The sequence below is a fragment of the Vidua chalybeata genome, chromosome Z (genome assembly GCF_026979565.1).
Source record: "Vidua chalybeata isolate OUT-0048 chromosome Z, bVidCha1 merged haplotype, whole genome shotgun sequence".
NCBI lineage: Eukaryota > Metazoa > Chordata > Aves > Passeriformes > Viduidae > Vidua > Vidua chalybeata.
The window spans coordinates 1,924,198-2,067,718 of NC_071570.1; the positions used below are offsets into that span (position 1 = coordinate 1,924,198).

The 143,521-nt window shown below is 44.1% G+C and overlaps 2 protein-coding genes across 8 annotated transcripts in view; both read left to right on the forward strand.

Moving 5' to 3' along the window:
• Nucleotides 1-10,824, forward strand: part of ZBTB7C (zinc finger and BTB domain containing 7C) — a 149,109-nt gene extending 138,285 nt beyond the window's left edge. For all 4 annotated transcript variants that reach the window (XM_053931647.1, XM_053931649.1, XM_053931650.1 and 1 more), the window contains 2 exons: nucleotides 2,808-4,001; nucleotides 9,503-10,824. In XM_053931647.1, coding sequence (XP_053787622.1) covers nucleotides 2,808-4,001; nucleotides 9,503-10,139 — 1,831 coding nt within the window. In that variant the 3' untranslated portion in view covers nucleotides 10,140-10,824. The remainder of the gene's footprint in view (nucleotides 1-2,807; nucleotides 4,002-9,502) is intronic.
• Nucleotides 10,825-41,423: 30,599 nt separating this feature from the next.
• On the forward strand, nucleotides 41,424-90,965 carry SMAD2 (SMAD family member 2). Of its 4 annotated transcripts, XM_053931969.1 has the most exons (12): nucleotides 41,424-41,551; nucleotides 41,887-41,997; nucleotides 51,807-52,096; nucleotides 74,267-74,356; nucleotides 75,491-75,684; nucleotides 76,153-76,287; nucleotides 79,381-79,455; nucleotides 81,033-81,086; nucleotides 82,136-82,348; nucleotides 84,089-84,226; nucleotides 84,383-84,527; nucleotides 88,977-90,965. In XM_053931969.1, the coding sequence occupies exons 3-12, from the start codon at nucleotides 51,864-51,866 to the stop codon at nucleotides 89,098-89,100; spliced, it is 1,401 nt and encodes a 466-aa protein (XP_053787944.1). In that variant the 5' UTR covers nucleotides 41,424-41,551; nucleotides 41,887-41,997; nucleotides 51,807-51,863; the 3' UTR covers nucleotides 89,101-90,965. The 4 variants fall into 4 exon arrangements, with proteins under 4 accessions (XP_053787944.1, XP_053787942.1, XP_053787946.1 ...); XM_053931967.1 differs by lacking the exon at nucleotides 41,887-41,997; XM_053931971.1 differs by lacking the exons at nucleotides 41,887-41,997; nucleotides 82,136-82,348.
• Nucleotides 90,966-143,521: the final 52,556 nt, after the last annotated feature.

A 143,521-nucleotide genomic window follows, 5' to 3' on the forward strand; every position in this document is an offset into this window, starting at 1 on the left:
TCAAACCACCCTGAGAGTTTAAAAAATGCAAATGCATGCAAATGAATGGGCTGTTTCTCTCCCTCTCCCCCCTCACCCCCGGTTTAAATGACATGAATCACCTTCAATTTTGCCAGCATCCTGTAAAGTTATCGGCTGGCCTAAATGCTGCAGTTAACAGAACCACATCTCAGGAGGACCAGGGAGGGATAAGAAAGGAAAAATAGCTAATTTCCACTAAAACCCCGTAATTTTAAAAATATATTCTATGCATATAAATTATATGTAACTACGTATATAATCACACCCCAATCTCCCAATTCTAATTTTTCTTGCTGTTGAGTAAATTATCCACTAATTAGGGAGAATAAAGCTTAGTGTCCAGAAAAAAACCTCTATAAAAACATTTCTCAGGGTAGTCTAATATTCTGCTGTTCTGATTTTTGCCACTTAGGGTGATCTGGCAGTGAAAGATGAAAATGGGAAGACACGTTCCTTCATGCAAGAAGCTCCTTTAACACTCAGGCTCCTTCCAAACAAAAATAAACGAGTAGATGATAAAAACAGCAATAGAAATTTAATTGCTCACGCTTATTATTCGAGATACAAAGCCCTAGAAAGGAAGCTGTCTTTTCTTCCCTGGCTCAGGGGTTATTTATTATCTTACACTCCACTTGGAGAAGGTATTAGATTTACTGTCATTTATCGGTGATTTTCAAGGAGGATTTGATACAGAGCTGGTCGGGATCGCAGAGGAGCGTTGCTGGTTAACATGGTTAAGCACAGCACACTGTAATGAATCAATTTGTTTCAGACAACAGACGTAATTAGCGTGGAGGTAATGGGCACACCATGGGATGCAGGGCTGGAGCATCCTCCCTCCACTGAAAACGTCGGTGGCCGGAGCTGGGTGTAATTCCTGCCCAGCTCTGGGCTAGGGGAGCTGGCTGGAGAGGGCTTCCCGTGGCTGGGGCTGCCCTCCAGCCCCTGTGAGGCTTCACTGAGCATGGACAGCTGTCCCCCATCCCTGTGCTCCCCACAGGCCTGTGGCCCATCACCTCCCTCTAGGCTGCGCCATCCCCCGAGACCTTCACTCTCTGGCTCCCACACACCCGTTTTTTGGCAGTGCTGGTTATGTGTGGGGGAGATACCTGCAAGGTCTCCCTGTGGAGGGAGGAAAAGGGAGACAGCGTTCCTTTTCCCACGGGAACGTTTCCTGCAGAGTCTGATCCCCTCTACAGCCCCCCCCCCCAGGCTTCCCCAAGGGTTGCTGGCCGAGGTGAAGTACAGGTTTTCATGGACAGCCTCCATCAGACCATGCTCTTTCCATCCCCGAGGCAGCTGAGGGAGGGTGGGAGCCAGCTGAAGTAAACCAGGTCACCCGCTGGTGGTTTTGAAGGAGGTTTGGAATCAGCAGAGCCAGAAACTGAGCAGGGAAGGATAGCCAGGACATGGCAGTGGATCCCAGGAGAGCTGCAGAGGTGGCATGGTGTGGAATTGGGGAACCTGCCTGGTGGTGTCAGCCTTGCAGAAGGGATGGAGTGGGGCTGCAGTTTTGCTTTCACGTGCCCTGAGTTCTCTGGGAGATTAACTGCTCTGTCCCTTGGCTGTGAACCAAGTGTCTACCTGCAGCAGGGCCGGGGCTGGTGGAGGTGACACTGCATGAACACATGCTCTGTGTCCTGGGGGTTTCCAAGGGTTAGTGTATTCAAAGTTATTCTGTCTGTTTGATGTATTCTGTCTGTAAGGGGATTAATGTATTCGTCACCTGCTGGAGGAAATAGCTTTCCTTTCCTGGGATTTCTCATGTGGAAGGGCTGCTGGAGCCATGTGAAAGAGGAAACATCTTACAGATTAAAAAATGGCCCCAAAAAAAAAAAAAAAAAATCAGGTTTTCCTCTTGGGTGTGGGTTTTTTGCTTCCGAGTTTTCCTTTGAAGCTAAAGCTGCTCTAGCAGGGTAAGATGTCTGCCAGATGCACAGGGCATTTTTGATACCGTGCTGACAAGTCCAAGCAGGATTGGGAATGGAGAGAGCTCAGCTCATGGGAAGAGATAGCAGACTACAATCTGTGTCATGAAGGTGGGTCAGGTCCTTGCTACCTGGTGGTCTTCCTCTGAGTGTTTAGGCATACACCGTGACACGAATCCTTGCTTTCCTCCCCATTCCCAGATCCCTCAGGGAGACATTCCTACGTGGCTTATCCCCATGTGAGGTGATATGTCATAGCTTCCAGGCATGGAGTAGAACTGAAGATCCGTAAGGATCGCTCTCCTGCTGCAGCAGGAAGGCGTGACCCTCCCAGGTGTACCAGCCCCAAAACCAATCACGTGGATGAGATGGGCACTCCCTGGCTCATCTCGTTCAAGCAGTGTAGGTGTTGGCTCTTGGCAGTGTGAAGCAATACAGCATCACACTTTCCCCACGTAGCTCCTGGCAGGGCAAATCCAACATGTGCCTGGAACAGTGCTGGCTCCAGGAGGATGTAGAAGAAATGTGATGGGGAGGGAGTCATTGCACAAGTTTCCTGGGGGAGAGGTGTGAAAGAGAAGAGGGAGCTTGTGGTGATTGTGAAAAGGTGAACAGGGTGGGAATTGAGAAGGATGAGGACAAAGAAGGAGATGAGAAGGTGGGGAGAGAAGCAGAGGTTCAATCACAGAGGATCTGGAAGGAGCTGAAGATGGCCTAGAGACGCACTGAGACAGTGCAGGCAGGAGGTGATGGCAGGTGAGGTAGAGGAGGGAAGGACCCCGGGAGAAGGCGGCATCGTTTTGGCATTATCAGTTGGGAATCCCCTGCTAACGCTGTGCTGTTGGTGCTTTGTCCTAGGGCACTAAATGAGAATATGGCCAATGGCATTGAAGATCTTATCGGGATCCCATTCCCGAACCACAGCAGCGAGGTCCTGTGTGGTTTAAACGAGCAGCGGCACGACGGGCTCCTCTGCGATGTCATCCTCATCGTCCAGGACCAGGAGTACCGCACCCACCGCTCCGTCCTGGCTGCCTGCAGCAAGTACTTCAAAAAACTCTTCACTACCGGCACTTTAACAGACCAGCCCTATGTTTACGAGATTGACTTTGTCAAGCCTGAAGCACTTTCTGCCATCCTCGAGTTCGCCTACACCTCAACCCTCACCATCACCACCTCAAACGTCAAGCACATCCTCAGCGCCGCCAAGATGCTGGAGATCCAGAGCATCATCAATGTATGCCTTGAAATTATGGAGCCCGACAGAGAGGCCGAGGAGGAGGATGACAAAGAGGACGACGATGACGATGAAGACGAAGATGAAGATGAGGAGGAAGAGGAGGAGGAGGAAGTGGAAGATTTTGTCAATCAGGAGAACCTAGGTGACGTACAAGAAGTAAGCTGCCACCAAAGCCCTTCTGAGTCCGATCTTACTGAAGAAGCTTATACAGAAGCACCTAAAGATTTTCCAAATCACTTCCCAGCCAGTAACTCCTCTGGACACTTGGGCATGATACGAGACTTCTCCATAGAGTCCTTGCTGAGTGAAAACTTGTACCCTAAGGCAAACATCCCAGAACGGAGGCCAGCTCTGTCTCCTTTCACCCCCAGCTTCTTCCCCCACCTGTGGAATGGCGACTTTAACTCCTTCTCCCAGCTTGAGGAGTCACAAGTAGACAACGGCCCCTTGGATCTGGTGATCAAAAAGAGGAAGATCAAGGAAGAGGAGGAGAAGGAAGACCTGCCTCCACCTCCTTTCCCTAATGACTTCTTCAAGGACATGTTTGCCAACGCCCCAGCAGCTCCCTTAGGGCATATTAAGGCAGAGACTGACTATAGCGCTTATCTCAATTTCCTAAGTGCTACCCAGTTTGGAGGAGTTTTTCCCCCGTGGCCCCTGGAGGAAGAGAGGAAAATAAAGCCCAAGGCATCCCAGCAGTGTCCCATCTGTAACAAAGTCATCATGGGAGCTGGCAAGCTGCCCAGGCACATGAGGACCCACACGGGGGAGAAGCCTTATATGTGCAATATCTGTGAAGTTCGCTTTACCAGGTGTGTGCTGGTCACCTCTGCCGTGTGTGGGGAGTGGGGTGGCGGCTGGAGGGGCCACATCATAACCCATGACTGATTTCTCAGCTGCTCATCAGAGAAAACTCACCAGAGTTTTTGTCCCAAAATAAAAGTAGGGAAGAAAGCAGGGCATGATCTCTGTCCCTTTGGAAAAAAAAAAAAAAAAAAAAAAAAAAAAAAAGGGAGGAAGGGAGGGTGGAGGAAGAAAAAGAAACTACTGATTTTTGTGGGTTGTGGATGACATCCACAGCTCACTGGATCCGTCCCCTCGCTGGACAAAATCTTAAATAAGTAACAGGATATTTTCAACCCCACCATAGTTCACCACAGTGGGACCAGAGTGAGCTGGAAAACAGATGGTCAAACAGCCAAGGACGCTTCATCTCTAATGTGCTGAGAGATGCACAGAGTTGGGAGGGCCATTTAGCCACAGGATGTAATTAGTTTGGGTTTGCACATTTTGGCGTCAGTGTAGACCATAACCAAGTTGCACACGTTTGGACTTGACAATATCTGGGCTTTCTGGGCTTTCTGGGGCTGGAGCGGCCCTAATTATTGTGTCTTAGTAGTGCAGTTGGGGTCTCAGTCTCTTCCCCAAAGTAAAAAATGACAGGATAAGGGGAAACATCCTCAAGATTGGATATTAGGAGCAATTTCTTCATGCAAAAGCACTGTAGCAGTCTGTCCAGGGCAGTGGAGATGTCCCCATCCCTGAAGGGATTTAAAAGATGTGTAGATGTGACACCTGGTTCATGATTTGGTGGACTGAGGGAGCAGTTGGACTCACAGAATCATGGAATGGTTTTGGTTGGAAATGACTTTAGAGTTCATCCAGTTCCACCCCCTGCCGTGAGCAGGGACACTATCCACTATCCCAGGTTGCTCCCATCACTGTCCAGCCTAGCCTGGGACACTTCCAGAGATGGGGCAGCTGTAACTTCTCTTGCCAAGTTGTATTTAGCTGTGCAAATCTAATGTTCCAGCCTGAAACCATGCTCTGCAAAGCTGGGCAAATTTAATCGGTGAGTGGAGACAAATAGATTCCTGGACCTGCTCTTGCTGAGTATAATTAATATCTAATGAGAACAATCTTTACCATAATAATAAAGCTTTCTGACAAGAGCATGGAATTTCAGCTCCTGGCTGCATGTGAGAGAGAGAGAGCCCTATTAAGCTGGGGTGAGAAAACCAGAGGAAAATAATCTGCACAGTAGGCAGAGGCGAGCTCCTGACAATGGCCAGACACCTGGGGTGCTCCTGCATTCAGCCTGTCTTTTCTTCTCCTGTCCCTATGATAATATTCGAATGGAAGATATGCAGATGATGAGAGTTTGACCTGAAAATAAATTTCCATGCTCCCCTCCATTAACACAGCAGACACCATATTATAATGCGGGGAGCATCGTGCCTCGGGCGGGCATGTGCAGCGTGTGCCAGCTCAGCCCAGTATTTGCAGGGGAAAGGCGACTGCATGGTGATAATTCCTGCCTGCAGGAATTTGGATCTGGCTCCTGCTGGTGCTGCATCCCCAGGTTAGCACTGGGCTGTTGTCTCTGTGGGGTGGGTTCAGCCCCGTGGGTGTGGTGGCCTCTCGGACTGGAGGGACGGCCTGGCCAGCCCCATCCTGTGGTCCCTGTCGCTCTCTTGCGTGTGCTGCTGCGGGTGCTAATTTTTGATGAGGAAATAGCCTGGCTAGATCCATCACTGACATCTTCCCTGGAACAGGAATAACAGAGCTGAGCCCTCCCAGAGGGCTCCCGAAGTCCTTTACAGGCAAGGGCAGCATTGTTCACTTAGTTCAGGGAAACTGAGGCACAACGCCTAATCCAGACAGGTTGTATCAGCGTGGTAGAGGTTAAAAACTCCACAACAGAGCTGGTCTAGCATGACCCATTACTAATACAGGGACTAAACCTGATAGTTTTGACATCCCCCATGTGCTCAGCAGCTTCTAAATACAGGGCACAGGGGTAGGGAGACTTCATTCAAGGGGGAAAATAAAAATTAAAAAAATGGGACTCACCCAATAGTGCAGTCCCCCAACACCACTGTTGAAAACTGGTCTTGTGGGCCACCCCATGCAGAGCTGGGTGCTGGAGGGTCTTTTCCTTCTTTAACACCCTGAGCAAAGCAGATACATTAAAATATTGATTTGTTTTTAAATGTGTTTGGAAAGATTTTGAATAGCATGCAGTTAATTGGTTTTGTTGGGGGTGGGGCTTTCTTAGCCGTTTCCATCATTACTGTGGTGTAAGAGCTCTCTTTTAGGAAAAAGTATAGTTTTAAGCAAAAAAAGTTGGAGTTTTTTTTTGCTTAAAATGTGGAGTGATTGAGATGTAGAAGGACATTTCTACTGGGATTTCCTGAGTGCTGCCACTTACTTGCATTATGTGTTTTGGTCTCAGAGGGGAGGAATCCCATGCTTTCTGAAAGCATTGGGCTTGCACCCACAGTGCCTTCACTGGGGAGATGCAGGCTCAGATGGTCCCTTTTGGCGTCCCCTGGGAGTGAGGGTGCAGGGAAGCAGAGGTTCCCAAATGGAATTTCAGTATGAGTCAGTCCTTTGTGTTATTTCTGCATTTAAGGCACTGTGGAGGTGAAAATCTGCTGGGGAAATGGAGAAGATATATTTCCCTGGGTAAGGAGTGCCCCAACCTCCCCAGAAGATCCCTCCCCCACATCAGTGGGATCTCACATCCCCCAGCAAGGACCCTACATGCACCTGGACCTGCCACTCCTGCTGCCCACGGACATCTGATGGCAGGAAGCAGGACTTCATTTAATGGCTCATTAATTATTTTTTCCTTAAACAAAGGCCTCTCAGCTTCTAGTCTGCTGTTCCACCCTGCTAGAACGCCGGAGAAAGCTGCAAATATTTCAGCTTTTCCACCAAGACAACCCCAGAGTGCTCAAGGAGATACTGTTCCAGCTGGAAAGGTTAACATTATTTGTTCCTATTATTTGTGTTGTGACAGCTCGCAGAGCCCTAATCGCTCTCCTAATGCAATTGCATTAAGGTTATTCACACACACAGAGTGTGGATCTCCGTCGGAGCGAGCCTCCAGCACAGCTCCCAGCTCGCAAACCCCGTGTTCCCCGTGCCACATCCCCTCCGGGGTGCTTCACCACAGAGCACCTCACCCCCCCCCCCCAGCCTCTGAGCAGCTCCAGGTGGAGCCACAAACCTCCCTTGCATTCCCCGGAGATGCTGCCGGGGCGGGGAGGATTGGGTTTCCCCCCCGTCTGCTGCCGGAGGTGGGTAATAGCCTGAAAAGAGCTTTGCCCGTGTTTACATTATACAGTCCCGGCACGCAGCGTGTTTATTAGGAAAAGCGATCCTGCTAGGTTAAACATTACCTACAGAGGTTTAAATTAAATTATAGGTGGGCTCGGCAGCTCTGCTTTTTATTAACATTTCCCCCAGCTTTGCAGTACGAGCCCCCGCGCTCATCCGCGCGCGACTTCGCCGTTCGGGGTGAAATTCTCCCCGCTGCTGCTTTGTCTGCTGCTGAGCACTGATTCCAGCCCTTCCAGAGAAAATGCGCCCTTGTGAAAACCTTGGGGTAGCACCAGCTTTAAAAATGCCACAGTGGGAAGTTGCCCTGAGCTTGGCACAGAGACTGAGAGATGACTTTTTTCATGTGTCCCTAAAAAAAAAATCTGTCGGTGCAGGACCAGTCTCCCAAGAGCAATAAAGCATCATCTGGTGAAGAAGTCACTCTCCTGCTAGGGATACTCCTGTGCATCCTTGAACCTGAGGGACTGGTGGGCAGGGATGCCCAGCCCAGAGCTGCACTCCTCGTGGTGTGGCCGACACCTCTGTCCTGCTGGGCATGTCACCAAAAACTGTTTAACTATGCACACGTGGGGTGGGTGGCAAAAACTAGTTCAGAGGCAGCACCTTGCAAGTTTTGAGGGCTTGACCTGCCCGAAGAAACAGATTTTTTGTGTGGTTTTTATGTTATATAAATTAAATCATCGTCATATATACCTACATTATGTAATTTATAATAGAATTCTATTTTAAAACAATAATAAATTGTATATTCTTTACTGTTTATATTAAAATATGCCATATAGTTTTATATGGCATTCCTCTAATGTATAATAGATATTTTGTATCTAATAGTGACATGATTCCACATGTTCTACATATTTTTGGTTTCAATACCAGCATGTTGGAGGGTTCATACTGAAATAATTCTGGAAAACAATATGAATTTTCCCTCTTTGCTCTTTACTTGAACTCCACTAGTGCAACCTAGGAAGCAGTGTTCAGCTCAGTTGAGCCATCATCAGCTTCACTTTTTTTAGCTGTGATTTTGTTTTTTTCCAGTTTTTGGCTGCAGAAGGAAACATTTATTTTTTGGGGAAGAAAGTCGTGATTGGATTGCCCATATGGGAAAATATTCTTGCTTTCAGATGTTCCCCTTAAAAAAAGCCTATATAAATATTTGTAAATAAGTGCCTTTGGGATGGATATTACGCTATTCCATGGCTGGACTTAAGAAACTTCTCCAGACTGCGTGGGTTGTTGGATGTGTGCTGGCCTTGGAGACCCTGGCAGGGAAGGACAGAGTGCCTGGGTGCTGCACCTCTGGCAGCATCACCCTCTGTGATGCTCCTGCTCCAAAAGAAAGCTCCTGAGACACCATGTGGTCAGTGCAAGAATAAAAGGAGAGGAAAGTCGGCTCCAAGAGGGACTGAATTTAAGCAGTACTGTCCTGCATTGCCAGGCTCTCAAACCCCAACTGATTTCCTTATTTATGGGTCGGAATAGGGCTGTATTTATTTAATAATCTCAGATTTAGTTATATATAGATATATTCCCATATTTAGAATCTTGCTTCTTACAAGTACGTGGAAGGAGGATGTAGCCTAGTGGGGGTCAGGCTCTTCTCCCAGGGAACAAGGGACAGAACAAGAGGGAACAGCCTCAAGTTGTGCCGAAGAAGGTTCAGCTTGGAAAATCAGGAAAAATATCTTCCCTGAAAGGGCTGTCCAGCCCTGGCACAGCTGCCCAAGGCAGTAGTGAAATCTCCATCCCTGGAGGGATTTAAAAGCCATCTGGAAGTGGCACTTGGGGACATGGGTTAGTGGTGACCTTGACTGGCAGTTATGGTTGGACTTGATGATCTTAGGTCTTCTTCAGCATTAATGATTCTGGGTTTTTTTGGGCTTATTACAGGGACTTTTTTTTTTTTTCCCTCCAATTTAAGTTTCGAACTGTCTAGGATGGGTTGCAAATTCCTGACATGAAGGGCTCTTCTGTGTATGATGTTTTAGTGCCCAGGAAGGAGGAGGCGGATGCAAACATCAGCCTGCAAGACCATCCATACATTGGGAGAGGCCCCATGATGAGCTCCCCACCTTCCCATCAGCTCCTCCCCTGATCCCAACCAGGGAGCCAACCCCAAAAAGAGCAATCCCAACCACACCCCTTCCGGCCCGCACCGCCTGACCAAGCGCCTTTTCTTTTGCAGGCAGGACAAGCTCAAAATCCACATGCGGAAGCACACGGGGGAGCGGCCGTACCTCTGCATCCACTGCAACGCCAAGTTCGTGCACAACTACGACCTGAAGAACCACATGCGCATCCACACGGGCATCCGGCCCTACCAGTGTGAGTTCTGCTACAAGAGCTTCACCCGCTCCGACCACCTGCACCGCCACATCAAGCGCCAGAGCTGCCGCATCGCGCGGCCCCGGCGCGGCCGCAAGCCGGCGGCGTGGCGGGCGGCCGGCCTGCTCTTCGCCCCCGGGGCCCCGCCCGTGGAGAACAGCTTCGTGATGCCGCCCACGCTGGAGGAGATGAGCAGCCACCTCAGCAGCACGGCCATGTGCCTTCCCGGCCCCAGCCCCAAACACTTCCTGAGCGGGGCCAAGACCCCCTTCAGCCTGCAGGAGCTGGAGAGCCAAATCGAAGAAACCCAGATGAAGCTCTTCAGGCGGGCCCAGATGGACATGGAGAGGAACGCGGGCATCTTCGCCTTCGCCCTGGGCCACAATGAAAACCTCGCTGCCCAACCCTTCTTCCCTCTCCCTGACCCTTGGAGCACAGGCTTCAGTGGCTTGGCGGGGCTTGGCCACGTGGCTCCCATCTCAGAGGCCAGCAACTAAACCCGCGCCCGGTCCCACCATGCGTCTGCTCCCATCCCAACAAGGCAGCCCGCTCCCCTGGGCTCCCACCTGCCCTTCTGCATCATCAGGTTGCTGGGAAGCTCTTTGTCCTCTCACTGCCATGGCCTGCCATGGGGCTTGGGGCACGGGGCCATCCCTGGGGCGAGCAGGGCATGGGCAGGTGCTGTGCCCCGTGGCCACCGGCACTTTAGACTCTGCACTTGGCTTTGGGGCCGTCAGGCACTCACTGTCCCATCCCTCCACTCACAGCTCCATCTGGAAAGGCCAGGCCAGGACTGCTGCTCTCTTCAACAGTCCCGAAAATGTCACTTGCCTTAGTCCAGGGCTCAGCCATCACCATGAGATGGCTTTTCTGTGGGAAATGTTCCCCATTTTCCCACACACGGAGCTCACTGGACACTGACAAGCCGTCCAGACTTGGGTTTGTTATGTTGCATTCCTTAGCCCTTTTGGTCAAAAGGACTTTTCTGTTTTCTTTCTGTTCTTGTTTTCTTTTCTTCTTAATTAATTCCCATGTCTGGCAACAATATTTATTCTACAAGGGATAAAGGGGAGGTCTAGCAGCCTTGCTGGGAGAGGGAGAGAGGGAAAATACTTGCCACTGCCTTTCTCAGCAGTGTATCAGATTTACAGGGCTGGTAAAAGCCCAGATCTGCAGCATGAGTTGGGACTTTAAAAATATTAAAAAAAAAAAAAAAAAAAAAAAAAAAAAAAAAAAAAACCACGGAGATCGAACACCTAGCGCAAAGCTGGGTGGAAAAGGGGGATTTTGCTTATTTTGGTTCTTTAGCTATTTCAAAGTTTCAAAAGGAGAACCAAAGCCTATTTTGAGTATTTTAACTTCAGTTGCTTGAAAAGGTGAAGGAAAAGTTTTGGAAGAATCAGTAATGTTTCAATACTGAGCTTTTACTAAACCCTTGCTTTAAAAAAATGAACCAGTGGGAATTTTGAAATGAAAAAGTCGTTTCAAACCAAAGAGTCAGAATTCGCTGCCGCTGACCATTCTGAAATGTCTGGGGTTCTGTCCTTAATTCCCTCTAATTCTTATGTGATAGTGATGAGAAAAATTTACAAAACACTCATGTGTCCCCAAATCTGCAGTGTTGGTGGGAAAAAAACATCGGGTGTGAAAATATCCCTGCTGCTTGTCTGGAGGGATCTTTGTGGAAAAGGAGTTCACTACCGGTGTCTTGATGGTGATATCTTCTACTTGGCAGCAAGTAGAAGTGCTGTAGCAGGTTCAAAAGAGAAGGTGGTGACATATGACAGGGTACTCCTAGCTGAAGGTCACCCATGGTGGCCAGCGGGTTTGGGGTGACTCCCCAGCATCCCTGCAGACCCCATCTTGGCCACCCCATCTGGTGATTCTTTCGGGGCACAAAAAGTGGCCGATTGGCTGGAATCACCCTGTCCACCTCCTTCAGCCCCAAATCCATGAGCTGCTGTGAAGGACAAAGGCTTTTGGTGGCCATCTGCCTCTGATGGCTCCTCCTGGATGAGCCGTGGGAGGCAGACATGGTGGGATCTCCCAGTTCCACCACTGGCTGAGGTGGGTTGCAGTGGTGGTTTTACACGAAACCAACAGCTGGAAATGTAAATGTTACAAACTGGGGCTTTTTGTTTCTCTTTTTACTATGACCTTTCAACGTCAGCAAAATCGAAGGGAATGCGAGGACCGCGGGTTCGTGAGGTTTTTGGTTTTTCCATCAGTGACGCGGTGGCTGGGTGAGAATCGGCCCACCAGAGGCAAGGAAGGGGACACAGGGAGGTCAAGGGTTCCACAGCCCTCAGGAGGGTTGAGGGGCTTCTGCTCTGAGACCACCCGTAGCAGAATGCTCCCAAGGAACTGCCCAACACTTGGCTTCCTCCTCCCAAAAGAAATCCATAAAGACTCCACGTGCAACAAAAGTCAATGGAGAGAAAAAAAAAAGAAAGTAAGAAGAAAAAGAAATCTTCTTAAAACTGCATCAAACTTTTTCTTTTTAATCCTCATCAACTTCTTAAACAAGCGACATTTTGCAGATGATTGGTTCCTTCAGGTGTTTTTTTGTCTACGATTTGGAGTCGTTGTAAAATATCCAAAGATGCTGAGTACTGTATGATCTGCAAGGACTTGAAGCAAGGTGTTTTTTCTGTCTCGGTTTGTTTGTTAGGTTGGTTGGGTTCTATTTTTTTTTTTTTTTCCTATATGTCTAAGTGGGGATAAACCTTTGCAATTTTTCTATTTATAACTATTTTTATGTGATTGCTTTATGTACAAAACAATGGAAAAAAAATCAAAACAAAAAAGTAGAGAGGAACACACACGTACACAAACAAATTTGCCTTAGTTACTCACGGGACAATCACCCTTAACTTTGATTGATGCTAAAATGCGGATGGGAAAAAAAGAGACTAGATAATTTTATGTATTTATTAAACTGTATTAATTGATGCTTTTAAATTATTAGCAGGACTTGATTCTCTTGCCTGTGGCCATGGTGAGAAGGCAAAGCCACCACGGTTGTTGAGCTGCCAGCGCAGCCATCAGTGTGGCCTCAGCTCTGTGGATGTTTGCCTGACGCCTTTTGGAAAGCCAGAGTAATCACTTAATAATTAAAGATTGAGCTGGTATGGGCTCCAGCCCGAGGGGCTGTTGGTGTTGCGATGCTGATGACGATTATGGAGTTAAGGTTGATTTTCCCGCGTTGGCGCTGGGTTGGGTAGGGCTGGAGGGAGCTGAGTGCTGGCAGTGATCATCTTTTGGGGTGTAGAGGGATGGTTAGAGAAAACCCTGTTTCTTCCCGTTTTGGTGTTGTGTGGTGAGTCCAGGCCACAGGTATCCGCATGGGAGCCCAGCTGAGTGTGAAGGTGCCTTCCTGGGGATCCGCTCCCGTTTCCCAACCAGGACGGGTGTAATGAGCGCCAAACCTCAGCCTGGAGGGACACGGGTTCTGTCCCAGCTCACGGTGTGGTGGCTTCTGGTTCATCTCACCCTGGCTCCTACGGCCTGGTTGCAGCAGGGGCAGCAGGGCAGGGGGGATTCTGCCCCTCTGCCCCTGTGCTCAGCTGAGAGCCCACCTGCAGAGCTGCCCCAGCCCTGGCTCCAACAGCACAAGGACGTGGAGCTGCTGGAGCCAGCCCAGAGGAGGCCCCGGAGCTGCTGCCAGGGCTGGAGCCCCTCTGCTCTGGAGCCAGCCTGGCAGAGCTGGGGCTGTTCAGCTGCACAAGAGAAGGCTCCAGGGAGAGCTCAGAGCCTCTGTCAGGGCCTAAAGGCATTTTAGGAAAAAGATGGGGCAAACATATTAGCAGGGTCTATTGTGATAGAGCAAGAAGAGATGTTTTAAACTGAGAGAGGAGATTTGGTCTAGATAGAAGGAAGAACTTTTTTACAGTGAAGGTGGCAAAACACTGAAACAAGTTGCCCAAAGAGATGGTGGCTGCCCCTGGATCCCTGGGAGTGTCCAAGGCCAGACTGGACAGGGCTTGATGCAACCTGGGCTAGTGGAAGGTGTCCCTGCCCATGGCAGGGGGTGGATCTGGACAACCCTTAAAGGAGCCTTCCAGCTCAAATCTTCTGATGATTCTATGATTATATGAACACAGGTGACACAAACATGAGCCCTGTAATTCATGTAGCTGCTCAATAACTGCAGAATTCCTTTGTTGTTTTTGAATGAGGCGCAAAAGCCTGGAAGATAAGCTCCTGCTAGGAACGGTGGGACACATTCCACATTGTTCAGCCATTTGGAGGTGAAGTAAACAGGTACCCTGTGCCTATTGAGACACCTACATGTTGTCCTGCAACCTGCAACGTGGTTTTCCAGCCCGCCTCTGAAGCCATCCTGGCTCTGGTGGGAGGCAGGTTCTGATGGAGGGTGATTCACCCCACCCACGCTGGACCTCCCAGGGGTGGGATGAATCACCTTCGGGCACCTCTCTGCTACCTACCAGCGTGCTGTGCTTTCCCATAGCTCACTGAGATAAGGCCAACCACGGGGAGGGATGTTCCCACCAGCACCGCTCCCTCCTCTCCGCTCAGCTCATGGGACAGTCCCTGGAAAAACCTTTCCCAAGAGGATGGGATGCTGGTACAGCCCGGGCACCCAGGTCAGGCAGCTTGATTACTTCCCAGTCTGTTTTAACTGGGAACACTGTGGGAAATAAAGGTCCGTGTCAAGCATCCCAAGCCTGGGGACCAGGGATTCAGGCTCATGGGTCGTACACCCTGCTGCAATCCCAGTAAAAATTCCCAAGGTCATACAGCCACAGGTCATTTTCCTTCCTTTACACTTCAGAGAAGGACTCCACAGCATCAGGTGCTCAGGCAAGGGTCCAGATCTGCAGGCAGAATCCAGAAATGTGACTTGGGAACAAAGAAATACCAGTCCCCTTCCCAGGGCAGGTGGTTGATTGTTGAGCAGCTCCTCTGTGCTTGGAGCCTGCAGGACTGTGCCAGGGTCAGCCCATAAACTCTGTGTTTCTGAGCACAAAAATACCCACAAAATTAAAATTGTGTGAATTACTTTTTAGCTATTTAAATACACCTATAACTTCTTTTTTTCAGCTCCTGTGGCTTTTAACCCCATTTTATGCTCACATTCTGGTTTGCTTGTAATGCCACAGCAACAACGAGAACAACAAAAAAGATTTGTAAGGGGAGGGTGAAAAAAGAAATCTAAAAATCGCTCGGAGGAGCTGTGCATTAATCAGACACATGGGAATCACAGGAAGAAACCAGCTTCAGTAAATGCTTGTTAGCAGCAACATATGGCTACATGCTTGCTCCTGAACAGCTGCTGTTATCTGCTGGAGCACCCAGGCTGCGGAGGGGGAACGGCACTGGGGTGATGCTGCGCACGCAGCGTTTGCTTGGACCAGGTGTTGATGCCACAGGAGCATCTCCTGGCACGAGTGGCAGGGAGCTGGATGGGCAAACCCTTCCCCTGGGCTCGAAACCCTTTTGCTGAGCATTGCAAGAGCCTCTTCCTGCCGTTGTGTGGAAGGAAATTACATACAGAAAAAGGTATTTGTGTTTTAAGAGGGGAAGAAGGAGCCTGCAGTTTGGGAAGTGAGAGGCTTTTCCATTTGGCAGTCACCTGCAGGAAAAAAAAATAAAAGGGAGTAATTTCGCAAAGTACAGCCTAAAATGTTTTAGACTTGAATGTGTCAGCAGGACTCCTGGCAGCACCAGTGAGGCTGCAGATTCTGCCCAGTCTCTGCTCCACTCGTGCTCTGCCTGCAGCCACCCTGGGACCTGCTATGCCCCCCTTCCTTTTCTGGAGGGGATTAGTGCTTTATTTACAGTCTCAGTGCCCTGAAGCTGGACTATTGTGTGGTTGCAGAGGAACTTTTAAGGTAAGAGAGTACATGAAGCAAGACCCCAACCATCTCGTTTTAAGAAAATGCTGCGTTTGACAGCAGGTCACCCGTGGCTGGGTTTGTAAGATCTGCCATTGCCTTTTGGTACCTCTGACTGTGTGCACCTGTGTTTCTTTCCAAGCCAAAAACAAAAAAGGGAAGAACTGAGAAAAATGCCTTCTTGTAGAAGATACACCCTATATAGTCTGAGCCCGACCCACCTCCCAGCTCCACCTCTCCAGCAGAGGGAGAGAAAATACCTGTGGCTTGGAAATACCTTTTTTCCCCCCTGTGTTTTCCTATGTTGAACCAATGTTTCACATGACTTGCACTATTTGCTGTAGGGCAGGATACTGTTTAGGTTTCTTTGTTCCAGTCTCTTGTTCGGTTGCGACTCCTCTTGGCGGTCCTGTACACGTACCTGCTGCACATCTTACACCCCTGGAGAAAATAAACTGTTACCTGAAGCAGTGAGCCTCTCGTGTGTCCTTAGCGCTGCTCTGGGGCTGGGGAATTCGTATTTCAGCGTCAGATTCGTGGTTGGACTTGGTGATCTCGGGGGGCCTTTTCCGACATAAATGATTCCTGCCATCAAATGATGACGAGCGGGGTGATGCAGCATTTTGCGGTGGCCCTCCAAATGACCCTTCATGTGGCATCTGGGCTGTCACCACGAGGGTGCAGGGGCTGAGAAGCAGCCTCTGGTGGTGACCGAATGAAATTTTGTGCGGGGCAAATAAACACTCTATATGTATACAGGCGGTGGGGTTTTGTTTCTCCCCGTTTCGACAGCTCTGCTTGCTCAGCTCCCTGCACACTCGAACTTGGTCTGCCCTCGTGTGGTGGCCTGGAAGCAGCTCGGCCACCGGGGCGACGCCGGGGACAGCAGAGGGCTGGGACCCACACCTGGAGCTGTTTTGGGGATCCCAGCAGCACCAGGACATGCAGGACCCTCCATCACCTCCCGTCTCGCCCAGCCAGGTCTACTTGCCAGGAAGAGGAAATAAAAACCTCAGCCACATCCAGAGGGGGTTTAATGGTTGGACTTGGTGATTTTAAAGGTCTTTTCCAACCTAAATGATTCAGTGATTCTTAGGAATTTTTTTACACCTCAATTAACCACCACCAAGTAGTAAGGCCAGTGAGGCTGGGAACATGCCAGAAGTGTTGGTGGCCTCATAGGAACCCTGATTTTTTAGGGAATTATTCCTGCAGGGTAAGCCAGGACTGGACCCTCTGATGCCCAGTGTGGCCTCAGCTGATATTTCCCACTTCCCATCATGGTACCACTAACAATTTTGCTCAGTTCGGGCAAGCAGGGGTTTCAAATCTAAATATTATGCAATTACATAAAGCTCATTTCCTTAGGAACTGAGACTGAAAACCATAAAAGCAAATACCAAGGAAGCAGCCAAACAGCAGTGCTGAGCTGCACCCCCCCCCCCCCCAAAGTTTCATTTTATTTCCTTCTTTCTGCAGAGATGACACTGACTGAGATGTCACAAATCCAATCGGGCTTCCTAATAGTTCATGCAGTGCCTCGAGCCTCAGGGGTCATCTGAAATTCAGGCAGCCAATTTGCAGGCAAGAGATGCAAAGCCAGACCAGGCAGGGGCTGAGGTTTTTAAGGACAGACCCTGTCTGTCAGCTAAAACCTTCCTCTGCTCTTGGGTAACCTCTGGCAAATCCTTATAGGGATGGCTGTAAACCTGCCTGTCTCTAAGGTGTAGCTGTTAACTCAGTTTCCATAGTGAACAGGACAGGGTTGTCTCGGTGGGACCAACTTCTGCAATGTTGGCTGGAGTTTAGAATCGTTGGGGAAATACTTAAGGCTTCACCTTTGAGTTCTCAGAAATGGGGTTCTCATTTAGGCAGCTTTTGCAATATTTTTCTGGAGGTCTTGATGATATATTCATTGAAAAATCAGTTGGAAATACAAACCTTTCTGAGACATGGTCCCTGGATCTAAAGGGAAGGTGAGCAGTGATTTGCTCTGGGTGTTGCTGCGGGGGTGTGAGCCAGGCTGTGACACCCCAAAATTTAAAACACAGGAGCTGGATGAGAAAAGTGAAGAGTGAACAGAAGCTCTGTGGGAGGTGGAAGAAAATCTCCTATGGAGAGACAGTGGGGCCACACCTCCAGTGCTGGGGACAGCTCTGGGCCCCTCAGGGAGAGACACTGAGGGGCTGGAGTGTGACCAGGGCAGGGAACGGAGCTGGGAAGGGGCTGGAGCCCCAGGAGAGGCTGAGGGAGCTGGGAAGGGGCTCAGCCTGGAGAAAAGGAGGCTCAGGGGGGACCCTGTGGCTCTGCACAGCTCCTGACAGGAGGGGACAGCCAGGGCGGGGTCAGCTCCCAAGTGACAAGAGAAACAGTCTCAAATTGTGCCAAGGCAGATTTAGGTTGGATATGAGGAGAATTCCTTCGTGAAAGAGCTGTGTTGCCCTGGCACAGCTGCCCAGGGCATTGGTGGAGTCCCCATCCCTGGGATTTAAAGGAGACTTGAAAGATGTCTAGATGTGGCACCAGGGGACAGGGGTTTGGTGGACTTGGCAGTGCTGGGGGAATGGTTGGATCTGATGATCTTAGTGGCTCTTCCCACCTAAATAATTCTGCCATTCTGTGAGCTAGGGGCAATCATCACTGCTGCAGCAGCAGTCCAGATGCAGATGAGCTCCTCATGCAGCTGCCCAGTGCCCTTTATGTTCAATCAGCTCAGCCTATGACAGAGATTTGCAGCTCCAAGCACTTGGGACACTTTTTCCCTGGAGTGGAAACAGCCAAGCTGGATAATATATATACACATATACGTGTATTGTGTGTGTGTGTGTATATATATATATATATGTATATATATACTTTCAGATGGATTCAACAACCCTAATATATGTATGAACGTGCTAATATAATAATATAATATAGCCCTATATAGTCTGTGAATAACCCCTATAACCCTATAGTCTGTGGATGCATTCAAAGACTTACATACATCTAATACGCATCAGCTGTTAACCCTGACCAGATTTTATATAGAAGACAACAGAACTTCTTCTTTGGGAGGGGAAACTGAGGCATGGGGAGGCACAGAGATTTATTCACAGTGTCCTTGCAGCACGCTGTATCTGTGTGTGGGCTGCTAGATGACCCTTTACACAGGTGCAAATCATCCCTGGGGCGTGCTGGGCCTTGGCAATGGCTCTATCAGCCCGTTAAATTAAATGTTAGGAAGGAGTATTCCCAGGAAACCACCATCTCCTTGTCTCCAGCATCCCTGTCTGATTCAGCAGGCCACACTGCACAAATCACCATCCAGCTGCCGAGGATGAAATTTGGAGCAAGAGGGAAAAGGAAAGTAACCAAGAGAGGGCGTTTTTTAACCGAGAGGAGCCCATGCCAAGATGAGCTGGTTAGAGCAGCAGGGGACACGCACGGCTGCGGCTGGCTCAGGACATCTGAGATAAAGGTTTGCCTCCGAGGGTGGAGGAGTCTCTGCCAACAGCCCACCCCTGAAAAAATCCCACCACCAGAGGTAAATACTCACGTCCCTGGTGATGGTCTGAAGCAACTGTGCGACAGTGAGGGAAAAACGAAACACAAGGGTCATTCCGAATGGCAGTGAGGAAGGAAACTCCTTCCCCGGCGTCCCTAGAGGCAGCACCAGAGTAAATCCCAGCAGCGGGGAGGGGCTGCAGACACTGCCACCAACCCCACACCTCGGGCAAGGATGTCCAGAGCAGGGGATGTGGCCATGTCACACAGGTGGGTTCCTTGTTTGCAGCCCAGGCGGGCGAAATCCTCTGCCAGCTGCTGCATTAACGCCCCATATGCCCGGCCATATGCTCCATCCACGCAGGGGGGGGTGTGCTGGGTGGGCCTCCAGGGGAGGAAAAGGGACATCCCAGCACGTGGGAGCAGCTAGGGTTTAGACAGGCCCCTCGGGGACCAGAGGTGTGGGAAGGATGCCTGGCGATTGTGAGGTGGCATGGGGAGAATGTCTCTGTGCCTAGCAGCAGCACAAGGGGACAGGGGCGTGTTGAAGGGCACCAGAGACCTTTTGAAATGAGCCCCTGGCATAAATCAGCTAAAATCTGGGCAGGAGGATGCCAACAGGGTTGTAGGAGGGCACCACTGACACTTTGCAACGTGCTGCTCCAAAGCAGTTCGGCCGCAGGTTGCGCTTACAAAATTTATTATGAAGTGGATTTTCAGGACACGAACACGCTTGGAGAAACGTCACGGTGGAAATCAGAGGGTGCTGGGTGTGTTGCTGCACTTTGGGAGCATAGCCTGCCTGGCAGCAGCAGGGTGGATGGAGGAAAGGGTTTCAGCTGACCCAGCTCAGGCACTCACAGAGGTGTTCACTGGTGTTCCAGCTCCTCCTACAGTTAAGGGGAGAGCAATCCCTCTCCAGCTAAACATCTGGAATGGGTCACATAACCACACTTTTGAAATGCTGCTTGCACTCCAGTGGCAGGAGGGGAATACGTCCCTTCTCATGCCCTGTGCACTTTGCCTATCAGCCTCCCGGCCCCTTGCACCCAGCATTCAAAGCTTTCACCAATCACCACTGAAGATCCCAGCACATTTAAACAGCCAGCGTGGTACTAAAGGACACATTCTCTGTATGGAGCAGCAGGTCAGAGAGGCAGGAGGCTGTGGATGCACCCAGAGCTCTCATGTGCTGGATGAAGGGCTAATGAAGGGACACCACCAGCTGAAGATCCACAGGTTCAGCCCAAATAGCTTGGGGTTGTTTGGCTGTGCTGTTAATCCCACAGCACGGGGAGAGAGGAGGGTGGGATCTGCACCATCTTCAAGCCGTACTGTGGGGTGAATGTGCTTTTCCTGCATTCTTGGTAGCTCAGACAGCTACAGGTGAGAGAGAGACGATACCAGCATGATGCAAGAGGCTGGTGAAAATGCTTGAAAAGACACTCTTTGCTCTGAAAATTCAATTTATCTGGACAAATTAGGGTATTGGCTTCAAACAAAACTGGGGACCAAAGCCTCATTACATTTAATAAACTATCATGTGTTCTCTCCCATCAGCCTGTACCGGGCTCTCCGTGATTTACAGCCCACGGCTGTAACCTGAGCCATCTTCCTGCTTGGAGAGAAACTCATTTAATTCGAGTCCAGGTCTGAGGCTCCTTGAGGGAAGGCAGCTAATCTTTCTGCCTTAGCTCCTCTATTTGTAAAATGAAAATGGTGACTTTATCCATCTTTGTGGGCTGCGATGGGGCTTATCACTTAATCTGAGACTCTGCTGTGCCTTGATCAGGGAGCCCGGTGTGAGAGGCTGCATTAGCTGTGCTGTTTGGGATGCTGGTTCCTGTTATGGCTCCGAGAATGTGCAGGGATTTGTGAGGGGAGGAGGGGAGAGAGGCACTGGGGAGCTGATTTCAGTGTCAGGAGAGCAGGTGCGGGCTCATCCCTGGTGAAAAGTAAGGAGCTGCTTGCTCAGGAAGAGATGGGGAATATTGAGTATAAGGAGAAGTGAGTCTTGCTGTGGCCTCAAACCCATTGGGGTCAGTCCAGAGGAGGCCCCGGAGCTGCTGCCAGGGCTGGAGCCCCTCTGCTCTGGAGCCAGCCTGGCAGAGCTGGGGCTGTTCAGCTGCACAAGAGAAGGCTCCAGGGAGAGCTCAGAGCCCCTGCCAGGGCCTCAAGGGGCTCCAGGAGAGCTGCACAGGGACTGGGGACAAGGCTGCAGGGACAGCACACAGGCAATGGCTTCCACTGCCAGAGGGCAGGCACAGGTGGGAGATTGGGAACTGGGAATTGCTGGCTGGGAGGGTGGGCAGGCCCTGGCACAGGGTGCCCAGAGCAGCTGTGGCTGCCCCTGGATCCTTGACAGTGTCCAAGGCCAGGCTGGACAGGGCTTGGAGCAGCCTGGGCTAGTGGAAGGTGTCCCTGCCTGCCCATGCAAGCCTTGAGCTCAGTCAAGGCAAGAGGACAGAGCTGTTGTTGTCTCTGCTGGTGCAGGACCAAAGCCTGAGAGGATCTGGATCTGCATGTTGTCTTCCAGTGTCTTTATAATTCATGATGGTCTGTCTGAAAGAAGCTTCTGGCAATGTGTTTTTGTTACTGGTCTTAAAATAGGATGCAGAAGAAAGGTTTCTGGGACATAATTCATTTTATTGGCTCTTCTGCATCAGAATTAATTACAGCCATGTTTATTTCTCCAACAAGTAGAGATGAGTTAGATAAGGGAATTACTTTGTTTAGGACAATGAATAATTTATGTCGCAAATTCACCAGAACCTTGAAATTTGAACGTCCAGGTTTGCTTCCTTCCATGTCCAGGGAGCAAGATTGAGCCATAATCCTTGTTTGTGACAAACTTTTTATGATTTTTCCGTCATTGTAATCATGTTTTCAAACTCTTGTAACACAAAACACGGAATTTCTCTGTGTAGGGTGCCTTGGCATCCAGGTTACTTCTGTGCGTGGTGGTGAGAGGTTTGCCCAAGGAATAACCCATTCTGTCCTAGGACAAATATCTAATGCACAATAAAACACACAACTGACTGCAGAGGGAGTTTTGATAGCTTTGGTGGCTCATCAAATCCTTTGCCAAGACACGGGTTCTGTGTCAAACCCACAACTCCTAGCTGAGCTGGAGGAGAAGGTTTTAGAAAGACACCCTGAGCATCAGGGACTAAAAACCTCCCAAACTTTACTAGAAAATTGCAGTTTCTTTCCAAAAGTGACTTTTCCCCAGGCTGTGGGCTTCTGAATGAATATTTGAATCACAGAATATCCTGAGGTAGAAGGGACCCACAGGGATGATCAGGTCGAACTCTTGGAATATTATTAGTATTTGTGCCCCAGGGGGAAAAAAAAAAATCTAATTTTTCCAAAGAGGATAGAGCTGTTGGTGAGACTTATTCTGTCCCTGGGGTGGGCACAGCTGCCTGCCCACCTCCCTGAGAGCCTGCACAGCTGTGGGCTGTGCCCCGGGATGGGAGCTGGGTGAGTCTGAGAGCCTTTTCCTTGGAGGTGGATGGTGCATATCGGTTTATCAGTCTGGTCTGCCTGTGTTCTGGAGCAGAGCTGGAGGGCTCTCAGTCAAGCACACACTGGTGTCCCTTGGATGATCCCTCACTTCAGAATGAGGAGGGTAGGTAGGAGGGAGAGACAGCGAAAGTCAGAAACTGTAACTTCAAAGATAAGCTGGGATGGGAGCCCGTCAGCTTCTGAGAGGAAAAACAGGGATGGTTTTCATTAGTGAGAAGGTAAAACACATGGCTAGACAAATAGCAATGCCCTTGCATAGCTCTATTCTAGTCCAAGAAAGGACAGTTGTGGGGGACACTGGCACCCTCAGTGGAAACTGTTATGTCTTGGGAGAAGAATATATTTATTTTAACCAGTTGAGAAATAGGCTTCAGCCTTGGAGTAGCCCCCTTTTTGTGGCACCAGTGTTGCTGCTTCTGCAGAACAGAGGACTCTGATACCGAACCAAGGCTAAAAGAAGGGACTGAGAGAGGGGAGAAGGACATCTCTGAGGCCTAATCTGCCTCTGCAGGAGCTAACACTGCTCTAAAGAATGCGAGTTGAAGGCTGGGTATCCAGACCCAGTCTGAAGGGATGTCACCAGCACATCCCAGCTGCAGTAGAGTGCCCTCTGTACCACCCAACGTGGGCAGAAGTCCTTTCAGAGCACACAGAGCAGGTGAGTGGGCAATTGCAGGGAATACATGTATTTTTTCAGAGTCACTAAAAGCAGAATGCAGCAGCAGGATCATGGTGTGGAGTGAGCAGGCCACGGGACGGCAGAAGAAACCCAAGCTAGATAAAGCACAAGTGCTGAGTGTGGAGGGGGCAGTGGGGAATGATGGCACTGTGGTGACTTGGGCGGTTTGGCCAGAGGCCGACAGATGATGACAAACACCAACACTGGCTGAAAATTAATACCTGGGGCTTGGATTTTGGATGTGGATGCCTAAAATGGGATTCAGCTGCCTGATTTGGCAATGTTCTGGTAGCTCCAAGTGTGGCCTCTGTGTTTGCTGCTGTGTGATGCTTGTGCTCTGGTCAAGGCTGAGCTGTGTCCTGAAGCCCTCCAAGGTCCCTGCTTCTAACACCCATCCTCACACCAAGATACAGCTGAAGCAAAACACAAATAACAGTGGGGAAAAGGAATCTCACTGTTTTCTAATTTTTTTTTTTCTCTTCAATTGCAAGTATGCTGGTGTTGCTTTCCTTCTTTGCAGGTACAAGGAAGGAGCAAGCGTGTTGGACCAGCCCCCCCCCTCCAAGCATTTTCTCAAATTTGCAGGTCAGCATTCATCCAGCAGCTGAATTTTTGTCTCCTGCAAAGGCAGAGAGGAGGAAAAAAGGTATGATAGCAAAAAAAGCACCTGTGGATCAGTCACAAGCAGACAGAGCTGGAGACTCCATGGGGAGCACTTTTCACTGGCAGAAGAGACTGAAGTGAGCAGCTTTTTCCCTTGCTTGGTGTTGAGAGTTATCAGGCAGCTTGTGAGATGGTCTCTGTGCTGGAAATTTCCATGACAGGAGAGGTAATTTAGCAACTGCTGAAGTGTGTGGGCCCTCAGCTTCTCCTGCCCTCCTGGACGTGGCCTTAAAAGCCATCTTGTGTGTGTGGGAAGATTGGAACACTCCTGGCTCCTCCAGGAGGATACGCTGGTGTCCTGGTGAAGCAGCTTTGAGGCAAAAGTTTGGCATGTGTCAGGGCCCCAACACCAAACTTTTACCTGTGCCATCTCCCAGATCTGCCAACCTCATCCATGCTGTTTGCCTCCCCTGCCTCAGTTTTTCCTCCAGTATTTTCAATTCCCATTTACTCTAGCCTTCAAAACTTACCCCGAGGGGTCAGGTTGGAGGGCATGGGGAGAAGTGGATCATCACAGGGAAGAGAATGAGCACTTCTCTGTTTTTTTTTTTTTTTGTCTGTGCAGGCTGTGGTTTGGACAGAGGCTTCAGGCTTGGGCGAGGGTGAGTGTGCCAGCTTACTGCAGGACTAGCTTTTGGTGCAGGGGCACTTTTTACGAAAGCCATGTAGTGACAGGACAAGGGGAAATGCTTGCCAGCTGACAGAGGGTGGGGTAAGATTAGATATTAGAAAGAAATTCCTCCCTGTGAGGGTGGTGAGGGCCTGGCACAGGGTGCCCAGAGAAGCTGTGGCTGCCCCATTCCTGGAAGTGTTCAAAGCCGGTTTGGGTGGGGCTCTGAGTAACTCGGTCTGGTGGAAGGTTACCCTGCCCATGGCATAGGGTTGGAACGGGATCATCTTTAAGGTCCCTTCCAATCCAAGCCATTCCATGATTCCCCAGCAGCTGTTGGCCATAGGAGGCACCATGCCACAGGCACAGCCCTTGAGTCGCCACTCCTTGGGGTTATGGGTTTTTTTTTCTTTATTCCCTAACACTGAAATCTCTTCTGAGACGAACCACAGCATAAACCAGAATGCAGTGAGTGCACACTCAGGCTGCTGCCCTCCCTAGCAAGGCTCAGATCAGTGTTGTGATGTATTTGCAAGGGTTAGGCCACAGTGTTCACCAGCCAGCCTGCTTCCAAGTTTGTTACCAAAGCCTCAGGAATTCGTCAAAGCTATTAGAACATAAATTGTGCTAAATTAAGAAAGAAGAAGCTAAGAAACCGAATACCAACAGAATACAGAAGACTGTGAAACACCTAGTCTATAACCAGTCACAGATGCTAAGAAACGGAAGCAGAAAATGAGAGAGCAAAACAAAAGCACCAATCAAGAAGTGTATAACTAGTAATTTATATAATCTATAAAAATGTGTGTAATGTAAACAATAAACGGCTTCTACTTGATCATATTAGTCAGTTATTCAAAAGCCCTACGTTTCCCACAATAGACCAGTGTCTTTCTGATCACTCCGCCACGGGGAAGCTCCACAGATGCTTCCACTTGCCCACATCCATCCAAGGCTCTGCAAGACCCTGTAGGGGACAGCAAGAGGGCTGAGCCCATCCGTGCTGTGGGACTGCACTGAGGCAGAGGCAGAGCTGCAGCCCCTGACACCACTGGCCGACAAGGTGCCACATTGTGCTGGTGGGCTGCAGCAGCACCCCGTATGAGCCCCTCTCCACAGGATCACAGCGTGGTTTGGCTGGAAGGGACCTTGGAGATCATCTCATTCCACGCTCCTGCCATGGGCAGGGACATGTTCCACTACCCCAGGTTGCTCCAAGCCCCTGTCCTACCTAGCCTGGAGCACTTCCAGGGAAGGGGCATCTTCAGATACGCCCTGATTGCCCTTCTTCTGATGACTCCAGAACTTAGTCTGCCTTTGTGCCCAGGCATAAGCAAGCTCAGCCTTGTGCTTAGCCACTAGCAAAGCATCTTCCACTTTCACTGTCTTGTCTTGGTTCTCAGGTGGAATTTCCAAGTGCTGCCTTGTTGAAATGGCTTTAGCAGCATCTTTGGACTGTGTAAAATGAGACTTCAAGGTGTCCCTCAGAAAGGCAGCTGCTGCAGCCATGCAACCATGACAGATCTGTGTTCTTTCGAAACCCAATTCCCACCTGGAATTCCCTGAAGCAGCCGTTGGCAAATTCGCAGACAGAGGTCTAGTAAAGGAACAGCTGGGGTTACATTAGCACCAGGCTGTACAGTGCAGTTTTTTCAACACTAAAAACCAAAAACAGGGAGAAAGTTTGGTTTCAGTCAACCAGGAAAACAGATTTAAAATTCAATATTTAAAATCACTGCAATGTAAAGTAACGCTCCAATGAAAGCTCATGAAATATATTTTTTCTGAATGATATGAAGGAAAAAGGGGAGTAATTACTTAGCCAAGCTATAATTTCATTCATTATTATTAGGTGGATTTAGATTACTTGCTCACTCGAGATTAGAGATTTGAAATACATGGCTGAAATCCTCTTTCTAATCCAGAATTGCTAAATCCTTGGGTATTTCTCCACGATCATGCTTTGATTTGCATCTGTGTTGATGTTCAGGACATAATTTCAATTATCTGCCAAATATTTGTTCCTTTCTTCTCCCCTAAACACAGTCCCTGGTTTTCCTGATAACAAACACTGTAGACAAACCAACAGCACCAAGGTTCCACAAGGCTCCCAGCGTTTCAGATCTCAGCATGGTGTTATAATTATAAGCTAAAAGCAAAAGAGAACTAACTTTATTGAAACAAAAAGTGCCAGCAACGTGAAACCACTTGAAAATGTGGTTTTCTTTTTTAATTTTAGCAGATCTGTATAAGCATAGACTGGGTTGAGTTGGAAGGGACCTAAAAGATAATCTCATTCCAAATGGACAGGACAGCTCACACTATCCCAGGGTGCTCCAAGCCCTGTCCAGCCTGGCCTGGGACACTTCCAGGGATCCAGGGGCAGCCACAGCTGCTCTGGGCACCCTGTGCCAGGGCCTGCCCACCCTCCCAGCCAGCAATTCCCAGTTCCCAATATCCCACCTGTGCCTGCCCTCTGGCAGTGGAAGCCATTGCCTGTGTGCTGTCCCTGCATGCCTTGTCCCCAGTCCCTGTGCAGCTCTCCTGGAGCCCCTTGAGGCCCTGGCAGGGGCTCTGAGCTCTCCCTGGAGCCTTCTCTTGTGCAGCTGAACAGCCCCAGCTCTGCCAGGCTGGCTCCAGAGCAGAGGGGCTCCAGCCCTGGCAGCAGCTCCGGGTCCTCCTCTGGGCTGGCTCCAGCAGCTCCACGTCCTTGTGCTGTTGCAGTACACAGCAAGTACACAAACTTGACAAACCTTCTTTCTTGGACTGCAGCTACCAGAGATGAATTCTAACCCATGTCCCCAGCTGCTGGGTCCCTTTGCTCTGCCTGCCCACGAGCTGTTGCTGGGTCTGGGAATGTGTCAAAACAAGGAGACAGAGCTGGTGCTCCAAGAAAGAGGAGCTAAACCTCAGCTGGATAACTGAGGTGGCTCCCATAGTGCTAATAGGATTATGCCAACTCATCGTAGGGAAGGTTTTTTTTTGGTCCTTCATCTTTTTGGAAGGGGGTTTCTAGACCCTACTGGTTCTCACTTAGCCATTTCTCTTGGTGTTGATGAACTCCACGAGGTGCTGCCTGTCTGCCCTTGTGTTTGTTAGGGGAAGAGGTGATTATTTCTGGGTGCCTGTGTGACGTGAATCCTCGGTAAGGTGGAGTAGATTGTGATTTCAGGTTGCACAGTCAAAGGAGAAAGGAATCCTATCCTGTGACTCTGCTCACTGAAGTTTCACCCATGGAAACTTCAGCTTCAGAAAGTGTCCCACAGCAGGATGTCACTTCATGTTCACTGCCACATCCAAGCAACTGAACCTCACATCAAGAGAGGGAGCAAGGAGTGGTGCTCAGGGACCAGCTCTGAGTGTTTAGGCAGCTTCTGAATTGTGGCACTCAGCAGCCTGCTCATTAGTATGACTGGAAAAGGCATCCATGTTTTCCTATGTAAAGTAAAATAAAACCAAGAATTGAATGAGGAGCGAGAAAAAAACCAACCACATTTTGTCAAAAAGAAAAAAAAAAACAAACCAAACCAAACCAAAACCCCAACAGAATAAAAAACATCAGAAAACGAGTCTGGTGGAGATCTACCTCCAGCCCTTTTGGTTTTTCTTCAGCCTAAACAAATGCTCAGGGGGCGAGTTTGGGTGCTGCCCAGAGCTGTAACCACACCAGCTGATGTTTCAGTCACGTCTGGTTTCTAGCTGCTACCTGCTCTCACTCAACTGATTTTTAACTCGCTCGGCATTTACCGTGCATGCAAGATGTTTGATTAGATCCCTTACGTTGCGTGTGTGGAAATAAAAGGCCAGCCAGGAACAGACAACTGATTAGGCATTAGGTGAGGTATAATCCTCCCTAATCACATTTCTAAACGTGGTAGCTGGAGGTGGGATTAGAGTTATTAACATGCGGACAATAAAGCATATAATTTATTTAACAGTTACTGGCTCTTTGTGAAGGGGGATCTACATGAGATGTAACCACACACCAGCTCCTTCATCCTGTGAAGGATGGAGCTGCTGTCAGTGACAAAGCTGGCAGGTAGGGATGGCTGTCCACTGACACGAAGGGCAGCAAAATAATCAGAAATTCCTTCACAGGACCCCTACAGGAGAACATCTGTCATCTAGATATTGAACTGTACAAAAATACAAAAAGAAAAAAAAAAAAAAAGAAAACCAAAAGGTGAAAGAAATTTTACTGGAGTTTCCTAGTCTTCTCTTCCTGAACACACTGAAATGCAAATGTACAATAATCTAAAAAGCTGTTTAAAAACTTGTAGTATGAAGAGCAGGAGGCAAAGGCAACCACTGGCAAACAGTGATGTTGTGCAAGATCAGCAAGGAAGGGAATTCCAGAGCTCCCAGATCAATCCCTGTCCTGACCTTGTCATACAGCTATGATGGGCACTATGGTGTTACACCAGAGATTTACACGCCAGGTAGAAATCCTGGTAGTCAACAGATTTGTATTTTAATTCTTGAGTTTGTCATGCCTGCCTTTGGAGAACTGAGGCTTCATCTTGTGCTTGTGTTGAGGACGCTTGAGACAGCATGGTTTTTTCCTCAGTACATTAAAAAAAACCCAAACAAAACAAAAGTCCCAAACCTGACAAACAGACTAAGTTTGAAACCTTTAGAAACACCAAAACCCCCAACTCTGCACCCCAACCTACTACAGGTATAGGTATTACCCTGCTGAAGGGTAATTCCGAGTGGCTCCAAGAAGGATGTCAGGTCTGCTGTGCAGCAGGACAGGATGCCAATGCCCGAGGCATCTCAGCCTGATCCCAGCACCAAGCAGATGCAGATGAGAAAGCCCAACACACAGAGCTCTGCTGTCCATGCTCTCTGATTGCTGCACTCCTGGAAATGGCTGGACCCTGGGCCAGATGCTCTTTGCAGACAAGTTTTGGGCATGGTTTGGGATGTAGGTCAGGCCAGGGACCATTTGCAGCAACGTTTTCCACATGCCTGCCCTGTTTGGAAAGCGGAAAGTCTGGCCCTGTCTGGGTGTTGCTGGTTCCATGCCGGTTGCATCTCTGGCTGTGGTACCTACACCATGCTCTGCTGATCTGCTCACAGTGCTGCAGGAGGGGGAAAATGAGACTGCTGTGGCCAGCCTCAGACCTGGTTCCAGGTTTAGACCCTGCAGGTTTAGACCCTGCAGGTTTCATGCTCTGCTGTGTATCCGGAGCCAGGCTTGCAGACTTGAAGCAGCCTGAGGTATCTAAAAGTTAAGAGGCTACATTTATAGTCAGAGCAGAAAAATACAGGGAATTCCTATTATTACTCATCTCACCCTAAAACAATCTCTGAAACAGGCCAGATGAACTGTCCTCTAGGAACTTTAGGATGAGTAACTTAGACTTTGATGTCTAACTTCTAAAATTCGGTGAAGTGCATCCAACCATCTGTCTGCTAGGATTTGGTGTTGGAGATAGCCTCAAGGCACTCTCAAAAGCCAGCACAGGCCTAACCCGTAAATCCCACAAATGCCCTTTTTTTTTTTTGGTATATATTATACAGCAAAACTATGTTACAAATATTGTTGCATGGGAATGAGGTTGGCCCTGTTCCCCTAATCTTCCTCCTCAAGGCTTTGTTCTTTGCCACAGACAAGGGGCCGTGCAACGCAGCTCCTGGCTCGGAGCACAGAGATCTTCCACGTAAAGCATTCTGTGAGAGACCTGGCAGCCTCACCAACAGCTGAGGCTGTAGTTGGGTCATGTCACAGACTTGAGCCATATCAGATGCCAGTAAGTCTTTGTGCTCAGAAAAGGGCAAAAAGACAGGAGAGGAGAATGGCAGGATTCGTTCATGGGGACAATCCTATCTATCTGGATCTGGGATAATGGTGCTGGGATAATTCTCTCATGCTGCTCCTCACCCTTTTGCTGGGAAGCAAGCTAAGAAGAGATACTGATGTTCTGTTAAAAAAAAAAGATTTTTTTTTTCCAAGCCACTAGCCTTAATTTTTAAATGTACTCCCAGTGTAAATTATCACGGATTTTCTTCTGGCTTTATCTAGCAGCAGGAGACCACTATCTACTGACATTAGCTGTTAAATAAGTGCAAACTACCTGTAACTGCAGCATTGCGTGTGCCTGGGGAATTTGTGTAAGCCTGAACTGATGACAGGGATGGACTTTGGGAAAAAAAAAACCACCAAACCCTTAAATGTCTTAAAGAGGCAGAGTTGATTCATTGAATTGTGTCTTCATCTGAAAATGTTGTACTTGCCACTGACACAAATAACCTCTGAGATCATGACTGAAAGAGGATTCACGGGGAAAATATTCTCCCCTATCACTTTGTTACCTTTGTGCATTTGACAGCACATCAGTGTGTCTAGACAGTTCCACGAGTAGGCTGACAATCAGCTGTCTGGCACTGACACGTGGCAGGTGAGACACTGCAGGTGCTTCTCCTCCGGATCAGCTACAGGAGAAATAGCAGGAACATCAGCTGAAGGATGAGAAGATAGCATCCAGGAATGAAGGCCAAGTGTCTGGCTGTCACTTCTCTAGGCATTGTCAGGACGGGGCAGTTCTCACATGGAGCACTGTGGCTGTCAGTGCCCATCAGTGGAGTCATTAGGGCTTGTGCTGGGCACTTTCCTTGGGCAGAATGACTGCTGGACTCAAACCTGCTCCAGGCATGTCTCCATGGTGTTTCTTAAGAATGGACAGAGTTCAGACTGACATTCCCTGACTCTCTTCCTCCCCCAAGAGTGTAATCACCTGCCAAGTTTGGTGCATTGCAAAATCCACAAGGGCCTGGGTAGCCAGCCAGCCCTGAACTCCACACTGTGCTGGTTACAGCACTCACAGACCCTGAGATACTGAGCTCCATCAAGAACTTTTCAACTCTCATTAAACTATAGATGAATACTGGAAAAGCTTTCCAGATGATTCTTCTGTTTTCTTTAGCTTCTAAGGGACTTTTTTCTTGCTGGTGGGCCAGAGTTCAGCTGAGCTTCATACATGAAATTGAACAATTTCACCCAATTCAAGGTCCTCCAAAGCATTGTACTGTGATAAAATCACCCACCAGGTGCCTGGGCCAAAATTCTTAGCCTCTGCCCTGCAAACCACAAACATCTATCCCCTTTCTTATCTAAGGACAAGCCTGTGGTTACACTGAACACAATTAATATCAAAACTACACACAGAGGACAATGTGGGTCCTTGAGTCCAAAATAAAAATCTTGCTTTAACATCTTTACCTAAATCTTAAATTTAGCTTTTAAGTTTGTGAAAGACACTTGCATTCTTTCTGCAAAGAAGACATAATGTCCTTGGAACATGTCCCATATAATGTCTTAATAGTGCTTGAGGTGCAAACTGGTTTTTTTTTTTTTTTGTTTGTTTTGGTTGTTTGGTTGGATTTTTTTGCTTTAATCTTCAAGCCAGTGGATGAGAGCAAGATGCTCCTTCTTACTGTTACTGTTTTTCTTCTGTTGCTGTAGACTCCAAACTGCTGCAGATTGCTCTTTGTGCAGGCTTGGAAAGCAATATATCTTGGAATGAACACATAAAGCAGGATCATTGAATATTAGCCTCTTCCTTTGTTTCTTGCCCTTTGCAGACCACTGACTCTATTTCAGATGCTGCTCCTTTTTATTGTCCATGGTGTCATCTCCCATGTTTTTCAAGTTTTCATCTTTTGTAGCTCATTTTTGCCCTGCTCTCTGCCATGACACATATCAACAGGCTGATTAATTCTGAATCTGACTTTTGCAGCCTGTATGAGGTGATTTCCTTATCTCTGCTTTGTAAAACGGTATGATCTGTAATCTGCTTGCCTGCAGCCCTGTCAAACTTGCATGAAGCAGCTGACTCTGCCAGACTGCAGTTTCAGGTTTGGTTTGGTCACATCTACCAGAAGACATACCTCTTCATTTCCATACCACTCTAAAGCATTTAAGTTCTCATTTTTGTCTGACCTTTCCTCACCTGTAAGCGTGGAGATCTGAAAAATCAAAAGCTGTCCTTGCCTGTGGCTGGAGGCTGGTAGTCTTTTCGTACTGCCATGTTTCATAAATATTGACAAATTACTTTTACACACCAATCTGCACAGTGCAGTTAAGTGTAGTCACTCAGAACTGGTGTTTTTAAGACAGCTGTCTGAAGGAATCAGGGGTGCACATCTCAACATGAAGAGTAGGAACTGCGTTTGGGAAAGCAGTGGCTTTAAAAAGAATTTACAGGTCACTGTATCTATTCCTAGTTTTACACAGCAGCCCAGACTGGAAAGGGGGCCTTTGAATGCATACAGATGACAACTGAACAAAGGCAGAGAACTGTTGTACCACTGTAAATTAATTAAAGGACTGTTCATGGCTCCAATGGCCATACTTTAAAAAGAAAACTGAAGAGGTAAAGAGGGTTTGGGGTAAACGTGGAAGTTTGGAAATCCTCCTAGCAGGGAAAGACCAAGGAAACTTGGTTCAGAGTGTTTACTTAAGAAAAAAAAAAAACACTGAGGTGTCCCACTCCCAGTAGCCAAATACTCACATGGGATAAAGATTTGTATGTGAAGACATCACTGTGACAAAACAAAACCAACAAAAAGGTATAATGAGATTTGATGGCATGAAGATAAAAGAGAAAGGCCCCCATTTTCACCATGCCAGCCGACCAGGCAGACAAGGGATCCTTCTCAACCCAAGTTTGTCATCAGAGCCAAGCTGCCTTTCCTTCAACAGCTCACAGCTGCAAAGGTTGTGGACCCAAAAAGGGATCCTTTGGGGGAAACTATTTGGTCTTTGAAGTGAACAAAATACCATAATGGTTGTAATGATCCATCTTAGTCATAAATTTGTAGACTCTGGTAAAATGTTAATTTGTAACCTCTTGATGTCTTGCAGGCAGAACACGGCATGAGGACAATGACTGCCCACATATTGGTGAGATCTGGTCTGGTGTTGCCAGCAAGGCATTTCCTACATGTAAAACAGGGCAAAACTTACTTACAGAGTGGAGTTTGCCGTGCTGAGAGAGGACAGGTGCCCAGCACCAGCCTGATCCCAAACCGGGGGAGGACACAGCCCCCAGGCTGACTCTTACACCACCCAGCAGTGCCGGGGATAACTCCTCGTGTTCTCCCCAGCTCCTCGCAAACACAGCGGCTGTCACAGCATCGCTCCAGGGCTGTCCGGAGCAAACAGCTCCTTCTCCTGTCACCCCAGACAAGGAAGCCAGCCCCTGGTAATGCAGAATGCCAGGGATGGAGGCTCTGACGGAGCCTCCTGGGGATTACACAGAAAAACTATCAGTTGGCTGCAAGCACTGTGAGAAGGATAGACATTTTTATTTTGCGTCAGTTATTCAACATGATACATGCCAAGAGCTAAAATAAACAACATGACAGCTTCGTAGTGATAAAGTCCCACTATATTTTTAAGGCCTAATTTTTTTTATAGCAACATTTTTATTTTGTGTTATCTTCACCTGCTTAACAGTAATATATGTTTTATATCTCTAAATGAATCTAAGCAAGAAAGGATTTGTCAGGTCCTTTAAAGTCTTGCTTGATTTATTTGGTCCATCAGAATAAATCTTTTAAGATGATAACTTTTAATAAAAACTTTTAAATTGATACTGTAATAAATCACTAGTTTCTGAAAACACAATAAGAATGGCCAAAATCCCTAAATAAAGGTTTGTTAGACCAATAATGACAAAAAGAAAACTTCTACCACAAAGTGTTCTAAACACTTCTTCAACTAGTATAGACAATCTATACAGAGATCACTCCATACACTACCAATCTTGCACAGATGGCGTAGAAAACTGGGGTAAATCTCATTGAGACTAATCTATACAAACATATGCTTAATTAGCATAGTGCATCTTACACAGTGTAAAACAGAAACAGACGGTATTGCAATAACTGATCACGGCATAAATTGGTTTATTTTGATCCTTTCTACAGAGGCACAAACTATTTGTTCTTGATTATTTTGCAGATTGCGGTGTAATGAATTAATGTCAGCTTCCTGGAAAAAGTAAAAGAAAAAAGAAATGAAGATGATAAAAAAATTAATCATACCAGGTTTGCATTTATGCTGAATTTTGTTTCTATGACTGGTCCCACTGGCTTATTCCCTGCATAGATTTAAACATGTACTCAAATCCTTCCTGGACCAAGGCCTACCATTAATTCAGAAACAAAGCTATTGTCCCCCAGGCCTACTCACAAATTACACTTGTTTATTTAAGTCAATAGAGATAAACTTGTGTAAATCTCTTTGTAAACAAGGCTATTTCACTTTAATAATGGCTTATTTGGGGTTACCACAAATGTGTTTCTAATCAACTAATCCAAAATAAAGGATGTAGGCAGATGAATGGTGCAGTATTTGGAAAATAAAAAAGGACAAAGGAATAATCTGAGGAAAAACAGAAATGCTGGCAACATGAAAAGTTTCTAAGCAATAAAAAACAATTGGGGAAGGAAAAGCCAGTTTCGGTGCATGGAAGTTTCCTGTCAATTTCAGCACAAAATCAATCAAGACAATGCAGCAAAGGAATTAAAATTTTGAGTGTCTGATTCCGCCCAAGTTGTCTGTCAATTCATTATGCTTTTGGTTACTCAGGGCAATTGGGTTTAAGTGCACAAAGGCAATAGGAATTAAGGCAAGTTAAGGCAGTTAAATCATTTCCTCATCAAAATCATACCGTGTAAATTGAGAACAGATATATAGGTCTTCTCATTGTGCTATGAATGTCTCAAGGGGGATGTCACTTCTAAGGATTATGTCTAACTCCACTCAATCTGATGAAAGCACTGTACCTTATACCACAAACACCAACCAGTTTGTGCAATGATGGGTCACAAAGGCAGAACTTTGCTTTTAGCCTATTATTTTGAATAGTGATTATTTCTTAAGTCTGCTTTGCCAAGGGGATAGGAGAGACACAGCAGGCTTACATCAAGAGCTGTCAAGTTTTATTTTTTGTCAATATTTTTTTCACTGTGGAACTGATTCCCTTTTTTTTTTTTTTTTTTTTTTTGTGCTTTGTTTTGAAATCTTCCAACAGCCCAGTCTGAAGTGACAGTGATTTGTGTAATATTGGAAACATACTTCTGCATTTTGCATTTCAGAAGAGGTAGTAAACAGTTTTGTGTTTCAAGGCTTCAGAAGTTATTACTTTCATTACTGAAATGATGAATAATTTCATTATTGGAAAGATAAGAATAACAGAAATATGCAATGCCTTTTTTATGTATTTTGCTGTTATTCCCAGCCCTAGTTAGCAGCATTTTATTTTAAGTTCGAGAAGTTTTGTAAGTATTTGATTTATGCTGGTATGACTGGGTAAAGTTGCTGTTTATTTTGGAGATTTTTGTCCCTCGTGCAATGGCTTTATTTAAATTTATGATGCTAAAGCTCTTCTCTAGTCACTTTAATGCAATGCCCGTTTTGATGGTATGCCAGACATTACTTGTCTTGAAAATCAACTGACATGCTCCTCATGATGCGATGGGGAAAGCAGAGTGTGGTTTTCTCTTTAACCCTCTTTGCGCAGCCAGAAGAACTGGTACAGCGTGAAGCTGTGTGCAAGCTTGATGAGATACAAGGAAAAGGGGTTTAATCCATATTTAACCCTCAGAGGGAGACACAATCTCAGCCCTCCGGAAGCTTTTCATGCTGGTACCAACAAAAGGGATGTTTTTTGTTGTACTGTGTCCCCCACGGCAGGCAGTCCTGCAATGGTGTGGACAGGCTGTTTCCATGTTTGGCTGTGAAGTAACGCAGACCAAAAGGGGATCTGCCCCTTTCACGGCTTCCAGACTCAGCGCCATTCCCTCTTTCATAATCTTCTGCAGATTTGTGCAAGGGGAAAGTTACTTCCACGTACGTTTGGAGAGAAAATAATGTGCTTGGATGGCATTTAGAGAAAGCAGGGAAGCAGCACTGCAGCCAGTGATGCAAGAGACGAAGCACCTATTGAAGTACAGAATAGCTCTTCAACAGAATGAGCTAAGAAATCTAGGAACATTTAACAGTGGTTTTCCATGGATTTGTGGTTGTTTTTATACACAGAAGTAAACAGTATACCCTGACTTGGATGGGAACCACAAGGACCATGAGTCCAAACTCTGGCCCTGCACAGACACCCCAACAATCCCACCCTGTGCATCCCTGGCAGCGCTGTCCAAACTCTCCTGGAGCTCTGGCAGCCTCGGGGCTGTGCCCATTCCCTGGGGAGCCTGGGCAGTGCCAGCACCCTCTGGGGAAGAGCCTTTCCCTGATACCCAACCCAAACCTCCCCTGACACAGCTCCAGCCATTCCCTGGGTCCTGTCCAGGCCACAGGGAGAAAAGGTCAGCTCCCCTCATGAGGAAGCTGCAGACCATGGTGAGGATTCCCCCAGTCATACATTTTTACCTGTCTTGAACTGATCTTTTTGTATCATAACTCTGCTCAAAGCTCTTAAAATTTTTTTTCAGTTTAACACATCATTTTGACATGTTGGTAATAATGACTTCAACACAAAAACTATCTACGCTGCCTCCAAGACCTGTCTTCCTGGCACTGCACTTTGCACTTGTCTCTACCTCCACGCAGGAATATCTGCTATTGTTGGACCATTCAGAAATCCTAGATGTCTTTGAAGTTACCTGATATTGATGTTGCATTTCCTTTGGTCACAGGCTTTGGGATGTCAACGTGTATCCTCTATAGCACAGCACAGTCAGCTACTGCTTCAGGTCCTAGGTTTATTTCATACAATCACAGAACGGTTTGGGTTCAAAGGGACCTTGCAGATCATCTTGTTCCACAGGCAGGACACCTTCCACTAGACCAAGTTGCTCAGCCTCCTTTTTTTCTTTTTAGCAGACAGATGACAGACACCACTGAGCTGTTGCTGTCTCTGCACATGAAGATCCTTTGAGAGGATGTTGAACCCCTCACACACATTCAGAGAGACCTTAAGAGAGATGCTCATGCTTTTGCACTGCAGCCTCAAATCCAAATGGGACTGACAGCCTTTTGTACCTAACTGCTAATGTCCAAAATGTGCTGAGCTATGTGGTTTGAGAAACATGTGGACCTGGAGTGAATCCAGAGGAGGCCCCGGAGCTGCTGCCAGGGCTGGAGCCCCTCTGCTCTGGAGCCAGCCTGGCAGAGCTGGGGGTGCTCACCCAGAGAAGGGAAGGCTCCAGGGAGACCTCACTGAGGGCTTTCAGTACCTAAAGGGATCTTATAAAAAAGATGGAGAGCAACTTTTTACACAGCAGATAGTGAAAGGACAAGTGGAAATGGTTTTAAACTACAAAAAGGAAAGACTTAGGAAAGATTTTAGGCAGAAATCCTTGCCTTTAGGGTGAGACCCTGGCACAGGGTGCCCAGAGAAGCTGTGGCTGCCCCTGGATCCCTGGAAGTGTCCAAGGCCAGGTTGGACGGGGCTTGGAGCAATCTGGGATAGTGGAAGGTGTCCTTGCCCATGGCAGGGGGAGTGGAATGAGATGAACTTCCAGCCTTCCAGCCCAAACACTCTTGATTTCTGTGATTAATTAATAAGACATGGCAATATCCAGCTTTGGTGTGGGTGATCGAGTTTTGCAATTTGTTTTACTAAATCAAGTATTATTTCATGGAATTATAAAATAGTTTGGATTTGGATGAGACCTTTAAAGGTCATCCAGCCTAACTCCCCTGCCAAAGACAGGGATATCTTCAATGAGATCAGGTGTCTGAAAGCCCTGTCAAAGCTGACCTTGAGTGTTTCCAGGGATGCAGCATCCACCAGTTCTCTGGCCAACCTGTGCCAGTGCTTCAAAAAAAACTTCTTTCTAATACCCAATCTAAATCAATGCTCTTCCTGGAGGTGCAGGCGTGCAGCTGGGAGCTCTTTCTAGAGCACATGCACATCCTGCCTGCCTGCCTTCTCCACAGCCACCCTGCTCCTGAAGTAACTTCTGGGCTCTGGGATTTGCAGCCATGTTGCTGCCTTCTTCCATTGGCTTTCTTCCTGCTGCTGCTTGAAATTTCATTTCCTGGAGAAAGGTTTATGCAAATGTTGGTTTTGTGTGTGTGTGTGTGTGTATGTTAGAATCCCCCAGCATTAGCTGGCCAGCCTTTTGACTGATTTCAACCACACCTGAAAGAGAAGTAGAGCTTCTGGAAACACAAAGTCTGTCAAGCTTCATGGCAAACAGCGGCTGTATTAGAGAAGACACATTTTGTTAAGTGCTCTGCTGGGGAGAAAGGCAGGGAGAGCTCAGCCCTTATCAGCACTGCTTGGCTTCCTTGGCAGTAGATAAGGGGCAGGCAGCTGGCCAGCCAGAACGCACACATCCCTGAACCAGGCACAGCTTGTGCTGCCCCAGACAGAAGGCCAACACAAGTAGGTTGGGGACACAGAAGGGAGATTTGGATGTATCAGGAATCAGCCTTGGAGATAGGAGGAGAAGGAGCCATGAATCTGTGGCAGAGAAGAGGTGAAGGGAATGTCTGACGCAAATCCATATGAAAAGTGAGCTTAATTAAATTTACTCTTCATAGAAAAAAAAAAAAATCTCTCTGAATGCAGTGAAACCTTCACAAAGCAAGTGCAGTGCTGGCTGAATAGTCTGTATATGTTTCCAGGCACAACATGACTGGAACACCTTATCTTTCAAAAACACGATGGCAACCTCTCAGATGCTCTGCTTTGTCTGCAGAAGGGATCTTCTCCATTTCACTCCGCTGTTAATTTCATGACCAGCTGGAATCTCAAACGTTTGGAGCTGGCTGAAAATGCTACCAAAAAATTAAGCCACGTGTCTGCTTGAAGCTGGGAAAATCCAGGCACAGAAGAGGCAAGAGGGATATTTCTGTGAGTCCACATTCTGTAGAAGGGCTAAATATTGTGAGGTGTCTCACCTTGCTCCTGGGAATACCGGCCTTGTGGAGACAGGACCTGTGCCCAAGACACTGAATCACAACACCTACATCACTGAGGGCAGAAACCCTTTCAGTCTAGAAGATGAGCATGACTCTGGAGAGACAACTGCTACGTTAGGGACATGTGACCTCAGGTGTAAAGGACTGAAGTATCAAAAAGGCAAAAGCAAAAAAAACCAGAGTATCTCCAGCAGACTTACAGCAAATCCGGAACTGACCTTCTCACCCCAAAAAAACCCATTAAACTCCCACCTTGTGGCTTCCCACTCATAGAATCATAGAGGGGGTTGGAAGGGGGTTGGAAGTAACCTTCGAGTTCACCTAGTCCTGCCATGCGCAGGAACACCTTCCACTAGACAGGTTGCCCCAAGCCCCATCCAACCTGGCTTTGAGCACTTCCAGGGTTGGAGAATCCACGACCTCCTTGGACAACACGTCCCAGTGCCTCTCCACCCTCACAGCAAAGAATTTATTTCTAAGATCTAGCCTAAAGATCCCCTCTTTCAATTTCTACCCATTCCCAGTGACTCTGTCACTGCAGTTCCTGGCAGAGAGTCCCTCTCTGGCTTCCTGGTGGGTCCTTTGGGATACTGGAAGATGCTGTGAGGTCTCCATGCAAATGTCTCTTTCCCAAGCTGAACAGCCCCAGGGAACCTGTTGGGCATCACTGCAAGGGTCTCTGCAGACTCAACAAAGGACCATGGTTTTCACAGACAGGTCCCCAAACATGCACTGCCAGGCAACAGGCTCTGATTTCCTTATGGAGACCCTGGGCCCCTGCTGGGGCACAGGAATTTGGTTACCTTTCACCATTACCTCAGCACAAGTGGTTAAAGCTTTTCAAAGACTAAAAAAAACCCAACACATGGGGGGAACCCGCTGTGTTGGGAGTTACGGATTTAGGGTGCAGGCAGCAGAGGAAGGCTGGGCAGGCTCCGGGGCTGCCTTGTGTCCGTGTCACACCTCGGGACCGCCGCCCTGGAGCTGTTGTGCCATTGCGGGACGTGGAGCTGTGGCCAGTTCGAATCTACCCAGAACCACAAAATCGTTTAGGCTGGAGAGGCCCACCAAGACCACTGAGTCCAACTGCAACACCAGCACTGCCAAGGCCACCACTGCCCCATGTCCCCAAGTGCCACATCCACATGGCTTTGAAATCCCTCCCAGGGACGGGGACTCAGCACTGCCCCGGGCAGCTGTGCCAGGGCAACACAGCCCTTTCCATGGAGGTATTTTCCCAATATCCAGCCTCAACTTCACCTGACGCCGTTCCCTCTCCTCCTGTCCCTGTTCCCTGGAGCAGAGCCCGACCCCCCCCCGGCTGTCCCCTCCTGTCAGGAGCTGTGCAGAGCCACAAGGTCCCCCCTGAGCCTCCTTTTCTCCAGGCTGAGCCCCTTCCCAGCTCCCTCAGCCTCTTCTGGGGCTCCATTCCCTTCCCCAGCTCTGTTCCCTGCCCTGGACACGCTCCAGCCCCTCAGTGTCTCTCTCATCCTGAGGGCCCAGAGCTGCCCCCAGCACTGGAGGCGCCTCAGCAGTGCCGGCACAGGGGGGCGGTCGCTGCCCCTGTCCGTGGTGTCACACTATTGCCGCTGGAAGCCAGGTGCCACTGCCCACCCGTGCAGAGCCCGGCTGGAGCTCAGCGGCAATTCCCGCCGGGAATCGATGCACTCTTTCTCAGCTCCCACCGTGCCCGCCGCCGCGGAAGGATACGGAGCGGGGGTGCCGCAGTGCGGCTACGCTGCTGCGGCTCAGCCAAACCTCCGACGGGCCCCGATCAGCCTCCCGCGGCGGGCGCGCGCGCTGTGACTGACAGCCGAACCAACCAATGAGCGCTGCGACCTCGACCCGCCTCCCTTCGCCTCACGCCTGCTTCTTCCACTCCCCTTCCCTTGTCTTTTTTTTTTATACGCTGCGGGCATTCCATTGGCTGTTCTGACTGCCAATTAGATCTCCAGACCAATCGCAGTGCGGCTCCTTAAAGACAGGAGAACTGCGGCCAATGGGCGGCCTCCCCGCCCAGCGGCGGGGGCGGGGCGGTTTGGGGGGCGGGGCCTCAGAGGAGGTAACGCTGAGGGAAGAGGCGGCGGCCGCACAGCACTCGGGGAGACGGAGGAGGATAAGGAAGGGGAGAGGAGGAAGAAGGAGGGGAAGGAGCGGTGGCTCTCGGCGGATCCTGGTGGCTCCCGGTAGGTGCTGGTGGGTGCCGGGCCCGGGGTCCTTTCCCCATGGGCAGGGTCGCCTCGCTGGCGCTGCACGGGCCGTGAGGAACCGTCCGGGCCTGGTCCCGGCGGGGCCGGGGGCGCCTCCCTACGCCCTCGCCCTTTTTGTCGTGGTGGGACCCGGGCTAGGTTATCCCGCTCCCGCCGGCATTACCCCCGGGCTGTGGTGGGAGGGCCGCGCTGTTCCGTGTGTGTGTGTGTGTGTGGGTGAGGGGAGGGGAGGGGAGGGAGGAATAAAGAAGTTGTGGCGCTCCTTCTCTCCCCCGCTGCCTCCTTTCGTGCCCGGTGTGTTTTCCTTGCAGGGTTCCGCCGAATATCCCGAGCTGGAAGGGACCCGCGAGGATCGTCGCGTCCAGCTCTTAGCGCTGCACAGGACACCCCTGTGTGCCTCCTGGACGTGCAGGCAGGGTTAGGTGTGCGAAACTCCGTGGTGTTTTGGAGCAGAAAGTTGGGAGCGGTGTGGGGTGGAGGAGTTGTGTTTGGCGCTAGGAGTTTGTCTTTGGGATTGCGAGGCTTCACCTCACCCTTTTGTCCGATCCCCTCTCCTTGTCTGCAGAGCCGCGGGTGTAAAATACACACAGCCCACGTGAGACAGGACTTGAGAACGCTGTTTTTATTCATGCCTTTAACGCTGCAGCAAGCTGTGTGTTGTCAGAGGGCAGGGGTAGGTGGGATGCTGGGGAGAAATTCCTCCCTGAGAGGTTAGTGAGGCGCTGACACAGGAGGTTGCCCAGAGGAGCTGTGGCAGCTCCATCCCTGGGTGTTGTTTGTAAACAAACACAACCTGGTAATGTCTCATCTGTCTCGATAAGTGCTCGGAGGAAGCTGTGTCGTGATAAGGGTAAGTGGTTGGTGTTGTTGCTGCAGAGTTATGGAGTTCCTGTCTGTAGGGGGGGGTGTTTTTTGAGTTGTTTTTTTTTTTTTTTCCCATTTTGTGGAGAGTGGAGGGGAAGAGAAGTGCAATACATCGTGGTCTTTTAGTGTTCACTCTGGGGAAATAAAAGAACGGAGAAAAGCATGTGAATGAATGAAGAGCTCTTGTGATGATTTTGGAGAGCTGTTGAGCAGCTGGGATTCAGGCTGCAGGCTGGTCTTGTGTCTCCTTGGCTGTCCATCACAGTTTCTGACTGAGGAAAAAACCCAACACATGTGTTGTGCTTGTGAGTGGGATTGTGTTAGGAAAAAGTTTATTTACTGGGTTTACCAAAGTGAGCGTCTCCAAAAGCCTGTGTGTATTGTGTGTGGAGCTGGTGCTATCACAGTCCAGGGGTATAAACGGGTTAGATTCCATCGGTAGCAAGAGGTTTATAATGACAGCTTGTTAGGAGACCACAGGTAGCAGCAGGTTTGTCTTTTCTCAAGTGTTCTGTCTTAGCCTGGAGAGCTGTACTTTCAAACTGATTCATGACATTACTTCTGTGGGGCCTGGCCTCTGCAGAGAGGGACTGATTAGTGTTGCTCTGTTCTCCAGGCTGGAAAAGAAACACCCTCTGGTTGAGGTGAGAGGCTAGCAGAGCGAGGTTGCTTGTTTAGATTTTCTCATGCTTTGTCGAGGTGTTGGTGCGTGAGTGGGTTGTTTGTGTGCTCGTTCTGAGGCACAGCTTTCAAACTTCTAAGGTTTACAAGCTCTGGTGAATTCGGGGGGGATGAGAGTGTGTGAGTAAAGGAGGTGTTTGTGAAGTCCCTTTGCTTAGCACTATCATGATGAAAGATAACATTAGTTACAAGTGCCTTTAAGAAGTGGAAGGGGAGGGTCTTGTTTAAGGTGGTTTCCACTTAAAGATGAGTCTGAGCATATGTTGAACAGCATATTGGAGTGTTGAAAAGAGTAACCTCGCAGCTGATTGTTGTTCTGCAGTTGTATGGGTCAGGTACGCAGGCAGTCAACAAAAGGAGTGTGTTTGAAGAGCCAGTTTTCTTTACTGAAGAGGTTGGATATGCGTGATAGAACCTTGGAGAAGAATTCATCAGCTGTCCTGAGGTTCTGTTTGACAGTAAAATAAACAGAACAAGTGAAACAATTGAAAGAATGAGGTTAAAGAATTGGTCTCTGAACTGTTCTCTTGTTTCTTTCCACCCAGCAGCTAGATTCACCAAAATCAAATACCCTGGAATTGCACAGTGAATCTCCAAATGAAGGGTTCTCCCTGGTTCCTCCTCCATCTTCCTGTTCCACTTGATCTTTCAGAAGTCTTGAGCACCAGTTGATACAATTGAGGTTTTTTTGAGCTCAAAAAACCCTCGCTGCTACTGAGGGCAACTTTAAAAAACAAACCTTGTTTCCATCTCTCTAATCCCTTTCCCACAAAAGTACTGGGAGAACAGGCTTAGAAGTATGTTCTGGGTAACAATGAATCTGAGCTCTGCTTGAGACTGAAGCAAATTCCTAAGTTTTGTTTGTATAAAGAACAGTACGCAAAGTTTTAATTATTATAAAAAGTATTCCAGAGTTTTCAAATGTATTCCGTGCTGCCTTAATGGTTGTGCATGTAAATGCCCTGTAATTGAAAGCATCCATTTATGGGGCTGACTTGCTAAGTGAGCTGTAAATTCTGCTTTTCAGATTGGATTTAATGACTTTTATCATAAAGCCATAAACTGGTTGTGAACTGTGCCGAGAGGCAAACAATACCTAAGCTTACTTTGCCAAAATATTTGTAATTGTTGATTTGTTAAACTGAATTGCTGCAGGTCATGCGATGGGATTAGGTTTTTGTAATAGAATGGAGAGTACAGGCAGCCCTGTACTCGATACTCTCTGGGCTAGAAGAAATTGGCTACTGCAGAAAACCTTCCTAAACATTCCTCTCCACTTCCAGTAACAGAAGCTCCATTGCAAACTGTAAGCCTTCATTCCAGATGACCTTTTACTCTGATTATGTGTTTGACAGCCACAGTGTGAAGGAAGACCAAGAGGGGAGCTCCTGAGTCTCCCAGCAGTTTAGTCTGGGGCTCGAGCTTGGTTTAAAACCCTAGAGCAATAGGACATTAAGATCAGATACATAACATAATGGAACCCTGCTTATCAGGGGGGTGGAGGGCTGGGTTGTCCGAGGAACACTAGGCCTCTACTGAAAGTGAACTCGCATTAACTAATTGTTAAATGCAATTGTTTGGGCTTTAACAAACTGGAGGAGCTGCTAAGCTATAAACTGAAACAGGTACCTAGGTAACTGATAGCAGCTCTGTGAATATTCCTGTCAAATTTAGCCCAGGAGTATTTATTTTCTAAAATAATGAAGCTGACACTTGCCTGTTGCACATGGAAAATTTTAGTTAAAATTAATGAGGTGAGAAGGGCTTAAACTGCTGTGTTTTGGAGTGCTTAGTCACTGCTTTTCTGGGGCTGTTAATGTCCTTTGAGTTTTAAGAAGCACTACTCTGATGTTGTTCATAACATTAAATAAGTGGAAGAATTTTGTGGCTTTGTAGAGATAGGCGGTTTGGCCAACTACAGTTGTGATAGTTTTCCTCTTTGCAATTTTAGGAGAGTTGCTAAAATACATTGGGCCCTCCAGTAGTTTAATCAAAGGTCAATAAAATTAGCAACTCTTCCTTCTCATGTCTCCTGTTGCAGGCAATTTTAGTATGCTGTGAGTGCATGAGTTAGATGGAGTGCTAATTTTTTTAATAGCAATACACCTTTTCATTACTGCATTGGCTACAATTTCAGGTAGCCCTTAGTAATTGAAGAAAAATAGTGTTCCCTTGTCCTTTCCACTGAGTGATTTAAGCTAGAGTGTATTCTGTCTGAAATGTAAAAGACTGACTTTGATTTTTAGTTTGAAGTTCATACTGAATTCAGGTGCACACTGTGCGCTTGGTGAAATTGATAAAGAATCTTTTCCAGATTCCAGGATTAATGAAAAAAACATTGCCTTTTAAAAAATCCCAAAAATGGGACTAAAATAGGGAGGAAATGAGCTTGTAGACTTTCTCTCAAATACCACAAATTATTTTCCTCGATCTTCTTTCCTCAGGAGCTTAACTTCTGTCCTCTTTATTCCAGAAGAGCTCTCACAAATGAAATTCTTCTAAGCCAGAATACTTCTAGTAAAACCAGGAGAGATCAGGTTTCTTTATTTCACGTTTAAGATGAATAAGCAGACTGATATGAAATATGTTGCATAAGGCTTTAGAATAAATTAGCCAGAAATCACTTGATATTTTTGGTAGCACCAGTGTGTTTATAGTATGTTCCAGACACTCAGGAAAGGAAAATTTCCCTTGAAGATTTTAGTCTGCTAGCATGCTGCCCTTAAGGTTTTCTTCATCTTTTATGCTTAGTTATTGCTGGGATCATGAGCTTAATATTTAATACTTGTTCCAGAGAACCACAGTAGAATGGAATAATAGTAGACATGACTCAAACTTTGACTTTAGAAGTTGCCAACTATGACAGTGTTTGACCAACTATAGAAACATGTGTGCATCAGGGAGCAGAGATATGCTGCGGGGGCAGAGATGAAACAAATACCACCAAAGTTAGGCAATTTGTAGCTCTTCCAATCTTAATATGTTGGGAGTAACAGCACATGCTCTCTGTGTTCCAGCAATCTAAAGGAACTTTTGTACCTTTCTGGGTAACAGTGAGTTACTCCCTTGAGTATCCACAGCTGCAGTTTGAAGGCACAGTCCAGAGATGGACTTGGGATGGGAAGGGCTGAGGTGGAAGTTTGCTGCTGTGGAACACACTGCTGACTTGGTACTACTAGTTCAACTACAGCTGAGCTTGGAAAGGGCTCTTGAAAATCTCCCTACAGTTACTCACAGAGTCCCTGAATCTTGATGTGTTGTAGTGGATATTGGCAGTAGTACACAGGAAGGAAAAAAAGATCAGATTTGGGCCATGCCATTGGACCTCAGCAGAAGAGAGCAAAGGAGTCATGGTGAAGTACATCTGAGCTCCTTTTAAAAGCAAAGGTTGTGAGTACTCAGTTTTTTTGAGGAGGTTGGCTGTAAACTACAAGGGAATCACAAAAAAACCACTTCAGGTAAGAGGGCATGTTACATATTCAGCATGTAGTTAATCTGAGACCATTTTAGCAATGTGGAAACGTTTCTTGCAGCATTGGTAAAGATTGTGTTCTGTGTGCATTTGGGGGAAGAACATGTTTTATTATTTTTTTTTTTTAGTGGATGAAGAATGTGTACCAGGCAAAAATCTAGAGGAATATTTTTAGCAAGAGGCAAGCGTCAGCAGTGGCAGTGTATGCAATTATTATTCTTTAAGAGATCAAAGCTTCTTCTATTACTGTATCCATTTGAATGTAAAGGTTATAATTGATGAATAGAAATGGGATTTGCTCAAAAATGAGCTTTAACAGTGATTCTTAAACCCACTGGTGTAAACAAGGTGTTTCTGAATCCATCTGGGTGGGTACAGTTAGAACCCAATGCAGGTCTAAGGATCCTTATGTTTATTTGAGCAGAGTTCTGCAGCAGACATGTGCACCTGCCTTCTATGGCCAGTCCCTCATGAGGTGTGAATTTCTGTCTTTGTACTTTAAATTATAATGTTGGGAGCTTTAGGATAATCTGACCAAAGGGATAAGATAACCTTAAGCTGATACAATTTTTTTCTGTAGTCCTTAGGTAAGTCCTTATACTTAGTGTCTTCAAGCATTTGTATTTAATTTAATGGAAGAAGTAAAGCTTTCAGGCTTGGCCTCTGTCCAGGGGAACATCCCAAACTGTGTGAGCTGTCTTCAGATAGTTTCTTTATGATGAGAGGCTGAGAGCCCTATTATTTGAGGGAGGGACGTGATTCAAGTATACACAGCATTTTGAAGCTTGCAGACCAGGTGAATGCAAGTAGTTCTTCAGCAAAGTTTTCAGTGGTAGACCAAGAGTGACTTTCTGAAACTAGGAAGGGAATAAATTAAATTACTAAAAGTAGTTCTTTTGAAAGTGGACACTTAAATACTAGTGCAGTCTGCCACAAGAGGTTGTGAAGGCATGTTCAAAAGGTGGTTAGGTGGATTTGTGGACAGCAAGCCCATAAATTGCTTCTGATGGGAGTAAGTAGCAATGTAGCCTTTAATTTTGTAACAGTTTAAATTGCTGAAGGATTATCAGGAGAGTGGACTGCAGAATACAGCCAGGTTCACATGCTTTCCTTGAGTAGCATGTCCTTTTGCCACCTTTGGACCCATTGGAGCACTAGGCTGGATGCACCATGGCTGCATTTTCATTACAACATCTTCATTTATCCAAATTGCTCATAATTCAGCCCACTCATGCCTTCCAGTTTGCACTATCTTCTCCAGGCTTGGAGCAGAGTGGCTTTTTTTTCATAAATTAAGCTGGCTGAAATACTCTCATGTGAGTACTCATCACAATCGGCTGAAGTATTAAGCTGAATGAAGTCCTGTCCTACTTGTGTCACATTCTCTCTGCTCACCCTTTGAAAGATACAGGGTCACTACTGGAATAACTTCCTGAAATTCTTATTGATAACTCTTGGCAAATCACTGACATGGCAAAACAATAGCTAGAAGGAAGAAATTAGTTTAAGCCTCCCAGACTCGTAGTCTGCAGCTGTGATGTGTGTTGTGTTTTCATTAAATAGCTGCTAAGCTGCAAAAATCATTGTTAGAAAGGGCTCTTTAAATGTGTCTCTTGGTGTTTTGCAGTTTTTTACAGCTTATTTTCGTGGAGGTAACATGTCAGTTTGTGCTGACATCTTCTGCAGAAGCTGGATGAGCACACATCTGTAAGGCAACCGTATAAAATTAAGTATAGTGTCTGGAAATTTCTGATTAGTTAGGTCTGAACCTACAGTCATTTGGAAATGTGAAAACAGATTTTTAAAAAATTTGTTTTCCTCTGAGTATGTCAAAATAATATGAGAGTTCAAATATAGAGAAAAATTGAAATGTATGGAATTTCTAAATTCTTTCATGCTCCAAGACTTTAAGTTACTCAATGTGCATTTGAAACAGAAAGGCAAATATTTATTAAAGAAAAAACAAACCATGAGAGAATACAGAAAATTCTATTTCCTTATTAGGGGAGAGAATACTACAAAATTGAGCACCTCATCACAGGAAGTATTAAAAGCTGAAAAATTGCATAAAAACATTGAGAATGTTTGGAGGGCCTGGAAGAATAGGCTCCAAAAGAGGCTATTTCCCACCCTGGTGGTAAATGAGACCTTTCTGAAGTCTGTGTTTTATAAGGCTGACAGTCAAAGGAGTATTCTGTGGCACTGAAAGGTGTCAAATTTGAAGATAAAGACCAGAAAATATTCAGATAAGGTAAAGAATTGGTGTGTGGATCAGCAATGATAGTGGTACTTGATTGCCTACATCTGTCAGCACCGAATTTTATGTTCAGATACCATCAATTGCTGCTCTTTGAAACAAAAGGCAAAGAGGTTGTCTCCTTCAGTTCAGTTCACAAGAATTTCTTGTGTGTGCCTTGAAGCACCCAATGCTGGCCTTGTTCAAAGGCTGAAGTATTTTTATAAAGCTCCCAGTGTCTGCTGCTCCCTCCTTTAGAAACCAAGTGTGTGTCTTCAACCAGTGGAGGCCATGCAAGCCTGTCTGTTTAATCTCTGGAGCTGTGTGTACTCATTAGGGGTCTAGTATGTCTCACTGCCAGGCCCTCAAATGGTTCAGAGCATATGAGGCTTCTTAATTTGGCTTTGTCACCAGAAGAAATGATTTAAATTAAAGCACATTTCCAGCTATGCAGTCGCTGCTAGTGCTGCAGTTGAAGTCTGGGGCTAGAGTTCTCTTCCACACTCCTGTAATTTTTCTGACATCACTTGTAGTACATCAGTAACGTGTGTGAGAAGCTTTTTAGCTTGAAAGAGAACTATCTTGGCAAAAACCCAAGAAAACTGATGGGTTTTTACTCTTACCTAGCTAAATTTTTGTGGAAGAGCATTAGCACTGGTGCCGAGGTGATGGTGCCACAGGAAGGAAAGGAAGGAGAACTGGGCTTCCTGTGGCAAGAAGCTGCTGTGTTGGCTTGACTCTTTATGATACTGTACCTTGAGTGTCTGAGTCAGTGTTTCATTAAAATATATTGTCTATTCAGTTTTATTTTTCTTGTTTGCTGTAGCCACGACTCCAATGCAATTCTCAGCAAAACCTGCAGTTGGAATTATAGGGGACAATTCAGCAATAATTTAATGTTGCTGGAAGAAGGAAATTTCTTTATAGCCTTGTGTGAAAATGAATGTTTTATCTTTTTACCAGGGCCTCTACAGACAAAAAATGTGCAACAGTTTAAAACTTAGAGAGGGTTGACCTGGATTGGGTATAAGGAAGAAATTCTTTCCTCTGAAGGCGGTTAGGTCCTGGCACAGGTTGCCCAGAGAAATTGTGGCTGCCCCATCCCTGAAAGTGTTGCAGGCCAGGTTGGATGGAGCTCTGAGCAGCCTGGGATAGTGGAAGGTGTCCCTGGCCATGGCAGAAGGTGCAACAAGACGATTTTTAACAGTCCCTTCCCAAACCGCTCAGTGATTCTGTGATTTAGGATGGAGTATTTTCAATGGCTTGCATAAAATTATCAGTGTTGATCTTCCTGTTAATTAGAACCTCCTTGACCCCAGAAAACTGCATTGCTTCAGTCATATTTTTGGGTGCTCTGAGAAGCTGGTTTATGGAGGTGTAATTTATTTGAAACTGAAATGTCATGCCTACTGAATGTACTGTTTTGTGCAAGTTCCAAGTTATGACTTAAATTACCTGTAGAATATAATCTAGTATTTGTTGACTTGGCCCTCACTGAAACTGCAGAAATGTGGCAAGGCATAAATTAGAATGAATGCTGTAGCCTGAAGTACCTTGGATCATGCTGTTGTGCAGGTGGGAGACTTCGGTAAGACGAAGTTGGTATATTTTGGATAGATGTGAGGAGTGTGCCTGTACAGGTTGGAGAGGCACGTAAGCTGCCTTCAAAGCTCCAATAAAGTAGCCTGAAGGTAGTGTTAACTTTTAGCTAAAACAAGGTATTTTCAGCTGACTGAACTAACTTACACGGCTTGGGAATATGGGAACTTTCTGGAGTTCAAATACCCATTTGTTGCCTGGAAATAGGATCATTTTTTACTTGAAAGCTATGCTTCCATCCATAGGACCATTAATGTCCTTGAGAAATTTCTAACAGCTGTCTGCCTGTTGATTTCAGGTATTTTATTTTAATGCCTCAAACCAGCCTAATGGAAGCTGCAAAAGCAAGATGCTTTTTTTCTAAGTGGCTATCATTTCTCTCTTAAATGATTTGAAGTGCGTATTGCAGTGAATGCTAAACATAGCTCCAGTTACAGCATCCCTTTTAATATTTCATTTTATATTAATATCCTGATCAGGTAGTTATACTGAATGAAAGGCTTTTAAAAATGAAAACAGACAATTCTACTACCCTGATGCCTGCAAACTAAGAGTTTAACTGTTCCTTTAGTGAATTTTGAAAGACTTGATTTTAGGGGCTGCCATTTTAGAGGATTTATTATCTGTAGGCCATTGAATTTTAGAGGGGAATAGGGTTATTACTAGACTTGGTGAAAATTTGAAATTGGTGTCCCCCCAGGGAAAAAAAATAGGTAGTTATCTAAAACATGACAAAATGAGAAAAGGTTTGTGAAATGGCTGGCTGTTGGAAGGTTTCTATCAAGCCATAATGACTAAATCACCTTCCAAACACAATTTCACCTGATAAATTAATTTGGAGACGGGCAGAACATGCATATATGTGTATGCAGTTTGTCCATCAATGTGAAAAATATTAATAAATTACTTAAACCAGCTAGCCTAGGTACAAAGTTAGACTCAAGTTACCTTCTGTATTTGCTGAAGTTTGCTTCAGTCAGGAAAGACTTGAGAAAAATTTGATTTTCTGTTCCAATAGTAATCTTGGTCTGTGATAGCTGTTTAAGAGTCTATAGCAGACCTGATCTTTATTGATGAAGTACATAACTGTGATAAAGACTACTTCTGAGCTATTTAACTGTTCGGGGTTTTTTTTTTGTTTTTGTTTTTGGTTTTTTTTTTTTGTTTTTTTTTTTTTTTTTTTTTTGGTTTTTTTTTTGTTTTGTTTCTTTTTTGGTTTTTTTTTTTTTTGTTTGTTTGTTTGTTTTTTTTGTTTGTTTGTTTTTTTTTGATGCAGTGTCCTGTGGCATTTGGCAGTGAAAGGTCCTAAGGCAGACAGGTATTTGTTTCATGTGAAACCTCAGTGCTAATGTGTCTCTTGTTTTGGTTTGTGTCTTTAGGGATCAGACGGGAATCTCCAATTCATTGCTTGCTGAGTGTCTTGTCTGGTGAAAGTCATGTCCATATTGCCATTCACTCCACCGGTTGTGAAGAGACTTCTGGGGTGGAAAAAATCCGCTGGTGGCACTGCAGGGGCTGGTGGTGGTGAGCAGAATGGTCAGGAGGAGAAGTGGTGTGAGAAAGCAGTGAAAAGCTTGGTCAAGAAGCTAAAGAAAACAGGACAGCTGGATGAGCTTGAGAAGGCAATTACCACTCAGAATTGCAATACAAAATGTGTGACAATACCAAGGTAAGTGCTATTGTATTTGAAATTGTTACAGCCACTTAGGAAATTACTAAATGGATGCTCAGACCTTCTGTGAACAAATTACTAAAAAGCAGCTGCATGCTTTTGATTCTTTAAAATTATTTAAATCCTGTATTGGATTAATACAGTGCTTGCTTATAACGGAATCACATGCTCTGTGAAGTCACAATTTTGTTACATTTCAATTTTCCTTGATATGTAGGGTCCTGTTTGTGTGTATTCTGATGATGTTTAACATTGCTCTTAGTTTGTAGCGCTGCTTCATGCTTTTATTTAATAACCCTGTAAATTCTTGGGGAGGGGGGCACGCTTGAGCAAACACTTTTATGTGAAAAAATACCAGAAGACTAGTTTTTCCTTGGTCAACACTTCAGTAATCTAATTATTTTCAGTTATATCTGCTAGTTTAAATTGTACAAGCTGCCTCCATTCTCCCTTTTGAAGGGAAATTTTATCTTTGGAGGCAGGTTGTCTGAAGACCAGTTTATTTACTGTAATTATTGTCATTGTTTAATGAAAACACTTTTTGCTTAAGAACTTAGTAAATTTCTAGAATTGCTCTTCTGATCTGTATAAAGATTTAGATGAACAACTTGCATTCTACCCCTTTGACTTTCCCAGCTTAATTCATAGCAACTGCTGTGCAAGAGCAAGGGTTATGTTTGTAAGTATAATGCAGTCTGCTCTTGATTCATGTTGCACTGAAATCCCACTGGGGTGCCTGGGCAAGCTCATTGTGTGTGACAGAAGTATCAAATCACTTCACATGTGTGTTTTTCCCTGAAAAAGTTAGAGGATTTCACTTTTCTGGGCACTTAAGTCACTTGATACTAAAATTATTTATAGGGGAGAGGAACTACATCTGGTTTATGAACTTCATTTCTGTATTAGCACATTCAGCCTAGCTACTTTTAAACTTTGTATTAATCATAGTGCAAACTAGATCTGACTGGTGTCACTAATGGTTCCATATATTGAATGTGTTGTAGCTGTTATCTGATAATGGTTTCAGCATTCTGTTTTCGATTTGACACAGCTGTCTGTGAAAGTCATGAGTATGCCCTGATTGAATGACTATTTTAATTCTTATTTATCTATTTTCTGTTCATCTTTTGTTTCTAATGCTGCCCTTTGCTTGTATTTTCTTCCCTAGAATATACCAAAAAAATTCTGGTTTTCCCTTCTGCTTTCTTCCTTTTGCCAGATGGAAACAATAGATTAAAAAATATTAGCGCTTTCTTGTCTTAGAGTATTATCAGCAGACTAAGATTGGAACCTGTAAAGTTATATATTTCTTGAGATGACTTTGTGTGTTTAGCAAATCTTTACTGAGACTGAGCTGAAGTGCATAACTGGAAGTTGTTTGATACAACGCAAGTTATATAACACACTTGATGTAAATATCAAGTGTACCTAGGTTCTAGAGCTCTTGGATTTTATAGAGCCCTCCTGCAGGGATACTGGAGCAGTAGATGTTGCTATTTCAGAAAAAAATACATGTCTACAATGAATTTTGTTAGAAGATACAAGCAGTATTCTAATACATCATTATTTTTGAGTAGACTCTGGTCTACTCATAGTAGAGTATGCTTGCATAACCTTTTGTGCTAAATTAGACATAATAAATAATTCTTTAAAATGGAATACAAATATTCTGTGACCTGCAGTTCTTGCTGTTCTCTGTCCTCCACTCAGCTGTAAAAAGAACTGGATCTGGATTTTACTCCTCTTGAATACTTTAGGAGTAAGCCAGGAAGAGTTCTTCAGGTGGTGTTGGCTATTATACAGGGTTTAATTTTAAATTAAAGAATTATTTTGGCATTAAGGGGCAGGGTGATATCAGAGCTGCCAGCAGTGCCATACAGAAGTTTTTAATTTCATAGCTGGGTTTTGTTGATATTACTTCACTTTGACAGCAGTAGTTTGGGTTCCCAAGAAATAACGAATGTCAACTCAGTACTGTAATGACTTCTTGGAGATTCTGTTCTTGGATTTAGTAAATTAATGAAACCACTGCTTGAGACCCACTTTAATGAATGTCTTAAAGATCTGCCGATCAGCAGGGATAAATAATAAAATGCTGAATTTGAAACTTTTTTCCTTACTAGTCAGCAGGAAGTTTGTGGTGCCAAGCTGCTGAGATGCAGTTCTGATGTGACAGCTGGGCTAGCTTTCCAAATGTTGTTCTGCTTGTGGAGGGTTTTTGTGAGTGTTGGTTTTTTTAGCTAGCTTTAGTTTTACTTACTACTGCTTTTTAATTTGGTGTAGATATGGACAACTGTTGTGGGATGCTTCTGTTTGTCACTGTTGCATTATTCCCTAAGAAAAAGTTTCAGTTGCAGTTTCACAAGTTTTGGTCTCCTGGGAGATTTCCAGAGGGTTTGATACAGTGTTTAACTCTAGTATACTTTTTCATAATTTAAAGCTAAAGGATCCAAACTCCCACAGACTTTTCACGAAACTGAGAAGCAGCTTGAACAAAAGTTGTATTAAATCACTTACTCAGAAATCTGCATTTCTTACTGTGTGTCATTGATAATTGTGCTGAATCAGGTTTATTCTGCTCCTGTGCTGTTTGTCAAGGTGACTGCACGCTAAGGGAGGCTGATCCTGTGTGTACTACACGAAAGCTGCTCATGTGGTAATTAAAACAACTTCTTATGAGACTAATGGAGGTTCTGAGAAAGCAGAAGCAAACAGATGGAGTGGGTGTTGGCATTGCACAGCAGGACTGCTTAGCTCTTCATAAGTGGGTCAGTAATCTAGAGCAGAGGCTAAATAAGTACAGAAGTCCTTTTGACACTAGCCCTCTAAGTAATTTGTAGTTATCTTGCTGAATCCTCCCAGCAAGCCAGTGGGATTCTAATCACATAATCCGTGTGTATTCTGAAACTAAATATTGGCACGTGAGTTCACTTTTCTAAAATACGTAATGAATTTGGTGGCATTTAAGAACTTGTCTTCATGCTCTCTCATGCAGTTTTGACATGTGCAGAAGATGCAGTCAGTGGAGAAACAGGGTGAGCATCCTTCTTCTTATGGAGCAGTTTTGTCCTTCCTAGCCTGCATTATTCTTTTGAATCTCAGAATCCTAGATTAGTTTGGGTTGAAGGGAACCTTAAAGATGATCTAGCTTCAACTCCTCTGCCATGGCCATGTGCAGAGGCATCTTCCAAGTAGACCTGGTTCCTCAACACCCAGTCCATAAATGCTTTGTAACTAGTGGTGGCTGAAATCCAAGCATTTAACAAACCAAACCGTGCCATGTAGTGCATAATCAACTGGTATATTGACAGTCTTATCTTTGTTATTTAAAAAGTGGTTTCAGTGGTAACAGCACAGAGAATTGGAATCCAAAGTATGAAAACACAACTAGTTTCAGCATCCCAGTATTTTTGTGTGATCAGCTGAGTCGTTTTTCTGTCTTAAGAAGAGTACAGATATGCTTATGCCTTATTTTTGCTTCTTTTAAATGAGACCAAAAAACAGTTGCTTTTGTAAAGCACCTTATAATGTACAACTAATAAAACGGGCTTGGTTGGGTCAGGTTTGGGATAATACTGACCTAGATTGTTGTAGTTCCCTTATTTTCAAAATTGGAAATAAAAAAAAAAAAAAGCTAAGGGAAGGGAAGCATTGAATTTGAACAAATTTTTGTAGCAGTAGTCATATTACAGTTATTATATATATAGTTGGTTTTGATACTGTATGTGGAATGGTAGTTAACACTTGAATCTCAGCTTTAATTGGGGGCCTCAATTCCTGCACAGGAGGTAAATTTTACTGCTTTATACTAAATTGCACCACAAAAGCAGAGCAATGTTAAATGTTGATGGAAAGCACTCTGACAGATTTTTGGCTGAAGTAAGGTTTAAAAACCAACTTTCTGAAATAGCAGCTCAGAGACTTTCTGCTGTGGTGCTGGTACCCATGCAGGTGCTGCAGAGTCTCAGGTGAAACGCAGCAGTTGCTTCCAGAGCAGAGCAAGGGCTCTTCCTCTTGTCACACTCTTGGTTTTCAGCCTGCTTTGCAATTTCAGTATTATCTGGTCTTACATGTGCTTTCTGTCCTTCTTGTTTAACATGAGAAGAGCTGCTCTGTGCCATGGTTTTTAGAAGCTTCTTTTTGCTTATTTTTCTTCAGCTTCCCAATTTTGACTTAGAGAGTGAGAATAAGAATGTAGATGATCTGTGGACTTTACAGTCCATAGTTAGATTTCTAAAGCACCTGGCTTCTGCTTCCAATATGAGCTGAATTCTGAATTTTTGTGCCATTCAGAATCAAAAGAAAATCTTACAGTGGGTCCCGTGGTTTTGGGAATGTGGATGATTGTGAGGGAGTGTTGGGAATGTGAAGCAGACAGCTACAGATGAAGTGATTGGTTGGAATTTCTGATCAACTTTATTAATATTGATGGTGCTTTGAGTTTTTTAGGAGGAAGCAGTAATATTTCAAATATTTTAGAGCCATATTTGTATGACTTTCACTTCATCTGGTAGTGAAGGCTGTTAATTTTTTTAACTGCTCCCATGGAATTGGTCACACCCTGATTGTTCTGGTGAAATAAGGTGTTGTTATTTAAACATTGCATTCAGAATACCTTTCTGATATTCTTTCCTAAAAAATGTAAAAATACAGTAGCATACACTGATTGCATCTGAAGGCCGTAGTGTTTTTGGGTTTGGTTGTTGTTTGGTTAGGGCTTTTTTTTGTGAAGTAAATACCCATGTGACTTCTGAGCCTGAAAGACTGCTGTTGATGCTGAAGTGAATAATACTATTGACACAACTTCTCTTAGGCTTGCTTCAAGTTTCCAAGAAATAAATCCAGTATATCTTAATTTTGCTGTATTTCTGATGTATTCTGCAGTGCCTCAGTAATTAAAAATGCAGAATCTGATGAAAATTTATCAAACACGTGTAAACAAGGTGATTTGTCATAATCAAAATCCTTTGAAGAAACTGTGTTCCTCTATCATATTAGTGTTATTCCTTTGGTTACTTGCCCCCCAGCCCTTTCCTCATTCCCTGCAGTGAGTTAGCACTGTGAATAAGACAAGGGGCCTAGGTATGGCTTATGGCACATGTTAAAATTGTTTTCTGGAGGTTGGCTCTCTCTGTTAGTTACTCTGACTCCAAACATGGAACTTACAGGTGTAGATCACAGTCTCTACACAAGAGTTAACAGCAGGAGTACACTGGGCAAATAAATGCCCTGTTCAAAGATGGGGAAACTGACTTGGAACTGCTGTTTGAAAACCAGCAAATCTTTTTAAATTACGATTTTTGATGCCTTTTTCTTCACATAACTGAGTAAAAAGTAAATTTAGGTGTAAAGAGCACAGTTTTTATTGAAGAAAACAAACCTTCTACCAGTTAGCATGTTTTCTTGAATTTCTTGGGGATATTTGTCAGGATGGGTGATCACATAGCTGCATGCAGTAACCTAGTTTTAGGAATGCTTTTGATCACTAATAGAGCAGAGTTGTCAAGCTGATGTGGCTTCTAGAATAGATTGTTTTCAGGCTTTAATACCTTTCCCCAAAATAGGTTACTTAAGAGGAGAGCAGTACAGATACTCCTTTGTTCCTTCTCAGGTTAAAGCCATAGGACATGGGTGATTTCAGCAATTAAACTGGGAAGCAGGGAAAGTTTCTCTGGGAACTGTTCTAGGAGAGTTCCCAACATCTGCTAAGCTATGGGCAAGTTAGCAAAGAGGACACTGGTAGGCACTAGAGTTGGTATAGTAGAGCCTAAAATAACCTTGCAATCCAGGCAGAGGTGAAGCCTGTTTTCCCAGAAACAAAACTTGGCACTTTCTGATAGTTTGTAGGAGAGATGGGATAATTCACTATTCAAGCTGGGGATGGACAGTTATTCTTAATCATAGTTTAATATATAAAAAATGTCCTCAAACCATGTAGTGTTTCTCAGTCTGGATGCATTCAGTTAAATGTAAATGAAAATGCATGAAAACTATAGTTGAACATCTTAAGCTTTCAAAAAATATGTATAGATATTTAAGACAATGCTTCAAAGTTCACTAAAGTACTATTTTTATTGCTGACATTACAGGAATAATATGTTTGTAAATAGTTTTTGATAAACTGACTCCCTTTTCTCATTACAGGATTATTGAGGATGAAATAGAGCCTCCTCTGCTTTTCTCTTGTTCAAATTTCAATTAAAAATTTCTTTAGAACAAAGCTAAATAAATCTTTTCTGGAAGTATGGCAAGAAACAGCTGAGATTTTGGAGAGTATTGGCCAAGATTAGCTTCATAATCTTGTGCTCCCCCTTATGATAACTGGTGCTGTGAATACCTTGGATGTGTTCATTGGAAAGGTGCAGCAGGAGAATCAAACTGCCCTTACTCTGCAGTCCCATAATTATGGTGGAACTTAAATATTGTTCTCTGTAAAAGACTAAAGGATGTGGTTATAGACAAAAGGTTTCTGCCCTAGTTATGTAAAATGACATGTTTAAACTCTAGGATGCAAAACACCTTTAGGCTGCGTGGACATACAGTGGGAAATAAAAATTCACATGAGGTTTGTCTCCAAGGTTCCCTGAAACTTAATGTCTAAACTAGACTTTAGCAATTAATATGGCAATGTTGGTAATGTTATCATGTTAAATACTGTTATTCCTTCTTTTATTAATCCTTTCAATATAATTCCCACATTATAGTCTAAAAGCAAATTTTGTTGCTTTTCTCCTATTTGATTAATGATGTTGCTATATTTCATGTGTGGAGTAGTATGCAGGATTGGTGTGAGCACAAGGTAATGCTTTTTTTTTCTCTAGTAGCTTTGTTTTCCTCTATTGCCACTTCCTACTGGAACAGTCTCTCTTCAGGGATACCTTAGAGCTTCTTCAGATACCTTAAAAGGACTAAAAGAGAGGGACTTTGGACAGGGACCTGGAGCAACAGGACACAGGGAATGGCTTCCCAGTGCCAGAGGGCAGGGTTTGATGCGATATTGAGAAGGAATTGTTCCCTGTGAGGGTGGTGAGGCTCTGGCACAGGTTTCTCAGAGAAGCTGTGGCTGCGCCTGGATCCCTGGAAGTGTCCAAAGCCAGGTTGGACAGGGCTTGGAGAAACCTGGGCTAGTGGAAGCTGTCTCTGCCCATAGCACAGGGTGGAATGGGATTAACTTTTTACTGAAATTAAGAATAGCAATTGTGTTCAAGTGTAATTGAGTGAGGTTTAATTACAAATACTAAAACATAACTGTTAACTTGTTTTGTGGCACAGCTGTGGCTGGTGGTGAGGACTGAATTGCTGTAGCTGAGGTTAAGCTTTAGTGTAGGCATAGCTCAGGTTACAGCATCTTAGAATGATGTCATCCTGAAAAAGGAAGTCTTAGAGTATTAAACAAAGATACTCAGGGCTGCCAGTTTTAAGCTCGTGCAATTCAGGAAGCCATGTGACTTACCCACATAATTTGTTAGAGTTGGTGTGCCAAGCAGAGAGTATTGGCATGTCATTTGAGCTTGGTCAATGTGTAAAAATACGGCTGTGAATGATACTTAGCAAGTAGCAAAATGCTGTATAGGTCAAAGGAGCTTGTGTTTAGAGTCAGAAGGAAGAAATGTTGAATTTTAAAGATTACATTGTATACTAACTGGAATTCTGGATAAAGGCTGGGGGAATGTGGATTCTGACCTTGGATTTCCTGCCTTTTCCCAGGTAACCTAAATTTCTAATTTGCTGTTATTTTTCTGTCTATGAATGTAATATATATTTTTAAGGATTGTAATAATGCCACCTTCACTGCTATAAGGTGTATTAATTGTTTAGAGAGTAAGCTTAAAGTACTTTTTGCTATTGCAGTATCAGTGATGTGAAAGCAAATTGGGGGGGGGTGAACATCTGAGTAGTTAGGATTTGTGAAAGTTCTTTGTTCATGCTGCTCTTCATTAGGATTACCTTAATGGTAAGAAGCAGGAAAAATCTGAATCAAAAATAAGTGTTAAAGCTCGCGCTTTTATTTTTTTAATATGCAGTTAATTGTCAGGTTAACAACTGATGCTGAGGCTACTTGCGTTTACTTTAGCAACTTACCTGCACAGTAGGTTCTGATAGAAAGCTCTGTCAGTAGTAATACCTGCATCTTGACAGTTCATGCTGCCATTAAGAAGACGTATTAGTTACGCAAAAAAAAAAAAAAAAAGTTGACTGTGCTTTATTGTAAATACTGAGCCCAAAATTATCTCATAAGTAGTTGTGGTTTTTTGGTTGGTTTTTTTTTTTTTTTTTCAGTCTTTACCTAGTCTATGCTAAACTGTTCCCTCGCTTGCAGTGGTAACTCATGCCTTTATAGCTGGCCAGCTATTCAGTGTGGTGAAGATTCCTCTTCTTATTATATTCTTCTTCTCTAGAAGTCAGCCATTTTGGTTTTCTTGGTACTGTAACAAAACACCTGAATGCTGTTTTTACTAGTGTGAATGTTTTATGACAACCCACCCAATTTTACAGGAAAAACTTCCCAAATATGTTGCTCAGGCTGTTAGGCTAGGAGGAATTTATAGGCTAAACAAGATACTGCAGTTCTTTTTCTGCTGCAGCTTTGAACACAAATAGCTGGTTAATAGGCTCCCTACTGATTTAATCCCACTTGTAATGTACACCTGCTAATTTAATAAAAGTAATTTCCCATGTCTTGTTTACTACTTGGGTTTTTTTTTATTCCCACTTACTCTGACTCAGTTGCACTCCTGATTGGTGGAAAGCTTCTAAAATTTACTCTGTACAATGCTGTAGTCTCATCATGAACAGCTTTCTTTGGCTTCTGTTGTGTTGCATTGTTTGAATTCGACTGGCAGGATACAAGAGAACAATCAGGAGCTGGAGTGAGTTCACATCTCGCTGCATATGCTTTAAAATTGGCAGAAGAACAATGAGGTTGGGGAAATCCCCTTGAACAAGTGCTGCACAGTAATCTGACTTCAGCATTTGTGCAGAAAAGATCCTCCAAACTGTGACTTTGCATTACAAAATGTACAAGCAGGTCTTAGAACTAGAGTTGAAAATTTTTACTTGGAATTTTTGTTCATCATTGTAGGTAAACAGGCCCCTTTTTCAGTGCTTGCTTTGTTCTTTTCTTGAGTATTGGATAAAGAAAAGCCTGGTGCAAACGAAGCATACTCAGTTTAGGTTCAATGCAGTATTTCAAAGTTACTCTTTAGTTCAGTAAGTGAGTTACCTCCCAGAACTGGTCTTTACTTCCCCTTAGTTTTGTGGAAGGCTTCAAGTTGAGTTCCTCTGATACTTGAAATAATCTCAACTCATTTTGAAGGTTTTGAAGGTTTGAACATGAAGAAACGCTTATACCAACTGATGTGGAATCTTGCAGCTTTGTGACACAGAAAGTTGTGTTTTGAAATGGTTTTTGACTCAGGTATTTGGCTGAAAAAGCCTTGTCTCTAATAGACTAGTCAAATGTTCCTCTCATGGTCTCCAACTGCATTTTTCAGGAGTGGCTTCTGAACATTGCAGTGTTTGCATAACCTGCAGCAGCACAGCCTGCAGTCACCCAAGCTCATTGGTAATTCTTTACTCACTTTATGTCATAAATATCCCTTTCTGCTACAGTGGGGGGAACTTGAATATAAACTGAACAGCCATACCAGGGAAGGGAATTCACATGTGTCCATAACCATGAATTCCACAAAACCAATAACAGAAATGCTTTTTCAGTTCTTTAGCGTTTTAATTTTGAATGTTCTGTTTGTCCCATGTACCTGTCTTGCAGATTGATGCCTTGTCTAAACACAGTTAGCACCCAAAAATTTGCTGTCCACTGTATGTTTCAATTAGATGAATATAGGAGGGAAACAGAAAGACTCTACCTAGTGCAAGCTGCATCAATGGCAGTCATTTAAAAAATTCTGTAATTTTGTTTGCTGATTGGAAGGCATTTTTTACTGGAGTTGAGTGCTGATGTGTTTGTTGATCCTCTGGGAACCCCTCAACATTTTGGCCAACAACCACAGACATTCCAAGAAGGATTTAAGCAGCTTTCCTTCCAGCAAAATCCATGTATTTGTTAACTTAAATGTTAGTGTTCCTTAAGCCTTTGAAACTGTCATCTTCTTGGTTGCCATAGGACTGAGAGAGAGAGAGAGTGGGGCAACTGCCACTTCAGCAGAGGACAGGTGGTTGTAGATCAGGGCTGACTTCTGGGAGGTGGAGTGAGGAAAAGAAACTGTTGGATGTCCTGGGAAAAAGTGCTTTACCTGTTAAGCAACTGGATGTGAAGCAAGAGCACTTGTGGGCACGGTCTTCAGATGCATGTTGTGGGTGTGGATCATGAGCAAGATGTCGAAGACTTCAGGACTGGGCCAAGGTCTTGACGCATCTTTTCTGCCTAAGCTCTAGTCAGCAAAGCTCAGGAAGTAACTTTGGTTCTTATTGTAGAGGTGTCTCCTACATCTTCCAATTTTCTGATGACAGTATCTGCTGTAGGGTCCCATGTTCTCTTCTAGGCCTGAGGAGACTAGAGGCTTGTAGTTAGGCACCTTGACTATTACCTTCTTGATTTTGTCTTAAAAAAAGCATATAAAGTAATATAATATCTAAGCAAACATGCAAAGTGCATTTTTAAAATAATATACTGCTTTATTCTATTTGAACAGTGCAACTCTACAAGACTTTTTATGGCTTCCTTGCTATTTGTGAGTTTTCTTTATTTTCATCATGAAATACTGGCATTGTCAGTGTTGGTGAGGGCATTGTCAGACATAATTTTGTATTTTTTTGGCAAAAAGTGATGTCAAAGTACCATTCAGTTCTCAGCCTCGGTGTGTTGCTTGGGGAAACTTTCTCTAAGGCTCAAACTTTAATTTCATGTGAAATTCCTTATAGGAATCACTTATAATTTAGCTTTATAATAGTTGGTATTTCTTTATGTTTTCATACAGACATAAAGTCTGTTGTTTGGGATATGGATCAAGGTCAGTGTATTCTCTGCTTCACCAGTTTTCTGCCAGGTGTGCATAGCTTGGGCTGCAGCAGGGATTGTGGTGGCCTCCCTGCATTGAGCACTTCATAGCATATAACCTCTGTTTTTCTTCTTGGGTTTCTTGAGTTTGGTGTGTAATTTGTAGGGGCTGTCCAGAGGAAAGTTCAGTTTGAAATGAGGTATTTAAAGATCCTGTAACTGTTGTTCCAAGAGTAATCTTTTTGCCAAGGTAACATACTTTTTGAGCACTGTGGACAATTAACTTGAAGGGCTAATCTCTCCCCTTCACTACCCCAAATACACAGCAGATCGAGAAGGGTAATCAAAACATCTCATGTTTTCTCAGCTGTATATCAGTTGCAAAACAGCCCACGCAGGTGGTAGCATCAGCCACTCACCCACTTGGAGGATGATGGACTCCTCGAGAAAAATTACTTGAATTGGCCCTTGCTTGGTAGCTGTACCTTTTAGCTTGTGGGGAAAGCTTTCATCACACCTACTGTGACTAACACTGGTTAGAGAACTTGAGATAAGGGTCATTTTTTAATGTCTGTTGGAAGTATTAACGTCTGTGAGATTTGACTGCTATTAACAAACCAATTTGTTTGGGTATATCAACCAATATTGTGATGGATAGGTGTTCAGATACAGGTACTTTGTCCTTGGATATTTCTGATTTTCAGGTCTGTAAAGAGTGATACAGCATTAACCTGTGAAAATGTACTGGGTGTCATCTTAACCCACTGCCTGATGTTATCATAGAGTAGTTTAGGTTTCTAAAGATGTGAAACTGAAGCAGTTAGAAAACCTTTACTGGTTATATATAGTGTAACAATAGTGTAACAAATGAAAGCAGTGCAGGAATTCCAAGTTACCATTTCAAGAATGCCATCTTAAAGCATAGATATCCACGTCCTCAGTGCTGTGGGTTCACATAGGTTTTTCTTTATTGTTGGTTTTGTTGTGTGTGGTTTTTTTTTGTTGTTGGTTTTTTTTTTGTGGTTTTTTGTTGGTTTTGTTTTTGGTTTTTTTTTTTGGCGTATTTTGTTTTGTTTTTTTTTTGTTGGGTTCCCTCCACCCCTTGGTTAGTCTTTAGAGAGCTGCCATTGTGAATGCTCTTGTACACTTGTCATCTTCACTAGATACAGGGCATCTAGGAGTGATTGGTTTTGATGGCTGTTTTGGGACATGTGACTGGGGGCAGTTTTTCCATGCTTAGGTTCTTCTCATCTCCAGTTAGTCTGCTTCAGTGTTTGTGAGGTGCAGAGCTGCTGAAAGCTGTGGTGTTTGGTTGGGAGTAGACAACTGCAGGCCAAGTTTCCCGGCAAAGCTGTTAGCTCATGATTTCCGTGGGCTGCTTTTGGAAGCTCCACATCTTTGGTCTGAGCATAAGACTTGTGGCCAGCTCCCTGCTGAGTCTTGAAGGAGGCCGAGCTTCACTGCATGCCTTTTGTTTCTCAGTCCTGACACCACCTCTGTGTTGCTTGACCTTGTTGTCATTTAGAAGTTTTCAGGCTCTACTCCCCGCCTGCCTTTGAGCAGATAGTAGAAGAAACTCCTTGATCAGATCTGTGTCTGAACAGACCATATGGACAATGAGAAAAGAAAGGAATATTTTACTTCAGCTTGGTTTCCATGGCACCCTGGGAAAATTGCTCTTGAACTTTAAGGTGCTATCCTTCCAGGATCTCCTAGCATTGAGAGAAAAATGAAGGTAGCACTGATTGTTGTTGACTGCTTTATTCTGTCTGACAGCAGTGGGCTAGCATGTCAAGATTTGGGAGAAGGGAGGATAATAAAGTGCTTTGAAGAGCCTTATATCTGTATTTCTGCCTATGTAGGCAGTTTGTTGCGCATGTGACCAGGAAGAAGTGTGCCTTTAGAAAAGGCACCAGAAGCATATACTGTTAATCAAGATCACTTGTTGGCCTGGCACTCAGCATAACTAGAGAAAACCAGTTACTGGCCCTGGAACAAGCACTGGGCAGCTCAAATGCTGGGCTCTAACAGTATCTTTTGTACATCACGTTCCACTTTCGTGTCCCCTGTGGACATCCTTGAAGGTTTAATCTGAAGTAAATGGGAGTTATTCAATGACTTTTTTTCTTTTCCCACAGTGTTAGAGAGGTTAATTGCATCCTGTGCCTCCTGCTTTTCTGGCTATTTTGATGTGTTAATTTTTTTAGCATACATCTATTTATAAGGAAGGTTATTAAGTCATTTTCCTCGGTTTAGATGCTGCATTTTGTATTTGATGTAATGGTTTTGAATATACTTTATAAAGTTCTATGTAAACTTTATTCGTAAAAGCATTCTGAAAGATGAGAGGTTGTGTAATGGTTCCTGATATATATTCACTAAATATGCACATACACAAATATATCTTTCTTGGCTACATGTAGTGTGTCTTGAACGTGCCTGTGGGGTGGGGGGAGGGAGGGAGATAAGGTAGTGTTACAGTTTTCAGCAAGTAATCTGTGTCTTTTGCTGGAAGCATAAAGGTCTGCTTTTGGATTCTGGGGAAGGAGGAAAAGCGATTTTAAAGAAAAAAAAAAATTTTTTAGTAACTATATAAGGCCCGTTGCTTAAATAAGTAAATCTAAGGGGTTAGAGACACTTGAGGAAGCACTCCTAGTTGTAGATGATCAGTGACCAGCACACACTTTTACTCTTGTTTTGCTGAGTTTGTGCTGAGAGAGAAATCTGTGCTTTCAGTTCTGCAAGAAGATTCAGTCCAGGGCTTTGTAAGACATTACTTGGTATCCTTTCCTAGACCTGCCAGGCTCTGTTTCTCCTTTGAAGAATGGAAGATTCTGATGGCAAACTACCTATAACTACCTAAACTATCCACCTATGGTTATGTGTAAATACATATAGATATTAATTTACTCTGGTTGTTAGTACAGCGCTTTAACAGAACTTTTCTAGGGGTCGGCTTTTCTACCCCAGCTTCTATCACAGAATCATCTCCATAGAAGAACCTTTGTCCAGCTTCTCTAAAGGGCAAGTGCCACCACGGAGCGGTGTAGATAATTTTCAAAGAGAATTCATACCTGTGGATTTTGTTTGGCGTTTGTTAACTTACTAGGTCATCCCTCTAGCAGGTGATTGGAAGAGAAAGCATTATTTCATACTGAATTACTGAATCTTTACATGTTCTGTTGCAAAATAATGAGATCAGGACCTCTTGTAACTTGATGTCATTGACAAGCAGGAATGAACTGCTGTAGTTTTGAGTCATTCCATTTGATGAATGTGTGTGCCTGGTTCTGTGCATTTAAGTGAGCAGATGGCATTATGTCACTGTAATATGGAATGCTGGAGATGCAAGTGAAAACATTGATCAGTTCTGCAGGCATGCAAAATAATTTGAAGGAGGAGTATGGTAGATATGTCGTGAAAAGGACTTAGCAATCATGTCCTTATTGCAGGTTGTTTTAGTGTTTCCTAAGTCAGCATAGTGCAAGTAACCTTTCCCCTGTCACCTCCAGCATGGGGAAAAGAAAGAAAAGCAACATGGATTTCAATAGTTGAGGCATTTAGGTCAACTAGACTGCATTTTAGAGTGTGTTTGTTCAGGCACTTGGCAATGCAGCTAGCTAAGGTGCTACTTGGAGAGACAGGTAATATAGCAAGCATTGCTCCTCTCTGGTTTGTAGGCATTTCAGGCTGTAATAGGGAAAAGTGCTAATTGTCAGTATACAGAAAGGACTATCAAATCAGAATGTAAATGCAGCTACACATATTTTCATTTGAAACCCAGAATTAAGGAAACCATGATCAAGCAGGTTTGATAGGAGCTGTCTGTGCTTGAGTACAATACTCAAGTGCACATGTATGTATGTAAGTTAGTGAATGTTTTTAATTGCTGATTTAGTTTAATTTCTGTTACACCTAAGCATTTCAATTCAGTCTTGCCTTTTACTGGAGACTTTGAGACCATTTCTGAACTAGCTCCAAAGGCTTGGTATATTTCCTCAGCTGTTCTTGAATCTCAATTGCATCAGGAAGAATGTAACTGGTATGAGAGGAAGGATTCTGTTCTTCCATACATCAGTTCACTGGTCCTTTTCTCAAAGGTAGAATCAGTGATGTGTAATGGGCACTGTATTCTCAGGAGTGCAACTTCAGTGTAGCCACAACAGTGATCAATTGGAGACCAAGTCAGTATTGTCATTCTCCTGCCTTGGTTTCCTGCTCACTACATTGCTCTGGAGTCTTGGATCTAAGACATTACATAGCAAGATTGATTTATTTCTGTAAAAACAAAGGCCCGGATCTTGTATATGAGGTACAGATCTGGAGTTTGCAGACTTCAACCTGTTTTCTCAGGTAAATTTTACAGAAGCAGCCATGAGCAATGCTAGAGCACTGGCATTGCCCATTTCTTACAAGAAAATGGGACTCCATAAGTCTGATGGCCATTTCTTACTGCTCTAACTACCATTTGGATAGCTTGGTGTAGCTCTTGAAGCAAATTTTTTGCCTCTTTTCTGCCTGCTTGGCAAAATAACAGTTAAAGTTGTAAGCCTAGTAAGTGTTAGGCTGGTATAAAGGTGCCTGCGTGCTTGTATAAGTAACTTCTCTAATTCAAGTGAAAAATCTGATCATTTTTGTTGTTGTATTTTTTCTTGTTTAGTCTTTGAGTAAAAACAGTGAAAACCAACATCAGGCTCACTTCTGTAGGGAAGACTTTGCATGAGAATTCTAGAATTGGAAAACTGACTTTGATTCCCATCTCCCATTTTAAAAGAGATAAATGGAGTACTGTCACAGATTGCTGAAATTATTTTTCATTTGAGCCACAGCTCCAGCGCTACAAATGCCTCAGAAAATGTACGGGCAGACAAATTAGATTCAGTGGGAGAAAGGCTCATGATTATAAGATGCAGGAGAAAGGCAAATGGAGAAGATTGCCTTGAACATGAACTTGGCAGACTTGTTAGTGGCTGCAGATTCTGAAAGATGTGAAAGATTCAGGAAGGATATTAGGGGCTTGGTGTAATACTTCACAAATAAGCAAATTAAATGTCCAAGACTATTTCTATAATGTTTTTTGTATAATGTGTGCTTTGACTAGCACAGTGCTATTTGCATTTCAGGTTTTATTTGTCATATTTCTAGTGCTACCACTTCAGGTAAAGAGGAGGCTGCTGACTGAACTCAGTGCCTTTCAGCTCCTTTAGAGCTGTTCTACCTTGCAAGACTTTGAAGAAAAAATGTGTATCTATAGTTACATATGAATTGTGACAATATTTTACAATTTCTTTATAGAGTTTCTGGTACTTCATATGTAAATATCTTTGAAGTGGTTCTGCCTGCTTTAATCTGATGTTATACTTGTTGCAAACAATTTAGTGCAAAAAGTACCTTGAGCACACAGAGTTGCCAGCACTGTAAATCGTGGTAGGGTAGTTATTTGTTCATTCTGTTTCTCAGTAAAAATTGGTAACAAATTCATAGTAGCAGCAACCTACCTGTAATATACCTAGGTCAGCCCAAGCACTGTGTGTGATGGTTTTGGTGCACACCAAAACTATCACATGCAGGATACTGATTAAAACTCTGCTGGCTTCAGGTTTTTCAGGTACAGCCTCAAATGAAACAACATCTCTGTAAAAATTAGTATTGTTGACAAGATCTATCACCTTTATCCCTGTTTGTATCTCCTACTTTGCAAGTGCTCTTGGAGAAGGTGCAGGGATGTCTTGGAGGATGTGCAGTGCTATATGTAGACCTGAGCTTGTTGATGCTGTGGCCATGAATATCTGGTCAATACTTGCACATACTTGCTTGGATCTGCAGATCAGTGCATCTGGCTTTTAACTGCGTTGAGAAACTGATCCTAATTAAGCAGCCTATGCTGAGTACCAGTAGGCTTTAATAGCTGGCATCTGGACATGAGTGAGGGGATTGTGGATTGATCTGTGTATATACATCTCCAACTGCTGATGTTTCTAGTTACAATTACTACTGCCACAAGCCAAGATGCAAATGTCTTTCTATATTCACTGAGGTGAGGTTGTGCTGTCAAAGGTCATCTTATCCTGTTCAGTGTTCTGCAGTGTCCTTTACCACCTAAACATATCAAATATAAGAACTTGGTTTTGGGCAGTGTGTTCTAGTTGATATGAGGTTCATGTGTATTTTTGGACTCATGAAGATCAGTACAGCGCATTTCTTTAAACTATTTCATTCATGTAGGATTTTTTTGGTTGTTACGGATTTTGATAGGGACATTATTCCTCTGGTTGAGATACACTGTAATAAAACAATTTTATTGCTTACTCATGAGTGTAGCACGAACTGTTTTCTATGTTCATTTGTTCTGGGTAGATCAATAATTTATTTGTATTTGTACCAAGACTTGATAGTTCAGTTTTTGTAGTAGACTTACAGTTAACTGTTATCCCACTAAAGTAGTGGAATAATGACTGGAAACATCATCTGTACCATGTAGATAAGGCAATACAAACACTTGCAGATTGTCTTCAATAGTTGGAGTTGTCCCGTGTCCACATTTTTCTTGTGTATATCAGTGTTTTCTGTCTTACTGAATAAAGACAGTCAGTTTTTGGCATTTTCTGTGAAAATTGTGAAGCCTTTCTACAGCTCATTGCAGTGTAGGTAATTTCTTGCCCAGAGTACAGGTTTTTTGGAACTCAGATTTTCCTGTTAAAGGAAATGATGAAATGGAAGAAGTGAAGGCATACTGTGTACTATTGTGTGCTGATAGCCACATGCCATATTAAAGATTCTTCTTGCCAGAATTGCACAGTATCATATGAGATGATGCTCCTTATAAGCAGATAAAAAGTCAAGTTGAAACGCCAGCTCTTACAACCCTTTCCATTCAAGGAAGGATTCTGACAGAAGCAGCTTTGATTCCACCATGGATAGACTTAACTGATCCTTTCTTTTCCACATCAGTCTTCTGGTCAGTCCTAAGGAGTCTCAAACCCCAGTTGTCCCAGGTTTAGTGTGTAGCAGCTTAACCACATACCTGCTAGATTTGGTTTCCCTAAAAGTACCTGGGTCTCAAAGAGCAGTTCTTATTCCTTGCAAATATTTTTTCAGCATTTCTCCTTTCTCTAGGATATAGTTTTCTCTTGTTAGACCTCCACATCACCTGGGAAACTGAGCCAAATTGGTGTTTTGTATTCCTGAAGTCCCTTATAATAAATTCACTTACTTGTGGGAATGGCAAAAGTAGCAATCTTCTGTTCAAGCATGGAGTGCTAAAGGCCACAGAACATGGTGATTTGCTATTGGGAGCTACTGTTGAAAAGTGTTGAAAAGTTAAAAATTAGCTTTTGTACTGTTGACCAAATGTTCACTTGATTCTGTCAACAAATTGTTTTGAGAACAGCGGTGAAAATGCTCTTTGGAATGAAAGTGTCCAGGAGAGAAGAAGTACATTACCTTTGAATTTGTGTTTTGGAGTATATTTAGACACTGTCTGCACAGGAAAGATTTAGGTACAGTGACACAGAAGCCAAATTATATTTTGAAAATGATGATGGCTTACCAGTGATACAGTGTACAGCGAGTTCAAAACCAAACCCCCTTGTTTGGTAAAATACAAAGCCTGAAGTGTGCTTCCTGGCTTCAGCTTGAGTGCTTACTGAACGTGAAATGGTGATATGTCTGGCTGCCTCCCTCCTAATAAATTAAACACGCCTGGGAACATTCCCAGGCACCGTCCAATTGGCTCAGGACTGCCTTGTCCATTCTCTTCAGCCCTTAGCTAGCAGAGCAGGGGAGCTGCATCTGAATTGTCCAGTGTGACTGGGTCCCGATGTTGTGCGGCTCACAAACCTGGGAATTGTGTGGGAGAACAATAATTGGCACAGCCTGGTGCTGGGGGATGTCCTAGCTGCTTTCTGGCATACATGATCATGTTCCAGGGCCTGGGAATATTTCCAGACAAGGCTTGACTTATGAGTACATATGTTAGTACTTGATTCTCCTGAAACCTTTATGGACTAAGGCATGAAAAGGACTCTTTGCATCACACAAGATTTTGGATGCTTCAGAAAGGTAGATTTAGGAGTGAGTGATTCCTGTTTATTTTGAGGCAGTAATTCTGCACTGTGAAAAATCTGTACCTCCTGTCTTACTTTCAGATGGTTTTACTGGTGGTTAAAACGTCTTTCAGAATTCAGTCACCTTTCCAGCATCATCTTTCAGGGATGAGTAGACATGCCTGCCCTCTGTCAGGCAATGGCTTGTGTATGAATAAACATACTGTGGCCTTTCATGGAAGTACTGTGTATGAAGTATGGTTTTTAGGGTTGTGAAGAATTTAGTTTTGATCTGGTGTGCGTGTGTGTGAATTTTAAGAGTCTTGATTTATTGCCTGGGTGATGTGGTGAGGGGACGGTCTTGCACCTTGTAGGCAATGGATCTTTTATGTCAGCAGGAAGTAGAGAAACCTCTTTATTTCTTTAGCTATTTCTTCCAGCAAACAGTAAAAGCTTTGTTGAGCTGACTTCATTGATCATATGGAATGATTTCCTGCAGGCTCTTTCTTCTGTGTTTGATTGTGCATTACTGGAGTTTACGTATAGTCCTGGTGTAGATGAAACAGTAAAACACAAATACTAATCCCAGCTCTAAAGCAGATGTCCATCCCAGAGGATAGCATGTCATGTAAACCAATGACTTTGGAGCAGTTTTGCTGCTCTGACTGACCACTTTTCTGTGCCTCTTGGCCTATCCTCCCCTCATGGTGTTTTGAGCTTCATTCCAAACTGTGGAACTGTGGCTCTGTCACACAGTCCACTTCAGGATACTGTTTGTCTTTCTGTAGATTGTGGAATATGCTGTCAACTTTAAATATTAATAGGGAGAAGAGGTTAGCAATATAAAATACGGTTCCTGTTCATCTTGTTTTGTCAAGGGCTATGAAATTTTACTTTTGCATGTGCTGCATTAAAAGCCTTGTGAACCAAGTGCATGGCATGTCATGCTTACACCAGCGATGCACCCCACAATTTTGGGAACGTGTAATCTGTGTGACAGCTCCACAGTTCTGGAGCACTGCTTTGTATGAAGGATCCATTGCTCGAATGTAGTGAGCTGTCAGAGCTCACTGTGTCAATTAATATGCAGCAGGCTTTGTGTCTGCTGATTGTTCTTCTAATTGCATGTAAAGATGATCTGTCTTAGCAGCAGTAGTGGTGCATATTTAAGGACACAGTGCAGAGATGCTCCCTAGTGTCTGTGTGTCTTCAGGGCAACTACTTCAATCCTTGCAAAGCTTCTGGCAGCCCACAGTTCTGACTGCATCTTAGGAATGTGGAAGGGAGGCTGCAGGCCCTGCTGATGCAGCCATGGGCAGGATCCCTCTTTGTCCACTCGGTCAGGAGAGCTGTGATGCTGCTTGAGTCTGACCTGGATGCAACTTGTTCAGGATGGTTGGCTTTTCTGCAGAGCTGGATCTGTGCCAGAGAATGGGCCTTCATCTCTGGCTCTCTGCTGCTCTCTACTAGGCAAACTCATCTAGTACAAGATTTTACTTTACTTGTACCTATAACCAGTAATATATCAAAAGGCCTTATTTTATTTAACATATTTATTCGCTATAAAAGCAGGCTGTTGCCACCCACAGTTACACTCTCCTTCTTTGTAGTGCTCATATGAACTACATTGAAGAGAAGTGACCTGACTGAAAAGTAACTCAAAACATGTATTTTCAGCCATGTTTGTTCTCTGTTCAAATAGCCAGTTTATTGATTTGGGTTGCTTCTCACTGGCATGCACATTTCAGCCTAACTGGGATGGCATTAGAAATGAGGTATGTATAGTAGAGGCAAGAAGGAAGCAAAACCCATGATTGCCTTCACCAGTTGCCAAGACTTAGGTTTTATTAAAAGTCACCGTGGAATTGAGGTGGTTGTCAGCCCTGAAAGTGGTCTCAAGTCCAATGAAGTGCTGTCTGCTCTTTTGTTTTGTAACACTAATGAATTTTCCCTGTGTAATGAGAAGAAATAAAAACACCATCCTCACATTTCTTTTCTTAAGCACTCAATCTAAACTTGAGTGTATTGGCTAAACTTTCAGTTACAACACTTATATTTAAAATCAGAAGTTTGGTGACCTTGGATCTTTCCTGTTGCAACTTTTTGGAGGCTGTTAATTTTAAAAGTAATATAGCAGCCAGCCAGGCTTCAGGCTGCATAATTAGGAAGCAGAGATTCAAGTTGGATGTGAAACAAATTCTCTTCATTTCTGAAATGAGAGGTTTAGTTGTGTGTTACTTATATAAAATAAATTGTCTCTTTTCAGTGGTCACTGAGCAAGTATGTTATAGGACTGAGCTTCATTTATGCTTCTGAAAGTCTGCTACCTGTTTACAATCCTATGCTGTTTTCTTGCTTTGTTTAAATTTGCCTCTGCTTTAGTTTGTGTCTGTGACTGAATGTTCCTTTATCTTTCCCATTGTGATCTGCTCCTTGAACCAGTTTGGTAAAGGCTCAGTTGTCTTTCATTTTCTCCTGCTTGATTTAGCAATTAAAATTATATGATAGTTGAATCTTAAGGTACTACACTGTAAAACATTCTGTTTTGTATACTGTGTGAAAGAATATTTAGGCGTTTAATCAAAGAGAGTACAGAAAACAGCTAAATATGAGCTCTAATGTGTTTTTCTTCAGAGTCTGAATTTCCGTTTTTTACAATAGCAACAAATTAGTGTGTGCATGGAAAATGAGATTAATGCTGAAGTGGTGATACTTGAACTTTAGATTGTGATGTTCGGTTTTGGATACACGTGGCCTTTGTTGGAAGTCTTAGGGCAGTTTATGTTTAGAAACAAACAAAAACAAAAAAAGCCCAACCCAGAATCTACCTTTCAAAATTGAATTTTGTAAAGAACTAGGCTGAGGAAGTTTTGCCTGTTTTAAGGAACATTGCAACTGTATCAATTACTTTAAAAATGAGAACTTGTTCACCTTTAAAAACATTTATCATTTACCTTGAATCACTTGTTCCATTTTGATAGCCTCCTTCATATAGAAAATATAGCATGAGATGTCAGTTTAAATGCCAGTCTAACAGTGCTCTATCTTCTATGTGAAAGGAAGTATTCTGTACATTTTTCCATGTTTGACATCATGGTGTTTTGAATAACCATGTTCCATATTCATATCAATTTTTTGTTTTTGTTTTCAATTTATGCACAGCACTTGCTCTGAAATTTGGGGACTGAGTACACCAAACACGATAGATCAGTGGGATACAGCAGGCCTTTACAGCTTCTCTGAACAAACCAGGTGAATATTCTGCCCTCTCTCGCATCATAAAAATCTTGTGGGAGGGATTGGCTTTGGAGGGTCTGTAATGGGATGCTTTAGCTATAAAATAGACTAAAATAATTCCTAGGCCTCTCATAATACAGCATTTTGAAGTATTTCCTTGCCAGTGTAGAAATCAGTGTGTTCACAGCTGATGTTTTGACCAATGAAACTCTTTAATTCCACTATTACTCCTTTTTCATGCCAGTGCTATTGAAAGAATGGGAAGACTTGTTAAATGCAAGCTCTAATGTGATTTGGTATTTTTATTAACAAAACTGGAAAACTTAATTCTTTAGACCTAATCTTACAAAGTGTTTAAACTGCTTTGTATGCCACAAGCTTTGAGTTAAATCTTGCTAATTGGCTCCGATACGAGCTACTAAAGAATTGTTTGTAAATTCTTCAGTACTTAATGGTGGGCAAATTCTAAACAGGGTCTTTATTTTTTCATGTCACATTACTTGATTTGTGTATTGAGGTTTGTCTCCCATCCCATAACAATCATAAACATCTGCATTTGTGTAAGCATATGCAGTCTGTCTTAAAACTAGCAAAACATTTTCAGCTGGTAGCAAGGCAGATGAAGTGAAGAAGATAAACTGTACAGCCCTTACAAGATGTGCATTCATGTGTTTTGCATTGCAGTTATACTGCCATGTGGATCACTTGGGCAGCTGACTGCTTATAGGCTTATTTGCAGTCCTGTGGGAGTTCTTATGCTTAAAACCATAAAGCATCCATGCCACAGCAAAGCCTTGAGGTACCTTTAGCAGTGGAACGGACCATTAAGTGTGTGATTTTATTTTTAACTGTCTTCTGCATTTAAAAAAAGTATATGAAGCAATCATTCTAAATACTTGGTTGGATGTAAGGGGCTTTTAATGAACTCTAAATTCACTGGCAATAATTTGAGCAGCTCAAAAATGAGTTGACGTTGCTTGATACGATCATTTTCATTGCATTTGAAGCCTTTTAATTAGAGTATAGCTGTCACTAGCAGAGTCAATGCACTGAATTCTGAGAATGAGCTACCCATGTGTGTACTCTGTTGCTGGAGTGATGGAGGCAGCAGGCAGTCTGTAAATGCTTCTCCACATCTTTCCCCTGCAGATCTCTCGATGGCCGTCTGCAGGTGTCTCACCGCAAGGGATTGCCACATGTCATTTACTGCCGCCTGTGGCGCTGGCCAGACCTTCACAGCCACCATGAACTTAAGGCAATTGAAAACTGTGAATATGCTTTTAATCTTAAAAAGGATGAAGTATGTGTAAACCCTTACCACTACCAGAGAGTGGAGACACCAGGTAGGAGAACTTCTTCTGACTTCCTGTGGCAGAATCTGTTTGTGTTTGTTCAGCGTAATGTTTTAAATGAAAAACAAGAGAAGGGTGATGTCCTCTCTTGGTAGAAGTACAAGATTCTTTTTGAGTTTTAAATAGTAAAGTTACTGAAAAATCTTTACAAATGTGTTTATAAACACTTCCAGGACTGCTAGCAATTTCCAGCTGGCCAGGTGCAATCCAGACTGGATAGGACAAAAAAAGTTGATTTACCTTTGCTAATGTGGAATAGTCTTATTTAAGGCACCTCAGGAGTCCCATCTCTTCCAGTAACTAGCTGTGCAAATGTAGTATTAGCAGTGCTGAGTTTCAGAAGATTTCAAAGCATCTGAAGAAACTCTTAGATGTTTTTAGATTTATTGTTTTTTCCTTTTAGCTCACAAAATTGTGTATTTTGATTACCAGTGATTTTTTTGAATTTCGCCTTTCCAGTCTTGCCTCCCGTGCTCGTGCCGCGGCACACTGAGATCCTAACGGAGCTGCCACCTCTGGATGACTATACCCATTCCATCCCTGAGAACACTAACTTTCCAGCTGGGATTGAACCACAGAGCAATTACATACCAGGTATTTTCTTAACTCCCACTGTAGACAGCGTGTTCTGACATTGTGCCACTGGAACAAAGATGGTCATTTCATCCTTGAAAGTGATCAAATTAATTGAAATAAGCACCACTAAATTAGATTTAGTTGATTTCGTGTATTAATTCCAGTGGAAATACCTAAACACTGTTGTTTGCAGAACATGACCCTGCATGAAACCATATTGCTGTCATTTCACAATACCTGACTTGGTTTCAGTAGCTTGATTGAGATTCAGAATGCTAATAAATCCAAAGTAGATCTTCACCTTCTGCTTTAAGCTTCTTTCACAAACATGCAGGGGTTGCCAAATGCTGCACATCTGAGATTGAGTAATAAACTGGTGCTCAATCTCATCCTGTGTAATACGTGGGGAAAACTTTTAAGTTACAAAACAATGACTTTAAAAGTGTCTTGATCTGTAGTTTACAATAGTTTACAATAGTGCTCTGCTTTAGCTTTTTGTTACTATTTTGTTACTATTGTGTGCATACTGTTTTATCTTTCTAATATGAAAGAACAACCTACAGATATTGAACTGTTAAAGAATTTCTCCTCCCTCTCTTTTCCCCTTTTTGCACCCCAAACAAACAACAATGCTAATCTGCTGCACTGAAACCCTGTTACCCTCATTGAAACATAAAATCAATGACCTTTTTTTCCTGCCCCAACTTCCTGTTTCCTATCTCTTCAGGAAGTCGCTTGGAGCGTAAAACCAAGTAAAGCTGAAGTTTGCTCATAAATGTTTAATGTGTTCATGTTACGAATAAGCTGAAAATTCACATCTGGAATCTCTGAAAGAATGAGATGACTGCACCAAAACCTAAATATGTGCAATGTACAAGTTGTACATACAGGTCTTAAGCAGAATGTTGCTTGTGTTTTCATAAAATATATCCAAGAATTGAAATGGCATTAAACAATCAATTTCACCTTTCTGTTTAATTTTGGCCACATCTGTTTCCACCTTTATAGAACAATTTAAGGTGCTAGAAGTTGGTGTTACTTTCTTAACTTGCGTATAGTTTTTTAACTCAAACTGAGAGCTTTTGGTAAGATTTGCAAACAGCTTACTGGAAAGCCACTTGCTGCAAACCCAGTGCTATGGAAATGAGCTAAAGTAGTTATTTGCAGGAAGTTTGCTCAAGGTGATTGTAGGAACTCACATGATCTTCAAATGTTTATGCAGGTAACCACACCTCCTTGTCTTTGTCACTGACACCCTCCTCCTGTGCTCATATCGTGGTATCTTACTTTATTTGACCTTGCTGACTTAATCTAGAATGCCTGTCTGGGTTCTGATAAGCCCTGTGTGCCTTGACAGCTTTCTTCAGGGAACTGTTTTCTCAGCAGTAGGGCAGGCTCACGTCTGCTAGCTTTGTACCCCAGACCTGTCTCAATACTTGATCTGCAAGATAACTTGGTGGTACTGAACGTGCAGGGTGGCCTTTGGGAGCTGCATGTTCCAGTTCAGGTTCTGGATGGGCTGAGCCGCATCATCCACACTTCTGGCAGCATTCAAGCTCTACGACAGATTTTTGGTGCCCCACCTGAGTGTTCATTTCCAGCTGTGTGGTGCTCAACCTCTGACCTTAAACTGTTAATAGTACTAGGTAGACTAAATCTGCTCTGTTTGGGCAGAGACTAGAATGGAAAATAATCTGTGCCAAAGAGCCTACATTAGCAACTGGAAACAGGAGTCATGGGTTGGATTGGAAATGTGTATTGACCTTTTGCCACAGCTATGGGCTTAAGCAATGCCTAATGATTTGGAGAAGGGTGGAGTCCCCTGTATCACAATGACTGCTGTAAAAACCTTCAAAATGGATGTGATTTTTGTTATCATATTTTTTACTAGTGAAGATTTCCTTTAATTGTCCTTTTGAAGTCTCACTTGAATTCTGTCATGTCTATATTTAGCACACAGAATGAATCAAAGATAAAATTCTCTCAGTTAATTTTAATTTAATCAACTGACTTAATCTAGTTTCCTCTCACTGGTTTCCTTCTGATCTTACAATATTGCAGTATATCTCAGACATGATGCTTGTTATAATTTTATTTTATTTCTTAAGCAAAAAGGCTTTATCTTTAAATTTATGCTGTTTGATAATAATATAATTAAAGGAGTTTAACCCCTGGAAGTTTCAGAGACAATTCTAAGGTGATTGTAAAGATATTTAGCTTCAAACACTTTCACTAAAGAAGCACAGGTTTTGCCTGTAATATGTAGGAAAAGACATTTGCCCAGTTCAAAGAAACATATTTCCTGAAAGGCAGTTGGTTAACTCGTTATCTGGATTATGAAGAACATTCTGAAAGGAGAAGATGAACATGCATACTCTCCTGGGTTTTGAAGATATTCCTGAGGAATTAAACACAGTTTCTGGTGTCAGAACACCTCAAAGTTGGTACTGAATTTACTTTGGTCTGTGAAATTCTGTCTTTAAAGAAAGCTAGTTAAAGGAGTAGATGATAGTTTTAATAGAGCTTAGAAGTATTAGTAGCAATAATATAACTTGTGCAGTGTTCTAAGTTAATACAGTTGTAAATGAGTGAAATCAGCTGTTGTGTATGGAAGAAGTACATATTTGGGGACTGAACTGAAAAACAACCTTTAAATCTAACAACTTCAGTAAGGTGTGGGAGGGTATCTGATCTGGTGGTTATCCTACATAAAGACAGCTCACGTTATTTTTTTGTGGAAATCACCAGATGGTTTTTTTCATTTGTAATTCTACTAAATATGAAAGCTGTTGATCACAATTACAAAATTGTTACTCATTGTAGTGACAGCATCTTGTCTTAAATGGAACAAGGATTCTGGTACTTATATAACATATTTCAGCAACTGACTGACATACAAAAGAAGTTACATTTTACATACCAATAAGGCAGGTAACATGTTTGAAGTCCTACTTGAAGGAAAAAAGGGACAGTAAAATGACATTCAGATTCAGTGTTCAGGTAGGTGTAACAGAGCTCATGAAGATGTCATTACAAAATGCACAAGACTTAGATCTTATAGAAGTTTGCCTAGTCATTTTACAAATTTTCTTTTTTTTTTTTTTTTATAAGAAACACCTCCTCCAGGATATATCAGTGAAGATGGAGAAACAAGTGACCAGCAGCTGAACCAAAGCATGGATACAGGTAACATTTTTTTTTTTGTCACTCTCAAGGCTTTGTATTACTAGCTGTGATCCCTCTGCATAGGAGCATGAATTCAGCCCAAATGATGGTGGCAGTTTTCCTCTGCAAAACCTGGTGTTTTATGCCTAAAATACCACTTTCAGTCTTTAATGAACAAAACAATTTTTTGCCAGGGAAATGCTGCTAAAACATTCTGTGACATATTAAGTATATTATATTTGTTCTGTAACAGAAGCATGCAAGTCTAATTAAGACTCTACCAGAAACCCTTAAAATAGATTTTAATAGCTAATTGGTTTCAGCCATTCCCCGGCAAACAGGTTCATTGAAGCACAATGTCTGTTCGCCTAAACAAGGTACAGACAATCTATGTTCTGAGAACCTGTCTCAAACTCTGACAGACTTACAACTTCTGCCATGTTTCAAATTACTTCTTGTGTGGAAGGTTCTGTGGCAAAAGTAACAGCATTTGTGCCATTTGTATGTAAGGGTTTCTCAAGAATGTGGTTGACCTTAGACTTGGACAAAGCACAGTTAACGTGCTGGGTAAGAACCTCCTGCTGTGTGTTGGCAGACTTGAGTGAGCTTGGTTAGCTAATGTTAGCAACCATTTTCAGTAAGTTAGGATCAGCTGCTCCAGTTTCTGTAAGAGCTGCAATATTTTCCCACTATGTGACAATAAATACCTTAATTAAAACAGCCTGACATCAGCAGTCACTGTAGGAATGTTTCCGTGGATGACTTTCTGTATTTTGCCACCTTGTGTGCAGATCGTGTTGGAGAGTTCATTTAAATTCCTCCTTCTGGGAAAGAATTATTTCCTCAAATGAGGAAATCTAGCTTGCTCTTTTCTGGCAATCATAGAATCATAAATTATAGAATGATTTGGGATAAAAGGGACCTTAGAGACCATCTCTTTCCACCAGGGACACCTTCCACTACCCCATGTTGCTCCCAGCCCTGTCCAGCCTGGCCTTGGACACTTCCAGGTATGGGGCAGCCACAGCTTCTCTGGGAAACCTGTGCCAGGGCCTCACCGTCTTCAGCATAATTTTTTTTCCCCAATATCTAATCTAAATCTCTCCTCTTTCAGTTTGAAGCCTTTCTCTCTTGTCCTGTCATTACCTGCTCTTGTAAACAGTCCCTTTCCAGCTTTCTTGAAGGCTCCCTTCAGATGCTGGAAGGTATTTTCCAAGATAAACCTTTTCCTTTGAGAACAGAGAGGCAATGTCTTGCTTGTCTCATCCATTCGTACCTGTTTTTTTTACTGAATTTGGGAAGTCACTACCTTCTCACTGAAGAAGTGCTTAAATAACATTGAGAGTGTGCACGAAGCAGCAGAGTTCTGCCAAATACAATGCTAAGTTAATTGAGTCTTTACAAGGAGGGGTGGGTACCCAGAAGTCTGGAAAATTGAATGAAATTTTAATTCAGAGTCAATGTGTGATATTCCAGAAAACTGAGGTTTCTTACTCTGAAAAACTTCAATGTAAACCCACTGTGGATAATGGTTATGCCTACTGATCTGAAATAACAAAAAACATTTGCTCTGAAACTTGTCTGTCTTGCTTCAACAGGATCTCCAGCAGAGCTGTCTCCTAGTACTCTTTCTCCAGTTAATCATAGCCTGGGTAAGCTAGAAATACTTAAAATTATTTTTCCATGTGCAGTGACTCTTCATTATACATGTAATTACTTTAAAAGTGAAAATGTGCTGTAAGAAATTAGGAGCTATGTTAGGAGGTCACTGTTTTGTTGGCTTCCTGATGTTAAACATAATGGGCGTGGGTTAATCACTTGTTAAGAATTACTCTATTTCTGTACCTGTTGAGCTCGTAACAAAGAGAAGGAGTGATATCTTTGTGTGTGCAGGAATAGCATTTATAAAATGAATAGTTTAAAAGGATGCTTGCCTCTCTGTAATGCTGCCCAGACTAGCTGTCTCCCTTGTGTGTGTGTTCTGCTGCTCTTCTCATGTACTGTTTCACCTGTAACCACAGCACAGTTGTTGCTCCCACATTAGTAGCCCACCTGCTTTGATCCAGTGCTATTGCTGTGTGTCTGTGTAAGTGCCACAGGAAGATCAGATTGCCGTTGGTTTGTTTAAGGAATGGTGACGGGATGTGACAGGAAAATGCAGAACACTGAGTAAGTAATTAGGGTAGGTAAAAAGGTGAAGAAAATAACCTGAAGATACACAGGGAAGATTCTCTGGCAGGGGACAATAAAGTAGCTTAGAACTACCTTCATCTACAGAGACAGTGTAATACAAAAGAACATGATTTTCATATTATTTTTCTTTCCTTTTTGTTGTTCAGTGTTTGATAGTTTAATCTTTTCTTTAATGCTGCCAAAATGTTTGCAAGCTACAGAAAAGGCAACAGGAATGTCTCAACGTCTGGCGCTCAGAGCACCATTAGCTTAATCATTTTGCCGAGCAAAATGCAAGTACTGAACTAAATGAGCTGTGGTCAGATTAGATCATCCCTCCTTCCCCTCCTCCTTGCCTTATGTGGAAGATTGAATTCCATTCTATTTACTGAAGTAGGTAAAAAGGACAGCAAGCAAAATATAGTTTGAGGAGACTACTGCTGTCGTTTCTGGGAGAGACAAATAGCAGGGTAGACAAATAGCAGCCTCAAAATCTGTGTTAAGCTTGGTTTTTAAAATTTTTTTTTAGACTTGCAACCAGTTACTTACTCGGAGCCTGCGTTTTGGTGTTCAATAGCATATTATGAATTGAATCAAAGAGTGGGAGAAACCTTCCATGCGTCTCAGCCTTCCCTGACTGTAGATGGCTTTACAGATCCATCAAATTCAGAGCGATTTTGTCTAGGTCTGCTTTCCAATGTAAACAGAAATGCTACAGTGGAAATGACAAGGCGACATATAGGTAAAGATCTCTGATCTTTTAACTATTTAATTTAATTTTGTTGGCTAAATTATCTGGAATGACCCAGGTAGGATGTGTGTTGGGTTCCTTTCATCCTTGTGCAGCCAGCCATCAGCCATATCTCTCAGGGCTTGTCAAGGATAGTTTGGTCTCTCTGGCTGAGAACAGAAGTGGAAAGACACAGAGTCACTGCTTCTGAAATTAGGGAGAAACGTAGCAGCTTCCGCTGCTGAAGCCCGTTTGAACTGGGAAGAGATGTAGCGATGGCTGGAGCTGAAAGGAGCTGCCTTTCCTCACTCCGTAGCCCCATAGCTGGTGGCAGCTGCAGTCACACAGCTCAGAGCAGCACAGGAGAAAGCCACTCTAGTGTGTGGCACTCCTGTACTCACATTGCTGTTCTTGCCTTCTGGAAAATGATGGTGCACCAAAGCATCCCGGGGGCAGATTCGTGGCTCCCAGCATCCTCAATGGTCCACTCTGCCCTAGGCAGCATTTTTATTCAGAATTGCTTGTAATTGAAATTTAAGCTTTCATTACAAAATATTCCCATGTTGCTTAGTTTATTGTAGTTTATAAAATGCAGAATGGACACTGATAGAATGAAATTCTGAATTATTTTCTGAAATGGGAAAAGCTGCTATTGAGAACCCATTGTTTTGACATGATTAAAGATTTCTTTGTAATGGTTAGTCAAGAATTTTGTTTTCCACAATGCAGTGACTTGACTTCGGGTTCTTCAGTAAGCTACCTTAATTCTTTTTTTTTTTCCCTGGATACTTTCATTAGCAACATTTACGAGATCTTTTTGATTGTTGTTGTTTTTACTTGCAGTAAAATTTCAACCTTTTCTGTAGAACCGACTCCTTTTATGCCAAGTCCAAATGCCAAATCCAAATGCTTGTCTAATAAAGTTTTAGATGTATAGAAACCCAGGCTATGCCTGTGCTGACTGGTCAAAATGATCAATGATGAGGAAAAGCAAAAATCTCATGAGCCCTTACTCTGTAATAGAGGGAGCTCACATTTTGTTTGAAAAATTGTTTTAACGAAAGAGGCGAATGGAAACTATGGCCTCTAAAGTATCTGTTAATTATAAATAATTCTCTCTGGGAGATCAATTGCACATTATTTACTTTCTGCTAGAAATAAACCATGCAGATTTATTTTCCACTCAGAGGGACAGAACAAAATAACAACTTAAAGGTTGAAAATTCAGATTTTTTTTCACAGATTTTTTTTTTTTTTGTAATAAGGCTAAATTAAATCATATTGTTTTTCTTAAAGCAGTACAGGGTTGTGCAGTGGGTTGTGAAATGGTGTGGGTGCATGTAAGCAGAGAGTGTTGTGGTAGTGATCTTGTGTTTTCTCTTTTGACCATAGTGGCCTGTGCTGCTTCACATACAGTGCTTTAATATTAGCACAAGTTTTAATTCTGTTTTTATGAACGCTGAAGTTTGGATTTGGTTACAAGCCATTATATGGCTGGAAAAGGCTTTTTCACTTTTGGTCAAAAATTATTCTGCTTTTCCTTCGTATATTGTGCATTTGTGGGAGAAAAATGCAATTTAATTGTGTTCTGCTCCTGCTACAGCTCTCGGCACAGCAGTGAGGTTGTGTAGATAATTGATTTCTGTTTCTGTTGTAAAGAAAAACCTTGGCCTTCTCTGAAAAATAAACTCGCTTGTTCCCTAATCTGCTTGTGTCATACCATAAGTAGAGTTCCTTTGGATTTTACTACAGGCAGGGGAGTGCGTCTGTATTACATTGGCGGAGAAGTTTTTGCCGAGTGCCTGAGTGACAGCGCGATCTTCGTTCAGAGCCCCAACTGTAATCAAAGATATGGCTGGCATCCTGCAACTGTGTGCAAAATTCCTCCAGGTCAGTAGCCTACCAAAGGTCTCTTGTGACAATACCCAGTGGAGATATTCACTGAATGACACTTGCTTTCCTTTTTTGTAATTTCTTCATAGATTCAGGCTTCTGTGTAGCAAATGCAAGTGTATTCACTGACTGTACCTTTTTGACTCTTTACAGGATGCAATCTAAAAATCTTTAATAACCAAGAATTTGCTGCTCTTCTGGCTCAATCTGTGAATCAGGGCTTTGAAGCAGTTTATCAGCTTACTAGAATGTGTACCATAAGAATGAGCTTTGTTAAAGGATGGGGGGCTGAATACAGGTAAGAAAAAAAAAAAAAACTTTGCTCTTAAATTTAGAGTTAATAGTTTTTGTTCTTTCACTAGTATACAATTTCTATCTGTCTTGAAAGCCATACATACACACTTCTTGCTGCTATTGTGGTTATGCTATCTGCAAATTGAACCCATATTTTCCTTTTCCCCCCCACCTCAGCTATGAACTGCTAATTTACAAAGTCCATAAACTGATTTTAGTGTTGCATTGAAGCCAACTGTTGAGCAAGGAATGTCATCAAAGTTCCATTCCCTCGCTCAGTCCTGCTGGCTTGCGTGTTGTGAAATCCGCGCCATCACCTTGAAGTTCCACAGTTTGTGCTGTGAGGTTATTTGCTGTGTGTTAGGCTTGCAGTCATTCAGTCATTCTAGTCATTCAGGTCTCTGTCCTGTTCTGCATGTAGTATGAGTTCCTTAGGCTGTGCTGCAGGATGGGCTTGGTGGTACCCAGCGGGGAGACTTGCAGTGCCTCTTGCAGAATGAAATAGCTGGAGAGCGTGCATCTAAGGGATGGCAAGTATTTTGGAACTTGCTGTGGAAAAAGCTTTGCCGAGTAAGATGACTGTGTTTATGTAGTAAAACTTCTAAAAACAGTTATTTGAGTGGAAAAAAATAGCATTCTATCTGCTTTTGAATAGATTCCAATTGTGTTCTTTATTAGCACAAAAGAAAAGTGGTAGTTGAGGACAGTGCCTGTTTTTAATGCAGTACAGAATTTCAAGAATAAAAGGAATTGACTTCTAACTGAGCAGTTCTAAAGATTTCATTATTTTGGAGAGCTAGACCTGTGGTTTTACACAAATCTCTTAAACTTCTCTAGAAATTGTCCACAGAAAAAATGAAGACTGACATGTCAATACCCTAATGCAATAATGATTTTTTTTTTAAGCCATATAATTTCTGAAGTTAAATACTGGTGTGTAGGCTCCACTTGGGTTGATTCATTTATCTGCTCTTGAAATACATACATGTAAATAGCAGTGTCAGTATGTGGGGGAGGTTTCTCAGCTAGATGAAGCCAATTTTGTAGTAGTATAATGAGATGAAATGAGAAATTTGAGTAATGGAATAAATTGGTACCTCTTTGTTAGGAAGAGGTACGCAAGAAAAAAATCTGGCTCAGGTTTAAAGAGCTATTGGATTTGGCTCTGAAGGAGTATGCATACACTTGGGGATAATTAAATACAACATTCAAATCTGAGCAGAATAAAGGCTTAATCAGTCAGATTATATAGAGGCATCTTGAAGTGAGTGTAAGTGCTGGTTTAAAACTGTGGGGAGGCTTTTGTTAAAGTTACGTCTCAGTGGGAAAATGTTGGTGATTGGTCTATAAACTGTTTGTAGACCATAGGATTTAAAAAGCTGCAGTGGTAGCACTGTCAAAACAGCACAAAAAACTGACTCATGCTGAACTAATTTCTTTGCACCTCTCTTTAAGATGATGCTAATAAATTACTGATACACAGAGCTTGTAAATATGCTGCAGTTGGGATTAGGGCAAGAAGAGGTGGCTCCAATGACACAACCTTTAATTTAAATTAATGTAGCCTGACTTGTTGAAATGGATCAGGAAGCACTGTAAACCCCATCACTCTTGTTAAAACATCTGTGCTTCATTATTATGTGAAAAAAACATTTCTCATAGAACAGGCTTAGGCAAAGGCAAAGCATTACTTGCATTTTAAGCATATGTGCGTAAATGTGCAGGTACAGCAAGGTGATATGTTTTATAGGCTTGATAGACACCTGACAAAGCTTTTTGCTTTGCTACATATTGGCCCAAACTGGGGATGGTATAAGTTCATATCACCAGTCAGATGTTCATGTTAGCACAGGAACTATCCAGGCCCAGGATCATCTTCTAAAGAAAGTTCAGCAGAGGTAATTAGTGATCTTTGAATTGGAAATCTTTGGGTTGAAGAAGCTGAGTTTTTAGCTTTAATATGGTTGCTCAGTGACTGTCACTATTTTACCAATTTTTACCAGCGTGGTGCAAAGGGAGGATTGTTGAAGGGAACCAGTTGTAAAATTTTGAGGAATTGTGTTGTGAAACACATTGTAGGAGAGTCGACAGTGGTAGGATAATGAACTTCCTTCTTTGGGAGAGGATTCAAGAGTAAATGGAACTATATTTCCTGTGTTTTAGATTTGTTTTTCTGTTGTATCACTTTGTTCTGGCATAGCATTTGGGGCTAAGATGACTGTTTTGTAGAGTGCTGAAAGACAACAGACCCCAGCTGCTGTCTTCTCCTAGAAAATGTGAAACTTTTGAAATCAATCTTCACTGTCTTAATCTTTCTGCCTTTTCAGTTCCTCTGTTTATATAAACAGATTTCCTTAAAGCAAAGGGCTGCAGTGCTGACACTAAAAATGAAGGAGCTCGGTTTGTGTCTGACTAATCTGCTGCCTTTGGATCTTGGGATAGCTGGAATTACTATGAAAAACTGGCTTAGCAACCATAGTCTTGCCAGTCTTGTTACGGAAAACTCCCATGCCTAGAGTGGTTACAGTGAAATAAGATTTCTCAGGCAGACTTTGTTTTGTCCAGTACTGATTTCTTTACCTTGGAGATGAGAAGGAAGATGTTTGAATAACAGATCTGTGAAACAAAGGTATATGGGAGAGAGAATGAAGCTTTTATGGTTGTCAGTCCTTCAACTTTACTGAAATTTGCTATATGGTGTTTAAATAAGGGCTTCTATTGTGGAAAATTATAGGCAAGTTAGTATAAAGGACAAGGGAAACACAATTTCTACTTCAGTTATTTGTGTGAGGATGTTATAGGACAAAACACATGTAGAAGTGTAACATTACAGGAAATCAGAGATAAAGTTTGGTGTTCCTTTGAGATACCATCAGTTAGCACAGTATAACCACACACCGTGTTTTGATACAGTGTTTCTGACAACATCTACCAATTTCCTTGTACATTTATCATGTAGTCTACTCCAAAAAGCCAGAGCTTATCACCATAGCATTGTGCTGTTGGCCATGCTGACAGTGCAGAGCCAAAGGTTTCTATTCCGTATTTCTCAGTAGTTGTCTACAAAATTCAAATCCAGTTACGCATGCAGACTCTTGAAAAATTGAGATACAGCTGCACAGAGTTGTTTGTGGTGTGAACCCTGCATCCGTTAGACAGCCTTCACTTCTGAATTTCTTTTTAGAAGTAAGGCTCTTGGTGTGGCACTTGAAGGAAATACTTGTGTTACTATTCTCCAGGGTGAAATATTCTTCATGTATTATGGACAAGCATGTAATTATTGATTTGTCTTACATATGTGAAGTGCTTTGGAGTTCTGGGACTTTTTTTTTTTTGGGAAAAGTTTAGTAACAGTTATGGTAATGGTTACAGATTTTTATCTCTGTGTACTGGATATGTATGGAAACATATTTAATCATATGATGCAGAATTTTGTGGCAGCTGAACCTGCCACAGTGGGTTGACTCTGGCTGGATTCCAGGCAGCCACCAAAGTAGCTCTTTCACTCCTGTCCACAGCTGGACTGGGGAGAGAAATACAGCAAAAGGGTCATGAGATAAGGACCCTCACCAAATACCATTTGGGAAAACAGGCTTGAATCGGAGTAATTGAATTAATTTATAGCTAACATAACCAGAGCAAGATAATGAGAAGTAAAATAAGAACTAAAACACCTTCACCCCTTGCCAGCTCTACCTTCTCTCCCAGCTACAGAAGGAGGTAGGAATGCATGTCATTGTCAGTTTTTCAGGTGTTGTTCCTGCCACTGCTCAGGGAGAGAAGTCGGAGTCCTTCCCCTGCCCCACTGTGGGGTCCCGCCCACAGGAGACAGTTTTACATGAACTTCCAGTGGGAGTCCATCCCATGGGCAACAACTCTCCATGAACTGCTGCAACATGGATCACACTTCCATGGGGTGCAGTCCTTCAAGGACAGGCTGCTCCATCATGGGCTCCCCTCTCCACAGGCCTCCCACGGCCTCTCTCAGGCATCCCCCTGCTCTGGCGTGGGCTCCTCCAGGGCTGCAGGTGGATCTCTGCATCCCTGTGTCCTCCACAGGCTGCAGGGCACAGCTGCCTCTCCATGGGCTGCCCCATGGGCTGCAGGGGAATCTCAGCTCTGGCACATGGAACAGCTGCCCTGCCCCTCCCTCTCCACTGCCCTTTGTGTCTGCAGAGTTGTTCCTCTCACTTGTTCTCACCCTGCTCTTCTGTGGCAATTAAAACTGGGCAACAACCTAATTTTTTTTTCTTTAATCGTTATCCCAGAGGCATCACCATTCCTAACTGGCCCAGCCTTGACCAGCAGCATGTCCATCTTCAGAGCTGCCAAAGGGTATCTCTGCCAGACATGAAGGAAGCTTGTGGCAGCTTCTGGCAGAAGCCTCCCCTGCTACCAAAACCTGGTGACACCAACCCAGTGGAGTGACTTTTCCCTATTCTTTGTTTTCTAGGCGGCAGACGGTAACAAGCACTCCTTGCTGGATTGAGCTTCACCTGAACGGGCCTCTACAGTGGCTGGACAAAGTATTGACTCAGATGGGCTCCCCTTCAGTTCGCTGCTCCAGCATGTCCTAAAACTCTCCTCTGTCACCAGTGGGCTAAGAATCAAGTCCAGTCAACAGACTTAATATAACAGCTCGTCTGTCGTAGTATTTGTGTGTGGTCCCCATGAACTGTTTACTATCTAAAAAGGTTTTTTAAAAAGAAAAAAAAAAAAAAAGAAAAAAGAAAAAAAAGAAAAGAAAAAAGAAAAAACAGCACTTGAGGTCTCATCAGTTAAAGCACCTTGTGGATTCTGTTTCCTATACTCTGATACTAGATGAAATTTAGTGTATAGAAAAGCCTTCTTCAGAAAGAAGGGACAGTTCTAAAGACTCTTTAATGGTGTTTTTTATTGGGTATATAATTGAGTGTCCTAATGGTTATCAATAACATGAATAGCTAAGTATATATATACAGATAATGTATCATGATCTCAAATATCACAGTATTGTGCTGTTCTACATTTTAGTTCCCATAAATAGTAATTTTCATTTTTTGATTGGGGCAAGTATCTCATGAAATTCCAAGACTTTGCTCCCTTATTCTTTTATATTTTTTTAATATAAGCAGGTTTTCAAGTTGTCCTAACCATAAAAAGACTTTCCTTATATAAAAGTTGAATTTTTGCTGCGTTCTTAAAGAGAAAGTCCCTCCATTGGAAGGGAAAGAAATGTCTTGAGATTGATCTGTGAAGTCTTAAGACACTTTATATACTTAATGGGGCCTAAAATGAATTCATATTATAAACTCTGAGTGTCCATCACACTAGCAGTCTACTTTTTGATACCCATTTGAGTTGATGCATCTGTTGCCAGCAGTATTGCTGGCAGTGGTGTAATTTGGGACTTTTTTGTACCTTGGATCATTGAAATGAATGATTTTTTCTCATGGACTGAGAATTTACCATGGTTTTAGATATTGGATTAAGTGCACAAGGTTATTGGCTTACCCCTTACATCTGTATTTTTTTTTTTCATTTAATAAGTCTTACCCCTTATCATCTGTATTTTTTTCATTTTTTCATATGTCACTAAAAATAACGGGGTTTAGTTTTCAGAGCTGTATACCTTGAAAAATTATTTCCTGGGGTAAGCTAGACTCTTTGTTTAGGTTTTAAATAGATGCAGCTTCTTAACATATTTCAGTAACAATTTAAATTTCTTATCTGAGTCGCTTTTATAGTTTACTTACACACCAGATCATATGCATTCATTATGTCATAATGGGCCTTGTTATTAAAAGTAGTTGCTTCTGCAAAACCTCTAGAATAGTGGTTGCTGAGGTATGACCAGCGAAGGAGGACTTCCAGGTCCTTCATGACAGTGCATGTTATTGTGAACCCTTGGACACTACAGCTGCACCCTATTAAAAATATTCTGAAATATATTCTACAAATAAGTCTGGGTTGGGGCTGGGTTGGGAAACTGTATAGAAGGGTTATTCTGACTTGAAAAATACACATCTTACTAACAATCTTGTGATCTAGCTGTCTGTCATTCTTTTGTTATTGTGGCAGTAGCAGGATTGCCTTTGTCTGTTTTTTACCATTGTTTCATCAATTACACTAGTTCTGTACTTTGTAAGTACAGCTAGTGATAACTTAGCTTTGAGAACAAAAACGTGGCCAGTGTTACAGCTTTTAATCACTTGACTGAATTGATGATAGTGATGGATATTTTTATGCCATAATGACTAGGGCATAGAAGCAATACCAAAAATCAAGCCTTGAGAAAATGGGCCAGACACCTTTAAAAAATTGGCAAAGCAGTTACCAGTTTGTGCTAGTTTTACCAGTAGACTAATGTATTGGTAGAACTTGTGGACCTAAGAGATAAGCTTCATGCGTGTTGCATTTGCCTAATATGTGAATACACTAATAAAAGTTTTAATTCTCAAAATGGCTGTTTGGTTTTTTTTTTTTTAATTAATTGCAGTGTATATATTTTTTTTTCGTTGCTGTAATCCACCTAGTTAAATGGTACAAGTGTCCTGCATGTGGTGGATGGAAAGGTAGAGTTTAGAGATCTTAATACCACTTTCCATGCAGCTGTTGTGGAGGCTCTGGAGCTGTGTGTGTTTGGTGGTACAGACTCCTACTCCTGATGGAGTTTATTAAAGCAGTTGTTTTTTCCCTGCCACAATCAAATTGCATCCTGCTATCTCAGGTGTTTACTTTCACCTGTGAGACAGATAAGAGCAACTTGTCTGGGTCAGACTCACATTTTTGAGCAGGTTGCAGCTTGAATAAGGTGGGTGGCCTAATTCTGTGGCCTCCTTGCAGTGATTTCTGAATGTGCCTTCCACCTGTGGCAGTTGTTAGTTGCTTTGCCTTGAACACTGTAGTAACCTTGACTCTGCATCTTCTCGGAGTGGGCTCTTCCAAGGAGAGTGCCAGGGCCCTGCAGACTTTGCCTGTGGTGCTGCCTGGGTGCAGGACTGTTCTGGTCTGTGTTGAAGTCACTGTTTTTGACTTCTGCTGCTACCACTGCAATGTTCTGCCATTGCTGTTCCAGCTTAGAGGCACAAGGGAGCTTATCTGTGTTTGTAATGTTCACTCGTCTGTGTTTCATTTCAGTGCCTATGGCAGTTCTTGACTAACTTTGACCTACCCCTGTTTCTCAATCCAGTACATTTCTGACACTGCTGTTCTGCTCTTCTTCAAAGTCATGCAGATGGCTGCAGCATCTTAATGCAGAATGCCTGTGGTACATAAGGAATGTGACTTCCTCCCTCTCCTCTTCTGCCAGTCAAAGTACTGATGTCCAAAATACAAATAAAAAGTGATTTATTTTTTTTTTTAATGAGGCTATTTTGCAAAATAAAACACCTAGCAAGCAGGGAGTAAAGAAGCAGAGATGTTTTCAGTAAAGTATGGGAAGCCAGCTGCTTACCTGTATCACTGAGCTGAAGAAACTCTGTACAGACTTCATGTAGCATTGACTTTAATTCCATGAGCAGGGGTTCTGATCTCTCTTGTCACTAGCCCTGCCTGAGCTTGATTTTCATAGTACTGCCAAAGCCAAGTAATCCAACACCAGCTGGTCGGTATAAACATCCAAACCCAAAAAAATATTTTTGAGTTGCCTTTTGTCAGCTTGGAGGCACAGAGTTGACTTTTCAGAACCCTTCCTCTGACGAAAAACCTGATTTCATTTATAAGTTGTCTCAGGGCTGAGGCTTTGAGAACCATGTCGAATGCTTAGACTTTTGCAGCTTTGAACTGTGAGAATTGATAGTAGAGTGTCATCATCTCTGCATGTTTCCCCCTTCTTTTTGCACCTTCCTAGGTGGAAAGATCCCTACAATAGGCAGTTCCTCCTCATATTTCAGCATTTTGTGTGGAGTCCTTTGATTTCAGGTGGTGTTAGTTACACAAATCTGGAACACCGTGAGAGCTGTGGTGTTCTCCTGTTTTTATTCAGGACATTGTGTTTTAACCAGATACAACCTCCTTGAGACCAATTTCAGGCAAGAAGAGTAAATAATTTAACTTCAGACTCCATATAAAATTGACAGGGAGAGGTAAAATCTGAATTTGGCTGTCTGGTACCATAAGCTGTTGGCAGAGGAGCCTGTTTTAAGTGCATAATATAAATATCTGCCTTAAGAGGTTCTCCAGTGCTATCAAAGTAGTGAGCTAAGGTATTTAAGAATAAAAGGTTTAAACTAATTAACACACAGCTAGAAATCACAACTGCTATACTTCATCAAGCTCTTTGTTTCCGTGTGTCCAACATTTTTCATGTTGAAGTGGGAGGGTGTGAAATTTGGGGGTTTGATAATAATCTGCAGCTCTGAATAGCTGGCACAATGAACTGTGTTTTGTTTTAGCCTTGAAACTTGTCACACTTCATTGTGGTTACAGTTTTGTGTTTTTTTAGCATTGCAAGCTGAAATTTTACTGCAGCTGGGTTTTGAGTTAAAATATTGTGAAATACACTCCGCCCACACAGTGTTTTAGTTTAGTTGAGTATGAAGCACTGTTCTTTTTACCAAAACATGTTTGGCTAACCTAATTTTGGGGATGCTGAAGCTTCAGTGCTAGCTCTGAAGCATCAGTGAGTTACTGGCTTTGTTAAAAAAAATTATAAAAATAGCAAAAAACATACCAGCTGCATTAGCAACTGCTTCTGTAAGGAAGAGAGGAAGTTCCACAAAGTCAAATCCTGTGATCCCCCTGTCACGCCAGCAATAGAAACAGGTTCTGCCCCCACATGTCTTCATGGAATTAATGTGCCCTGCGCACCAGTGTTGACCAAGGCCTCATATTTTTGTGGTTTTCATGTGCCAGGCCAATGAATCCACACAGTCCAAAAGATATGGTTTTCCCTTGCCTCTCCCTGGCTAGAGGCAGGGCCCCTCCCTCGTTATCTGTCTTTCCCTGGGCATATGTCTTGGAGGTTCTTTCCAGGGGATTGGACATCTCATCATCATCATCATCATCATACCTGGCAGTTTGGCTCTGGGCAACTTTCCTTTTGGTGGAACTTTGCTTTCCTTTTGGTGGAACTTCCTCTCTCGAGTCTTGCCTTCCTTCAGTTCACGCACCCGTTGTGTCAGAGCAGCAGTAGATTTTCCGTCCCATCTCCTCATGTTTTCTCCGCAGTCGCGCAGGAAGAACCTCAGCTCGTGGGGTGTCCCTTCTCTCCCCATCTGGGGAACTTCTGCATTGGGTGCCAGAACCTCTGATCTGCACTGCTGAGATTTGGAGGAGGTCCACTTTAATCTCCTCCGTGAATTTCTTGTGATTCTCCTCTATCTTGTCCTCCAATTTCTGCAGACGTGTTTCCACCACTGCGACTCTGTCATGTGTTGGGCCGTGTACAGCATCTGCAAATGCTCGGAGTTTCTTTGCCATATTGAGTACAGTCTCATCCCTGTCATCCCACTTCATTATTGCTAAAGCAGAAGCGTATTCATGTGGCCCAAGCCATACAAGTTTTCACCACATCACAGATGTACATGGTACCATGTCTGGATTCCTAGTTGTTATTTCATCAGAGAAGATAATCTCTGCCACTGCCATTTCTCTCAGGAGTTGGATCCCTTGTTCTATAGTCTTCCACTGGGTCTGCTGCATGTAAAGATCATCTGCACACAGGTATCTTTGTGCTACACTTTCCAGGACCCGTGCCCAGAGGCTGTGAGGGTTAGCTCCCCTCATCATTCCTTGGTCAATGACAGGATCCTGTGACAGGGATCCCAAATGCCTCGCTTCAGTGCCATCCAGGATTGTGGCTTCACCTGCAGCATCCCAAAGACGGAGCAACCAACTAATTACAGACTCATCAGGTCATCGGGTGCAATCCTTTCTTAGGCCATGAAGGTCCTTCAGGGAAAAAGACTCAGTAGTGGCTTGATCTTGAGTCAGTTGCTGGCCTTGAGGTTCCTTCCCCTGCATCTTCATCATCCACTGGGCAATTGGTTTTGGTTTTGTGTTCCATGCCTCTCATGGTAGGAGCAACAGCCACTGGTTTAGGCTCACTGTTTGGTTTGGCTACAATCTGAGTAGCTGGCATGTTAGCTGCAGCCTGAGTGACTGGGATTGCTGCTGGTTTATCTCCCTGCCCCCCTTCCTCTGTCTGCTGCCCTACAGGATCGAGCAATATCTGCAATGATCTTTTTCTCCTTAGAGTCATCATGGCACTTCTCTTCCAGGTATTTCCCCACCTCATCTGGGTTCTGAATTCATTCACGGGGAAATTCCCAGGTTATTGGATCATAAAATTCCTTCAGGATCCAGCCTGCTCTTTCCCATTCCCCACACCACTCAGAATTTTCCACAACTGGGTCCATGCCTGGGTCAGGTGTCTCATCAACCCCTCGGGGCATCTCGGCCCTCATTCTAGACAAGCTGCAAACCATGCAGAGAAAGCCTACCAGATGAAATACCAGAAGGGTCATATCCTTGGCATCCAGGGGAAACTGAACATTCTCAAAAAGTGACATAACAGATTTAAAGGAAAACGAGGAAAGGAAAGGCTGGGAAGCCTCACCCCCCTGCTCCACCTCTAAGAAACTGGGTGCAATTATGAATAAACCCCCAGAACTACTGGAACTAGGACACAGGGTACAAAAAACCCATAAACCACTCATATTTCTAACAAATCCCAGTACCTTTGTTAAATCCTTATAAATCATTATCAGCACACCCAGTGAAATAGCAAGCCGAATCCGTGCCCCTCTATGTGCCAGGGACAATACTGGAGCTATCTGTGGATAGGAAAATAAACTTAGGGACCAGAAAGGTATTAACACCTCAAACAGGCCCAGGGGCCAGAGAAACATCAAGGCCTCCACCCAGAGACATTATAAACTCAAGCAACATGGTGGGTACCGAGTGCTTAATTCCAAGACAAAGTAAGTGAAACCAAAATGCAATCAGTTCAGGTTTTTTCCACCTCCTTGAGCCTCATGTTGGGCGCCAAAACATTTGTCCTAGTTGGGGACAGATTTGAGAGGAAACTTCCCAAAGGGGTCTCCTCTAAAAAACTAATTCCAGCAGCCCCTCCACCAACCGGTTCAGGAGAAAAATCTCCTTGGAGAAGAGTGGAAAAAACCTGTTTATTTCAGAAGCAAAGTACTCACAAACATAAAAAAAAAAAAATATTAAATAATGAAACGTCTTGTTGCTCTGAAGAGATGGCAAATTCAGAGTCCTTCTGTGAGTGTGGCTCAGTCTCTCCAGGGCTTGGCCTGGCATCCAGGCTCAGTGTGCAGCTTTGGAGGGGGAGCCCGGGAGATTGTCCTGGTGTCCCAGACTGGAGGAAAACTGAACAGTTCCAGAGGGGGGAAAAAACCCCACAGTCCTGGGAAAACTTTTCTTGCCTTGGCTAATGAGGAAAACCAGTGAAAAAAGCAAAGAAAAACTCCTGGTCTATCTCTCACTCCGCATGGCTTTGAGCTCGGAGAGAACAGAACTCTTACCTCTGTGTTTTGAATACAAGCCTCAAAAAAATTCCACCACTCCCCCTGCCCCTCTCTCTCTCTCTGGGCCTAGTTCAAAGCCACAGGACCATTTCTGGGGACACAGCAGATCAGGCAGTAGGGGATACACTGCATCATTAAGACACCCCAGGACACCTGTTTAGGGAGTTAATTTGCAACTGGCCTGAAGCTTTATCACTACTGAGAAAATATGAATGAAATGTGGCTTTCCTGACCACTTAAGCTTGGTGAGTGAATAAGCATCATAAGCCATATTAAAGAAGGCCTTTTAAAAAACTCTTTTGTCCTGTTGGTCCTCTTTTCCGTCTCTCTTGGGCAAAAAGTTCTCCTAAGTAAGGTTGACTTCTCTTGGGAAAGCAGTGTGTGGAGCAAGGTTCTTGTCCTGCATTGTCACAGCTACAAGAGCTAGAAACAAGGCTTCAAAGCTCAGAGCAGTCTTTGATGTTGTGTTAGCTGTTGTTTCATTAACTGTAATCAGGATTAAATCTAGTTAGCTGGCAGAAGAAAAATGAATGACAATGGATATGAAGAGATGTCAGACCTCGGTGCTCTTGATCCTTCTCCCCCGTGTAGAAGATCTAGTCAGAATGGATTCGATAAAGCCCAGTTGCTTGTCCTGTTTCTTTTGGAATGGGATCCAAAGTGTCTATGGGCATAGACATTCTGGCCCTACTGTTTTCCCAGCAGGGGAAGGTTAAACAAAGCAAGCTTTTGACACTCTTGACTTTTCTGTTAGCAGCAGCAGTTTTGCTCTATTTGCTTGCCTAAAACTATAGCAAGGTATCATAAAAAATTTATGCCTCATGAATTAATTGAGCTTATGAGCAATGTGTACCTGAGGCAGCAAATGTAGTTTGATCTTAAAACTTTCTCTGCTTTAAAGTCTACTTTGCTTGCCTTTTCATTTTGAAGTTAAATTCCAAGAACAGCTGTTGTGCACTTAACATGGAGGATTATTAGACGTAGGTAGCCAGGAGTTGCAGTTTGTCTTTGGGTAAAAAGTTGGATGTTCTCCATGGGTTCGTATTTAGTCTTGAGGAGGAGTTGTTAGAAGATGGTCACCTTTGATCAAGGAATAACTACACAGGGAGACCAGAGCCTCAAATATGCACCCAACTTCTGAGGACACTGGAGTAGAGGCAGGTCAAAGAGTAGAGCCAAGTCCTGGACCAGGGAATTGCAGTTACCTGCCACACACTCAGAACTCTTCAGAGATACCAGACAGTTGGACAGATACACTGGAATTGTCTAGGTGCATGAATTGCTTTGAAATTACACCAATGCATAACGAATTTAGAAACACTTCAGAAAACCTGTCTCTTCCGCTTGTGTTGCATGTCCTTGGTGGGTGGATCTGCAGAATTCGCAAAGTGAAGCTGAGAAAAATATGTATGTGTGTGTGAGAGCTGGTGAGATTCATGTGGGGGTTACTCAGCATGGATTCCCCAGGGCTTTCACACCTGTGTGTTGGTGTATTTCTTTTTCCCCTGTGGGATCACTGGTGGAGTCTGTGGCTAAAAACAAAACACCCCAGGCAGCAGAGGTGAGCTTCTTGGGAGAGGGGCAGGACTTGATTGCAGTGAAGCTCTGGGAAGAATTGCACTGGTCTTGCTGAGGGGAGATTTGTGAGCTGCAGGAAGAATTGCCCTGCTAGGTAACACCATGTGAAGGACAGCGTGCTGCCACCACAGGGGGTGTTGGTTCAGGTACAGGCCCAGGTGAAATGTCTCACGGGCCTCAGCCAAGGTGTTCACAAATAGATGTGCTGTGTGCCTGTGCTGTGCTTCGTCGTGCTTGGAGCCAAAGTTGGCAAAGGCAGAGGGACCCTGGGCTGGTCTCCCCTGCAGGCATAAATGGATGAAGATCAGCAAGGTCCACTTGAGGGCTGAATGAATAATCCCTACCCAGGCTGCTGCCTAACAGTGGAAAAAGAGCTTTTGCCTTATGTTTTCATAAGTGGTCTGATGAATAGCAAGGGGCATTAAGTTTGGTAGAGGAGGTTCTGGAAGACAAAAAATAATTGTAGTGAGGAGCAAATGAAAATATCTTTTGGATGAAGAGCTGCCAGGCACCTGAGGAGCTCAGCAGCCTGGCAGGACTGTCAGGCACTGAGGGAGGCTGTGGTTGCTCTGGAGAGTGTCTGCCTCCAGACTGGACATTCCTAACAGGATCCTGGTTTGCACAGGAGATGCATCTCCATCACAGAAGTGTACGTTCATAACCCAGCATCTCTTTTAGTACTTAGGCCTGGAAAATGGTAGCATTAATTTAGAAACAGTAATCTCCTTCTAGACAAGTACACTTATCTTTTCTTCTACAGCTTCAGAAGTCTGAGAGTCCAATGGGAAGAAAAACCACAGCAATTAGCAACGGTGCTGTTAGTACTGATGGGAGGGAAAATGTCTTCATAATGTATGCAGACTTTGAGGTTTGTGCAGCATATGAAATTAAAATGGGCAAAGAGCCAGGGCTGAGAAATATTAAGGTTTAGTAAAACAGGAAAAGTGGTGGAGCTGAAAAAAAGCATGAGAGGGTGGCTGGTGCTCAGCTTCAGCAGTGATAGTGGTCACAAAGGCACCCTGAAAGCAGCTATCTGAACGCTCGTGATATGCATCTGCTAGTTAAAGATCACAAAACTCATTTTCCTTTTGTTTCAGCACTGAAGGAGTTGTTGGAGCACAGAAGCAGGTTCAATGGAAATGGGGCCGAGGAGCACAAATCCAGTTTTCTATCTCTTGTTGCCAAAGCTGAGGCTCAGCATGGTCTCTTCTGGAGCAACTTGAGTTCAAGATTGAAGAGCCAACAGGACTTGCCCTGTCTCCTGGTGGTTACCTGACCATGAGGATAAGCAGACTTACAAATAAATAGTAATAAATAGCCCAAACCTCTGTGGGAAGAGGTCTGCTGTAACATCTGCATGAATTTTTATTCTGAAGAAGACATTTTTTGCTTTCTCTTTAGTGCTTGGACAGTTCTTGGGAGTGTTCAAGTGCTCCTTGGCAAATAGTACATCTCATCCTGTAGCATGAAGGTGTTTTGTGGTGAGGTTTTGGGAGGGAGGGCTTTGGTTTTGAGGAATTTAGAAGAGAGTCTGACTTACTGAAAGTCTGCAAGACTTTTTTGTCTCCTGATTCTGTTCTTAAAACACGTAAATCCAAAGTTAGTGCAGTTTTGCGTGACAGCAGCCACGCTTGTAAAATGTGGGAAAACGCTATGCTCTTCTGAGGCCCTGAGGAAGAATATTAAAGAGGAAATTTTTCAGAATACTTATTTGCCAATAGCAGGAAGTCCTATTAAAAAGGGGGAGGAAAAAACCAGCTTCAAAGTTTTCTGCTTTAAAACAGGGCGGGTGAAGTGGGAATGGAATTAGCGTGCAAATAACAGTCTAAATATTTTAATTGTGTTTGGATTGCACTGGGTTGAAACTTGCCTGGCTGATGGACCAAAGCCTTGATGAAGTGAAGCTTGAGGAGACTTAATTTCAAGCATAGGACATTTTGTCATAAATGTGCATTATATTTTTAGCTTGCTGTGTCAACAGACACCCTTGCTCTGTGCAGTTTCACTTGGCTGACAAAAGCAGTGTGACAAAGGTGTTCTCTCTCCCCTGAAGACACTTGGAAGCAGGTCAGCCACCGGCTGAATTACTGATTTTGTGTGATGTCAGAAACTAACCTGGTGCCTCTGGGAAGGCAGCTCTGATCTCTGTAGCATCCCAAGGACACAAACTCAAGGTTGGTATTCCCGTTTCCCATGTGCACGTTCACACATACCCTCTTGGACCTTACTTCTGATCATCTTGTTGGAATCGAGGGGGTCTAACAGAGGTTTGCTGCAGTAATGCCATAATTGCATGATAATGACCACAATTTCTGTGCTTTCTCTGAGCTCCACCCACTCCCCATGAGTTTACTCAAGTGGAACCTTGGGAGTCAAAACCCTTCAGCTCATCGAAAAGATGACTGTAAAATTTTGGGATCTGTTTGTACCAAGTGCTTCCCTCAGGCATGCTCCGAGGGCTGAGGTGCTTATGTGAGCAGAAAAAACGATTTATCCTGACTTTGGGATGATGAGCAGAGCTTTGGGAAGTTGTATCTCTGGCATGGGATAAGCAGAGATTCCCCTATCTGCCCCCAGTCGCCGGGTCTGGTGCTGTCAAAAGATCTGGGCAGGTTTAGAAGAACTAATGTCCTGCAGAACTAATTAGCACTGCAGCAGGTGGCACTGGTCATACCAATCACTAACGAGCGGCCTGTTGTGTTTGACTGCGTGTCTAACAAAAAATAAAGGCAGATTAATTTCTGGCTGTGGCCCAAGGAGCTCAGTGCCCTTGCAGAGGGTGCTGCTAGCCTGAATTTGCCATGACCCTGTCAAAATCCAGCCTCATGGGTGAGCCAGCTTTTGAAAAGCATTTATATTTTCTTTGATATTAGGCCAAATCACTGAAAGTAATCTAATGAAGGAAAAAGTCATCTAGTTAAGGAAGTGATTAAAAAAGGGAGTAATTTGTGGATTTCTTCCCATGGCATGGGGTGTTTTTGTAGCAGATCCAGTTCAACCCCAAATTCATGTATAGGATGCTAATACTGGTGTGCCTGCATCCATGGAGACTTCTCAGCTGTGATTGAGCCAATTCTGAAGCTGATGATTTGCAAGATGTGCCTTTTGAGGCGTACAGCAGGTGTTCCCCCTTATTTTAGATTCCTCTACTGCCCTGTGCTCTGGCTGGCTTTGGTGAAACCTTGCCTTTCACTGAGTAGTATGGGATTTTTTTAATTTTGTATTGTTATCTATGTGGTCAAGAAAATGTCAACTCAGTGACAAGCCAGAGTCTTGAACCTCCTCCCTACAGAAAATAACTGATTAAGCATGCAAATTAAAAAGGAATTAAATACTCATACTGAACGTGATTGAGGTAATACCATAATTTCAGAAGTTCAAAAAAGAGATCTCTTTTCTCAGCCTCACTCCCTTAAAAGGTGTTTGTAGGGTTGTTTCATCCAGAAGAGGCGTCAGATTCTCTCCATGAGGGCGTCAAACCTCCACAGCCACGGGAGGGAAAGTGATCAGCTAAAAGTTTGTGTGGAGGAGTGCCAAGGGAGGCAGACTGAGATGAGCAGTGTCTGTGTACAGATGGAAAGCAGATAAGGGCAGTCAGTGGGAAGTGTTTTATGCCCTTGTTTTGCTGGAGTCCTCGGGTACTTCTCGTCTGTGTCAGCCCTGCGTGCTTTCAAATAAGGTTAAACTCCTGGGGAGTTTCTCTGTTGCCATTACCCCGGGATGCATCTGCAGCAGCAGAATTTAAACCCACATCTTCCTGCCTCCCAGCCTCAGGCTGGTTTCACGAAGCCACAGTATTTTTCTGACGGGGTACCACTGCTGGCAGCCTGTAGCTCTGAGTCATGGAAATTCTGAAGTGAATTTTGAATGGCCACGGGGTTGTTTTGCTTCGTGTCCCCCGCTCCTTTGGCTTGTGGAGCTGGTTTGGTTTGAGCCCAGTGAGACCCATCAGGGTCTCTCTCTTGTCCTCAGTTAATGAGACAGTGGTGGAGATGCTGTGGCCAGAAAGTAGCTCAGGAGGGGCGTTGGCTTTCTGACCAGCTGAAATGGGGAAGCGTCTTCTTCAAAGAGGCAAAATAATGAGAAACAGGTGTTGATGTTTGTGGAACTGGCTGTACAGCAGTTGACCAACTGTTTTTTGTTCCAGGTAGTCTTGGAATTGGCAGAGGTGACAGCACTACAAGCGGCCCTTGCCGGGAGGGTAAAGCTGCTTTGCACAAGGCCCGAGGACCTTCACTGACCCCGATTCCTTATGTAAGAGAAGCTCATTTGACCTTGGGCATTAACCCAACACGTGCTTCCAAAGATATCCAGTAAGCAATCAGTGCGCTCCTCACCTCACAGAGAAGGTGGGTGAGGATGGGCAGTGACACAGCAGGGTTTTAAACATAGCCTGGTGGTTGTAGCAGTGGAGAAGTTCGAGGCTACAAGAGCAAATTCTCACGTTGGCTTTCGTGTTGCGTTGAGAATAACTCACTTCTTCGAAAATTGTTGCTCTTTAAAAAAAATAATGAGGTACCTTTGTTGATTAAAAATGTTTTAAGAAAATTAAAATATCAATAAAGCCTTTATTGAAGAGTGCTAGGTGATAGTTTTCAGTTCACACAAGAGAAACAAACAAAATTTGTTATATTTGGATTAAAAATAGGGGGGAAAGAAAGCACCAAGCACTTTTGACAAGAGTTGAAATATTACATGGGGAAGTGTTGATTATGTGGGAGTGTTGAATAAAAGCAAAGCAGACAATTTGGTCCCTTGGCCATCATTACAGACAGGCAGCCTCCCTGAGCTGATGTCACCCCATGTGTCTCCAGATATTTCAAAATTAAATTTTTCTGACAATCCTTCTGCTGAATATTTCTGTCTTTGAATTTTCCTTTCCCGTATCACATGGAAATGATCTCTTTCCACCTAGGGTGGCCATTCACAGGGTGGGTTGTTTACATCACAGAAACACGTTCCAAAAAAATGCTGTATGAATTCAGGCTGCTTCTAAACCCCCTGTCCCTGCCTCCTAATAACAGGACTGCCTTGTCCTCCAAAAATTGTCTGTGCTGTGTTGTTCTTTATCTCTCCAACCTCATTCTTTTACCACTTGGGGAAGCAATCTTTTGATCTGTGTCATTGACAGGCGACATCTTCCCCGCTCAAGATGGTTTATCCAAAACCCTAGGTCTCACCGAGCCTAGGACAGCTAGAATTTGGGGGGGAAAAAACCACAAAACCACGATTTTAAAGCATCCTAAAGCGATTGCATTTAAGCTGGTGCAACCTCAGGAAGGTGCCAAAGTTTGATTGGAAAAATGCATTACTGTGGGGATGGAGTTTGTTAGAGCATCTCGTGACTCTCTAGCGAGGCACTTGACTTCCTGTTGGGCATGGCTTCCCCTCTGACATCCCAGGCAGCCCCGTGGTCAGACGGTGTCTGTCGCTCGAGGGCACAAATCCTCTGTTCCTCGCTCGAGGTTCCACCCGTGAGCTTTGCTCCAGGTGCTCCCAGCTGGAGCTGTGCTCTCTCTGCTCTCTCTGCCAGACTTTCCCACAACAACCTGGTCACCGTTCTTGCCGTGGCAGGACCGGCTGGGTGGCTGGGAATGAAAGCCTGGCTCTCCCCGGGTTAGTGTTAGCAAACTCCATCTTTTCTGGTCGGAGTAGCTCGTGCAGGCAACTTCAGTGGCCTTGGCATGGTCTTGGGAGACACAGGAATTTCACATTCGTGCCCTAAAGCTCTGGGCTGTTTTAAAAGGCATTCATGCAAAGCTTTCTGGTCTGTCAACCACAGTTTGCTATATCAAAAAGTATTACCTTTTCCTGTCAGGCAGTCCTGATTTCCCTATGGGTTTGGGGTAAAGACAACAGGATTTCCTGGTCTCAGCAGCTCCCCTCCTGCTTGTCCTTGAGTGCTCTAGGAGATGAACTGAGTGGAGTTTTGCCTTTTTTCCTGCCAGGTAGGGGATTATTTTGAAATTATTTCTAAGGCATGTGGGGTTAGCCCAATGTAAATAAACCCAGCCTGCTCATTTCCCATGTGATCAGCAAAGGTGGATGCCTCTGCTTCTGAGTAGGTTCATGCCCAGGATCTGTCTGAGATGTTTTTGATGGCACAGCTGAACTTGCCTGGAGTCTTTCAGGGACAGACAGTGACAGGAGCTGAGAGAATGGCTGGGGTTTTGTCCGAGGGGGTTAGGTTGGACATCAGGGAAAGCGCCCTTCCCTGGGAATGGGCATGGCTCCGAGGCTGCCAGAGCTCCAGGAGTGTTTGGACACCATTCCAGGGATGCCCAGGATGGGATTGTTGAGGTGTGTGTGCAGGGCCAGCAGCTGGACTGGATGGAACTGGTGGGTTCCTTCCAGCCCAGGATATTCTGTGATTCTGTGATTTCTGAGCTTTGCTGTTGTTTGCGCAGCTCTGAAGAAGTCACGAGGATGGCCTGATGATTCTGGCCAGTGGAGCGGTTTGGAGCCAGATTTCAATGTCTGTCCCTGTGTGCAGGCAGGGTCAGAGCAGGGCCCAGGCTCTGCTCCAGGGCCCAGCAATGGCACCAGAGGAATGGGCAGGGACTGAACCCAGCAGTTCCTGGACATGAGGTAAAACTTCTGCCCTGGGCAGTGACCGAGCAATGGACAGGCTGCCCAGAGAGGGTGTGGAGTTTGCCTCACTGGGCATATTCCAGAACCATCAGGATGAAATCCTGTGCCCTGTGCTCTCTGGGATGGCCCTGCTGGAGAAAGGAGATGGGACCAGCACTCACTGTGGTCCCTTCCAGTCTGACCCATTCTGAGATTCTGTGATTTATATTGCCCTCTTCATGTGGCAGTCTGCTAAAGACTGATGTCCCTGAAATCTCTGTGGGATAATCCCTGACTTCCTGAGACAGAGATTTGCCCACTTGGTTCATCCCGAGTCTAAAATTCTGTACCTCACAGCTGGGATGTCCTCCTGGGATGTTTGCTTGCTCCTCTTCCCCTGTAGTACCAGAGGTCAGAGGTAAGGACAGGGGGTCTCCCAGGAGCAGCTTTCCCCTCTTCCTCTTACAGCATCTGAGTACTTTGGGACAACCAGTAGAGCCAGCAGTTTGTGCATTCCCTCTGACTCTTTTAGGATCCCCTGTCCTGGCCGTGGCTTGGGAATCTGTGTCCTTCATTTGTCATGAGGGGATGGAGGAAACCAGACTGCTCATGGCTGACACAGCTCAGCTCTCAGGGAAGGAGCATTCCCCCAGAGTCTTCCCTCTAAGTCTGTGTCTAATTTACCCAAGGGATTGATCCTGTCATCTTCCACACCTTCTCCAAGCAGAGTCCCCTCACTGAAGCGCTGAGGGCACCAGCAGTGCTGGGCTGAGCAGCTCCATGGCTGCGTTTTGGCGTGGAGGGCTGACCCTCTGCCCTTGGAATTCGTGGCATATGGGAGCTGATGGGATTAGGTGGGGATAGGATCGCGCATTGGTGAAAAGCAGCTGTGAAAAAAAACGCTGGTTGGTGTTCCCACCTGCGTGTGTGCAGTCTGCTGCAGCTGGATTTCTGTATCTGAAAGGAAAATTAAAGAGGTGTGATGGACCTTCATCCGCCCGGGCACTGAGCTGTGGGTGCTGGTCCAGGCTCTGCAGAGGACATCTCACCCTTTCTGTGTCTCCAGAGCTGTGCTGGGGTGGCTGCAGGAGGATAGAGAGCAAACCCCCTGCTCAGCCCATGAATAAATCTGTGAAAACATTGAAAATAACATAATTTTTACCGCTTAATGACATAGAAGGAAGATGGGGTTTTTATACACTGAGAGTGCTGAGGCCCTGGCACAGGGTGCCCAAGGAAGCTGTGGCTGCCTCTGGATCCCTGGAAGTGTCCCAGGCCAGGTTGGACAGGGCTTGGAGCAACCTGGGAGAGGGCAAGGTGTCCCTGCCCATGGCAGGAGGTGGGACTGGAAGAGCTTTAATGTCCCTTCCAACCCAAACCATTCTGTGATTTTGTGAGGTCATTCAGCTAAATGGTAATGGAGCTGGGGGGGGGGAAGGAAGTGGTGAAAACTTTTTTGAATTATGCAGTACCAGTGGTCACTGCATGCACTAGGAACTTATGGAAATGATGCACACCAAAAAAAAAAAAAAAAAACCTCTAGAAAAGGGATCTGAGTCATGTTTGGTTTTAATATTCTGATTATAGCCAACTGTTCTTGGAATTTTAATCACATTTTATGGGGAGAAAAATTTGTGGTAGCCCCAAGCCATGAAAATTCAGATTTCAGTTTATTTTTTAAGAAAAGAAAGCACACAGCAAAAGTTGAAATGAAAAAGCTAATGAAACCCATATCCCACTGAGCACTTGTACTGAAACTTTATAAACATGAAAGAAAATATTCTTAAGTAAGCTAATGCTCCTTGAATAAGGAGGACTTTCTGTGATCCACTCTGGTAGGGTTTGAACCATTCTGTATTTCAGGCAGTCACGAAAATAATGAGGTTTTTATGTCAAATAATATTTTTCATGTATTTTACTTAAATCAATTCATTCCAGACTGATTTCTGAGTCGCCACATCTGTTTTATAATGTTGCATCATTTTTATACTAGCTGTAAGGATCCAGATTTCAAAATTTTTAGGGTTGGTTTGTTTTTTGCACAGATAAATGTTAATCTAACACATAAATGTTAATCTAACAGCAAAAGGAAGGGCCTTCATTTCAAGTGGAAGGGTAAATATATATATATGAAGATTTCCCAGGAAATTTAATACGCCGCTAGCTTTAAAAAAAAAAAAAAAAAAAAGGATGAAACTTCAAAATGCAGATGGGCGTTATCAATGGAATGTCATGGATGGGGGAAGCCACCAAGCATTGGATGAGTGCTGGTTGGGAGAAATAATTTTTAGAATTCCTGTCAGCTGGGACGAAGTTACGTGTCTGAGCTCCCCGTGGCCTCGCGAAGCCGCAGAGAGACGTACGTGTGGCAGAGAGCATCAAGGCAGCCCGGCTCCGACGGCGGGGAAAGCAAATTAAGGGAGCAGGTTTGATCATAAACCTCCTGGAAAATATGAGGGCATTAAAGCCGGCTGGATAATTAGCATAATTACATCATGGCGAATGCAAAGGAGATCGTCTTGAGGGGTGTTGTGTTGTGGGAGCTCGGCTTCGACTGGTAGTGCATGTTGAACGACAGACTAATAGACTGCTCCAGGGAACGGAGCAGTAAAATCTTGTTATGAATTTGTTTATCGAGAATGCAGAGATAGGGAGGAACAGCGGTGGCAGTTAGTTGGCTGAATTATTGCTTTTTTAACCTTGCTTTCTGCTGATAGTCTTTTGTCAACACCTGGGCTTCCTATTTCCTTTAGGGGCAGAGGGAGAAACAGGAGCTGGCAGAGAGCCTTGGGTCACGAGCAGTCTGTGCACCTGCAAAGCAGGAGACAGGTTTTGTGGCTGTTTCTTTCTCTCTCTCTCCTGTTGCCTTTGCCACACTCTGCTTCTGGCTCTCCTGGTGCTTCAGGAATTGGATCTGGCTCCTGCACCAGTGTTGATTTGTCTTCATAGGATCACAGAGACTTTTGGGTTGGGAGGGGACTTAAAATTTCATCCAGTGCCAACCCCTACCATGGACAGGGACACCTTCCACTGTCCCAGGTTGCTCCAAGCCCTGTCCAACCTGGCCTTGGGCACTTCCAGGGATGGAACAACACAGCTGCTCTGGGCACCCTGTGCCAGCTCCTCTTTTCACCAAGGTGGGAAGAGGAGCGCTTCACAACTTGCAGGTGATAAGAATCTACTGGGAAAATATAGGATGCTTTCTTCAATGTCCTGATTTGCTTATTTGGGGGTTTTCTAAGTAACTTGAGAGTGTCCCCTGTGGTTTTTTTTTTTTGAGTAAGTATAATTGTATTTGCACTGTTGTCAGGCAGTTGATGCTCCCTTCCCAGAGCATCCCAGGGCATCTTGAACCCACTCACCAATTTAGGCCATGTTTAACAGAGGATCGATCTTGTCCGGTCTTCTAGGGCCACCTCAAGGAAGATCCATACCTCTTACCCTGCCCCAGTGTGAGCCTGATGTTTCTCTTCTGTTTGGTCTGCCACTAGTGGGCCAGGAACCAGGGGTTCAGCCTGGCATGGGGGATGTGATCACTAGGAAAACTCTCCCTGGTGGCTTCCCCAGCTGTGGAAGGGGTCGAAATGCAATGGAAGATCTGGGAATAAATCACCAGGGGTGGATGCTCGGAGGGATAACAATGCATTAGCCTGGGTTATGGGTTATATCCCACTGCAGCTAACACCAAGCCTCTTGTCAGGGCCCTGGGTCTCAGCAGGATCAGCTTGGTTGGCTCCTCCATCGAATACCGAAGTTTTTCTACACAAGCATGTTCTGTCTGAATTTCAGTGCCGGGATCATACTCTGGGCTTTTGGTGGTGCTGTTGCTGTGGCATGAAAAATACTGATTTACATCTTTTAAATTAGCTACTGCTGTCTAAAGGAGTGCAAAACAATTCCAAAATCCTTTGCAAATGCTGAAGTTCCAAGCAATCTTTGCAATTCTTTGCCTCACTGTGGTGAGGCCCCATCTGGAGTTCTGCACTCAGCTCTGAGGTCCTCAAAGCTCTGGAGCTGCTGGACCAAGTCCAGAGGAGACCATGGAGATGCTGCAAGGGCTGACCACCTCTGCTATGGAGACAGGCTGGGAGAACTGGGGGTGTTCTCCTGGAGAAAGGTCTGAGGACACCTTATTGCAGACTTTCAGTAACTAGTGGGGTTTTGGAAGAATCATGGACACAGACTTTTTTAGCAGGGCCTGATGTGACAAAGGGGTGATGGCTTTAAACTGAAGGAGTGTCAGTTTAAAGGACATGTAAGGAAAGAGATTTTTAATGCTGAGAGTGCTGAGGCCCTGGCACAGGGTGCCCAGAGCAGCTGTGGCTGTCCCTGGATCCCTGGCAGTGTCCAAGGCCAGGTTGGACAGGGCTTGGAGCAACCTGGGATAGTGGAAGGTGTCCCTGCCCCTGGCAGGGGGTGGAATAAGATGAGCTTTAAGGTCCCTTCCAAACCAAATCATTCTGGGGATCTATTTCATGATTCTAAGTCATGTGGCATGCTGAGAAGGAGGTGCACTTGTGATATTAGATAGGACCAGTTCTTGTCTGGGAAGCTTCTTGGTGCTTAGTGGGAAATTAAGATGTGCATTTCTTTTCTTTCTCTGCCAGCAGCTCCACTTCCAGTGCATTTAGCACCAGGAGATGTTCCAAACACTCTGGTTCCCTGCTGAACACGAATCCTGCCCTGTGTTTGCTTTGGCATTTTTGCTGGAGACTGCCAGGTCCTGAAAAAAACACAGGTGCAGGAAACCTTCTGGTGCTGGTGTTATGCCAAGGTGGGTGCTAGTGCTGAATCCTGACACTGCCTAAAACCTTCCCTCTCCTGGGGTGGGGTTTGCACGGGAGATACTGGCTGAGGGGAGCAATAAATGATGCTTCTCTCCCAGGTGGGATGAGATCCCAGACTTAAGAGAGCAGAACAAGACCTAATAACTAATTGTTGAGTCTCGGCAGCCTTCTGTGGTGTCCAGCTTTTTCCTGCGAGGGGGGAGAACATCGGGGAGCTTTCCATGTCTTCGGGCTCCCGTGGCTTCGCCCGTGTGACCAAAGGCCAGGCAATCAGCTGCCCGTGGGCAAGATGGTTAAACCCAGGGAAAACGCACTCGGATCTCGCAGCTTTTAGCTGAACAAAATGAAATATCCACCTGATGGCAGCAGAGAACGGGGAATGAGAGAGCCCGGGCTGGGTGAGTGGTCACCAGCCCCGCTGGCTGCTCAGTTCCCGAAGCGCGTCGGGGGATTCCCAAAACCTGGAGCGTGCTTTGGTCATGTGGCTTTTCCATGGCGATAGCCGATGTCCCCTGTCCCTGGGAGAGCCCACTCACATAATTTCTCTGCCCTTCTGGAGAGGAAAAGGCCCTGCGGGGTTCAGGTACCACTTTTTTGGGGGTGGCAGGGCACGATGAGCAGCATGAAGTGCCTTAGTGCGGCTGGAGGACGGCTTCTGCCCGGCAGCAGCATCTCCAAAATCCGCGTGCAGAGGGCTGTGATGGCACAGCTGCAGGCTGGGTGGCCACGGTGGCCCCTGCCAGTGGTGCTGGCCCCGGACACTGTCCCTTTAGCCGTGGGCATGGTCCTGGTGGTGGCTGTCGGCGCCACGGGGAGCGGGAGAATGGGACATGGATGGAGTAGCCGGGAATTTGGGAGCTTCCCGTGAGGTGTGAGGGCAAAAGAGCCCTCCAAGCAAAAAGTGGGGAGCTGTTTTAGAAGGGACAGAGGAACTGAAAAGCAGGAGGAGGGTTGGTACTAAAACATGTCCTGGGGAAAAGGGTGAGACCAGTGACCACGCCTTGGAGCAGGCACCTCACTGCAGAGCACAAATGGCTTTTTCTGGCCATGCCACCAGCATCTTTCCAGGATTTGCTGGAAAAGGCAAGGATGTGGGTCTTCCCATGTGCCACAGAGTCATGGCAGCCATCTGTAGCACACTGCACTAAAGATAACTGTTTTTCCTCTTAACTGAAATCCTTGTTGAGGAATAATTCTAATCCTGTGACTTTTAATTCTGTTCTGACAAACTGTTTGGGTCAGAGGAGGGGGATTTAAGAGAAGTTTTAGGCAATGTCTCAAAAGAACACTTTTTAAGCAAAATAACTTTTTGTATTTGAAATATTTTCCATTTTGCATTAGATTCTGTTGGGAAGAAAGATTCTTTTAAGTGCTCCATTTGAAAAATTGTGCAAAGCCTCTCCTGCATCTTCCCTCCCCAAACCCTGCTAGGATGTCCCCACCATTGCATCAGCTCAGGTCGCCAGCCAGGAGAGAAGATCATTTGCTGCCATAAAAACGTGGTGCTGCTTCATCCCAAAGCCCCTTCCAAAACCAGCCAGGGAGTGGAAGCTTGTTGCCAAAGGTAAATCCTATGCCTATCCCTAGGCTCTTGTTCTCATGTGTTTCAAAGGACAAAAGGAAAAAAAAAAAAAAAACAAAACCGAAAAAAATAAAAACCAAAAAAACACCCCCAAAAAACCAAAACCAAAACAAAACAACAAAACAACAACAACAAAAACAAACAAACAAACAAACAAAACCACAAAAAAAACCAAAAAAAAAAACAAAAAAACAAAAAACCAAAAAAAACACAAAAACAACCCAAGGAACAAATCCCAGTGTAATTGATGGAAAACTGTTGGAAACTACTAGGAAAAATTTCTTCATGGAAAGGGCTGTCCAGCCCTGGCACAGCTGCCCAGGGCAGAGGTGGAGTCCCCATCCCTGGAGAGGTGTAAAAGCCATGTGGATGTGGCACGAGGGAACATGGGTCAGTGGTGGCAGTGCTGGGGGAATGGTTGGACTCCATGATCCTGGAGGGCTTTTCCAACCCGGATAATTCTGTGATTCTGTGCTGGCAGAGCAACACAGATGTTGTATGAGCTCGAAAAAAACAAACACGGAAGGTCACTGCTGCTGTTGTTAGCTTTGGGGAGCTGGCTGGTCTTTGTGTGATTACTGGCCCATTGATGGGAATAATTGGAAAACAGCGTTTTTTATCCATATGACCTTGCAGTGGCCAAGTAATCAGAGCAACAGCACGTCATTGATTTGGTGGCGGGTGAGGACCAGTTGGGAGCACGCAGTGGCGGGCGGGAGGGCTGCCTTGTTTGAAGACCAAGGAAAGCTGAACAAGTCGATTTCAAAGACAAGTCTCATTCTGCATTCAAAGCGGACCTTTAGCTAGTAATATTAAATGCTAACAAAGGAGACTCTGGTCAGTTGTGGGTAATAAACTATTAATTGGAGCTTTGTCAGAAACGACTCTTGACCTTTCAGACAAGACAATAAGCAATTGGGGGTCCTTTGTTCCCATGCTCTTGACTCCAGCAGTGTCAAGTGTTGGATACAGGTGAGTTATGTTGTTCTTCCCCTTGGGGAAAGGTGATGCCCGGTAATTTGAGGATATTCAGCAACTTAGGAACTAATTAGTTTAAAATTAAATTTTCCACTCTGCCAGGCCAAGCACAATAAGACAAGGCCTTAAGACACAGGAGAGCACTTTAGAAAGGAGTGAAGGGTGACTGGGCACATGGAAGATCCCAGCATGCCTTTCAGGCAGACCCAGCCACCCTAATTAGGTGGAACACAAAACTGTCCCCTGGCTGCTGCAGACCTGAGCTGCTGCCAGTGCCTGTGGGATCCCAGAGCCCTGAAAGCTGCCAGGGAGGGAGGAAGTCCCTCTGATGTCCCCAGATCCTCCCCATGCACCACTTTGTCATGGGATGGTCTCTGCCCACCTGTACTTTCAGTTTGTTTTCACTCTCCTCCCTTGTGCTGTGCGCAGCAAACTGGGAGGATAAAATAAGCTCAGCTGCCCAACTGAAGACCATTTAAAAAGTTTTAAAAATAAGTTAAATGAATTGTGGGCAGAAATGATGGGCTTGCAAGGCACCACTGTGCCTGTTACATCCCACTGCTGATCTAGCTGAAATCTGAAGGGTGGAGACCCAAATCCCATCTCATCCCTCACACTTGCATTTCCCTCATTGTGCCTCTTGCCCTCAAAGCCCCACTCTGGTTAAAATTAATGCTCCCCATTCCCAAGTTCCTGGTACAGCCCCAGATTTCTGGGAGGGTGTTTGTGGGCTCCTTCCCACCCCATGGTCATCCCAGAGCTGAGGACAGCTGCTAACCAAAGGGGCCAGGGACATATCTTTCCTTCTTGGCCAAACACATGGTCACTGTGGGATGTGCTCAGTGTGCCCAGCTGGACACAAACTTGTCTGTGATGAGGAGGGTGAGCTTTTCTCATGGGATGTGCTTCACTGTCTGAAACATGTCCACTGCAGCAAAACTCTGCAAGTATTTTTAGGATTGGGCTCTAGTGGAGTAAAGCCTGCTAGGTAGGAATCTCCTCTTGAGTGTCGTCAGGTTATAATTAATTTGGGTTGCTACAGAAAAGGTGTTTTTTTTTAAAAACAAAGCAAAACAAAACCCAACAAAAACCAAACAAAAAGCCACAAGCAAAAAGAACCCCCCCACGAAACCACCACCAAACAAACAAACAAACAAAACCCCACCAAAAACCAAAACAAAAACTAAAAACCAAACCAACAGAAAATCAACCAAAGCAAGAAGATCTTTCTGAATGTCCTCAAACTACTTTTTGAAATACAAACAAACCCCAGGAAGGGTTATGTTAATAATGCTAAAAGCTGTTCCCCAAGCCCCCAGAAGCCCCAAGCTCCTACTCCAAGCCAGCCCTGCACCATCATCCTCTTATCTTGTGGTTAACATCGCTGAACGCTGGAGAAACTGTAATTGTTCATAAGCAAAGTAGCACTTCCCAAAGTACAGTATTTGTTTAATGGATCGTTAAACCAATATAAATAATGCTGAAGCAAGCATGGAAGCAATGAGGATTTAAACGTAATTACACAGGGAAACTTGGAGTGTGACTGTCCGCTCTCAGAGGCTGTGGTGGGGAAGGGAGGGGATTAAACTGAGCTCAGGAGAGGTTTAACTCTCCAAAACACCCTTTTAGGTCTTTGCATTTCTTTTCCTCTTAAAGAGAAAATTCTGGGGACGGGCTCTGACCTTTTTACCTTGTTCCTGGAATTATTTCCTCTCTAATGATTTCATCAAGATCAGTGAAATTAAATTAAAAAGGAAAAAAAAAAAAAAAAAAAGATCATTGCTTCTACAGCTGTGGGAGTTGTTGGCAGCAAAATGAATGAAAAAAACATGCCACTTCTGGAGAAGATTTTGGAGTTGTCCTAGTGTATCTGACATCCCTAGATTCAACTTCCGGAGGGAGAACTCAGTGACCATTTTAGCTGACCTGCCAGAGAATTTGCTGCAGTTTTGACTTGCTCAGGTATGTAGTTTGGTAACTCACTGCAGGGCTTCTTGGTCTGCAGCTAATTTATCTTTTTTTTCTTTTTCTTTTTCTTTTCTTTTTTTTTTTTTCTTTTTTTTTTTCTTTTTGAGAAAGAAGATCTCAACATTGCAGCTGGAGGAAAACAGTGTGGTTGGGCTAAAGCCTCATCTGTGCACTGGTCATCTCCAATCACTCTGACCTTTCCTTCATGGGGACATAATTTAGTGCTCTGAAAATGCTAGCTATCAGCCCTAGTGCAGCTTCACTGACTGGTGCAGACATACAATCAATGGAAGTTTGTTATTCTGCTCATTATTACTTAAGCTAACATAAACACATTTGCCAATAAACAAAAACATTGCACAGGAGAGCATCGTTGCACCAATAATTTCCATGCTCTGTATACAGCACGGAGGAGCACTTGGGGGCTCATAATATCTAAAACCAAACTCTAATCTGAGCAGTGGAACACGCAGCACCTTCAGGGTCCTCATCTCCAGGACCATGAGTTTTAAAAGAAACTTTTGGGAGCCCCTCGCAGAGGAAAGGCTCATTCAGTCATAGAACCCTCATAAAATGGTTTGGGTTGGAAGAGACTTTTATTATCGTCTCATCCCAGCCCTTCTGCCAGTGTCAGGGAGGTCACCCACTAAATCAGGTTGCTCAGGGCCTCATCCAGCCCTTACATGCCTGCTGGGTGCAGTGTGAGGACATGAGGTCTTCATGGACCTCTGCTCCAGGCACCCCATGCATTGTAGAGGAGTTAATATTCCTCTTTTTGCATCAAGAGCTGAGTTCTGGGCTCTCTGCTGCATCTTGGTATCTAAGACCTCTGGATTTTATCACTCCTGTGGGTCAATGTGATGTGGGGAGAGGGTGATCCCCACAGAGGGATGCTCCTTTCCAGCTCCTGCTCAAAGCCCTACCATGCTATAAACAACATTTAGGAGACCCTGACCTGCCTGGTGTGTCCAGACCACCAAGCTCTATTATTTTTTTGCACATCCAGAGGGACCTACCAACTCCCCTTGTAGGTCCCCACTCCTCCCTGCTCTAATCTCATCTCTGGAACTCAGTGCTATGTTTTCTGGAGCCAGCAACATCCAGGGGATGCAATCAGAGGAGGCTGTGACCCCCAAGGGTGTCCAGTGTGTGGGATTTCCCCGTCTTTCCATGGGGAGTGAGAGGTGACAGCTCTCCCACCTCCCTGGACCTGGAGAGGGCAGCAGAGAAAAGCGGAGCGTCCTTGGCTGCGAGCGCCTGGATGGAGCAGGAGCAGCTGCGTTGCAGTATCCAAACACACTTCTCTGTGAGGAGGGTAATTTAGAGCAATTACACCGATTATTATTGCTTTTCTAATTAGTGCTTTTCCTACAGAATTAGCTGAGTGTTTATTAGGAGCCGCTTGTTGCCAATAGCTTAACTGCTTCAGTACCAGTTTTTATCAAACATTAGAGTGGCTTAATTTTATTATTTTTTTTTTTCCCCCCTCTGTGTGTAACTGGTTTTGTTATCTGGTTTCACATAAAAGCCCCAATTAAATATTCATTTTGCTTTGTTACATATGGCATTAAATTTTCATGAGCTGTATGTTCTCCTTGAATTTTGGGGGGGCGGTGGGCAGGGAGGAGAAGGGGCGAAGTAACCCTCATTCTTTTAAAGGCAGGGATGCACACGTGTTTTTTGCTTTAGTGGAAGTGAGAGTACGGGGAAAAACAAAAGAAAAAAGGAAAAAAATTCGACAGAAAAAGCCTTTTCTCACGTACAGTAGAGATCCAGTAAACCCACCAGCTTATAGGGAAAAAAAATTGTGAGGCAGGTGGAGTTTTGGTGTCCCTCTCTGCACTGAAGAACGAGGTTGCGGCATCAAGGCTGATCCCGGGGAAAAAAAGGCTCCTTGGGGGCAGAGAAGGAGATTTTTCCCTCTCGGCCCCTTCCCCCCCATCTTTTTAAGTGTCTTTGAGCAAGTTTTGTGGGTCTGCAGCCCACAAAATCCTTCCTCTGTTCAGTCAGGGTGTGAACTTGTATTCCTGAGAAGGGGTTACATCTTAGCAATGCAGAGGGGAATGGCTGGGATCAATGGTGGCTTGATCAGAGGATTAACAAAATTTGCAACAATTAAATCCTTATCCTCCTCTCTGATGAGGGGGCAAGGATTTAAAGAGCAAAATTCTGACCTTTTTTTTTTTTTTTTTTTGAGCCATGAAATTTAAATCATAACAGCAAAGATAAAACTGCATTTGAAGCAAATTCTTTTGATATATCCCATAAAAATCCAATTAAATACTTTCTCTAGAATAATACTTGTTCTTAAGACACCTTAGAGGTTTTTTGTTTGGCTTCTTTTCCTTTTTTTTTTTTTTTTTTTGATTATGTGTTCACTGTCAAGGGTAAAGTGTGGCTTTGTTAAATTTTTTGACCAATTCTCTTTGGTCATTTCTTAAGTAGTGTCATGACTTTATATGAAATTTAAGCACCCCTCTCTTTATCCTTAGACAACAGTAATGCTTCCCATCTGTATTTGAATTGAAAAGAGAAACAAAAATGGCAAAATAAGGAAAAAGTATTACTCTCAATTTTTCTTCCTCTTCCCTTGCTTTCAGGAGGCAGACGGGGGTGATGGGACTTGGAGAGCCAGGAAAAAGCTGTCACCTTTTTTTCCTCCTATTACCCTCAAAACGAGACAAAATAACCCAGTTGTTTACAAAATCTTGTAGTATGAATATTTTTTTATGACTTTTAGTAGCGACACAGTGGTTTTTAACACAGGATACAGGGGAATTCCCATGTCCTGGGAATGAGCGTGTGGGCTTCAGGTCTCAATAAAAGGATTGAAATTATTATCTGTAATAAAAAAGTTTCTAACTGGTGACGTTTCTGCCAATTCTGAGTGTCACAGCCATGCCTGCCTGCTTATTGTGAGCTTGAAGAGCTGCCTTGAGCAAGGAAACACATTTTTTCCCATTTGAGGGTAAAATAGGTTCAAAGTATTTGTCCAGCAAACCGAATGTCCTCGGTGTTTCTGGATGTGATCTGTTTTTGTGCATTATAATTAAACAATAAAATGTAACGTGATTTAAGTAAAATTTTATGTATTTGTGTCTGTCTTATATTACATATATGTACTTATTTAAGAACATATTTCTCCACACAATATCGGGGCTCGCGGAATAACTACTTGGCAAAACATTGACCAGAATATCAAATCCTCCGAATTATGTCCTACTTATGGGTTTCCAAAAGCGAGCTTTAGAATAAATTCCAGGGGATAAGTAGGATGGGAAATACACAGGCTAATATGTGTACACGCATCGCGAGCGGCGCCGCTGCAACGGCTCGAGCCGGGGAAGGCGGGAAGATAAATGAAATTCATAGTCAATACATCATTTCTTATCCCCCTCTTGGGGCAAAGGGTTCAGGTTTTGTTTGGTTTGGATTTCTTTTTTTTTTTTTTTGCCTGTGTTCATCTGTGACTTCTTTGCAGCTATCCCTGTATGTAAGAGTAGGAGCGGGGAGACCTCGGGGTACCTGGTGGGACCATCCCAACCTTCCCAGGGTCTTCAGGCAGGTCCCTGATACTTGGGGATGTGCCCCTCGTCAGGCACCAGCAGTCCTGATTTTGGATAATGTCATATATTTCTTTTTCTTAATTATTTTTTTAAAAATCAGCTTCAATTAATAGTGCCTTTCTTTGCTTTAAATAGCAAATTTTAAACCAAGCGTAGCACCAAAGAACCTATGGAGTGTATTAGACGTGAATGAAAGCTGGAGGAGAAGACAAATCATTCTCATGTCAAAAGGTGAACAAACTCACTAAATACCATTTACTAAATTACATCAAATCAAACAATTTTTTTCTAGAAACAAAATGCTCAAAAAATTTAGAGGCAAAGCATCATTTTAAGTAAACTAAATGGCATATTTAAGTTTATAAATAGTGTTTTGAAATGATCCACAATTACTTGGAAAATGTGAAGCCTTTGTCACCACTGCCATCTCTGAAAAAAAAAAAAAGTGAAACAAGTAGGATCAAATTAAACAACCTTTTAAAATAATTTATCTCATCTTTAAGACAAAAACAAAAGCCCTTTGCTTATGGGTTTAAATGCTGCTTATCTCCCAATTTTTTCAGGGGCTAGAAAATAAGGGAGAACATTTTAATTTGATTGCTAAAACAGTGGATGGTCAGTGGGGAGGACATGGCTGCTCTGGGCAGGATGGACATTTAAGTGGCTCCACCAGCATCCAGGGAAAAGGGGTTTTTCCTGCCCTGACTTTGCCTCCCTGATAGTTTAAATATTGGTTTTTTTTCATAGGTAGCATAGATAGGTTTGGCATTCAAATTCTTGTCTCCTATCACATCCATCCAACCTGGCCTGGGACACTCTCAGGGATCCAGGGGCAGCCACAGCTGCTCTGGGCACCCTGTGCCAGGGCCTGCCCGTCCTCCCAGCCAGCAATTCCCAGTTCCCAATATCCCACCTGTCCCTGCCCTCTGGCAGTGGAAGCCATTCCCCCTTGTCCCATTGCCACATGCCCTCATACAAAATCCTCTGTCTTTCTTGTAGGATGAGATAAAGGACTTCAGGAGAACAAAACCTCCTCATATTTGCAACAGCAGGAGAAAAGCTGAGGGCATTTGCATGATGAAGTGCCCAGAATTACTTTTTGAAAATGTTATTCACCTATTGAATTGTTGCCCAGAAAGGCTGTGGCTGCCCCATCCCTGGAAATGCTCAAGGCGAGATTGGATGGGGCTTGGAGCAGCCTGGGATAGTGGAAGGTGTCCCTGCTCATTGCAGGGGAGTAGAATGACACATCTTGAAGGTCCCTTCCAGCCCAACCATTCCTGGAGTCTGTGATCTTGTCTTCTCACAAGTCTAAAGACGGGAAGAGGAAAGGACAAAAGACTACATTCAACCTGGGAAAAGCAAAAACCCCACAACTACATTTCATTCCTGAAAGTGTGCGTGAACTAGACTTGAAAAAAATAAATTAAAATATCATATATCAAAAGAAAAAAAAAATTCTTCGTCGTCCAGCAAAGTTTGCATAGCTAACCAAAATTTCTCAAAGTTACAAATTCAAGGAAAGGCTTCTTGTTTAGACCAAAGCCTTAAAAGCACAACTCTGCGCTCTGTATTTCCAGTGAGTTTGTCTCTTTCCTAAGCATGAGGGTGAGGAGGCTGCTGTGTATCCTGGGAAGGGGATCATATGTAGGGGTCTCCAGAAGCCAGACCTTAGTGAGAATTTGGGAAATAAACGGAATCGAGAAATACACAGCCTATTACACACAGGGTCAGCAAAGCTGCTCTCCTAAGAGTTTAAACAGAGCGAGGCAGCCAGGGATGAGCTTTGATGGCTGCAAGTCTGATCGCTGCAGGTCCATCTCCATCTGGGAGTTGTAGCTGAGCTGCTGCCGTGGCCAGTGCCGCTGGAATGACCAGGCCTGCCAGTGCTTTTTGGTGGCCAGACAGACACCGAGCAGGGGTTTGCTGATGGGTGGGGTAAATGAGCCCAGCGAGGTGGGGCTGGGACAGTGCTGGTGCCACAGGGGTCAGCTAAGGAGGGCTGTGCCTCCTGGGAAATTATGGAATCATGGAATGGTTTGGCTTGGAAGGGAACTTAAAGATGATGGCATCCCAGCTCTCTGCAGGGTCACCTTCACTGGCCCAAGTTCCTCCAAGCCACGTCCAACCTGGACTTAGACACTGCCAGGGATGAAGCAAATGAACATGTGGAATCTGTGGGTTTTTGGAGAAACTGACAAATTTGAGATAGACATCACTGATTTTCCGGCCACAAGCCAGCGAAACAATGGCTAGCAAATAGTGCTGTGCATGCAGGATTCTACTCTTCCACGCCAAATTTGACTGAGCAGCAGTCAAATTCAGGTCAACTCTGTTTTCACCTTGAGGCTGACGAGGGAGTTTCTGGCGGAGTTCATTTTTCTGATTCCTCTAAACCGTGTTTCCCCACATGCAAGTTCACCCCTCACTTGGGAAGAGCCATGACACCTTCTTTCCCTCAGGTGGCAGCCACCCCTCAGGCAAGCCAGGCATAAGGAGCACCTGGAAAACCTCAATTCTGGAGGCTGACGAGCAATAACCCAAGGTGGGAAACAGCCAGGGATGGTGAGAGATCCCTAAAAACCAGCATGGGTCACCTTTAGGTGTGCAAGGCAAGGCACAGAACCTCTCCCCTCCAGCATGAAGACTAGACTGTGTCCCCACAGGGTTTTGGTTGGAGGCTGGAAATGAAGCTGAGTTCCGTGGCCCGTGGCTCAGTGGCATGGAAACAGAAATGCCCCAGCAGGTTAACAACTGTCTCTTCCACCTAAAGGATGGAAAGAAGGGGGAGAAAAAGCAAGAGAGAGAAAGAGCTGCTGCCATTGAATAATTGATGAGTTTCAGACCAATCAATGCGACAGCAGAGCAGGGCTAATTAAAGGTTTCTGAGGAATCCCTGTAGTAATTTACTTGAATGTAAGAAGTTCATATTCTCTCTCCCTTTTTTTCTCCTCCCTGTTCCCAGGAATTCCAGTTTTAGGCTTCGGCGGTCTCTAACCACCGCTCACTTTTTCCCTCCAGGGGGATGTTTGCTATGGAAATATGCAATTAATATTGCAGTGATCGTAATTGCTAATTATTAAAACAATGCTACCCCCTTTTTCATGGCCTACTTTCTTGCTCAAAATGATTTAAATAACAGGGAAAAAAAAAAAAAGAAGCAGAGACAAGGTGGCTGGGGCTCAGCTGAGCCAGGATTAAGTGCTGAGCATGGCTGGGTTTGGCTGTAATTTGGTGAATTCCCACATCTGCTTGAAAACTAAGGGCAAAGTGATGGCTGTCAGTGAGTGGCCCTTGCCATAACCTTGAGCCATGCCAAAAGACCACTGTGCAATGCCAGAACAACCTCATTTAGTGATGAGGGTATCTGGATGGTCTGCCCGTGTTTCTGGAGCAGCTGTCGTGGTGCTGTCCTGGTGCTGCCATGAAATATTAATAGTCAGTGATGAGGAATTAACTGTCAGAGGTGTAGGCTGTCAAGGGAAAGGTGAATCAGGCAGGGGAGATGCGCTCAGTGCCAGAGATCTGGTCTGGGGAGAGGATGAAATCCTCTCCCACACTTGGCCAGGACTTGCCATCCTGCAAAAAAAAAAAAAAAACAAAAAAAAAACCAAAAATTGGGCTTTTTGGGTTGGGGATCCTGGGGGAGCAGAGCAGAGTACAGCCAGCTCAGGGTGCTTCCCACAGGACTTGAACCCCCAAGGCCAGGCTTTTAAGGAAACGGCCTCAATCTGTGCCAGGACAGGTTTTGATTGGATAGTAGGAAAATTCCTTCATGGAAGCGGCTCCCAAGTGCTGGCACAGCTGCTCAGAGCAGTGGTGGAGTCCCCATCTCTGGAGGGATTTCAAAGCCACATGGATGTGGCACCTGGGGACATGAGTCACTGGTGGCCTTGGCGGTGCTGGGGGAATGCCTGGACTCGATGAATGTAGAGGGCTTTTCCCACCCACAGTGATTACTGTGATTCCCTGATGGTCAAGACTCGAGATGTTGTGGGGCTGAGTTGCTCCCCATGCTCTGCATCCCAAACCATTTCCTAACCCACCGCTTGAGCCACTGGCAGGGAAACTGGACTCGGCTGGGGCAGGATGCTCAGACGCAGCATCACAGGGGGAGGCTGCACGGATTTTAGACCTGAGCGAGAGGCCACGGTGGGAGCTGCCAGCACCCGGGGCACTTGTGGAGCTCCTTGGAGCGCCTCCTCCGTGCCGTGGCAGCTGCTGCCATTGAGGGCAGGGCTCTTCAATAACAGACTGCACCTAACAGCAGCGTGAGGAAGAACGCCGGGGTGGTTCCGTCACCCGCGCGAACGCGGAGGGAGAAAGATGAAAACCCTGCTGCTGAGGGTGCTGGGGTTGTGCTCAGCCATTCATGCACTGACAGCAGACTGCAGGGACCCGGGGGTGGGGGGGAACCTGCTGGGGGTTTCTGGAAGCAATGTATGTGGAAATAAGGCTTTAAAAAGTCCCTCTGTCTGTTGAGGCTAGCGACAGAGCTGTTTTCTCCCGCACATAAATGAAAGTAAAAAATTGTCAGGGTTATAATAAAACATGAAAGGCTTATGTATAAGCTAGGAAGCAAGGCTTTGAATGGGTTCCTGGTGGTCTCAGGTGGTGAAAGGTGTAGCTATAATACAGCGAGCAATTAGAAACAGGTTTGCTATTAACTGGCTTACTTTGCTGGCTGCTTTGATGGAGCTGACCTTTCCCTCCCAGCCCGTCCTGGAGCAGGTGACAGGTTGGAGAGTGCCTGGCCCTCACCCCTCCCTGTTAAGTACAGGTTTCGGTCCCACATATCGTATCTTTTCCTGCCAGAGGGGTAGGCTTTGTTGTGTGTAGAGCTGATGGAGTGATGGTTGAGCCCTGGCTCTAATTGCAGTGTGTAGGCAGTGCAAACCTGTGGTGGGGAAGGCAGAAGGAATGGGCTGAGCTCCTTGTTGCTCCTTCAAGAACAAAAAAACAAAAACAAAAAAACCCCAAACAAACAAAAAAAAACCTCTGGTGCATCTAGGATGTTTGAGGAACTTTTTTTCCCTCTCTCTCATTACACCGGGATGCCTCTAAAAATCCCTATGTGTTTTGTAGTTTTGTAGCACTGTCAAAAGTTCATTAGTGATGTTACTGGCTGATGTGCCTGGAATTTCTCATATTTATCCTAAGAGTGAATGGGCAGCTCTGTTAAGAGACCAAATTTTTCCTGATTTTTTTTTTTTGTTTTGTTTTTAAAGGACTTGAACTAAGTAACCTTTTCCTGCAGCTCGCAAAGCTGCCTGGAAGTTACCTGATCTAGTTTCAAATCCACCACTGATCCTGCTGGGATTTGAACCAGTAATTTGAAAAAAAAGCTTTCTGCTGCTTTTCTTAGGTGCGCTCTGCTTTCCACCACCAGGCACCTCGTTGGGTGACTCGTGATGAAGAGGCAGAATGGGCAGGGTGTGGTTGGTTTCTGCAAAGGAAGAAAGGGAATTGCTGCCAGTTCCAGTGGGTAAGGAACAATTGGTTTTGGGCTGGGCATGGCAGAGGTGGAAGAGCTGCTGCTGTTACAGCTCCAGCCAGGTGTCTCCTGTCTCCATTTTGATGTCCACCACACCTGAAGCTGCACTGTCCTGTCCACAATAAATGCCTGGTTAAGGGGAAGGTGTCCCTGTCCATAGCGGGGGTGGAGTGAGGTGAGAATTAAAGTCCCTGCCAACCCAAACCATTCTAGGATTCTGTGAAATGGAAAACACAGCTACAGAAGAAACTGAGAGGAGTACTCAAGGCTGCTGTTAAGTCAGGCAGGTAGCAGAGTCTGCTACAGACCTTTTCTTAACCTTGTGCCAGTCAGAGCTTTAACCACCACATCTTCCAAATCTGCTCCCCTCACTTGGTACGTTCCTCACTTCCATCACACCAGTAACACCTCTGTGTTGGAGTTTTGGGGAAGATCCGCTGACAATTATTTAAGAAAATTGCCACTGCTGGTTCTTGCAGACCTGAGCATGCTGCCAAGACCCACAGGCTTGGCAGGCTCCCAGTGCCTTCCCAAATGGAATGATTGCATCTTCACCCAGAGCTGGTAGATGAGCAGTTCAGATCTGCCCCTAAATTCTGAGGGTCTTGGAGCCCATCACTGGGTTTTGGGAGGAAATCAAAACACCCTCCTGTCCAGCAGGTGTGGGCCACCAGGCTGATGGAACCACGTGTGCCAGGATCCTTCTCTGCTCCTGGACAGCAGCAAATAATCGAACAAACTTGACCGTTAATCCAGCAGAATTACGGCAACAAGTTTGAGGATGTTTGCATTCAAATTTAGCCAGTGATGAGGCTGCTTGCTAATTAAAAGGTGAGGAGAAGCAAAACCAGAGAAGGGGTGACCGTGCCCAAATGCCAGGTGTATTTTCACCTCGTGTAATCGGGTTCACAGGGAGGAGAGGCGGCGGTGAAAGAGCGGTTCTGCTTTCCACTCACCCTGGCACGGAGGGAGCGTCCCCGGAGGAGAGGAACTGGTTAAAGCCGCGGCCGGGGTGTAGCAGCAGGATCCTGTGCGCGGGCGGTGAAGGATTGGTGGGCTGTAATGATGCGCTCGGGCTGTATGGAAATGCCCACCCGCCCTCGGCAGCGGCGGCGGCCGCGGCGCAGACGGGGGGACGCGGCTCCGGGAGGCAGAGGGAGCGTTATTGATGCGCTCGCCTCGGGGAGGGAAGCGGATAATGGATGTGGGATGTTGGCCGTGCTTTGTCATCAAACGAGGGGCCTGAAAGATGGTGCACTGGAATATTATCAGTCATTCCTTGATCAAGATGTAATGCTCTCGGGGTCCTTTTCTTTCTCGCTTTCTCCCCCACCTCAGTGGAGAACGCTTCCATTTCTCCCTCTTTGACCTTCTGGCTCCGGTGTTTGGGATGCTTGGATCCATTCTGCTTTTAAGCAAGAGAGCATTTCCCTCCCCTGTTCCCTTCCCCCAAGCCTGAAGATACTGGTGTGAACTCGAGGAAATCTTATTTCCTGGTCTGTGTGGCTTCATCTTGAAAAAACCTCTTGCTTTTCATTCCCCCCGCACCCCGCCATACTGTTAATAGATTATGTTTATGCAGACAAATACTTAAGTTTTATTTCTACGGTACTATAGGTAAGAATAGTGCTTCCTAAACAAATAAAAAGGTCAGTCCCTGCTTTGGGATTGCCATAACACAGCAAGAGATGGCAAATAAGGGGTTTTATTGCATCTCACCTGTATTTAGGCAAATCAAACAATTGCATTTTTTACAACCCTGCGTAATGGCCTGATGCAACCAAATGAGACCTCTCTCCCGGGGAGTTTAAGCAGCATATTAGCTTTATCACTTGATGACCCATAAAATGGTTATGCACCCCTTAGTGATTACCTGGCTTACTCAGCACAGCTTGGCAGGGAGGATATTTAAACATTTTTTGCATTATCGGTTTCGCAATGTCATCGTTCTAGTCCTCAGCTTTTCAAAGGAGGTGGCTTTCCTTTTCATCTTTATATGGGGTATTAGACCAAGGAAAAGGGGGTTTGGAAGAGAAAAATTAGGTTTCTCTCTATCTTGGAGGCGGAACTAGAATTTGGGGCATCTTCTCTTCCCCCTCGTGTCTCCTCTGATGGCATTTCATTGTGCAAATAAGTTTGTAGTTGTGAACTTCGTGGAGTTGATGCAAAGGATAAAAAGAGAAATATTTCCTCTCCCACAAAGTGGCAGCAATTTGGTGCATGCTGCAGAGTGGTGCTAAGATGCACAAGAGAACAGAGGTGGGAAGAAATGCTGCACATCATCTATGCAGGCTGCACCTGGCAGGAGAGCCCCAGCTCCTGGGCTGGTTTTTTGGGCTGCAGAGTTCTCCATCCACCTTTGCACGCTGCAGACAGTTTTTGTTGTGTTTATCATCACCTCTTCACTAATTATCTCTTAGCACATGGTGCCACAACACCATGTTCGTGTCCTTTGGTATCTTGACTGGGGTTCATCTGCAGAAATGCCATGTTTGGGGCTGCTCCCACGTAAAGGCTGTCCGCAGCAGGAGCAGATGCTGAGCAAACCCTCAGTAGCATCCCACTGAGTCACCTCTCATGAAAAAATGAGAACTGTTGCTTTTCCACAGCTGACAAAGAAATTTGCAGTTAGAGAAACTCACTGGGCTGGCATTGGAAGGAGCATTTCAAAGCACTTATGGTCAAGCTTCTCCTCCACTCCATCTGAGTTTTCTCCTTCCTTGTGGATAACTCTCAAATAAAGGGTGTAAGTAATGACAGCACCAGTGTTTGCCTGTAATTCCCCCACACTACATCTGGAAATGTAGAAAAAAGTGATGCAAAAGGAAAGTGCTCCAGAGTTTATGAGAGAACAACAATAATCTTGGACGAATGAGATCCAAAAACTGGGCCTTGGGACAAGAACTTTTAGTGACAATGCTTTTGAGCATCTCAGTTTTGGACAGTTGCTTTGTGTGTAAAGCAGGTTAGAGAAAAGATTTTTTTTATTTTAATTTTGTTGAAAACATAAATGTTTCAGAATTCACATTTTGCCAAATTTAAATTAAAAAAAATTGGATATAAGCAAATATTTTGATACCTTTTAAGAAAAGCTCAGCTGATTATTTAATTGAAAAAAATCTCCTAAATTTAAATCTGCTGAAGACCTGAAAAGAAGTATGATTTGAGATGAAATAAAGTTTATTGAAACGAGACATGTCAGTATTTTAAGATGTTTTTCTATTTCATTATTAAAAAATTTGTTGCAATCAGTGTGACAAATACTTTGTGTTTACTAAAAGTGCACTGCTCCTGGGAAATCTAAGGATAAACTTATGGACCACTCTGCCTTTTAGGAAGGAACCTAGGGAGTTATTTACTCTTGCTTTGGGTTCTTAAAGGTAATTTGTGGCCCAGAGTTCCCCCCCAGTCTGACTCAGTCACCACATGGACCACAGCTGGGCTGCAACCTGGGGTGATGACTTCAATCTGCCAGCCCCTTCGGGGTGTTCTGGGTAGCCCTGAGGCATCTGGATACCTGTGTTTGGGAATTTCATTCCCATCTGCTTTGCAATTCGGCTTTGTACAGCCTCTCTTGGTTGGAGGGTGCGCTGAGGCTCATTGAGCTCCACCCAGCTGAGCTCCACTGTCAGAGAGTGGATGAGATGTCTGAGCAGCAAGGCTACTCACAGCTCCTGCAGCACGTTGCCAATGGGCACAAATATCACCAAAACCCTCCAAACTTGTAGCTGACCCCAAAATTGCACCATCTTTGGGCTGCAAAGGAGGTTAATAGTGTAATCTCTGCTGCTGGCCTCACTCACAGTGCCTCCGCCTGAGGAACACCCAAGAGTGATCTTCCAGCCTCTGTGGAAAATTTTGAGGCGATGAGGTGAGATATCTTAAATAATTCTGAAACAGCACAGACCTCTCTATTCCTACTGATCCTGTTTCATCAATCACATTGAACCTTCACTGGTCTCTGTGGGAATTCAGTAAGCAGATATCACAAAGGGTTCGCATGGTACAGTGATAGATCTTCTCTCCTGAAGTATGCACACCGAGCAAACCAGTAGTAGGGTTTACTCCCAAGGGATAGACCCCAGGCCTTAGTTATAGGCCTCTGTCCTATTCATTACCTTGTCACATGTTCCTGCACTGGTTTGATCTCTGATGGCTGTGCAGGGAGCAGAGCTTAGGAGCCAGAGCAGGAGAGCGCTTTGAGGTTCTGTCTCCAACTAGGTGGAGTCACCTCGGGCAAGACACTTTGCTCCTGGATGACCAAAACCACATAGTCTCTTCAAACTTGTTGACACAGATGGGAGATTGTGGGATTTTTGAAGGATTTTGACTCTTTGCTTATGTCACGTTAGTCAGGGTGGGCTTCCCTTGCAGCCCCTGAGGATCAGCGGACTGGAGAGAGAGGAGGTGGAAAGGCTGCAGGGTTTCAGCCTTTGGGAGAAGGTGTCACTTTGTGGTACCCACAGGGGCATTGGGATTCTTCTGCCTGTTGGAGCAACGTGTCTGGGTGCAGCTGTGGGAAATGGACCTGTACTAAAAGGATTGTTGGCAAGTACATGATGGGGAGTTCCATTTTACCGGGAGGTGTCCTGCAGGTCAGAAGGAGGGGAGATGTCAGCTGCTACTTCCATTTCTAGTGGCTGGTTTCTCAAAATCCTCCCTGATGAACAAGAAAGTCACCTTTTTTTCTAACTTTATTTGGTAGACAGCTGGACCAGATGATCACTGTAGGTTCCTTCCAAATGACCTATTAATGAGCTGTAGTGGCAGAGTCACCACTACTGGGGATGATCAAGGAAGAATTGGACAGGGCACTTGTCTGGTTGACAAGGGGGTGATCAGTCAGAGACTGAACTCAGTGATACTGAAGGTCTTTTCTAGCCTAAATGATTTGGTGGTTCTACTACTTTTAGATTTGACCCTATCTCTCATTTATTATCTGCTAAATTAATGCTAAGCAAGCCCATCCAGCCATCCTAAATTTACCTTCTCTGGAAAAAAAAAGGGATGAAGGCTGCTGTCTGTGAGTCACCAACTGGAAAATAATCATGGACTGTACTGAGCTGAAATGGGCCCATCAGGGTCATTGAGTCCAGCTCCTGTCCCTGTACAGACACCCCAACAATCCCTGTGCCGAGAGTGTTGCCCAAATGCTCCTGGACCTCTGGCAGCCTTGGGGCTGTGATCATTCCATACAGAGGTAGATGGTGTTGACCCATTTCAAATTTGTTTACAATAGTCTCTTCTCCTATGCACCAAAGGCTGAAGCTTCTGTGTTTTTTTCCATTTATTGTGCTGCTGCACCAAAAATGACTATCACCTTAGAAATTACTTACATAATTTTTTCAGCTTGCTTTTGGATGTCAAACCAAGCAACGGTCCAGGAATCCAAAATAAATGTGTTAGTTTAAGAAATTTTTTTTTGTTAGTCTTTGTATTACAACTTCACCCAAATGCTTCCTAGATCAGGACTCTGCTTTGGATTTGACAATTCTTTGATAATTTCTGAGGCTTGGAGCAAGTATTGCAGCTGGCTGCTGAGGGGCTCTGGTGTGGGGGCTAGTTTGTGGAAATAAATTCCTAACTATTCTGGTCTATAAATCCTGAGCCTATCACCATGAGACTTTCATCAGTGATTTCACTCCCAGCATATTGTCATTTTAAGTTTTTGACAATCCCATTTAACCATCTATATTGATTGCAGGTTTGGGTATGTACAAAGGAGCCTTTTTCAGGGGGAATTTGAATTCCATTGGAGTAGAAGGAAAGCCCCAGATCACGTCAACGTACTTTGATACTTAATTGGCAATCCTGGGATAGTGTAACTTCAATTAAAGTGAAGTCATCCCGCATACCTGTCTACTGACCTGAGCTCCTGCATGAACATGATGGTGTTTGGGCATGGAGGGCAACACCCAAGGCCATGAAGTGTCCCTAAGGCACGAGGTATTGAGTCTCCTCAAGGCACCCTTTCCTTTTGTTTTTTTTTTTTTTTTTGTTTTTATTACTTCTTCCCCCCTGTAGTGGCTTTACCCACCTGTAATTGCAATAGAAGGAGGGAGCCAGGAGATATTTCTTTGCAGACGAGACAGTGGTTGTGTTATTATGGTGTATTATGTTACTTTCCATTAGACCAAAAACTTTTCATCTCTAACCCTAGGAGGTGACCTACAGTAAATACAGTGTCGTATTTAGCTTTTGTAAATAGCTTAGCTCTCATGAATGTTTTATAGTGGGGTAAATATCACATTCTCTCCACTTATTTACATCCGCACAGCATCACAGAAGACTTGTTGGTATTAAATATTAATTGTAAGCTTTAGTGAATCTATGCTTTTTGTCAAGAGTGCACTGGGCCACACATCTTTTTTGGCCTCACACATTGAGAAACCGCATGATCTTCCGAAGAAAGAGCTGGAGGTGCATTATCAGTGTTTTTAACCAAACTGGCCCCAGCTTGATGGCTGCAGCTCCCATTCCTTTCACCCTGCAGCCAGGAGGAGGGCGAGAAGCCACGGGCAAAGGTGTACACTGCTGACCCAACACCTTGGCCTTAGTCTCTGTATCTCTCACGTCTCAGGGAAAGTCCCTCTGGAAGGATTTTGGAGATTTATGAAGGCCAGAAGGGATCAGCCAGTCTGGCTACCTCTCTATATCGGTCCGGTGACCTTCTTGATTGAGCCAACAGCTTGTGTCTGCCTGAAGTATATCTCACTGGGAAGCAACCACATTTTTGGCTGGAAGACTTCAATCAGCGGTGAATCCACCATGTCCCCTGGTGCACTGTTATTACTTGATGTATTGTAATTAATTTTAGAACTACCAATGATTTCTAATGCCATGCTCCGATTTTCCTGGGTTTTTTTTTTGCTTCTAGATATGAACTTTTGTTGTGCCTTTCCTGGTAGATTTTCAGATCTTGTCTCATATCTTGTAATTCCTCCTGGGAAGGGCAAGTTCTTGCTGTCTTGATTGAGGGTAAGAATTCCTCTCTCACTCTCACTCTAATGCATGGAGCTCTTGCTTTCTGTCTGTTTCAAATTGTCCATGGCAATTTTTTGTATCTCAGTCAGTTCTTGCATCTCATCTGATCTAGGGCTGAGGGATGTACTCAATACTCCAGGATCAGTCTCTCCCTTGTGCATAAAAGCTGCTTTTCCAGCACTGAGTCTTCCTCCAGAATGACCGTGACCCATTACAAGTTTTGTTTTCAAAGCTTTTTAACCCAACCCAGACTTTTTCATAGATAAAATTTTGAGAAACTGCTCCAGAGTGAGACCTACTTTTGAGTATGAACAACACTCTGAGATGTGTTATTTTTACTGTCTATGAACACAGCTTATGTTTCCTCCTCAAACTTCAGAATGGCTTTTCTCAGGTAGCAACGGAGGGTTACTGAGGACCCACGTGCTCTACACACCCAAATAATTTTGCACCAAGGCGTCATTTCAGACGTGTATGTAGGAACAGACATGTCAGCATCTGTGTTATTGGTTGACTTCAGTAGCACCTCACCAACTGATGGATTTCATGTTCACCCATGTTTGTGTGTGTCTCTATTGCTTCCCCCTGAGTCTCTGCTGAATTACACTAATGTGGGAGAGCAGAAAACAGGAAAATTGGTTAAATATCAGCAGAGGAGACAAGGGTTAATATCTTTGACATACTAGTTTTTAAATATACTTCCAGAATGTTTCATCTGCAGGATGAATTATTTCTTTTTTCTGCCTGTTGCTGGTGCTGGTTGGGGTCACTGTTTATGTTCTGGCTGGTATTGGAAAGGTGGTTACTTAGACATGGGTGGAAGATAGGGTAATGGAGTTTAACAGCATTGATTTTACACGGAAGGCTCATTCTGCACTTAAACCCCTCCTTTCCCCATGAATACCTTATTTAAATGGTTGGCACATAATTTTTTAATGAGATGTTCCCTAATCCATCCGACCAAAGACCAGGAAAACTTAAGACTACACAACAGGGACAAAAAGCTTCTGGTTTTGTTAACTGCCTGATTTTCTAATTTGTTGATTTTGGGGGCCTTTCCTTTGGCAAGAAATGCCTTTTCTGCCCTGCCTGCCCCCAACCCATTAAAATGATTGGAGGAACCAGAGCGGTTGCTGGTGCATGCTGGAGTTTATCAAGTGACTCTTCACCCAGAGTACCAGCCTCATTATTTTTAACCAATTCAAATCAAGTTTTGAAGCATCCATTATGCCCTGGTCTAGGGGCAAACTAAACTACATTACAAAACACTTAAGCCCTGCAAAAAAATTTCCTGACCTCTGAAATCTCTTATGACCTAGTTGCAGCTTCACAATGTCTAGCACTAATCTCTCCATTAAAGCCTTTTCACCTATTTCCTAAACTGCTGTACAATGTATGTATTTAGACAAAAGCAGCAGCTTTCAGAGCCATTAAAGGCTCAAGCCAAAAGTAAAGATGATTTTCTTATGGCTGAGGATGTCTGACAGCCTCAGGGGGTTGGACGACACCATGTTCTTCTGCTGACCCTTATTTAAGACAACCTGTGAGTGTCAGGATTACGATGCTAAGATTACTGTGGTATTTAAATATTATGTTATTAGTCAAATACTGGCATGTATAAACCCAAGATAATTTGGGGGGAGAGAGGATTGGGGAAGGGGGGAATTCATTGTCAAGGCTCAGATTTAAGCTGTTAGATTCAGCTCATAACTGAGTCTTTAAAAATATGTTTTTCCCCACTAAACTGCTATTTATATTTATTGCAACTTAAATCATTCCTCTCAAGTTTGGTGACCTTGCTCTCTTTTAATTTACTGATTACCTTTCTAATGGAATCAAGTGTGTTGCATTGGTGGAAAAGTGTGTTAAATCCTCCTCTGCACCTGGAGGGAAGGAGAACCTGAAATCTCTGTTACTCTCCACAGTTTTTAAATTCCTGAAACTCTCAGAACTCTTACAAATAACAGTCAAGAGCAGTCAGTCCTGAGGAAGAGCACACGTGTCAGCTGAGCAGCGGGTTTGCATTGCTGTGAATGAGTAGGAAGAAAACCAAATTAAGACTCTCTTCCAGACTCACCCTGATCCTTTAGCCTTTCCACAGGTAGAGCAAGGACCCCTAGGAGGTCAGAGGAGTTGCCCTCATGATGTTGTTTTTCCCCATCAGGTGGGCAGAGAGATAGGTCCAGCTCCCAGCAGCCCAGTCATCGATGTCTGAATGTAGATGGGATGATTTCCACCTTGACACAGGTATGGATCACCTGCTTTGCAAAGTAACTTCGCAAGAAATCATGATCCCACTTGTTCTGCAGGTTCATGAGGCAACGAGCCTGTGGGGAAGGGAGCCTGCTGTGTCTGCACCACCCAAACCCTTTGCCTGCCTCATTTCAGTTCTTTTACTTTTGAAACCTCCCTTAGGGGTGACCCTAGCTTAGGTGCATCATCTCTGCAAAATAAGAATTCAGAGCCCCTCAAGACGTGGTGCAACTGCAAGGACCAGAGCAAGTGGTATTGGAGCAGCAAATGGACAGAAATGAGTTTTCAGGGATGCCACTGGCACAGCCTGAGGTTGTGCCATTTGCCTTCCCCTGTTCTCTCACTTTTTATTAGAGTTATTTTGGTTGTCATTCTTCACAGTGCTGTGGTCTCAGGATCCAGTTAAGCAAAACCCACATTATCCACACTACCTAACAGTGTGACATCTGTGAATGGCTTTCTAATTACTCAAATAAATCAGCATGATTGGAAATTCTTGAGATTTTATTGGGAAGGAAATTTATAGTAATTAAACCAAATTAATTTTGGATTTCTGTTAATCCAAAGAAGGTTTTGGAAGCTTTAGGTTAGACCTGCATTTTCTCCCGCAAGTTATGTGGGTGAAAGAATGAGAAATTAATTGTTTTTGGACAATAAGATGTTGATAATAGGAGAATCTTTCAAATGAGCTTGCTATACATCTTTCATCAATTGCAGAGTGTCTTTTCTGGCATCTAAAAATATCGTTCAGGGCTTTTACTAAAGATTCAAACAGACTGAAAGGAATCTTTTTTAATCAAAATAAAGAACCCTTTTTAATTACTCAGACTCCTTCACAGTTGGAGGTAATAATTGTCTTACATTCTTAAGTAGTGCTGTTATTAGCCTGCCCTGGGGCTCTTCTATTTTCCAGAAGTTGGCATCGCTCTCTGTTGAATGCCAGGATAGAGCGTGCATCAGCTTAAATATTTCTGTGTCCCCGATGCTGGGAGTGATGCAGGTTGAGCTCAGCCTCCATCTTTCAGTGCTGCCAGTCCCAAAATGCCTACACACGCCAACAGGACCCAGCCCTAATCACCAAGGGGTGGTAAACCCATGTTCTGCAGGAAATTATGTTTTCAGGTCCACCTGTAAGACCATCCTCTTTGTTTTTTCGTAAGCACTTTATAAATAATTTTTTTTGTTGTTGTTGGGGTTTTCTTTTGGTTTGGGGGTGGGGAGGTTTGGAATATAAGTGCCAGTCAAGTGAACAAATATGTTTTCTCTCTGTTTTTTGCTAAACCTTCCCTCCAAGACGGATGGAGGGGGAAGGAGAGCATACAGGCAGTGCCATATCCCTCATCTGTAGCTGCACAGGTGGAGATTTGCAGACTGTTCTGCAGGATTATCAGGATGGGAGTATACATTTTTTGGGGGAAAAACAGGATTTATGGGACCAGGGCTTGCTGTTTTTCACAAAGACCTCCTCAATGTCATCTAGAAATCCAACTGTTAATAACTGGCATAAAAATAACTGCTCTGGGTAGATTATTGCAGACCCTGAGAAAGGATTTTGAATATTTATGCAGGTTTTTGTGTCTTCTTCATACTCTTGGCCATGGATGCTGCTTCTGGGTCTCTTTACTTTTTACCAAAAACACTTTTCAAGTGGATACTTTTGTCGCCCCTTTTTTGTGGCTTCTTCCAATGCTGAGCAGCATTGTGTTTTCAATTGCAATTGATGTTAGTGAGAGCAGAATCAAGCCAGAAAAGCCTCTTCACTTACCACACACACCAAAACACAGAATAGAGGTGTAATTTCTCAGTTTCTGTCACTTCAGCAGCTGTAATCTTTTTATTCACCAGTATTCTTAATCAAGCACACTGTCCTTTTCCTCCTTAGGTATAAAGGTGAAACAAAACAAGGCTCATCCTAAACTGCTGAGAGAAGAGGCTGGATGTAGAACCAAGCCATCCTGAGCCCCATGTTACCACTTTCACCCCACCAGATGTTCAGTTCAGCACATCCTGCCTGATTCAGCCTCTCTCCTTTACACTATCTTAAAATTACACAATAATTTTGGTTGGAAGGAACTCAGTGTGTTTAATTGCTGTGAGAGGGGAAGAACACAAGTCCAGAAAAATAAGTAATTCACCACACAGAGCAAGACCCATCATATAAGGAAGTCTACAGAGAGAGGGAAAGAGAAAAGAAAGAAGGAAGGGCATGAAGATGATCCCTCTGTGCCTGCAGAAGCCATGTGTTTTGGCCTGTTATTCAGCAAGGGGCTGTGCTAAAAATGCACTAAATCAGCTGCATCAGAGCATCTTCTGAGGCCATGGCACCAGAGATGGGTTTGGTGGAGCAAATTCCTCCAAATTAACAATTGTTGACTGTCTTTGATGGGCAGCTGCTGGCCCTGACTGACAGGATGAAATTGTGATGACTCCATGTTTCACATCAAAATCTGAGGAAAGCCTTGTTCCATAATAGTGGAAATAAGAAACTGGTTTGGGTATTTTGGTTTGGGAGACATCCTAAACTTGATGTACACCAGGAGCTGGTGTAACTGCTTCATCGCAAACCCTCGGCACAGCCAAGCAAAAAACTTTCCACTGAGGCAACTTTATAAGCTTGAAATGCTTTCAGTAAATCAAGGCAAGGTCTGGGTGAAAATGCAGGAGGCAAAGAGTTAAGCTGCTTTCATGTTCCAGGTACTTTCCACTAAAGAAGCCCCACATCAGAGTGCTATATCTTTCTGAATGTGAGTTTAGACTGCTTTTGTGCTAATGCATTTATATTGTGATTGTGAAAAGCTTTTTTTTTTAAAGAGGAAGATAAATCTTACCCAAATCTGATAATCATTTTTAAAAATCTCTGCTCTGAGATTTATGTTGCTTTTTTTTTTCCCCCTCCCCCTGACTAAAAAAAAAAAAAAAGAAAAAAAAAAGAAAAAAAAAAAAAAAAAGAAATATATAGGAAAAACAACAACCCTACTGCATCAAAGACAGAAATAATGGCTCATAAGTACTTAAAAGCTTATGGATAGGAAACTTAAAAAACTGGTCGGATTCAAAACCAAATCCTATCAGATTTTCTTGGTTCTCATAAACCTTTAATCAGCTCCCATGGGGCATTTTTACTAACCATAAAACATGTGATTAGAAGATACATGAACTACTGGAATTATGACAGCGAGATGGGCTTTGACTTTAGCCTGACTTAAGGACGGCAGCGATCTGCCCCAGGAGGGGACACACCACACTGCCATCTCGAGAAGCCAGGCTGGTGACAGGACCCTCCCTCACCGTGTCTCAGCCCTGGGAGGGGCTTTCAGAGCCCAGGCATCCTCCTGGGTTGAACCTTGGTGCTCTTTGAGTCGCTGTTAGCCTGCTTCTGTGAGTGGGTCCCAGGGATGGGGTGACCCATAAAGGACAACAGCGGAGGGCTGGGATGGTCCCCACGGCAGGATGGAAAATGTGGCGCTTTTAACCAGCCCTTTCTGTAAGGTGATATCTGGCTGGCAAGTGCAAAGTGTGAGCCAGGGTTCCTGGGGGTATCCTGCCCCACCCAGGTCCAGCCTGTCAGCTTGACCCAGCCTCATTCCCTCTCAGGGTTTGTTTGGTTTAAAATACCCATTTTCTGAATTCCCTCATGCAAGTCAAGGCTTTGGAGATGAGTGCAATTTAGTTGGGATCTCTGGGTGCTTTTTTCTGGTTTATATCTGCAGGGGCACACTCACTGAGACAGAAGAGATTTTTAATTTGAATCAAAGAATCACAGAATGGTTAGGGTTGAAAGGATCTTGAAGCTCGTCACATTCCAAACACTCTGCCATGGGCAGGGACACATTCTACTAGACCAAGTGACTCAAATTAGGCTGCAAATGGCTCCTTGGCCACTTTATGGGGGAAGATAAATATTTTATTTGTAAAGGTCCCATGCATCTGTAGGATAGAAATATGCTGTAAACAGCATAGAAATCATCAGTATGGTAAATATAATTTGGCATTCCTCTGTCTTAGGTATTACTGATAAATGTGAGAATTTCTATTTCTGTCATTTAAAAGCAGTCTTATTTGGAAAAAAAAAAAAAAAAACCCAGTGTCTAGAGGTGAACAGGTCTTTTTAGGATATTAGTATATAGGCAAAGTTCCACATCCTGTCTTTTTAGCCAGGTGAATATGCAAGGGTGGCATTTTAAAGGATAAATAGGTTTAGTATTTACAGAATGTCTGGTTGGGTAATTTCAGATTAGGGAACACTGCTGATCTTTTAACTGACACCACTGCACAGTAAGCATCACCCCACAAAGCACATTTACTCTTTGTATGTTGATATGATAAAGATTCCACTTAAATAAAAAGAGCCAACATTATATCTCTGCTAGGATAAAAGCAAGCAACTTGAGCATACTACTAAAACCCAACTTACCATAATCACTTGAGCACACCATGCAAAAAGAATTCCGGGAATCCTGGATATGCGACACTATTTTACTAAGCTGCTGGGGGACTGCATACATAACTTAGTTCATCTGCTCTGGTCTTCTCCAAATTCTGCAGGAATTTTCTTGAGTGTACCTGGGAGGACTATATCAGTTTATGTTACACCAGCTACTGCAGCACTCTTTGCTGCTAAGACAAATTTTCAATTCCTAATGGTGTAATGTCTGCAGGAGGATTATTGTGTGTTAATGTGATTGGACTTTATAGTGGCTGGAACAATATGGAAATGATGGAAGAGCCTGACACTGTGAATTACAAAACACAGAATCACTGGTGCAAGTGGACTCCTGGTACAACGTCAAACTCTACAAGTGTAACTCAGAGGAAAGGTAAAACTGGAAGCACAAGGTTCATACCCAGAATAAGGTTCAGCTTAAAATCCTCCCTATATTGGCTTCTGGGACTTTGGTTTGGCCAGGTAGAGGGAGCATTGTGGCCATCAGCTGGGCCCTGTTGCCCTGAGAGGGAGTGGACACCCCATCCCTGGAAAACATTCAAAATCAGGTGGATGGGGCCCTGAGCAACCTGCTCTAGTGGAAGATGTTGTAAGGGGTTTGAAATAAATGACCTCTAAGGTTCTCTTACAGCCCAAACCATTCCATGATTCCATCAACAGGCAGAGTTTGGGAGGTGCTGGCACCCTTCCTGTCATGGGACTCTTTGAGGTCCTGGATCTGAGACCCTCTTGAGTGGAAGGTGGCACAGCAATGTAAAGAACAGCCTTCTGCTCTGGGCAACCCACTGTGCACACCAAGAAACAGCAGGCTGGCCCTCACCAGCCCCTCACACCAGGTGTGGCCCTGCTTTCACCACGGGGACGTGAGACATGGGACATCAGTCTGAGCGGCTCTGTGAGACCTGGGGTCAATCCTCAGCCTTCCCTCTATTGTTTCCCCCCCTCCCTGTTTCTGCAGACATTTCTTTGCAGTGCTGATCTCTTATCCCTGCACGGGGACCATCTGAGGAGGTGGAAGCAGTGGCCATTTGTTCACCGTCCAGGTCACTGGAGAATGTGCCACTCTCTGTCCGGGGTGAGGGATTGCCTTCAACCTGACATCGCTTTGGAGAGCTGCTTGGACATGGTCCCATCTATCCAGGCAGGTAAGAGTGGGGCTGCACTGCTGGCATCCTCTGTAGAGGTGCTGTGGCCAGGCTGGAGCATGGCCATAGCATCCCAGGAGTATCCACGGGTGTTTCAGGAAACGTGCTGCGGCAGCGTGCCCTGCTGTTCCCAGGAAAATTCGGGGCACGCCCAGAAAATGCAGCCCAGCTCTACAGGAGCCTCCCAGGTAAGAAACAGGTCTTCCACTGGGACCCCAAAATGAAAGTGCTTACACATTTTTCTGGGAAATTGGGATAAAAAAACACCCATTCCAATGTATTTCTGTGCAGCCACGTGGCGATTGCTGACGTGGAAATACTGACATGGAGAATACTTGGGTCACTTGGACTGGAGTCTTCAACACACAACGACTTTTAACAGGCAACATCTGACAGTACCAAAGCCCTTTGCAGCCCTGGGTGAAATTATGATAACAAGAGAAAAAAGCTATTACTGCCACCATGCTTTCATTATGCAAATGATATTAAGATAGGCTGTGCAGATCGCCTGTGGCTATGCTATAATCTCCATGCAGTGATTATAATGTGTCAAACTTAGTCATTTTGATTATGACATGTTAATTACATGCCATCCTCATGCAGACATGAATATTACTCGCAGTCAAACAAAACACAAATTGGGGGCATTGTTGTTTTTTTTGTTGTTGTTGTTGTTGTTGTTGTTGTTTCGTAGTCTTTTTTTTTTTTTTTTTTCAGTTCTTGTTTTTGCTAGAAATTTTGATGGTTAAACGGATTAAAAGATAAAGAGATATGTAACATTGCAAACTCATGAAACATTGGCCAAGCCATCCCTGGCTGCCTGGGTGGAGTGGGGGGCTTCTATCACAAAAAGAGTCTGCAGCTTTATTATTGGTTTTTTTGGGGTTTTTTGGGGGGTTTTTTTGGGGTTGTTTTTTGTTTTTTGTTTTTGTTTTTTTGTTTGTTTGTTTGTATTTCTGGGGTTTTTTTGTGGTTTTTTGGTTTGCTTTTTTCTTGTCCCAGCAGGGTCGGTGTTTAAAAAAATATATATTTTATAAACTGTAGGGCTATGTGAGGTTGAAGAACAATTGAGTTTTTAACTCTCCATGGGATTTATAAGAAGAGGGTACAGATGGCCAGGGTACCTCCATTTCCACCATGGTGCAATGTCCACGGGTCACCTTACTGTGGATGCTTCCCATGATCATCCTCAATTATCTTAATTTCAGAGGAATCTTTCTTTTTTAATTAAATAATGTTCCAAAGTTTTCTGAGGACAAGCCCTTTTTTTTTTCCTCTGACAGATCCCGCTCCTTGAGGAAAAACACTTTTTCCCCCCCCTTATATTTTCCAGCAAAAAAACCCGCATTTTAAAATGTTGCTATTTTGAATGTAGCTCACTGTAAAAAAAAAAATAGTTTCAGGGGAGATAGTTGAGCAAAATATTCCCCCATGATGAAATATGCCATTAAATATAGAAACAGATCAGATATCAGATCTTCCCACCGAGATTCCCCTGGATGAGGTATCTAGGTAAGAGGCTGAATAACTGAGACACCTCAGTACCTATGGAAGGGAAGGAAAAAAGAAAAGGCACCTCACAAGGGAGCAACACTTAACTAGACTTATAAATAGCTGGGATTGCAACTTGCCTGATTAATTTGGGGAAATAAACCTCACTGAAAGCTTTTTGCAAATTCATCAGATTTCCTTACTTTAGGCCTCGCTAATGTTTAAAAATAAAATATTGACATCAAAGCTAAGGCTTTATTTTAGGTAATTAAATGCTTTAAGTTACTGGTTCATTAAGAGGTATCTCTCCTTGTACTATGTTTCCTCTGAGTTAAAAAAAAAAAAAGGAAGAAAAAGGAAAAAAAAAAAAAGAGATGATAGAAACCAAATAAAAATGTGCACAGTGGACTATTTTTAGCTAAAATTTGTGTGATGGCAGGTGGGACAAAATTGAGAAGAGGGAAGGAGCCAAAGGGCATTCAAACATCAAGGGACAAGCTTAAAATTTAGAATTGCTTCACCCCAAAATCAAATTCCATCTAAATTCCTTGGAGAAAAGTAATACTAAAGCTGTTTTTTTTCTGGAGGGACCACCATCACTTGAGAGATCTGTCATGGGTGTGATGAGCACAGTAGGGCTGATCTTGATTTTGGATGCATTTTGGAGCATCTGCGGTGTAGATTCTGATCAATTACTGCGATCAATAATTTTTGACTTCATGCCAAAGTCACCATTTTGGCAGCTCTGAGGTGAATTGGCTCTTTGCTTTTTTTTAAAGTGTAAAATAAATTTTAAATAAAATAAAAGGCATCCCCCCTAAACATTGTGCTTTTACAGAGGGACATTTCAAGGCAAGTTTTACACAGGTTCTGCCCAGAGGGAAATTAAACTCTACATGTAAATGGAGATTACACACAAAGGAATCTATTACTTTCAATATTTCTCAGCAGGAGGGTTCAGAGTTATTTAAATAAGTTTAGATATTAAACCTAAAGTAGCCATTAAAGAAATGTGGATTTGTTTGCCTAGTTTTTATAGAAATCTTTTTTCCTTTTCCAGATGACTGAAAAATCCATTGCTTGCATGATGGTGAATATTTTTAATGCATAAAAAAAATCAAAGAACTTTCAATATGACACTTCCTTTGAATTTTTAAGCACCAAATTACAGGATACTTATTATAGTAAAATGTCTTCTTTAGGAGAGATTAAACTGCAAACATTTTCTTTACTTTTTTTCCCCTTTTTCCATCTATTCTTTAGAAGAGAGCTAATATAAACACTGACATTAAACCATATTGGCTATGTAAGGCACTTTGATTGTCATTGAGATTATTTTAAAAGTTATTTAGGTCCCCACGTTACATCTTTGCAACTGCATGGAAAATGTTTCACCATGTTTCTCTTTGCAATATTTCTTTGGGGATTCATAAATATTGATTGTACCGTAAAAAATTGATGGAATCTTGAAACAGACTGCAGTCTTGGTAGCTGGGGAATTTACTCAATTTTTCTCAATAGCTGCAGTCTATAAAAAGAGGAGATTTTGCAAATTGTTTCTCACCTTGTCTTTTTAGTATTTAATAGCTCTCAATTCTGCAGCCTCCTGAACCATGCACCGGGTGCATTTTCCATCAAAGCTGTATCAGGCCTATTCAAAAGGAATTAAAAGGCGAGGTGTGACCAAGGGGTTAAACTGCCTTCATGGCTGGCAAGCCTAACTTTCATTACTGGTGGCAGTGTAGAGCCATCCTACTGCTCCTTGTGCTAAAACTTTCGTTAAAAAAAGAATCCTTCAATATTAATGGGTGCATGCAGAAGAAAAACAAAACAAACAAACAAACAAAGAAACCCAAACAAACAAACAAAAAACCACAACACCCCCCCAACAAAATAAAGACATCATGACCGAAATCTTCCAGGAATTTGTCTCAGTTAAAAACAAACAAACAAACAAACAAACAAACCTAAAAACATAGGCATTTCCCTGAATGCCAAGGAATCCCTCAGCATCTTATTTTTAAGCATGGGATATTCTCCTTTTGATGTGGAAGAGTTTTAGTTCCATTCACCCAGAATTAGGCACAAAGAAGATGTCTTTGGCAAAGCCCTGGGATGGAACCTGTGCCTAAACCCCAGCATCCATCATCCCACTGTACCACATCCAGGCCATCTTTGCTGGGTCTCCTTTGGCCAACACCTGGAATATTTTGGTAAATGCTGAGAGAATTTGGTAAATGCTGTAAAAGCGATCTGTTTATTTCCCTCTTAAGCCTCTGGTGGGACTTTCTGCGCTCCTCTGTGACCCATGGGCACTGTCAAACTTGGAGGCAGCAATGACTTCTTCTTGGCTGGGTCCTGGCTGTGCTGCATGATGGTGATTCCCTCTTCCCCAGCTGTAAATACAGACTTCCCTTTGGATTATTTTGCTCTTCCAAGGAGAACACCAACAGCAGCACTGGGCAGGTCGGACTGTGCACAGGCAGCAGTACCTTTGCTTTGCTCCTCATTCAATTAATGGCCATCCCAGGAATAAACAGGAATAAAAGGGATAGGTCTCTGTAGCACTTGTGGGCTTTGCTTTCCCTCAGCCAGGCTGGAAGTGGCCATGAAATTTTTTTGCAAGGTGTACAGCTGACAAGTATTTTGCTGAAAACTGCTATGAAGGTCTGCCTGGGGTCAGATTTTTCAAGGGTGACAAGAAATGGGCTCAGTTGCAGGACCAGGAGCCATCCTGTCCTCCTGTATCACTTCATTAGGTCAAACCTGAGATCAGTGTGAGATCTAGAGAATAGATCACCAAAGGCAGACAGAAAAAAGTCACTCTTGTGAGTGGGCAAGAGTAGAGTAGAAATAACCAGTTGTCGGAAAATAACCATGTTGGAAAAAATAACTTAGAGAACCATTTTCTGTGCAGGAACTTCTGCCCTCATATATTTAATTTGGTTCATATATATATATATATATATATATATATAATATTCTTATATATCATGCCAACTTCTGCTTATATATATATCCAACTTCTGCTTCGAAAAAGCACTGCAGTTATTCAAGAAGATCGTAAGTGTCTTTTTTTTAAGTAGGCCTCGAGGTATCCACAGGAATGATCTGCAATCTGTCCATCAGGAGTCCATCCAGGTGTTCAGACCAAAGGTCCTCAAGAAGCCCACCAGGGACATCTGGAGAAAACACTGGCAGAAGACACGCTGATTATTTAAGAAGCCTGTAAAACTTTATTTTCTTTAAGTGTGCCTCCAGGTGTCCAGAAAATAAGATCCACAAGGTGTATGTGAGGAGTCCATCCAAGTGTCCAGAAGAGATAATCTCAAGGACCAGTGGATTTCCGTGTACCTGGATTCCACCCCACTGCTTCCCACTGCCTCCAACTTTGAGCCAGTGCAACAAAACAAACATTTCCCACGTGACAACCAAGATGATTTTCCTCTTGGCTTTAAAACCCACTGGCCTCAATTAGCAAGGCCTGAAGAGATTTTGATATGCTTAAGCCAAAAACATGTTCTGTAAAGAAAGTGGCCCTGCTAAATGGGTCTCTGCTCCTGGGGGCTCTTTGCTGCTGCTTTTGGAGTGTAACAGCCACTCACATTAACATTAATGGGGGCTCAGTGTGCACAGGAGCTGCAGAAAAAGCCTGCATCAAAGCTGGGCATGCTGCAGTAATGAGGCCCGGTTTATGTCCTCTGTACTTTAAGGTTTCATTCTCCCAAACTGGAGTAGGAAGCCCAAAGAGCTTAGACGAGCTGCTGGTGGCTTCAGCGTGAGCGGGGTTTGCCGTGGGACTGTAATTATGAGGCCAGGTGTGGCCCGTGGCCAGCAAGGGCTCACCTGTGCACAGCTGGACCCCATTTGTGGCCTCCCCATCTACTGCTCCTCTCCTGCTGGCCTGGCACCTGATGCACAGCCTCTTTGCAAAGCCATAAATGGAACCCCAGGGTGGTTTGGATGGGAAGGGACCTTAAAGCTCATCTCATTCCAAGCCCCTGTGCCACGGGCAGGGTCACCTTCTGATGGATCAGGCTGGTCACGGTCCCTGAGCAAGACACAGCAATGTCTTCGCAGGAAGTTCTGGCTTTAAATCTGCTCAGGCTTTGCTGCTTTTAAACAGCAAAGGCAGCTGAAAGTCTGAAATTTAAGGCCAGGGGTTTGATATAATCAAGAAGTGAAGGTGCAATGTTAGTGGGACAAGAGGGAGGGGATGTTACTGCAGGGGTGTGTAGCCCCTGTGTTTGACCTCAAGGTTTAACAAGGAGTTCGTCCATCCTTGAGCCGTGGGTTTGGCTGTGTCAGGGCATGAGGGGTGGCACAGTCCCAAGTGCCAGCTAGCCCAGGCAGGCAGGGGATAGCCTGTTGATGGGCTGTGACTGTCTGCTGTGCCTGCAAAACCCCAAGGCAGAAGAACCAGAGCCTGAAAAGGAGGTTGTCCATGAACCATCACAGCAGAGAGTGTGCAAGAGCACTTCATTGACTCCAAACCTGGCGGCAACCAACTTCCCCAGAACAGGTATTTTATCAGCAAACAGCTGCAGCAATGACCAGAAGAAATCCCACCCTAAAAACATTCACATCTGGTAAGAAATGGAGAACATGATGCCCCAGAAAGATGCAGAGCATGGACACACAAGGTATCAGAGAACTGGGAACAGGTTACCTACAGTTACCTTAA

Bases quoted from the DNA above. Each gene is read 5' to 3' on its own strand.
- SMAD2 (XM_053931969.1), top strand. From the start codon at position 51,864: ATGTCCATATTGCCATTCACTCCACCGGTTGTGAAGAGACTTCTGGGG. The intron at 79,456-81,032 runs GTAACATTTTTT...TTGCTTCAACAG, and splicing joins GAACCAAAGCATGGATACAG to GATCTCCAGCAGAGCTGTCT. The intron at 84,528-88,976 runs GTAAGAAAAAAA...TTTGTTTTCTAG, and splicing joins GGATGGGGGGCTGAATACAG to GCGGCAGACGGTAACAAGCA.